Source organism: Phragmites australis, chromosome 21, assembly GCF_958298935.1.
Source record: "Phragmites australis chromosome 21, lpPhrAust1.1, whole genome shotgun sequence".
NCBI lineage: Eukaryota > Viridiplantae > Streptophyta > Magnoliopsida > Poales > Poaceae > Phragmites > Phragmites australis.
This window is the reverse complement of record NC_084941.1, coordinates 9,470,229-9,614,407: the sequence shown is the minus strand read 5'-3', so window position 1 is coordinate 9,614,407 and position 144,179 is coordinate 9,470,229. Positions and strand designations below refer to the sequence as shown.

The 144,179-nt window shown below is 44.3% G+C and overlaps 6 protein-coding genes, 1 non-coding gene and 2 pseudogenes across 15 annotated transcripts; 6 read left to right on the top strand and 3 right to left on the bottom strand.

The window, feature by feature from the left end:
- Positions 1-11,917: 11,917 nt before the first annotated feature.
- LOC133903148 (uncharacterized) lies at positions 11,918-23,669 on the bottom strand (annotated as a pseudogene).
- A 5,292-nt stretch (positions 23,670-28,961) lies between these two features.
- On the top strand, positions 28,962-30,998 carry LOC133904117 (uncharacterized). Its single transcript, XM_062345608.1, has 2 exons — positions 28,962-29,398; positions 29,804-30,998. Exons 1-2 carry the CDS (start codon positions 29,147-29,149, stop codon positions 30,701-30,703), a joined length of 1,152 nt encoding a protein of 383 aa, XP_062201592.1. The 5' UTR covers positions 28,962-29,146; the 3' UTR covers positions 30,704-30,998.
- A 6,687-nt stretch (positions 30,999-37,685) lies between these two features.
- LOC133902979 (uncharacterized) lies at positions 37,686-39,558 on the top strand. The gene is made up of 2 exons (XM_062344310.1): positions 37,686-38,074; positions 38,505-39,558. Exons 1-2 carry the CDS (start codon positions 37,820-37,822, stop codon positions 39,387-39,389), a joined length of 1,140 nt encoding a protein of 379 aa, XP_062200294.1. The 5' UTR covers positions 37,686-37,819; the 3' UTR covers positions 39,390-39,558.
- Positions 39,559-50,491: 10,933 nt separating this feature from the next.
- Positions 50,492-51,942, bottom strand: LOC133902881 (uncharacterized). Of its 3 annotated transcripts, none has more exons than XM_062344202.1 (3): positions 51,520-51,942; positions 51,196-51,308; positions 50,492-51,111 (listed from the first exon to the last, which is right to left on the bottom strand). In XM_062344202.1, the coding sequence occupies exons 1-3, from the start codon at positions 51,616-51,618 to the stop codon at positions 50,724-50,726; spliced, it is 600 nt and encodes a 199-aa protein (XP_062200186.1). In that variant the 5' UTR covers positions 51,619-51,942; the 3' UTR covers positions 50,492-50,723. The 3 variants fall into 3 exon arrangements, with proteins under 3 accessions (XP_062200186.1, XP_062200184.1, XP_062200185.1); XM_062344200.1 differs by having other exon boundaries at positions 51,196-51,326; positions 51,520-51,941; XM_062344201.1 differs by having other exon boundaries at positions 51,196-51,311; positions 51,520-51,931.
- Positions 51,943-77,745: 25,803 nt separating this feature from the next.
- On the top strand, positions 77,746-88,945 carry LOC133903088 (rubisco accumulation factor 1, chloroplastic-like). 7 transcript variants are annotated; one of them, XM_062344445.1, is made up of 2 exons: positions 77,746-79,301; positions 88,681-88,945. In XM_062344445.1, the coding sequence occupies exon 1, from the start codon at positions 77,889-77,891 to the stop codon at positions 79,263-79,265; it is 1,377 nt and encodes a 458-aa protein (XP_062200429.1). In that variant the 5' UTR covers positions 77,746-77,888; the 3' UTR covers positions 79,266-79,301; positions 88,681-88,945. The 7 variants fall into 7 exon arrangements, with proteins under 7 accessions (XP_062200429.1, XP_062200428.1, XP_062200427.1 ...); XM_062344444.1 differs by lacking the exon at positions 88,681-88,945 and adding an exon at positions 84,270-84,434; XM_062344443.1 differs by lacking the exon at positions 88,681-88,945 and adding an exon at positions 83,428-83,567.
- On the bottom strand, positions 83,453-106,625 carry LOC133903147 (pentatricopeptide repeat-containing protein At5g14080-like; annotated as a pseudogene).
- A 282-nt stretch (positions 106,626-106,907) lies between these two features.
- LOC133903951 (actin-related protein 7-like) lies at positions 106,908-112,261 on the top strand. Its single transcript, XM_062345449.1, has 8 exons — positions 106,908-107,235; positions 107,330-107,542; positions 108,584-108,725; positions 110,213-110,457; positions 110,669-110,852; positions 111,570-111,637; positions 111,718-111,896; positions 111,978-112,261. Exons 1-7 carry the CDS (start codon positions 107,158-107,160, stop codon positions 111,868-111,870), a joined length of 1,083 nt encoding a protein of 360 aa, XP_062201433.1. The 5' UTR covers positions 106,908-107,157; the 3' UTR covers positions 111,871-111,896; positions 111,978-112,261.
- Positions 112,262-114,606: 2,345 nt separating this feature from the next.
- LOC133904151 (E3 ubiquitin-protein ligase AIRP2-like) lies at positions 114,607-116,646 on the top strand. The gene is made up of 5 exons (XM_062345660.1): positions 114,607-114,869; positions 114,994-115,135; positions 115,233-115,299; positions 115,386-115,605; positions 116,414-116,646. The coding sequence occupies exons 1-5, from the start codon at positions 114,808-114,810 to the stop codon at positions 116,625-116,627; spliced, it is 705 nt and encodes a 234-aa protein (XP_062201644.1). The 5' UTR covers positions 114,607-114,807; the 3' UTR covers positions 116,628-116,646.
- A 243-nt stretch (positions 116,647-116,889) lies between these two features.
- Positions 116,890-116,963, top strand: TRNAI-UAU (transfer RNA isoleucine (anticodon UAU)). Its single transcript has one exon. It is a non-coding gene; the product is annotated as a tRNA-Ile (tRNA).
- The last annotated feature ends 27,216 nt before the right edge of the window (positions 116,964-144,179 follow it).

The following is a 144,179-nucleotide window of genomic DNA, read 5'->3' as shown; positions in this document are numbered from 1 at the left end:
GTTCCGAAATTTCAGAAGTCAGGGTTCTCGGTTTGGGCTTTACTTTAAATATCGGATGTTCTGATGTGAGTCAGAACATCCAACTTTATCAAGTTCAAAGGTCTCGATTTGGAAATTAAAATCTCAACATCGGATGTTCTGATAGTTGGATCGGATGTTCCAATCTGGTGGAACATTCGGTTTTAGCAAACATAGACCTTTCGGTCCCAATTTATTTTTCCACATCGGATATTTAGATGTGTTATTTTTACCAGACCTGAGTTGGTTTTTGAAGTTCAAATCTGGTATTTTGAACTGATCGGATGTTCCTATATGGAGTTCGGAACATCCGATGTGGGTAGAAAAGGTGTCCAACAGCTAGTTTTTTAAGGGGTCTCTTTATATATCCCTTCCCCTCTCTCACTCCAAGCCGCTGCCCATTTCTAATCTGAGAGCTCTCCAAAGCAAAAGGCACCTCTCCTCTTCCAAGAAAGTGTTCTACCTTTGAGAGGGATTTGAAAAAGAAAGTTTGAGTGCTGGAATTCAAAAGTGGATCTTTGAGCACTAAGTGTCTTCTCCAAGCTTTGGTGTTTGCATTCTTTTCTCTTAGAGTTTGAGGACTCCTAGACAACTAGGAGTTGCTCACAAGCCATCAACACGTTTGTGGTGAGCCGTGAGAAAGTTTGTGAAGGCCAAATTTTGCCTCCGTAAGGGAAGAAAAACCACAAGAAAATCGAGGAGTGCTTTGTGCAATCTCGGGAGATGTTGGATTCCCTCAATGATCCGAACTTCGGGAACAACATTATCGTCTCTTTGTTCTTCGGTTATTTCACATATTTGCTTTATTTTATTACAAGTTCATAAATTGCTTTGTGTTAATCCCAGTGTTTACATCTCATATAGGATTGCATCTTGTTACTTGCTTTGGAGTAGATTTAAATTTCGTATTTAATTTCATTAAGATAAAAATTTAGTTTGTTCAGGGTACTTTTTGAAAAAGGCCTATTCACCCCCCCCCCCCCCCTCTCTAGGCCGCCATCTTGATCCTTTAACAAGTCGAGGAGATCCTATGTTAAGTCACTACATGATGCAGACTTGAGATATATTGAATTGGACAACTACCCCTAGAAACCTAGTCACCGCATAACATGGTTGCATCGCATGATACAATGCTCCATGGGATGGTGCATCGTATGTCAATTGTAGAGAGTTGCAAGTAGAGGAGATCCAAGGTTAATTAACTGCATAATGCGGTGACCACACGATGGTGCAGCGTACTTCATCTTCAGAAGGTGTCTATCGACAATTGGTAAAGTCGATTATGCAAATACTTATATAAAGTAGGGATAGTTGATCCTCAACTGTACGTATCGAAGGAAGAGACAAGATATTTTATGCAGGTTCAGACCTCTCTTAGGACAATAGCTCTACATAATGTTTTGTCTTGATTAATCTCTAAACAAGACAATTACAATAGGGATGTATCTAGATCTAATCATAAGTATCTCGGTGAGTTCTCAAGTGTTCTAAATCATGAAGCCCTTGTCAAATGAATCTCGCCATGGTATGACTCTGTTGTGGATCTCGGTGGGTTGTCTCTACTCCTATTCAACTATGCTTCTCTATTGCTTGTCCAGCTCTTCGCTGGGAATTCGATTGCTTTGCCTAGGCTCCAATCTAGCTCGAGATCTCTTCTTGGCATGTCCTCTCCCCCTCCTTATATAGTCGGGGGAAAGGAGTCGTAACACACTCGAAAACTCCGAGTGTAACCTTCTTGAATTGTATTACTTACGAATATCTGGAAGACTCCTTCCTATTATAGGGATGGTTTTTGTATAGAACACGATGAATTGCCTGAAATATTGGCCCATACCTTATTTACCCCATGGTGGTTGTGAAATCTATCTTATCGGGTTAAGGGCATATGCACAATAGATACCCTTTGTTAGGACTAGTCTAAGGATAGACCAATACCTATATTGTATATTGAGCAAGGAATCAATTTCAATATACAGGGAATCCGTAGATGATAAACAAAATATAATGTCACAACTTAATGTAATTACTTATGATTATAGAAGGGACCTTCGAGGGTCAAGAAGCAAATAAACACCACAACTATTGTAGTCTTTTTAATCTCCCAATCACGTAGGCAGTCGATGTAGAGGACCCCCTTATAAATCCTCTGAACCTTCCCTGATTGAGCAGTATGATTATAGCAAGTGTGAGTACGTCTCGTATTCCGCAAGTTGTGGTAAAAGAATTAATGAAGGCATTCACCATAATAAGGCTTATTTGCATAAAGGCATAATTTAATTAAAAATATTTAATAAAAGTGAAAGTAAATAATTGAATGTAACAACTTCAAGAATTAACCCTCTTGACATAAACTACCTCAACCAAAGTTGACCACCTCAAACATGGTTCTCATAACCATGAATGAACCACCAACCCGAAGTTATCCAAAACCAATATATCCTAATCATGTGTGGCATTCCTTACCGCTCATGACTATGAGCATAGCTGATTAATCAGTTTTACACTCTACAGAGATTGTACACTTTACCCACAAGACGTGGCCGGACCCTTTTGCCAGTACCTATTGGTACCTTACACACTTCTGAGGTATGCACTGAGTTGACCACTGCAAGGGCTTTACAAGGTTTCTTCCAACAAGTGTCTACCCGCTAAGGTTCCACAACCGTATGACACAAATAACCTCAACAACGAAAGCCTCCTCTTGCGCCATATGGTTCCAAGGAAATTACATATGTTCCCTATTCCACCCTCTGGTATAAACTATGTTAGGAGAGAACTAATTAATCAGTCAGTTCCATCTCATACAAGGCTTGTGGTTGTACTGTAAAGCTCGGTATGATCGCACCATGAGTCGATCCTTAATCGAATTGAGCAAGACTATTATCCACCTTCCCTTGGCAACCAACACAAACTCTTGTTTAATTCCCTAGTCCATGTTGCTAAAAACATTATTTCAATTTTATCTCATTGCATAGAACCATTATCAAAATTATTACCCAAGTGTGATCCAACTCCCAAGCATGGCTAAGCAACTCTATCTCTGATCCCACCAAAACTAAGGCGACAAGATAGATATGAGAAAACTAAGGTATAGCCTAAATTGGGTTTCCATTGACAACTATAAGCATGCAACTTTACAAAAAAAAACATTTAGAAAACTTAGGATCAAAATGCATCAAGGACAACTTGCCTTTCACCCTGATGCTCAATGGAATCCATGAACTCATGGTCCTGTTAACCTGCATACTCCTCCTAGATATTGGCATCTAATCGCAAAATAAACCAAGGCAATAAAGACAAAGAAATAGCCAAATCACACAAGATGGCTTGATTTATTATTTTAACAATTTTTTGTGAATTATTGGTGAAGGAAACGATTAGACCGTTCCTTTCAACTTTTCCGAAGTGGTATGCTTAACCGCATCCAGTTCTCTATTTTTGGCAGGGCCAGCCACCCCTCTCCCCCCTAACTGCCTATCTACTCATATTACCATGGTCTTCCGAATAGGATATGTCCCTTCGTTTCATTCTGTCCCCGCTAAGAAAAGGTCAAGCAGATACTGTCGGTATTGCCTTGCGAAGAGATTTACTTGGAGAAATAGAAGGGACATATATCACACGTTCAACTCGATGTTGTGACAGTGGGGATATGTCTTTGGAAGGGTGGAAAAAGATTGCGAGAATTTTCCTGGGATTTTCATGAGGCTTATCATATTTTCTAGGATTTTCTAGCAATTATTTAGAATTAAAAAGGGTTTTTTCTAAATTAAGAAAACACTACAAACAAATAAAATAGGTTATTCCAAATTATTTACTAAATAAAAACCCATTTTATGATTTAACATAATTATTTATCAATTTTCAAAATTAAAAACATGAAAGAAACTTTATAAATATTAAAAAAATTAGAATTATTAAGGATTTTTATTATTTTTATTATTAAGAGAACCATATTTTTTTAATTTTATCCAAATTATGAATTATTTCTATATGGGAAAAAAATTATGACGTAAGCCTAACGTCAGCAGAGGAAATAAAGAAAAAGGGAAAAGGCTGGCTCTAACATGCGTGCCACGTAGGACAGAGGCCTGACATGGCTTTGCTACATCATATTAAGGGGATGATGTGGCCATGCCACATGGCTGGCTGATTAGGCAAGGCAAACCAGTACAAGAGATCTAATCGTGGCCGCTGATAGATGATCAGACGGTGGGGATCACGTTTACTTGTGTTCTAGTGAGAGGGTGGGGAATAACACGATGACACGGCCTCAAGGAGTTGCCGAAGTTGAGCTCCAATGACTGGTTTGCAATGGCGAGCGGCAGAAAGGCTTCAACGAGCATCGATAAACATGTTTGAGGGATAGGTTCATGTCGGAGCGACCGAGAGCTTCTTGGGATGCTAGAGGGGGGTCTCGGGGGTATTTATACGCGGGGGAGCAAAGTCAAGATCGTGTAGAGCTCGGCGGCTAGCAAGAAATCCGTGATGCTCTTTATATCTTCCTATGCTTCAATTCCATCGGTGATTGATCCTCTTACCTTCTTTTGGTTCAGGCATTCCAAAAATGCTGATGTCGGGTGGTCTCCGCCCTTTCCTCAGCGCGTAATTGTCGTGGTGGCCGGTGCGACACAAACAGAGAGAAAGCTATAGGCAAAATGGCCCTATTAGGCCATGTTTGTGATTTTTATGATTAATGACAACATAGTCAATGGGACTAACATGTTTGCCAAGAATATATGTTAGTAGGTATCATGGATGCAATACATGATGAAGCCACCGCAGCCGGGACAAAGTTTGGTTGAATTGGAGAAGTCCCAGGAGTTTTGTTCTCACCGGATGGTCCAGTGTTGAATGTGTTACACACATAAGACAATAAACAGTGCATACAGACAAAGACAATTTTTCCTCACTGGGTGGTCTGGTGTTAAATGGGCAGAAGCATTAGGGCAATTCCAGCAGAGGCAGTTTCAAGAGTTGAAGTTGAAGATCAACTGACCGCATGATCCGGTGTTCAACAAGCAATATACACCAGAGCATTTGGTTCTGGGCAGAAGATTTTGAAGGCAACAGATAGTTCGGTGATGAAGCAGGAGTACAACGGACAAATACACTGGACAATGAACAGTACAAAGAGGCACGTGAAGCTCAAGCCATCGGATGGTCCGATGATAAAGTCATGTGTACACCGGAGCATTTTTTCCAAAGAGGGTTTGCATTTGGTTCGGATGGCTGAGGATTGCTCATCGAATAGTCCGGTGATGAATTGATAAGCACCGAAGAAGGGACTGAAGCAATTTACACAGAAAAGATGTTCGCTCGGATGGCTAAGGTATACTCACCGGAATGTCTGGTGATGATGTTGCAGTATACACCATATTGTCCGGTATTCATAGTGGCTTGAGTGGGGTTCCAACAGCTAACTTGTGAGAGTGTACTCACCGGATGATCCGGTGTTAGCACTACTGTTCTCACTGGATCATCTGGTGTTAACAGCATTTTAGAGCCGTTGGGTTAACGGCTAGTGCACGGGTTTGAGGCTATAAATACCCCTCCACTCAATCATTTGAATGTGTGGCGTGTTTCTGGAGTCTAGAGAAGTTCATATACACATCCAAGCCACCAAAGTACTTAAAGTGATCATCTAAGGTAATTAAGCACAAGATTAGAGAGTGATTAGTGCTTATAGGCCTAGAGAGTGTGTTGCTAGGTGATTGCTACCTAGAGAGTGGATCAAGGAGTGATCCAAACTTGTACCTCTTGGTACACTGGCGCCATGGAGTCTTGGTGACTCGTCGACAACTTTGAGCCGGAGTTGCTTAGGCTTGTTGACCCTCTAACTTGGTGTGGAGCAGTGATGAGAAGCATGTACGGGGACGCTGAGACCCTTGCCTTGGTAGCTCAAGCTTCGAAATGATCACGGCAACGAGGAACTGGAAGAGAAGCTAGTGATGAGACCTTGCCTTGGTGGCTTGGTGGCTCATCCGGGTGGAGACCTTGTCTTTGTGACGTTGTGGCTCAATAGCTGTGACCGGGTGCCGATTGGGAGCATATCCTTTGTGGAGCTCCAACGTAGACTAGGGGTGGTATTCATGCCATCGATACCACGGGAAAAAATCCTTGTGCCGAGTTGGAACAAATTTTCCTCATTGGAAAATTCTAATATCTTGTTATTTGCAGGCTCGATGGTTGGATGCTTGGAGAGTCACCGAGGAAAGAATGAAACCTCGCATCACCAACAAGGAGCGGCAATTAGATGCATTGGCAAAGAGTATCCTTTTATCATCTATATGTGTTGATGTATTTAATCGTGTTTATTCTCTCACCAATGCACATGATATTTAGACTAATCTCATTGAAATACATGAAGACACAAAGGATGTGCGCAATGAGAAATATCATGTGCTTGTTACTAAGCTTAATGGCATCAAGCAACTACCCCATGAAAATGCTAATGATATGTATTCTTATTTGAATATTCTTGTAATGAGATCAATGGGTTAGGTTTGACGCCAATTGAAGATGATCAAGTGGTGAGAAGAGTACTTCAAGCTCTTTTTCCAAAGTACAAGTTGATCGTCTCCATCATCTACGATAACAACGACATCAAGAAGATGACTTCAAGTCAAGTACTCAGCAAGATCAACGCCCATGAGATGACAGCGAACATGGGGGTGGAAGCTTCTTTCTCATCCGACGTCGAGAATCTTGCTTTCACAAGCAAGTAAGCTCAATGTCAACACATGAAGGCAAGGATGAGGAGACAAGAGCAGGAGTCAAGCTCAAGTGAAGATGATGAAGATGAAGATGAAGAGAGCTATGAAGAAGATGAGCAAAGCACCTCAAGCGATGTAGAGATGGATCTCGAAGTTGCCAAGCTCATCTCACAAGTGGAGAAGAACATCAAGAAAATCAATGCAAAGATTGATCACCCAATCTCCATGAAGGACTTGGTCAAAACAATTAATCATATCAAAAAGGAGAAAAAAAAAGACCAAGAACAAGAGGGAGACAAGGGGAACAACCAAGACATTTGCAATCATAGGAAGATGGGTGAGCGACGATGAAGAGTCAAGCTCAAGTGATAAAAGCTTCACAATCCTCCCATCCAAGAAAAGCTCTTCCTCAATATCATCATCACACAAGTCGTTATTGCACAAGTCATCTCACAAGTGCTTTATAGCTAAAGGTATGGATAGTGATGTAAGTGATGATGAATTTGATGAGGATTCTACTTCCTATGATGAACTCCTTCATTTGCTCAATGAGCAACAAAGGGCCCTTACGAAACAATAAAAAGAGCTTAAAAAATTTAATGCACTTAATGACATTCATGCTACCTTTATTTCTAATTATGAATAATTATTGTGTAAATTCAATTTTCTAAACAAGGAGTATGAAGAGCTTAAGGCTAAATTTGAGTGTATTGAATCTCAAACTAAGGTCCCTTTGAAGTAATCTACCTCTCTTTTTAAATACAATCATAAGGTACATGCTTCCACTTCTTGTGATGATTTATATGCTTTATCTAGCTCACCCCTTTGTAATGAGATTTGTGTTGAGAATGTTATTGTAAAACAATCTAATAAACTCATTGCACAAGAGAATGATGAGTTTAAGCAAGAAGTGGAGAAGCTCAAGAAAGACTTGGCAAGATTAAAGGGCAAGGGACATGTCCAACCTCCTCAAGATAATCATGTTTTTCACGGTGAAGAAGCTTGTGGATGGGTCAACCGTGACATGCTTCAAATGCCATCATGAAGGCCACAAGTCCTTCCAATGCAAGCCAGTAAATAAGGAGTCCAAGGAGAAGAAGAAGATGACGAACCTCTCCAACAAGACCTCCAATCTCTACACCAAGCCCAACTACAAGAACAAGATAAAGAGCAACCATTACAAGCTCAAGAAGAAGAAAAATGGTAAGGTGGTTGCACACATAGTTGGGAGAAAGGATCAGAGGTGGAACCAACCCATTTGGGTGTCCAAGGAAATCATCATCAACATGAAAGGGCCACAATAGGTTTGGGTTCTAAAGAAGACTTGAAGCCCCGAAGCGGCTTTGGAGATTTGGAGACTTGGCTCACAAGATGAAGTAAAAGTTTAAGCAAAGAAGCCAAGTGTACAAGATTAGCCGCATTGATGAAGATCATGAACATCATATACTCAAATCTCCATCCAAAGGTAAAACAGGTAATGAAGCTAGATGCAAAATCCTTTCATTTGACATAGCTCTTTTTACCTCATCTAGGATTGCATGTGCTTATTTCAATTTATTGCAATACCTAATGTAGATTTTCATATGGTAGTTTGCTTGTGTTTCTCTCTTATCCATGAGCAACATAAATGGTTTATTAGTGGTAGGTTTCTTTTATGGCACTAGTTTTATAATTTATATCTTTTATGTATCATGATCTAATCTATAGGATAAAATCCCCATTGTTATCAATAACAAGTAAATATACCTCACAAGTATTCAACACTTGTATGTACACATTTAGAAGGAGTATATGCTATATGTTATGATTTTGAGACTAATATGTATTGCTAATGACATCTTTTGCAGTCTCATGCAGCAATCAACATATCCCCGGAGGTATGCAATGCTCAAACGCTTCAATTGGTATCATTGTTAATTTTTTGTTCATTTAAGCTACCTCCTTGCATAATATAGCTTAAACTTCCTATCTTGACATATTATTTAGTGGTGCATATGTTTTATTTCATTATATGTATGCACAAATATAGAGGGAGTTTAGACTATATTTTGTGAGTTTCATAAATTATGATCTATGTGCTTTCATAGCTTATAATTGGTAGTATACCCTACAATTGGTATCATTAATTTTTAGTGATATCCATTCAATTGGTATACTTTCAATTGGATCATAACTTATGAATCTCTCTCCTATATGCTCTAATATTTTTCTCTTTGAGTTCAACATGTGCATATAGTCCTTTTTGGGATGTTGACAAAGGGGGAGAATTCGGACGACCAAAGCGAGAAGCAAGTAACAAAGTAAGGGAGATTGTAGCAACAAGCAAGATGGTCAAGGAATACCGAAGTTGACAAAGAGAGAGAGAGAGAGAGAGAGAGAGAGAGAGAGAGAGAGAGAGAGAGAAGATGCTAGAAGCAACATAATGCGCCTAGATCGACAAAACAGAAGCTCTTGCATAAGTCGATCAAGGGAGATAGTGACAATGGAGAAAGGGGAGCCACAACAAAAGGGGACTAATTGGTAAGAACATGCATCCAAGAAAAGTGGTAAGACTTTGTGCTCATTTATGATCTTTACATTTGGTATCATTTGTTATTTATTATTTGCTTTGGTTGTGTTGTCATCAATCACCAAAATAGGAGAGATTGTAGGAAAAATAGCCCTATTAGGCCATGTTTGTGATTTTGATGATTAATGATAACATAGTCAATGGGACTAACACGTTTTCCAAGAATATATGTTAGTAGGTCTCATGGATGCAATATATGAAGAAGCCACCACAGCCGAGATAAAATTTGGTTGAATTAGAGAAGTCTCAGGAGAGTGGATCAAAGAGTGATCCAAGCTTGTGCCTCTTGGTACGCCGGCGCCTTAGAGTCTTGGTGACTCGCCGGTAACTTGAGCCAAAGTTGCTCAAGCTTGTTGACCCTCTAACTTAGTGTGGAGTGGTGATGAGAAGCGTGTACGGGGACGCTGAGACCCTTGCCTTGATGTCTCAAGCTCCGAAGTGATCACCGCGGCGAGGAATTGGAAGAGTGGCTAGTGATGAGACATTGCCTCTGTGGCTTGGTGGCTCATCCGGGTGGAGGTCTTGTCTTTGTGACTTGGTGGTTCAATAGCCGTGACCGAGTGCCAACCGGGAGCATATCCTTTGTGGAGCTCCAACGTAGACTAGGGGTGGTATTCATGCCATCGATACAACAGGACATGCCATCGATACCACAGAAAAAAAATCATTGTGCCGAGTTTGCTCTCTCTACCTTATTTATGTTTTCGCATTTACTTACTTGTAACTTACCTTCTTAGATAGGTTACAAACACTTTGATCGGTAGATTGAGACACACTAGATAAACCTATAGTACATTTAGATAGAAATTGATATAGGTTTATCTTGTGTTATTTTTGGAACCGAAAGAGTTCTAAGTGTCCTAATTCACCCCCCTCCTCTTAGGACGCCACTAATCCCTACAAAAGCTAACGGGTGGGGTGGATCAGCAAAGAAAGGGAGAGGGTGCGTCGCGTGGGCAAGCACAAGCACTGCTGGTCTGGCGCAATCACGGCCCAGAGGATGGGGTCCAGAGCAGGCCGGGCACGCGGTTGGGCGGGAGAGCATGGACATGCATGAAGGAAAAGAGTGAGGGAGGCCGAGGAGGCCGAGGCCATTGGGCCAGGGCACGGAGCTGAGCCAGGGAGGGAAACAGAGATGGGCCGAGAGAATAAGAAGAAGATGGAGGAGAGCCCGGAGAGTTTTTCCTTTTTATTTCTTTTGATTCTCTTTTTCCAATTTCTCAGCCATTGTTTAGGGACAATAATTTGGGGTGTTACACCCTTTCAGAGAAAAATACAACTGAAAAATGAAAGCATTCAGTACAGGAATGAAACATATGGTTTTATATTGAAATTTAACAGCTATGATAGTTAGATGCTTCATTATTTGTTGAACTTCAATGATTTCACCATTGAAAAAAGATATGCTAGATAATTGATAATTATGTTCTGAACTTTCTGGGCAGTGGATAATCAAATTCACAGCTTAATTCACCATCATACACTTGCGTACTGTTACATAGTACCACTGGATGCTTTATGGCTAAGGAGGTAGACAAATCATAATTGTAGTCAGTAGAGATTGATCGTGATTAGCCATGTAGCATGAAAGGTGAGTCAACAACAGTTTGGCACAAGTAAACTGACTAAATATGCAGAACATCGAGGGTTTGAAGATAGCATCAAACATCACTGAAAATACTTTAAAAAAATTGTTGCTTGCTGCTGCAAAAGAATCATACAAATGAGTTGCTTAATTGGCATGTTTAAGCGTCTGGCAAATGATTTGGCAAATAATCCATACATGTACATATGAATGAATGGGGATCATATCGATCGAGGAAGGGCATGATAAGGAGGAAGATGTAGAGCCCGAGCAAGCGTCATGAACTGAGGCAGGATTCTGATTTCCAAAATAAAATGACTTGAATATAGGACTCGTAACATCATCAGAACTGACGCGCTTGTTCTCAAAACAATTTCATGCACTAACCCACCATACACAATTGCAAGTACTCAGCTTTCTATCTAGTAGTATTACAACACAATCAGCTATTGTTCAAATTCACGTCAGAGTTAGATATTGACACAGATAAATATACAGTTGAGCGGGCAGACCTGGACGACAGCGGCGGTCATGAGGAGCAGCTGAATGGATCGTTGATACATGTACATATAAATGATATTTGGACAATGAGTTAGAGACGAAGAGAAGCAGAGACGGCCGTCATGACAAGCACGGGAGGTCAGAACATAACCAGATCGATCGGAGACCTTTTAGAGCGAGCAAGGGGCTAGCGTGGAGGAAGCAAATCGGGAGAGTTCGCAAGACCGTGCGAGTGAGAGAGCGGCGTGGGGGAACCGGATCGGTAGACTTCGCGAGAGGCGCGAGCAAGGAAGCGGATCCAACAGCCCGTATCACAATCCACACGGATCGGATGGCTGGCATTTTGTTGATGACGTGGACAGCCCAGAGGTGGTGATCGCGGCGGTGTTTAGATTCAAGAGATTTACCTTGCACATTTACAGGTTACAAATACTCTCGACAAACATTCCACCAACTGATGTATTATCAGCACCGCGCTATTTACAATTCTGATGCAATGCAGCTGACCGTAAATATCACATACATTCCCAAACCCCCCCCCCCCACCCCCCCTTCCACTATTGTTATTACTACCCAAATTGCACGGAGGCCATGTACCTACACAAAGAGGCTTGCACGTGCACGCTGTCAAAACGAATCCGCCACTAACCAACTCTGCCAATTCTTGTAGGACACCATTGTACACAAATGTCCAAATCGCTACCAGAAGAATGATGCAGAGAAAATACCATTGTCAGATCGTCTCAATTCCTTAGCTAGGTCTCTCTTGACTCTGATCTTGGCAAGGAGTCTTGCCTCGTCAAGTCATAGTTCAGCTCCGGACTGTGAGTCCTTGTGTTGACACGCATTGAACACAGGAAGAAAAATGAAGAAGTATAAATAGTTATGTGCCACAGGCTGCAAGAAAAGAAAATTTCTCTGCCATTTAGTGATTGTAATGATAAGCTGGAAGATATAGCAGTAGAGAATAAAAGGTGACAGCATCAAACAAATATAGTGATCATTGCAAAAGCCACACAAGCTAAACTTTCCAACTTGTTGAAGTTACGATTAACGAGAGAAGGTGATGATTCCACACCTGTGCCAGATCCAGTAGCTGCTATTTGATTCTAGTTTCCAGCTTGTAGCCGCAAAAGATAATGTGGTGAAACCCAAAAGTACATATAACCATCGGAATCGTTTGTTCAACATCTCTAGAGTACTCCGGAACAACGACCCCAAGTCTGGCCATCTTGAAGAAAGAATAAAAAGACGACAAATGTGTCAGCTCACCGAAGGAAATGCTGGACATTTGTAAGTCGTTATTATGTGATCACCACAACCTTGGGCACAAAGCGTCAAAAACCAAAACTCATGCATGTGAACAAGCTCCCTTTAATCTAAGATGTGAGTTACAGAGCTACTGATATTTTTAACACCGTGAGTACAAGTTTTACCTTTGAGGAACACTAAGGTTAATTCTCCATGACCAACATATAAATCTGTGTGCTGTAGAGAATTCCAATAGCCATCCCATAAGCAGGCCAAGAGAACCAATCGCAATGACAATTCCGATATTCGCGGATCTGAGATGATAACTTAATCATACACCCAACATTCACTACCATTTTGACAAAAAAGGTAATCAGTAAATTTTGATACCTTGTTGCACCAGTGGCAGCTAAAAGAGCTTGAGTATAAACACAGCAGTATGCATTGCTCGCTTTGAAGCTTCATCAATTGTAGCCATGTATATGAACGTACCCACAACAGCCATGAAGGAAAGCCAGAAAGTCCAAAAACTGGATCCACTTATAGTACGATGGTCAATTGGACATGGCTCAATGTGTACCACAACAAACATTTTGAGTATAATTGAAAGGTCAACTATAAGTGGGATTTGGCAAAATCAAAAGGACGTGTAAAAACGAATTTGGTTCCAGGAATTTACTAGTAATAGGTAATAACAAACTCCAGATATTGCGACATGTCATTATATTCAGTTTTCGGGACTACAGTTTTACTATTCCATTTCTTTTTACAAGGAGTATTTTGGTTGGAAAGGGGGATTAAGGAGCGTATGAAACCAGAAAAATGGTGGAAGCAAATGACCGTAGTCACATGGTGTGCTGTTAATGTCTTGGAAACATGAGAGAGAGAAATTGTACACGTGTTTGCTCATATATGCTGAGGACATGAAAAAATGAAGACAAAAGAGAGAAAAAAACCACGAAAACATTGTATGCCTAATATTTTGAAGTGGAAGGAGTACTGGAAATTGTTAGAACACCCTTGCAGAGAGAGAGAGAGAGAGAGAGTGGTGTGGGGGAGGGGTTGACCATTACTAATTTAGTCAGTATCATGTCCATCAATCTTTACACTAGCGATAAACAGTAAACAAGTGTGTGCTGAGTACCTTACCTGTAATGCACGGAAAGATACTATGCACCATCCCACATCACATGAATGGTATAATGCACTGGAAATTCCACTAGACGTGTAAAGAACCCATTCTGCAAATGCCTTGGTTGCAAAAGAAAAGAGTCAGCATCTGATCCAACGAATTCATTGCATTCTATATCAAATTAAAAACTAAATTTAGCATTCTTTATGGAGTACATATTTTGTCATCAGTCCATAATGTTAGAGATATATATATTGTGTCTTCGTAATATCCCTATGTTATAAGAGGTTATTTGTATATTGCTCACCTCTGTGTAATAGCCTATAGCCTCTGTGGAAGCCACCGGCCCTCTGATCCAACACTGTCGAAGTTGTGTCGGGCCCAGATAGTACAACCGAGTCGATTCCAAAAAAATTGCAATTGTTGCCGCACTTCTTTGCACTCTCGCCGTCACTCGCCGCTACTTCTTTACACTCTTGTCATCGCCTCTTCCTCAGGATATCGGTGGGCACCGTTTCAGTTCCCCGTTGCTCGGTGATTTTTTGTAGTGTCCACTACCGGGATTTTACGCAGCATATGCGCATTCACATGTGGGGCCTTCGTCTTTAGGGTGTTCTCTCTAACGACATTCCTTGTTCACCTTCCCCTGTTCTTCCAACGGAGATTGTAAAACCTTTCGCCGACAAAGCAGACAAAGCAGCTACTAAATCCGTCCCCACTGCCTATGATAAGGTTGTCTCCGCCTACTAGGATGTGCTGGAGCTGTATCGGGGTCAGTTGTCCGATTATGCTCTGTGGATGGATGATGATGCTCGTGCAGCGTCCATTATGGCTGCTAGTGTCAAGCCCTAGTTCTCCTATGAGATTATTGAGTTTTCTATTGTCTTTCATATGTTGACTCATCTTCTTCAGAACTATAAGCCTCTGGGGATGCTCTCTGCCTGTTTATTGTTCGCTAGGAGCAGCCTTCTGGGGATGCCACTATAGACACTCATATGTCAACAGTGTGGCGTCAGCTAAACCCATCATGATCGCGATCACAGGTGCAGAAGCTGTGGAAGGGGCAAATAAAATAAAATTAACCACAAGACCTACTTTTTATCTAGTCTTGTGTTAAACATCAAATATTACAGAGTACAAAAAATATGAAAAACATTTACATGATAAAACCAGCTTTAGGAATTACCTGTAAAATGTGATCCCACTTTCATCAACTGAGAAATGACACACACCTTTCTGATTACAGTTTCTATGGCATCCCTGAAGAGATACAGACATGTATGTCTGAGAATTTGCCCAGTAACTAGGATGCTTCACCCCAAAGCACCAAGTTCCTTCTTTAGCATAAAAAATAGATAGACCCATGTCTGAATTCGTGGAATTCTGTAGTGAGAAAAATACTGAATCGTTACTGCTGCTTGTCCTACTTGCGTAATAATCCCAACTATCATTTGATGGTAAACCACCATATTTTGTGTACAACTCATAATGCAATTATTTTTCTGACTTCAGTTGGACATGGATAAGTGCGCTGGCTGAACCTTGGGGAACATCCAAAAAAAAGTATGTCCATGCAAATTGTTCATGGGATGAGTTGCTTAAAAATTGCTCCAAGGAGAAGTGGCTATCTTCCAGCGATGCCCTTCCATCAGGAGGAACATAATATGACTCAAAAGGAGTAGATGGACTTCTTTTATGAACCCTCTGCACATAGAAAACAATATTTGATTAATACAGATGTCTTTTCAGGGAAAATATACAAAGCTATCAGTCTTAAATGAATGTTTGTGCTGCAACATCCATGCGACACACAAAGGATTCAATACACTACCTCTTCTACCTGAACGGTCCCAGCCACTCCTAGCTGCATGCCCCAGCCTCAACCTCTACCACCTCTATCTGTGTCAGAATGACACCACATCCAACACCGATAACACCACCATAGCCACCACAAGCTTCCTATCTGCTACCAACACCAGAATTTCACTACATCCTGCACCACTAGCAGCTTAGCCATCCATACCAACACCACCTCCAATGCAGATCCCTCCATATGTTTCAAGCTGTCTACTGTACCATAGACCTCCACCGTCAATATACCTTCCACCAAACCTCTGTTACATCGCAACATACACTTCCACTGCCAGTTCTAAACAAACTGCCTTGATTATGTCAAATGCCTTCCTCGATCATGACAATTTCTTAAGCATCCATGGTAACAAGCTTTCTCCAGGATGGCAGCCAAATCAGGCAGCCTGATTCCTCTTTTCCTCCTCTCTCAAATCGGCAGGCCTCAACACCTCTTCCTTGCAGCAGCAGCCTCGGGTGGTGGTAGCCTGACAGCTGCTGCCCACACGGAATGAGCAGCGGCCTGCACATATGAGGGGCTGCTGGCCAGACAGCAGTGGATGTGTGCAGGTGCAACAAGCTGGAGATGCAGCAGGTTGTGTCTGGACTGGGTTAGGGGCACTGGTACCATGTAGAAATTAAGGGAGCAAGACCCCCATATTGTTTATTGTGCTTGAATCTTGTATTACAACCAGACTCTAAGACGGACTACGACTCTTATTGGAACCTAATACTAACAAACAACTGTTTTCATGGACTAATTCATTTTATGTATAATGGCTCCCAAATAAGTGACTAAATACATAAAAAAAAAAGCTTCAAAATCTATATGCTTAGTTTTTTGAGGAAAGATATCAGTGAAGTCAATGTGATTTTTCCTTTTTGGCGCTTTTGTCTCAGTCAAGATAAGAGTTCAACAGTCAGATACGTACACTGACAATCCTAAAGTCTGTTAATCCCATAAGTTTTATAATTGACTGATAAGCATACTCCTGTGGAGCATCTAGACAGCAAATGCTAATCTCGTCCCAATGCGAATCCTATGATCATTTGGTCATACTGCGAGTTCCTTCAAAATATAGTATACTACAAGACAAACACACCAAAAGGAAGGAACTATCGTTTAACTTCCAAATTAGGCTGGGTTGTCCAGGATTTAACATGTTCTGGGCAAAGTAAACATTTAACAGATCCCAAAAATATGTCAAGACGAAATGGGAAAATCCATTTTGTTTCCTAGTGTCTAAAAATTGGCAGTGTTTGAACGCCAGGTCATGGAATTTCACCAGACACTGCCTGCCAACCACTGCAGCCACATAGTCAAACTAGGAATGATGAATTTAACCAATTGTGGGCAAACTGGCTAATCAGTGGAGCTTGGCAACATAAATATTTACCCTTGCTTAAAAGGTTAAAACAGGAAAATGTCCATACTCAGGGCAGTATGGAAACGGGGTTTTGGGATCCAAATCCCTAGGATTTAGTATAAATTTGAACTAAATCCTGAAAACTCCTGGAGTAATCCCCTCTTCCGAACAGGAACTCAGTAGTAGAAAACATTCCATCAGCTACCATCAATAACAGTAATACAGAACACTTACCTGGAGCCCGTATGCCTCCCATGAGCAATTGGTTCCAGCTTTTCCATTGAAGCATCCAGTCAATTGCCACTCCAGGGAGAAACATGCTCTATCCAGCATAGGGGTTGATGCTGTGTTATTCATCTGTGTTTTATTGACAGTCTCAATAGCAATATACCATCGTCCAATATTTGGTGACTTCACAACCAAAGGATCATGACTGATGTCACCTGAATAGTCATGCAAATCTCTCTGAGGGAAGGCATTATACCGCAGGTAACAAATCAAGGATAACCCTTGAATTCCAAAATTTGCAGCTGTAATTTCAAACTGCAATGCTAGGTTGACTACATCCAAGAAGTAGAACTTCATGTCGCCTTGCCAGAGACATAATGAGTCATTTGAAATGGCACAAGTGATCAAGTTCTCCATTCTCACCAAGGCCGTAGTGTTGGAGCCAACTTCCTTTTCTACTAAATGGTTCCTTGGTGACAGGAAATTGGTACGCCTGTTGTGCTCCCTAGTATTCAAATTTATCCTCTTTTCAATATTCAGATCTAGAAGATTTCTTGAGTTGTTGTATATTGAAGGTTGAGAGCAACCAATCATTTCAACTGTTCGGTTGCAGTAGGGTCCCCATAATGCTGAAGTGGGACATCCTTTTAGAGTAATGCTAGTACTCACCACGTGTGATCTCCCTCGGCTAATCTGCGAAAGTATAGCCATCACATCTTCGAATTTTGTTTAACACATTTTTATGCCAAAAAGAAAGATAATTATGCAGTAGAACAAGAGACCTATATACATGTCTGAATCTAAGTAAAGTGTACCATCTTTGATTGTGTGCGAGCAGGTCCAAGGCCATGAAAGTAACCAATGTACCATACCCCTGGAGATACCTGCACAAACCAAAGGTGGGCATCTCAGAAGTTTATAGAATTTCTTAAGATGGTTCCGGTGCATCAGGATACAATAATTTTCATGTATTTAATGACCAGATCAGGATGGTAGCACCCCAGTCTGATTTGGTCCAGCAAGGCCTTGTACTGCATCATTAAGTATATGGAATATGTCGAACATAAAAGAAGATGCATTGCATACAATGCATAAGGATCACAATTACTGGTCACTGGAACTAAAAGAACCAGATTGGGTTGGCTTTGGACTCGTGCACTACAAGTTTTACTCTTGCGGTGCCTCTACATGTATGTCTATGATTAGGTCCAACATCAGGGAATCAACATCGAATCAGTTTCAGTTTTCTAATCGAGAGAATTCCCTGTGTGCCACTGAATGTTAGTGAAACCCTCGATTTGCCACCGAATGTTAGTGAAACCCTCGATTTGCCACCAAAAAAGACATGGTACCTCCTGTGCCACTACTCTTATTTTTCATTTCCTTGTGTGCCACTTTCGTCACCACCGATACTCAAACTCGTTGTTAGCTCTCAAATTATTATCAGATTTTTTTCATTCATGACCAAATTACCCTTTGCATCTTTTTTTCCTCTTCCTCCTTTACCCAAGTGTTAGGCCTCAATGGCAGACTGACAACTCAGAAGGCTCCACGGCCACCTGATGCGGTGCTCGCCGACAATAGCCAAAGCCACCTTGGGTGCCAGGGCCAGCCGACAAGCAGCCTGATGAGCACGATGACCTAGAGTGGTGCGGCCAAAGCGAGTAGATCTTTGGGCACAGGCGACGTATCTTCTGTGCGTAGGACCGGGTGCTCTTCTGCCGGTACTGCTAGGAGCCCATCCACAACGCCGACCACCAGTGGTCCAAGGACGGCCAAATGTGTGCACTTCGACCCAATTGAAAGATAACCAAATTGAATCGCATAAGATAACAACAACAACAAAGCATTTGTCCCAAGCAAAGTTGGGGTAAGCTTGAGATGAAACCCACAGGATCCAACTAAAAAGATGATAAGAAAACAATAATGATAATAAAGGTACTAGTGATAGTAAAAAAAAAAGTACAAGGAGACTGATGCATAAGTTATGATTCTGACATGTGGATTGCTAACTTCCACGTGCTTCTATCCGTAGATAGTTCTTTGAGGATATTTCATTCCTTCAAGTCTCTATTTACAAACTCTTCCCATGTTAGATTTGGTAGACCACTGCCTCTCTTCACAATATCAGCGTGTCTCAGCATCCCGTTATGCACGGGTGACTCTGGAGGTCTCCATTGGATATGTTTAAACCATCTCAATCAATGTTGGACAAGCTTTTCTTCAATTGGCGCTACCAGGGATTAAAATTTCGAAGAAATTTCCGTGAAATTTCACGATTCAAGTATTTCAGAGGGGAATGAAGTATCTAACTCCGGAATTTTCTTTCACTAACAAGTGAGACCCACAGAGCAGAGGACGAAAAATTTCAATGAAATTTCACGAATTTTGCAGGTGAACAAAAAAAATTGTAAAACAAAATTGAAATCTCTGGACGCCACCCCTACCCTACCACATATATTATTATTTCGTATTTGATCCTTTCTTATATGGCCACAAATCCATCGCAACATACGTATCTCTACTACACTTAACTGTTGGACATATCGCCTTGTAGTTGGCCAGCAACCATACAACATCACGGGTCGAATTGCAGTCCTATAGAAATTACCTTTCAGCTTTTGTGGCACCCTTTTGTCACAGAGGATACTAGAAGCTTGGTGCTATTTCATCCATCCGGCTTTGATTCTATGACTAACATCTTCATCGATATCACCATCCCTCTATAGCATCGATCCCAATTATTGAAAGGTGTCCTTCTTGGGAACCACCTCTCCACCAAAACTAACATCTTATCCCTCATGCCTAGTAGCACCAAAATTGCACTTCATATACTCGGTTTTAGTCCTACTAAGTCTAAAAGCTTTCAATTCTAAAATGTATCTCCACAACTCTAATTTCCGACTAACCCCTATTCTACTCTTGTCAACTAGCACCACATCATCAGCAAAGAGCATACACCTTTCGAGTCGCATTAGATCAAATAAAAAATCTATCATTTCCTCCTTATTGTGATGCAATCAGACCACCCTCAACCAATCACATCAAGTTCCAATTGATGGCTTTGGGGGGAAGTGCGTGTTCTTCACTGAGGCCATTACCTTCCACAGTCGAGTGGTTACTCCAGGACCACCCGGTAGAGGTTCTCGTCGGGAAACACGACAGAGAGAAGGAATACGGAGAAGAGGATGCTAAACATAGAGGGGCTCCGAGACGGTGAGGTAGCAGAATATCTCGTGGAGGAGTTCCAAAGGGAGAATGGGAGCGTGTCGTCCGCTCCTCGTCCACGGCGTTGTGATGCAGTTTTGATAGGAGAGATAGAGAAAGGTGAGAGGAAAGGGAAACATCAGGGCAAATAGTCCTCTCCAGCTCCGGTTAACCGCCGTTTCTTGGCACATAGGGAAAGGAAAAAAGAAGAGTAGTGATACATGAGGGACCATGATTTTTTCGGGGGCAAATTGAGGATTTCACTAATATTCAGTGGCATATAAGGAATTCTCTCTTACTAACATGTTTGGGAGATGAATCTATTCTGGACAATGCTAATGGATTGGGTAAATGAATCGAGCTAGTAGGCATATTATTTGAAATTTGACTTGAGAAAAGCACAGCACTAGTAATACAGAAGCAGCATGACTGGATTCAACATAAATCGCAGAAGTATCCTGAACCCCCCTGAATATTAGTTCTCCTCGTTATTCTAACTGGAATTATAACTATTGGAGAGATGATCACCCAAATGTCGCCATCATTTTACATGTGATGCATGCAATAACTAATAACTCAACATATTGGTGTGCTGCTAGAAACAAGGATGATTAAGTACCACATATTGCTCAATAAATCTCCTCCCAAGAAAGTATTGCTTTAGTAAATCACAGCATAAGGGTAGTTTACCTGCTCATTTGTTAGAAGCACTGTTGTGTTTTTCTGAAATGGTACGCATTGCGCAAGATTTGACTGATTAATTATACTGCCGAAAGGTCCAGCGGTGAGAAAATTTGATACTGCAACAAAGAACCTTCCTGTCAAAATTAGTTGAATTATTCAGAAAGCTATTTAAGCATTGAAAATTTGGTTTCAATTAAAAGAACAACAAAAAAACTAATAGAAGAATGCTCTTAAATCAACTATCTTCTTTTCTCAACAAAATATATTCCTCATCTAGACCAAACAACTTGGAAAGGTATAGTACTGTCACTTGATGAAAAGTTATCAGCACACAGAAAAAAAAAACATGTTGATCAAAACCAACAGGATATAATATAGATAGTAGATGGTTGTACAGTATGTAGCCATCAGACTGGAAGAGAAACAGCAGAGTGCTGAACTGCTTGTATTATATGAAAATCTTTACTACTACAGCTTTCAGGATGAACAAGTCAAAAGATGCCAATACTTTAAATAACAAAGCTGTGCCTGATGGTGTTTCTTTATTTGCTCACTACTCTTGGTTTGCAAGAAACTTTTACTGGAACCATGAAGATATATTACAACACTAATTATGATGGGATTAAAAATAATATGGTATAATTCTGCACCTGCGAGGGCATCAAGTCCTATTTATGTGGTTAGTACTACATTCAATTTAAAAGAGAACAGTTGCAAACTACATCTAGAACACCTTACACAAATTCACCATGCAATTAGGAGGGTATATGTGATAGTTTAAATAGAAGATGAAGACATCAAAGGCGACAACCATCACAATAGAAAATGTATATGGTACTCACATAAACTATCCAGATAAGAATCAGATATGTCAGGAATAGGAGGGTTGGAATTCATCAAACAGATAATAGCAAGCTCACTTCTTGGAAGGCGTTTCAAGTGCTCCTTCTGCTGCATTATTTAAAGAAATATTCCAAGAACTGTACATAAGTCACTTGTGTGGTCTATGGTACAACATAATCAGATTTAAATCAAATGGAGGGTGCGGTACCGAAAAAGTTCTTTTATGAGAGGGCCAACAAGTTCATGGAACAGAAATTTTCAGTTCACACTGTTATGCATCACAAGACAGCCTTATTTGTGTGAGTTATACCAGCGTTTCATATTTGTTTGGTCTCTATCACATATACAGGACACCTGCTACAGTGCGTTTCCATCTAAATTTCACTGCCCATCAAATGTGTAATGAAAAGGCCAACATACAAGCTGTTTTCCCCGCGTCAATTTGGTAATCACAACACAGCTTTATTTATGTGAGTTATGCCAGCGTTTCATATTTGTTTGGTCCCCATTGCATATGCAAGACACCAAGCTACAAAGCTTTTCCATCTAAAGTTACTGCCCATCAAATGAGAAAGGAAAAGACTAACATACAAGCTGTTTGCACAATCGTCAAACCATCATGATCGCCCTTGCTCGTTCACACGGTCTTTATAGCATAATATGCTATTATCAGGGAAAAAGGAACACCACAATTCCTCTCCTCTACATTTACACTCATATGTGAACTGATATGAAGATACAAATAATCTAGGAATCGTTTAGCTACTAATCAGTGCTGGATACTAAGCGTGACCCAACCACTGATAGTACCAAGTACCAACTTCTACCAACATATCCACATGTCAACGAATCTGATAGCATCAAAAGGAGGATCTGGAATTAAAATTTAATAATTCTCAGGAGGCCAGAATCTTTCACTTACAAATCTACGTCAGTGGCGAAATCGATGGTGACAGAGGAAAACGACGCCGGCAACTCAACTGCCACTACGGGATGCAAAGTATTAAGGTAAATCCAAAAAAAAGCAAGAAAAAACAATAGAATTTCCACAAAGATGCGACAAGATCAGTTGTTTTTATAGCTATTCGTGTCACAACCGGATACCAATTAACCATCTTGTTCAGTTGGGCGGAAGTAACATCTGGCAAGCCAAAAACTCAGCAGAGCAAGCAGCGAAACAGAACGAAAGCAACAGTTGCGATAAAGCAAGGCGAGTTCTGCAACCCAAGAATGAAATTTCGCAGCAGCAAGTGGCGAACGCCAACACCAGAGCCTTTCGATTTCACATCGAGCACTGTCCCGAAAACAAACTTGACGCACAAATCCTCGCACTAACAAACTACTGGTAACATCCGCATGAAGGGGGTGAAAAAACAAACAGAGCACGAGAGTTTGCAGCGGTGATCGCAGCAGTGAAACCCAAGAGCCACCAAACCGGAACAGTCCCTGGCTCCAAGCTTTTCCTCACCGCGCAGGTAGATCCAGTCGTAGGGCTTGAGCCAGAGCCTGCCCTGCCCGTAGCTGGCCACTACCGCGGGGTCCGGCGGGGCCGGGGCGCGGGCGCCCACGCCCACCTCCTCGCCGCGGTCATGGGCGCCAACTCCACACGAGCTCTAGCTAAACCCTCACAGCGCACCAATTTTCCCCTGTGGAGAGTGGAGATCGGAGAATGGAGGGGCATTTCTGGCACGGCTCTAATCTAATCCCGTCGCATTACTCTCCTTCGCCGATCATTTATAAAAAAATATTTTCTGCTTTAATTGCGGGGACGGGAAATATAGGGATGACAGCTAGACCGGTTAGTTTGGGATCTCAAAAATTTTGTTTCTGATGTTAACGGGTTAGGTATCCGACTTGGATCGGATGTGGTTGCCGATTTGAAATTAATCTTGTGAGTAACATATGGGTACCTGAAATAAATTGATCCGAGAGGTCGAAGAGAGTGTGGCCTAGCCCAATAGCTCATCGGCGATCGCTAAACCCTAGCTATCTCACGGTCTTAAATCAGACTCACTCGCTCACACGCCTGACTGCTGACACCCCCTCCCGCACCTCACTCGCCCAGTCTCCCAAACGCCCTCTCCTGCACCTCACTCTCCACCGCCGCCGCCGCCGCTCACTGTCTCAGACTCAGCCCCTCCCGCACCTGCTCGCTACAGGCTCATCCAAGCCTGCGTCACGCTCCCCTCCGCGTGCGTCATGCTGGACTCTTCCCCCGACCGTAGAGCCATCATCTTCGGACGCGTCGTATCATCCCATTCGCGGATCCACACCGTCACGCCTCCCCTTCAGCCACATCATCCGGTCCAAGGATCCACGTCGCCACACATCCCCTTGGGTCACGCCGCCCCGTCCCGTCCATGGATCCATGCCGCCACGCCTCCCCTTCGGCCGTTCCGCGCCGTCCAGTCCACTGATCCACGCCGGCACGCCTCGCCTTCAGTCACGTCGCGTTGTCCAGTCCAAGTATCCATGCCAGCACGCCGCGTCATCGCCCTCACCCCTTTTGCCACGCCCTCCCATCCACGGATCCACATCGGCACGCCACCCATTCAGCCTCGACATTCACGATGAGCCTTGGTGTGCTGTGTATGCCTTATGCATTGACATGTCATTTTACACTTTGTATTGATCTGTGGCTTCCGTGCTTATTGATTTATCGGTGTGTTGTTAGTGCTTATTGCATTGCTTGATCGGTGCTTATTGCCATGCTTGTTTTGTGCTTATTGTCACGCTCTATCGAAACCATATTGCACTTTGTATTGATATGTGCCTATTGATCTATTAGTATGCTGCTTAGTTTGTATTCTCATGATAATCTATGTTTATTGCCATGCATGCTTATTGATCTATGCTTATGGACATACCATATTACACTTTGTATTGATCTGTTAGTGTGCTGTCAGTTTGTATTCCTATGATGATCTGTGCTTATTACCATGCATGCTTATTGATTTGTGCTTATTGACATGTTATCTTACACTTCGCATGATTATTCATTGTCGCCGTGCTGTCAGTTTGTATTGCAGACTGCAAAATTGATCTATGCTTATTTTTCGAACATGTCTTTTTATTGGTTTTGCAAACATTCATGTTTTTAAGTATACAGATTTTGTAAATCAGTTTGTATTGCTATTGCAGGAATGTTGACTCCAAGAACTAGTGGGTCACATGCTTCAGGTGCATGTGCTTCATACTCCATCTGATGCACCTACACCTGATCCATCCGTTGATGCTCCAGCTGCACCGTCATCAGGTGTTGCACCAACACCATTACAGGACACACAAGGTACTGATGTGGTGATGGTAGATGATGGATGTTGTAGGTGGTAGGAATAAGAGAAAGTTAAATTATGTTGTACAAGAAGAATTCAAAAGACTAAAATTAGAGGATAAATAGAATGTTAAATGCAATTAGTATCATAAAATACTAGGAGCAGAGACCATAAATGGTACTAATCATTTGTATGGCCACCTTCCAATTCGTGAGTCTCGACAGGTTAGGAAAGACTTAAAACAATCTAATTTAAAGTTGTCAAAAAATTATGATGGGTCAGTTGTTGTAGAGAAATATATGTTTGATCAAAATCTTGCAAGGAAAGAACTTGTATTTATGATATGTGTTCATGGATACCCACTTTCTATGGTTGACCATGTCGGCTTTCGAAAGTTTTGTGCTGCAATGTAGCCTTTGTTTAAGGCAGTGTTTAGAGATATGATTAGGAATGATATATTGGATATGTATGAAGTGCAAAAGCTATTTATGATGAAGTGCTTTCAACAGTGCCAATCTTCTATTACAGTCACAACGGATATGTGGACAATAAATCATCTAAAGAAAGGGTATATAGAGTGACAACATATTATATTGATGATGATTGGAAGCTAAAAGGCTTTCTTTTGAGGTAATATATGAAGCTTATGTAATCATTTTTCAAGAAAAGAGAATGAGAGATAAATGAGGACATTCGTAAAAACATGGTTTGAGATATTTGATTGATTAGAGTATATTGAAACGTTTTCAAGCTTACAGGGATCACATGACCCAATTACCTAAAACATAGTGGTATGTTTTGTATTTTTGAATTATCATTTATATTTTTATCAATTGTCCAAGTAGACAATTTTTCATGTACTTTATCTATCTTTATGTGTGAGTTGTACTTTTGGTAGCATAATTTCAAATTGAAAACCAGGGAAAAATTTCGCGCTTAGAAATTAGCACTGTTTGGTATAGCTGAAATTTATGGATTTTTGTTGAAAAGCTATTTTTCTAAAAAGCTGTTTATAGCTTCAAAGAAAAGTTGTTAGCTTATGGATTTAATTTTTAGCTTTCAGCACGTAACTTTTCAGAAAAACCACTCTCAGTCAGCTTATCAACTTTTAATTCAATACATCAGAAGCCAGCTTATCAGATTTTCAAAAGTCAGTATAAGCTCAGCCTGTTTGGTACAGCTTGTGGCTTCTGAGAAGTAGAAGCTGCTTATGAGCTATATCAAACAGAGCCTATATTTAGTTTATTTTTCCTTGCTTAGCTAGTTGAAAATGATTTTTTAGTTTATTTTTGAGTTTTAGGTCGACCCAAATAAAATATATATATAAAACTTGTATCTCTCGATGAGATGGATTGATTCATGGGTATTAGTTTGATCCACTTACTTTAAAGAATAGGTGCAAGATTGGTTCATTTACATCACAAGATCTGCACTTGGCATCTCCCTGCAGTTTTCTTCTCGGCATATTACCTTTAGTTAAGATTGCATTATGTGCAATTGGCCAGATAATATTTTCATTTTTGGAGGGATCTCAGCTTTGCACAGTGTATCATTGGAATGCCCATCCATTCATTTTTGGAGGGATCTCACCGTAAAGGATCCAGATATTTCTGTGACCTATTTTGGCAGATCAGATTCATTTATTAGCACAACCGTAACAGTAATGTCTCTAAATTTTCTGAGCTAGTCTTGAATATGATTATACACCCGGTTTTCCTGAGCCAAGATAGCAACAGAAATAACTTGCTCATTGCATATCTCAAATAAATCAAGTAAATTTGTTTTGAAGGGTGTTGTAAACGCCAACAGTCATTCCAAAAATCAATGATTTTCCCATCACTTATTACCATATATCTCTACCGTTCAGATATTATTCTCTAATTTTTAGCATATCAGTCCAAACTGTAAGCAACAAAGATTATCACTGTGATTTGATAGCATCGGTCTGTTTGACACTCTGGTTTACGCATCAAGACACTCTAGGGGGTTGCTAATTCGCCTGCGAGTGAAGATGAAGTGCGATCCAATAGCCCGTTTTTGCCTTTATGGGAAGTAGGGAAGAAGGAGGACACAGTTGCAATAGCCCATTTTAGGAAAGCGGTTTGATTCCCACCTCTGACTTCTCCTCCCCTTTTAAGTAGCTCCGGAAAAACATAGAAGAAAATTTTGACTCAAAAATTTGAACAGACTTGCTACCAAAAGATAGAAAATTAGAAAATAAATAAACAGAGTGTAGAAGAAGGATTGAAGTATCTCCATCATCAGAACACAAGAATCGAGCCTTGTCCGCGACAACATCATCATTTAAGTCTTCTTATGCTATTGCAGCTCATCTTCTGCTTACATTGAGGGCCTGTTTGGTAGAGCTCTGATTCTGTGGTGGAAATAGAGTGGACGTGATTCTGTGGTGGAAGTGATTCTGTTTGTAAAATCGTTTGGTATACTAGTGGTGAAAGTGATTCCAGAGAGAATATTTTGTTGAAATCGAGGAGAATCAGACGAGAATCAGGTGAAAGCTAGTCTTTTTAGCTCTCACTTCGCTATACAAAACGAGAAATAATTCCCGTGCAGAATCACTGTCCGACCAACCCGTTTGGCAGCGCTGGGAGCGATTCTGGCGAGGAATCAACTCCCAGAGCTCTACCAAACGAGGCCTGAAGATCTCACTCGCCATTTGACAAAAGCATAGTAGCACCCATCAAGAATGTCTTCTGAGCGCCCACCTTCTGCAAAGCACTCTAAAACTTTAACCAGTGACACAAAATACTTTCAACTTTTTGAACCCACTAGAAAGATGTATTATAAAACATACAAACATTTACATTTCTAAAAGAGGTATCTGCATATTAATCAAATGCCTTAAAAAAAATCCTAATTTTCAGTCACCAGTTACAACTGCTAGATACAAATGCAACACTCAATCTCTTCTCAATAACCAACTCCCCACTATAAAATATACAAACATTTATATTTTATCTCCATATTAATCAAATGCTTAAAAAATTCCTAATTTTCAGTCACTAGTTGCAACTGCTAAATACATATGCATGCAACCCTCAATATCTCCTCTATTACCAAATCCCCATTATAAAATATACAAGTGTTTACATTTCTAAAAGAGGTATATACATATTAATCAAATGCCTAAAGAAAATTTTCAGTCACCGGTTGCAACTGCTAGATACAATGTAACACTCAATCTCTCCTCAATAACAAACTCCCTATACTCTATTGTCAGCTACCATTTCACATATATCTCTAAGGTGCCTCTGCTAACCCTTGCAACACCATCCTTATCTCATCAGCTCTCTTGAGCTGCCCGATAAATCCTACCTAGAAGTAAATTCTATATAATCCAGTCCTATAAAAAACTCTCTCCTCTATAATAACACGTATTCACTCTCTTTTACTCTTCGGTTTAATTATTAGATCACAAAATAGATATTATATATAAAATACTACAAAGATCTTTCTAAACAGTACTTCCCTCCCACCCCACAAACGCCTCCCTGCGTCTGACGGCCAAATCCGTCACGGCCTCTTAATCCCACGACATCTCGCCGTCCCTGCCGCCATCCATGTCCAGCATATTTGGACATTTGAGTAGCACAATGTTGCAAGAAGCGTTAGGCCGCCTATCCCGTTTTTTTGGAATCTCGTGCCATCACTGGGCGGCGGGGCCCACGTGCCACCACTATAAATCACCCCCGGGAGAACGTTACGGAATCCAGCCAACCGCGGAGGCTGCGCGAAGAGCGAAACCCCACGCCGCACCAGACGAAAGGCCAAAAAAACAAAAGAAAAACACAGCACAAAGCCCACCCATCTCTCTCTCCTGTTACTATCTACCTTGCCTCCACCCAAATCCCAAACCCTAGTGCCCCCAGGTCGCCAGATCCCTCCCCGACGCAGCGCCCTCGCCGCCATGCGGATCCGCAAGAGCGCTTCCCGCCTCCTCGGCTCCGCCTACTCAGCCGCCGCTCCCGCGGCCCCGGCCCCCGACGCGTCGCCCCCATTAGAGCTCCCGCCGCCGCCGCCGCACCTGGCGCCGTGCTCCGCGCCCGAATATTGCGGCGGGGGCGGCTTAGCAAGCCCCGCTACTGCCTCTGGGGAGCACTGCGAGCTCAGCCGCTCGCCGTGGGACCTCATCCCCGAGCTCTCCATCTCTGATCCCCAGGTCAGCTGCCTCTCTCCTCCTCCGCGCTCTCCCCCGGCTATTCCGCTCCAGGTCGCTCTGTGAGGTACATGCCTCGCTAGCTCCTTGCCCTCTGGGAAGTCTCGTCGTGTTCCCGCGGCTCGCGGGGTCCGGTTCGTGCATGTCGCTAGGGTTGGCCGGCGGGCCCGAACGGGCGGGCAGTGGGCGGCGCCGGCGGAAGGGGCCCGCCTGACCGGGGTCTACGACGCGTTAGCTATCCTTCCCTCGTGGTAATTTGTGATAGCCGAGCGGCTAGGGTTGGAATCGCCGGAGCGGCGGCCGGGTCGAACCCTAGATCCGCGGCCCCCATCTTGGCACGGTAGCCGACTGAGATTTGCATCTGGGCGCATTGATGTGTCGATTAATTAACCTGTTTCGATTGATTAGGTGGAGGATGACCTTGTGGGCAAGTATTTCGTCCATGTCGCCTGCCGGGCTAGCTGGCTCTTCACGACCAGCATGCCAACCGCCTCAGTGAAGAAGAAGGAGAAGCCTGCCGTGGCATCGGCCGGCGAGGACAACCGTGAGGTTGTGAAGAAGGTGATGAAGAAACTGACAACATGTAAGGAGAAGAAGAAGAAGGAGAAGGAGAGCGAGGTCAAGAAGAATGCAAAGGTGAAGAAAGAGGAGGGCGAGGAGAAGAAGAAGGAGGAGAGCGAGGACGGGGGAGCACAGGTCTGGAAGTGCAAGAAGAACGACGGCAAGAGGTGGCACTGCCACCGGACAGTGAGCCAACCCAACTCCCTCTGCGACTACCACTTCGTGCAGAAGCGCTCCTACTTAAACCCTGAGTTTGAGTTTGCTTCAGCAGTGGCGTCAGAGGCGGCGCCTGTGTCAGCAGCAGCCTCCAAGCCCTCAAGCACCTCCAAGCCGCGGAAGAAAAAGTCCGGCGGCGACTTTGTGGCAACCGAGGGCTTCTACTACTACACTGGGTTCGGCCCTTCCCGCACCAAGAGGCACTGCAGAAGCAGCGGCATGAACGAGCCTGTATCTGCAAAGCAAGAATTGGAACATCCCGAATATGCTTCTCCTACTAATCAAGCTCAAGCTGATGATGATACCAACCGGGCAGCAGATCATGATGATGTGTCTATGTGCGACGAGGACATCGCCGGGATCGCCGGTGGCGACGAGGAGAGCAGCGACGACGACGGAATTGGCACCTCTGTCCGCACTATCAATGGAAATGGTGAGCCCCGAGCTAGCAATGATGACAGCAAGAGGAAGACCCCGTGGAAGCGGTGGAGGAAGCCCATGAAGGCGCGGTCGCTCAAGTCCTTGATGTGAGCGCGCACCGACGTGCTCTCACGTCCGTGGTGTAGAAGAGAAGTTAGCTTAGCTTAGCTTGTTTCGATTTTGTGGTTGAATTGATTAGCTTGTTGTTTGACTTTTGAATTTCGTTTTGTTGTTAATTCTACGGTTAGTCCATGGTATTATACTATTTGTTTTAGTTATTTAGGCTAGTTTTACTGTGTTTAGAAGCCTATCAGAGTACCAGTAGTCTGCCATGTTGAGTTTGTGAAGGATCATATCAAACCAATGTGCTTCTTCTTGAGTTTGAGTCCAAATGTATTCCTGTTGATGGAGCTTGTTTTTGTGTGGATATCCATATGAGCGCGTCTTTGGGAGGCAAAACAGTTGGGGCGTTACAACAGCTTCTCAACTAATTAAGCAGGCTTTCATTACACGGGAATCAATTACGTACAGTAGTTGCACGCACGTGCGCAGAAGATTTGCTTAACTTACGTGCGCACCAAACTGAATCAGCATGGCAAAGGTCTCACGGTGCAGTGGGGAGGCACTGTTAAAAAAAAGTAGGGTAAGTACCATCGGCTCCTGCATGTCTGAATTACACTGTTCATGAACCACCCTAAGGTGCTTGTGCGAACCAAACATGCAACACCACGATCAGCAGCGGCCGATCCAACACGGGTAGTGGGCATACTTGAGAGTCTCTAAATCAAGTGGAAGAAGAAAAAGAAAAAAGAGAAGGGCAATGGTTCGACTTAATTGCAATGGAACCCAACTCTGATCTAGTGTATGCCTGTATGGTTCGGTTCTCTCTGCGGGGCCCGCGTCAAATAGAAAAAAAAAAGGCAGATGGGAGCCCTTCGTCCACATCTAGCTAGCGCTGCCTCCGTGCAAGATCCAGGTAGCGCGTCTCCTGCCGTCGTTACCCCGCCCCGCTCCGGCTCTCTCTCCCGCGAAGTGCTAGCCCTCTCTCTCTCTCTCTCTCTCTCTCTCTCTCTCTCTCTCTCTCTCTCTCTCTCTCTCTCTCTCTCCGTGGGAATCGAACGGGGGAATCCAACCATACGTCAGTCTACTGAAAACGAACGTTTTTTCAGTGGACGACACACGACCGTTCGATTTACATTGGACGTCTACTATCCTTTCTTCCTTCTCCATCCATCCTCCTATAGCTCCCACCCCGTCCTCCTGCCTATAAGGATGTGCTCGTCGCCAGATTCATGCCTACTTTTCTCGTCACGCTAACCTAGCTTCTTTGGATCGCTTTCTTCCTCCCGCAATCAACACCGTCCACCAACCGTCCTCCGCTATCTATAGCTGATGACACTCTGCCTTGTTGTCCTTCCTGCCATTCGTTACCGTTACCTCCCGAAACTAGCCCAGCAACAGAGAAAGCCCCTCACCAGAAACAGATCCTCTACCGCTAACCCGTTATCGGAGTTGAAATTCAACCACGCCAGATTATAAATTAAATATATTTGTACTTCTCTTTATTAATATAAGGATTCAAACCAGCTAGATCTATCGTAATTTCGTATCATGTATGAAGCAATTTTGATTGAACTAGGCTGTAATTGGTCCCGATCCAAGAACCACAAATATTAGTTTTGACCGAAAACGGGAGAGAGAATACACCTATCCCTTTCCCTCCTTGCTATTGTGCTCTGTTTCTTTGGAAGAAAGGAGAGGTGGGGTAGTCAAACTAACAGCTTGGATTAATCGACGGGGCTAATAGCAAAGTTTACCTGAGGCTGGGGGTATCATGGTGTACACATCAGGATACTCTGGCCAAGAGTTTGTCCACGTCCCCTATCTTCGAGTGGACATGGACTCGAGTGTTTTGAAATCTTGCGTGATTGTTTTGGTCTAGCTCTCTTAAGTTTTACTTAACTGATAAAGATATTTCGTGTAAACATATTGAACTGATTAAACAAGCCTGCAAATGGACTTGATCCATGTGTCAAAAGTACCTTACACTCACATGCACAATCACACTTTTATTTAGCTCCCGTTTAGACAGGTCAGGGTTTTAGAGCTTCTTTTTAGCTGGGGTTGTGGCTATTATAATAAATTTGTAGCTTCTCACACTATAAAAAAAATTATTTTTGGAGACACACAAAATGTTTTTTTCACAGGCAGGTCATATGACAAACCGTCTAAGCGATTTTCAAAGGTGCACGACATAAGAAGTCGTCTGTGTAAAGACTATTTTACAGGCTATTTCTTATATGAACGTATCTGAAAATGATATGATTATCATAGACGATTCACGTAAGAACAATGTATGATAAGGGTTATTTTTATATGTGATTTCTTACGTGAACTGTATGTGAAAATAGAGGATTATTTTCAGAGGCGGTTCATATTAGAAACCGCTTATGAAAATATATGATAGTTTATCTTAAAAAATTTATAATTTTTTCATACGAACTTGGATGGGGGCAAATTTCATATAAAAATTGTAGCCATCGACGAGTTCTACAACTTTGTCATTGAAATATTTTTTATTTGAAATTATTTAGGTGTCTAAATAATCAGTTAAAATTTTACACATATATATGCTATTGTTACCACAAGTTCTATTAATATGAGTAAACTCGAGAACAACAAGAAGAAAAACAATATTATCAACTCCGACATCTCCAACAAAATTAACAAAAAGAAGATCAAAGATCCCCTATTATCAACAATAATTCTTGATTTACAGAAATATTAGTGATAAGAATAGCATATGGACTCTTTTTTATCAATATCTTATGTCTAAAATTTTAAACAATTATTTAGACATATAAATGATTTTAAATGAAAAAAATTTAACTATAAAGTTGTAGATATCGTCGAGGATTATAATTTTCATATAAAGTTTATCTCTATCCGAGTTCGTATGAAAAAATTATAATTTTTTAAGATAACCTATCATATATTTCAAAGACGATTACTTATGTGAACCGCCTCTAAACATGATTATATATTTCTACGATCGGTTCTCTATATGAACCGTCTGTGATAATGAATGACATTTTATCTTAAAAAAATTATAACTTTTTTATACGAAATCGGATGATAACAAACTTTATATAAAAACTGTAGCCCTCGACAAGATCTACAACTTTGTGGTTAAAAACATTTTCATTTGAAGTCATTAAGATACCCAAATAATCGTTTGAAGTTTCTGATAGAAAATATCAAAATGAATGCATATACTATTACGATAAGTAATAGTTCTGTGGTGTGATGATGGGAGGGTTTGCGCGAGCTAAGAGGTTCTGAGTTCGAGTGCTAAGAATCGTACGTGCACGTATTTTGTGCAAAAATTTTGTGACTTATGACTTACGACATCACGGTCGTAGGGTGCCTGGTCGGTCCAATTTGTTTTTTTCCTTTTTTTATGTAAAAAAAAATTAATTCAAGGACCGATTATCACAGAGAGTTCATTTAAAGAACCGTCTATAAAAATCAGTTTTCATAGTTATCCGCTTAAGGAACTACCTATAAAACCTATTTTCACAGACGATTCACTTAAGTGAACCTTCATAAAAAATAAGTTATCATTCACATCTAAAAATAGTTTTTATAGTAATATCCCCATACCAAAAGCTAAAAAAACTACTCTTAGACTACTTCTTAGCTTCTAGCTCATTTAATCACAACCACTTTCTCAACTTAAAAAAAGCCATCAAAAATCGAAACCAAAAACTAACTATTTAGATACCTTTTGATTTTTTTTTTAAAAGGCAAAAAAAAAAAAACCTATCCAAACAAGGTCTTACCAGTTTGAGTAAAGGCCATCTCCAATAAAATCGATGCTTGGCAATTGAATCTACACAGCATATATTACTTCATTGCGAGCTGGCCTGTCAGGTATGGGATAAATTGAATTTACATCACATAGCCCTTCAATCTGCGAGCATTCTTCAATTTGTCGAGTCGGCAGTCTCTAAGGTCGGTGAGACGATGCTCAATCACAAAGTAAGACTCGATCGGTTTGCTTCACAGCATGCGCCCCTGAACTTCGTCTAGCCCGCAGCTCACGTATGTTTCAGGACACTACAGTCAACACCTCACAGTTTTTCATAGGATCAACTCCTCCTTACTGCTCTCACATGTCCCAACACACTTGCTGCTCGTAGCGCCATATTACATAAAAGGAAGCAAAACAAAGTCCTCTAATCCTTCTCAAATTAACAGATCAGGAGAACAAGTAACCATGTCGTACATCTTAATGTATGACAATAGAAAAATACATGATTAGATAAGATAGTCACATATGCACACCAATAACCTACGTGCCGGCCGAATTAGGATCCTCTAACTTCATAAGAAGTGAAAAAATAGACTACTACCACTACACTTAGTAAAAATTACCCACCATAGCCATCCATTAAATCTTTTTAGCGTTAAGTTTGCCACTCGTCCTAGGGGAAAAAGCCAAGTTACCAAACAACCTAGTTAGGCTTTTAAACCAAGGTAAGATAAGCTATTTTTTAAAATACTAGTCATAAGCTGTTTATTTATAAGTCTAAGCCTAAATAAATAGGGCCTTAAGCTTCAACTTAAAAGCAAAAAAAGTCATAAGCCTAAACAAATTGGAGGCTTTTCAACTATGCTTTTTAAAAAAGTCTAAGCCACTTTATAACTAATAATCCCAAGCCATCCTAGAGGTGTTTTTCTAGACTTTGCGGGTTGGAACTAGCTCAGTACAACTAAGACATCCATTAAACTCTTTTAGCATTAAGCTTGCCACTCATCCTAGAAAAAAAAGCTGAGTTGCCAAACAGCCAGGTTTTAAACTAAGGTTGGATAAGCTCTTTAGTAAAAAAAAAACTAGCTAAAAGTTGCTTGTTTATAAACCTAAACCCAAACAAACAGAGTTGTTAAAACATACGGATATATACCCCCCACTCTCACATGGGTCATCCTGATCAATGCGAAATTGAACTCAAATACAATGGTATTTTTGTATTTAAAAAAAGAGAGATCTACCTACTGATCAAGTGCCTTAAACCTTTCTAAATTTCAGTCAACGATTGATATTGTTTGATCTAAATCCAACACTCCTTAACCTCTCCCCAACAAACCACCACCCAAACCTTATACTACTCTCCACTCCTCACCATATCCCATACGTGCCACCTCCATCCCTTGCGACGCCTCTCTTAGCTTCGCTGGCGAGCAGCCTCCTTCCCCACTTTTGATGTGGCCTCCATCTTTTCAACCACCTTGAACAACCACCACTATTACCTCATCTCATCTAGCAAAGCTACTCCTTGTATTGTCATTCTTTCTCATTTCCATCACTGCCTCCTAATTTCACATCAACTTGTCATCCCTGTCCACCACCCTTGTCAAACCCATGAAAAACGGGACCATCGTCGCCTCATCACATCTCGATCCTCACTGGTGATGTAATTAGGTTAGTTTAACATTTCAAACCCACGGGTAAATCTTGAGCACCTAGTTTACTCTAGGGTACTCTTTAGAACAATTTTTTAAGAGCTTTTATGTGACAATGGCTCCCATGAGAAGTAGTTTTCTAGAGAATTTGCTTGCTAGAGAATCTGATCGTTTGGTAGCCTTTCTTTATATGGTTGATTGTCTATCATTAGTGTGAAAAACTATAATGTCCCTTAGAAGTATGATGACTTGCTCTTTGCTGGTTTAGTGGAGACATCAATGCTCTTATTGTTTTTTAACATTTTTTAAATGAAATTTTGCACATTTACGGTCACATGCAATTCAACTCTTTTTGCAGTATGGACCAGACAAACAAGTGAAGTGAGGAATATCACAATAATAATAACTTTGTATAACGAAATGCACCTATGTGTACAACAACTAGTTCACACCAAAACCAAGCAAATCAGCTCATTCAAAAAAAAAAAAACCTGAACAAAAATGACATGTGTATAACAACTATACAAATGGACATCTAATTAACACATATACATGCCACCTACTTGCTGAAAACCATCGATCTACTCTATAACAGCAGATAATTCGAATTTACATACACATATCTACTAAAATTTATCACCTAACGAAGGGGAAAATAGGGATGAATTAGTACCTCTGTGTGAGGGGGTGCTGCTGTCCTAAGCCAAGGTCATCAGCCGAGCGAGGAAGGAAGGGCCCGAGCGATGAAGGAGGGGTCCGACCTAAGGCATCATCGGGCTCGTTGAGAGAGACGACGGAGGTGTCGGTGAGCCGCTGTTCATAGGTCCAAACCCTAATCGCCTCTCATCTACCCCATCTGTTCTCGCGTGCGTAGGTTGTTTGGGAGATGAACAGTTGGAATAGGTAACTCGGTGATATTTATGGGTAATTATTCTTGAACTTCAGTGGTTTTCTCTTATTTTACACCTGCAAAAGCCTATGTGCTTCTCAGAAGCGAGTGAAAGGCCCAGAATCGAAGGAGTATCCCAGAATCGCATTCATGTGAAACGCCGTTTGGGTATTTTTTCGCCGGCAGCTGTCCCAAGGGACTTAGGTCGTGTTTGTTTGCTGCTTCTGGTTCTGGTTCTGCTACTGGCAGAAGCCAGAAGTCAGAACAAACGAAGTTCTGGAGAAGTGGCTTCTGAAGAAGACAGAAATCTGCTTCTGAGGAAAATGAACTAAAGCTGAGAAGCTCGTTGAGATGTGTTTTTCTGAGAAACTATATGCTGAAAAGTAAAAAATTTATTGTAGAAACCAACAAACTATTTAAAAACAGCTTTTCAGACAAAAAAAAAACACAACATTTTAAAAAAACTCAAAAGCAGAAATTCAAACAAACACAACCTTAGAATACGCTCCTCGGCGGCCTAGCGAGCAGCGGCAGAGCACAGCACAGTGGCAAGAAGCGCCAGCTTCTCGGCTAGCTTCTCCCGCTCCATTTCTTGTGAATCTGCTGCCCACGTGCCGGCACTATAAAATCGGCCCTCGAGCGGAAGCAAATCCCACGCCGCACCAGACGACCGGAAACGCCACACCAGCAGGCAGCAGCGCACCACGCGAAAGGAAGGGCCAAAAACCAAAAGAAAAGAAAAAAGCACAAAGCCCACCCATCCCTCGCCATTCCTGCTGCGCGCCTGAGCGCCTCCCTCACCTCCGCCCCAAATCCCAAACCCTAGCGCCCCCAGACCGCCAGATCCCTCCCCTCCCGGCGCCCTCGCCGCCATGCGGATTCGAAAGAGCGCCTCCCGCCTCCTCGGCTCCGCCTACTCCGCCTCCGCCTCCGCCCCGGCGGCCCCGGGCCCCGACGCGGCGCCCCCATTCGAGCTCCCACCCCAGCCGCCGCCGCCGCACCTGGTGCCGTGCTCCGCGCCCGAATACTGCGGCGGGGGCGGCTTCGCGACTGCCTCCGGGGAGCCCTGCGAGCTCAGCCGCTCGCCGTGGGACCTCATTGCCGAGCTCAGCCTCTCCGATCCCCAGGTCAGCGCCCCGTCCCCACTCCCCTCCCCTCCTCGCTCTCCTCTTAGTACTCCGCTCCGGTTCCCTCTCCGAGGTCCATGCTTCGTACCTCCTTGCTTTCGTGAGGGTCTCATTGGGTTCCCGCGGCTCGCGCGGTCTGGTTCGTGCATGTCGCTAGGGTTGGCCGGCGGGTCCGAATGGGCGGGCAGTGGGCGCCGACGGCTGGAGGGGCCCGCCTGAATGGGGTCTAACCCGCGTTAGCTATCCTTCCCTCGTGGTAATTTGGGGGCGGCAGCGCGGCTAGGGTTGGAATCGCCGCAGCGTCGGCCGTCGGCCGGCTCCAACCCTAGATTCGAGACCCCCATTTCGGCGCGGTAGCGGGCTGTGGGGAGCGTTCTGTGCATCTGTGCGTGTTGCTGTTTCGATTAATTAACCTGTTTCGATCGATTAGGTGGAAGATGACCTCTTGGACAAGTACTTCGTCCATGTCGCGTGCCGGGCTAGCTGGCTCTTCACGGCCAGCATGCCCGCCGCCTCCGTGAAGAAGGAGAAGCTGGCCGTGGCCACGGCTAGCGATGGCAGCACGCAGCCACGGCGTGAGGTTGCGAAGAAAGTGCCAAAGAAGGTTGCAATGAGTAAGGAGAAGGAGAATAAGGAGGGCGAGACCAAGAAGAAGGCAAAGGTTAAGAAAGAGGACGGCGAGGACGGAGCAGCACAGGTCTGGAAGTGCAAGAAGAACGACGGCAAGAGGTGGCACTGCCACCGGATAGTGAGCCGCCCCAACACCCTCTGCAAGTACCACTTCGAGCAGAAGCGCTCCTACTTGAACCCAGAGTTTGCTTCGGCAGTGGTGGCAGAGGCATCGCCGCCTCTGGCAGCAGCCTCCAAGCCCGCCGCCACTAGCTTCAAGCCACGAAAGAAGAAGTCGAGCGATGATTTCGGGGCAACCGAGGGCTTCTACTACTACGCTGGGTTTGGCCCGTTCCGCAGCAAGAGGCACTGCAGGAGCACCATGCACGACTCTGTGCCTGCTGCAAAGCAAGAAGAAGAGGAGGAACCGCCCCGAGATGCTTCTCCCCCGAATCAAGCTCAGGCTGATGACGATGTTACCAAGCGGGCAGCCGCAGCTCGTGATGACGATGTGTCTAGCTGCGATGACATCGCCGGGATCGCTGGTGGCGACGAGGAGAGCAGCGACGACGGGCTCGGCACCCCTGGCCGCAACATGAACGGCAACGTTGAGCATCGAGTGGGCAATGGTGACCTGAAGACGAAGAACCCGTGGAAGCGGTGGAGGAAGCCCGTGAAGGCGCGGTCGCTCAAGTCCTTGATGTGAGCAAGTGCGTACGTGCTCTAACACATCCGTGGTGTAGAAGAGAAGTTAGCTAGCTAGGCAGGTTGGCTCAGCTTAGTTTCTTCCGGTTTTGTTGTTTGGCTTGACTTGTCGTATAAGCTCCTTGACTTCTATTTGCATTTTGTTTTGTTGTTCCATGGTTAGTCCTTGATATTTTTAGCTAATTAAGCTAGTTTTTGCTACGTTTAGAGCTCAATCAGAGCAGTGGCAGATCCAAGACCATCAAGTAGGAACTCTCTCTTTTCTTTTCTGCCCAAAAATTAGGCGGCCCCGTGGATCCGAGGACCAGTAGTATGCCATGTCTAAGGTTTTGTAGGATCAATGTGCTTCTTCTTGCGTTTGAGACCGAATTCGTATGATCGCGCGCGTGTTTGGGAGGCAAACAGTTGGGGGTGTTACAAATGCTTCTAACTAGTTAAGTAGCTAGGTTGTTACCCATGGGTCACGTACCCATGTCGATTAAGAATACTAGTTGCACGCACGTGCATAGAGGATTCGCTTAACTTTACGTACGCACCCGTGCGCCGACCAACTTCTCTTTTGACCCTTATCTCCTTCCTCGATTAGGCAGCGAGATCCGCAGAAAATTCTTGCACGTCGGCGTCGGCGTCGATCCTGGCGGAAGAGAAGTCAGAGCCGGGCGGGGCCGCACGACTGGCTGTGGAGCCGCGGGCCGGCCGCGCGCCTTGTTTGTCTGAGCCGACGCTGTTGGGCCGGCAGGATGCTCGGCGGTGGAGGGTACTGGCTCGGCCTTCAACGTTAGCTGGGCCGAAACGGAGGGCTGTTAAGCCCAGACCTCTGGGTGATGAAGACAACAGAGCTGACTTTGTTTTACGGAGTTGACTTTTGGGTATAACTATCACTGCGGTAGTACTGTAGTCTGCAGATACTTGAGTTGACTGCGATGGAAGCAATCCTTGCGTGCACATGAAGTGTGTTGTACGCCTGTGCACCGCACATGTGCAGCGTATTTTTTACACAATAAAATAACATAAATATCACAGCATCTGCATCATGTGATGTACGTGACCGAACGTGTGCTGGGTACTGCAACACTATAATCGTCATTGCTATTTTCCTTAGAGGCAGCATAAGCCCATGAAAACCGAAGAAATAAATACATGCTTCTTGCGTAAAAATTGTAAACCTTAGCGCGTAGCGTCCACGAACACGAAGCCAAGAACCGAAGCGTCCACACGTTTCCGCTCGTGACGTCCACTCTGCTGCACGTCCGAAGCACGAGCCTTACGTCCCAGTCTGCACGAAGATTATCGATCTTGAACGGGCTCCGGTAGGATCGCATTTTACGGTCGGATCTTAGAATCTAAGATCCTATCTGATCCGTATGTCCCAGCGCTTGGCAGTCCGCACGAAGGTTGCCGATCTTGAATGGGCTCCGGTAGGATCGCATTTACGGTCGGATCTTAGAATCTAAGATCCTATCCGATTATATATATACACAAATGTCACCCTTGGCATTTGTTCCTATGTTTTATGTATTTTAGGAAACGCATGATTGTTTATTTGATAATTTGAAACCAAATTTGATTAATAAATATATATCTTGTTCTTGAATCACTACGTGAAAAAATGTTAAGGATGGCGGATCATAACGGACATGGATGACAGATTCTACACCTGTCACCCCGAACGAGTCACTTATGACTAATCATTGTTGACGGGTAATGACTTGTCACCAGATATCATCGGTGACGGGTCATAATCGTGATCTGTCATCTATAAACGTGTTCCATATGTTAGCGTGAGAGACATAAGTGACGAGTACCCTATTTACCCGTTACTTATATCTGTCACACATGTGTTAGGGAGGAATATATATGTGACTGATAACCTAGCTATTTGTCACTTATATTAAATATAAGTGATAGGTAACATAGTTACCCGTCACTTATGTGTAGGTTATCATGTTGGATTGACCTGCTTCCTAGTTGCATTCTAGAGCGTAGCTATGATTTGGCAGCTGACTCTTTCTTGCAATCAACATCAACTTATCCAAATCCATATCGACAAACACTAGATCGAATAGTATTGATCACAGAATCATAAATGTTACAAAGTTTCAATCAACTCATTACAGAATTACAAATGTTATAAAGTTCTGATCAACTCATATTACATAAGATCTCACAACCTAGGGGTTCTATAGTAAAACTCGCCGTGTGTGCTGATGACTTCAGACACCCAAAACTCGACGATCCATCGTCGAATCTCCGAGAATGCACCGTTGTAAAAAAAAAAGAGTATCAACTTTCTGCATAATTTGATGCGTAAACAATGTCATGTTATCATGGAATTAAACTAATTACTAAAATTAGTTACGAATATTGTATTGAACTTACATCAGAGGATTTGATATCCTTCAGGCAGAGCGTGAGAAGCATAGTCCACGTAACATAGAATCCGCATGTGTTGCTCGATGGTTGTTGGTGGTACTGTTGGAAAGAAAATTTAGTGTTAAATCAAAAGGGGAAAAACAACACAGAGCATTTGGTAATCTGTTTGGTAGCACTTACCACGAAACCGGTCTTGTGTGTCAGTCTGTGACCGTCTTTCTCATTGTAGTTAGGTTGAGTTCGAAGGTACTTATCAAAAGTCCTGTATAAAAATGGATCGATTAGGGAGCATTTGAATGTTAGAAAAGTTAAATATGTAAACTAAGTCCGACAGAACTTACGCATGAAGCATACCTTGTATAACGCTATAATCACGCTTTCTAAGTTTACCTTTTGGTCCTACTAGTCTTGACAAGTCAAGGTAGAACACCAAGTCTCCCTTAAGTCAAATGACTAGTAAGATCCAATGGCCACTGGTGTTGTGGGCATCCATCATGTACTGCATTTTGGAATATTGTTGCATTACCATGGCCACATGGTCTACAACGTAGTCGATGTGAAGTTGGATGACTGATGCTGTAATGGCCTTAGGGTCAAGACATGTGATGGAATCCTTGTTCTTCCTTGTTTCTTTTATCAAGTGTCTATAGATAAGAACGTAGTTAGATTCAAGACTTAGTGGTATTAAGTCATGAATATTCAGTTGCAAGGGACTTACAATGTGAAGATCCGTAATAACGAAATATCCAGGTCATTAAGGTTGAAGAGGTCGTATAAGTCATTGAAACCCACAATGAAGCAGCTGTCATCATTATTTAAGAGGTGTCATCGTTTGTGCTGTACAATTATAGATGTAACATTGCTATCACTAGAAGCCTCCATATAGTAATTATGCAGGTCGACATATGCTTTTCCCGCCCTTGTTAGGCCATCTACTGTCATCATGGGCTTCCTATATTGAAATTTCATATTGGCACTAGTCCATGCTGCTCCAATATCTATGGATTTCTTTGTCGGTACAATGGCCTTTGACATCTTCGGTAAGTGCTTCTTAAAGCCTTTCTTCTCAGCCTCCTTTTTGTTTTTCTTTGGACTCTCTAGGGGAGACATAATTGAATTTAGAAGTGAGGCTGGTGGATGCGGAGGAGAAGACAGTGAAGCCAGCTTCTTTGGAGGAGGAGAAGGCAGTGAAGCTACCTTCTCTGAAAGTGGAGGGTGCGATGGCGGTGCACTTGGAGCTTGTTCAGACTGGGATCAAGGTTAAGAACATGGTATATGACAAATATTAGTAACCAGATCATATGGATGGATGTATTGCATTGGAAAATGTTGAATCAGATTTTGGAGATAATTATATACGAGTGCAAGCTCGATTGGGAAAGTGAAAAAATGTGCAAGGTGCATGTGTAATAACCATCCAAGTCAAGCTTTGCACTCATATGTATGGTAAATAGTTATCTCCTTTCATCATTTGTGGGATGGTTTCAAAAGCACAGGTATCTATCATCATGTTTAAAGCATCCAAGGAACTACACATGGCTATTGTAAGTATAATTGCTTTCAGAAGATGAAAAACAATATGAGCATGGATCTCATCTTACATAAACACAGATAAAGATAATAAAATGAACCAAATATACATGACCTTTGAAAGATATGATATCAAAGCACAAAAATTAGTTTCCAAAATCATGTATACAGAGTGTTCCAGATAGCATATATATATATTATGCATAATAGTGCTCTTAGAAAATGAATCACAATTGGCCCTTGGACTAACAAGGTCCTGTCCCCTAATTGTCCTATTGAAAACATCATTGACTGGATAATTTATCAAGTTCTCAACTAGTTCTTAGACCCTGGCCCGATTTCTCAATAATTAAAGAACATCATCAGAAGTTGTGCTGCTGTGCTAGAACATAAATAGCTCATACTGAACAGAACTATATGATAGCTGCCGAGTCAGAGACAATCAAAAGGACAACAAGATTCAAATCAAATACTGACAATAGCAAAACAAGATGAACTAGCTTCATTATTCAGAATCAAAATTGGTAAGCTATCTCTAGACTAACAGCAGCAGCACACAAACTAGTCATCGGAACAACAACAGTTTCCTGTCACCTATTATAACAGTTTCAATATTGCACGTGGGGACGTAACCAATATATACATATAGCTAATAGGTGACGGGTGATACATTGTATCCGTCATCTATTATAATCACTCGTCACTTATTTTAGAGCGTCGGTGATGGGCAATAATGTTAACCCGTCACCTATGAGTTACAATAAGTGACGAGTAACATTATTTACCAGTAACCTATTATAATAAGTAACGTTTGATTAATTTCACCCGTCAAATTTTACTTTTCAAAGAGAAAAAATTTAGCTGAACGAAAATTCAAATAACTAGAAACCTAAAATTCAAATTTGACATTAATATTACAAATTCCAATAACTTGAAACCCAAAACTCAAATTTGACACTAATATACAAATTTGACACTCAAATTCAAATTCGCCATTTTTGTGCTTTCTTGACATGGATCCCTTCATTATGGCCGGAGCGCAGATATGGAGTTTTCTAGGTTGGCGGAAGGCGTGGCACAATTGCAGCAGCAAAAGGAGGGATTCCATTGAATTGATTGATCTCCTCCTCATCAACGACATTAAAAAATCTCTAGTGGAGCTAGTGAAAATTGCAAGCATTGTGTGAGCGGCACTGTTGAGTAACTGTTCGCCTGCATAGTGACTGTCAAGCTCTTAAAATAGATCCATGTAATAAGTGACCAGTGATAATATTACTCGTCACTTATTACTTGTCATCAGTGACAAATCATATTATAACCTGTCACTTATGACTGGCTGAGAGAGGCCCGTCACTTATGCCAAGTCATAAGTGATGGGTCATAACACGATCCGCCACTTATAACTAGTGCAGTGAGACTCGTTACTTATAATAATGTTACAAGTGATGGGTGTAGTCATTACCCATTATTCATGTCATAGGTGACGAGTAATATTATGATCCATGACCTTTCACCTGATATCTGTGACATGTCTATACCCAATCACGACCCTAGACGTCGTAAGTGACGGGTCGTGTAATGACCCGTCACTAAATTATGTCACTTTTGTCCGTTTTTCATGTAGTTAATAAAACAAAAAAAAATGATTCCCTGTCATTTGGACTATTCTATGATGTAGAAAATTTAACAACCATGCGATTTACAAGTCATTTATGTTATAAAATAAAAATAAATAAATAATAAAAATAATTTTATTTTTCAAGCATCAATATCTTAATATTTAATGCTAAATAGTTACTACCTTGTATTTACATTAGAACTTGGATTTACAAAATCATGTCACCACCTATTCGTTGAGTGCAGATTCACCAAACGCATTTGGCAACATCTAGCCCAATGGGTAAGTCAACCACTACTCTCCCTGAATTCATGTCTGTGCTCAGTGTCAAGGCAGTCAAGTGCAGGGTCAAAACTTTCATCATTCTAGTCTGATGGGAGATCTGGAAAAAGCGTAATAGAAGAATCTTCGATCATAAAGAGCAATCTGCTCCCATGATCGTCCAGAAAGTCAAGGAAGAAGCAGGTGTTTGGGCATTTGTGGGTGGCACCACCTAGGGCGCCTTATTTCAGGAGATTAGGCTTTTTGCCTGCTTCAGGGTCCATTCTGGGTCCTTGAGCATTTTTTTGGGTTCTTGTCTGGTTTCCTAGGTCCTCCGGGTGTTGTACTTTGGCCCATCATACATTCCTCATGTATTAATATAATAGACAACTCTCATGCTGGTTTGTTTCAAAAAGTTATATGACACAACAAAATACTAAAATCTTTCACCAAATGAGAAAGTTTATGATCATATCATGACCCTACTACAATCCTACATGATTATACTATGATTCTATTATTAGGAGCAAGATTCTATAACAATACTACTAAATACGACTCTTAATACAATTTGAGTTGTATTGGTGAGATCGTACAATCCTATGGCTAGGATCGCGATTTTAATAGCTTGGTCTGTAGCACCCATGCAACCATGTTGCTCACTGAAATGGAATGACAGGAAGTTCAGTCTAGCAAGATCGAATGCCGATAGGAGAAGATGGACATCGATAGCCACACCATCTTGCCATTCAATGTCAAGAAGGTGATGGTGGGTGTTGACGAGCTACCGATGGATCCGCGTTGAGCTCATCGGCAGTTGGTTATCTTGGAGGATCGATTGATGCTGTGGTAAGCTAGATCTAGCAAGTATATTACTCTGTACATAACAATTTGTATCCTCGGCCATCTATGTGGTGAATTAACTAATGATGCATATGATGAGGGTTTTGATCACGTATAAAAGATGTTTCCTGTAAGAAAAAGTCCAACTCAACAAAAAAGAATAAGGCATCTAAATTGTTTATCAAATGAAGGGGGGTTTTCGGGAATAGCATATGTCTATGCGACTTAGTTAAACACTGATACCTAGTTAATATGGTGAGAGAAGAGCAAATTAATATCATTGCTCTTATGGAAATGGGTCGCAGTACATTGCCAACCTCGACTCTAAGAAATATATGTGGAGGCCTTGATTACATTTGGAACTGTATGCCACCACATGGCCGTTCTGGAGGAATTCTTCTAGGTGTCAATTTGGTGGTCTACAATATTGGAGATATTGTTGAGGGAGACTTTTCTGTGAAGTTTACTCTTAGAAATAAATACTTATGATGGGAACATAAAATCCCTCTTGTTATAGTTGATGCACAGAATAGGAGCTAGTCGGATCATACACTGATGGTCCTTAACACCGGGGCTGCCACCCATGATACTAATCAACTATCATTCAAATTTGAGAGGGGTTGGTTAATCTAGGATGGTTTTATTGAGATGGTGGCTAATATTTGACAGTCAAAACAGCAGGGTAACATTATTTGGAGTGATGACAAAATAAAATAAGATCCCTACGATAATATCTAAAGGGTTATGCCAAGCATACATCCTGCCTCGGTAAGAAAGAGAAGAAAAACCTCATCTCTATGATTGATTCCATCGATAAAAAAGCAGAGCACACTGGACTTACTGATAATGAGATAAATACAAAACAATACTTTCATGATAGGTTAGTTCACATGCTTAGAGAAGAAGAGATTAAATGGTATGAATGAGCTAAAGTGAAGGACCTTCTGGAGGGAGATGATAATACCCAATACTTCCACTTGGTGGCTAACGGTAAACACTGAAAACAACACAACTTCAAATTAAAACAAGAAGATGGGATCATAGTTGGGGGTGTACAATTAAAAAGATGCATCACTAAATACTACAAATGCCTTTTTGATCCACCAGAGGAGAACATTTCTCTGTGGTGGAAACTCGCAGAGAGGATATTTCTCAAGTGAGTGATATTGAGAATGACTCCCTCACTACCCCATCTACTGAGAGGGAAGTAAGGGAGGTAATTTTTCAAATGGAACATAGTAAGTTGCTTGGCTCGGATGGCTTCCCAATTGAATTCTACCAAGTATTCTGGAAAGTGATAAAAGGGGATATCATGGCCCTCTTTATGGAAGTCCACAAAGATCACCTACTTATTTTTCAGTCTTAATTTTGAGGTGATTACTCTTTTACCCAAGATTAAGGACACAAGACATATCCAACAGTATAGACCCATCTACTTGCTTAATGTTAACTTCAAAATATTCACTAAAGTTGGTACTAACAGGATTAGTGGGGTTGTTGGAAAAGTTGTACACCCATCCCAAATAGCTTTTATGCAGTGCAAAAACATCATGAAAGGTGTGCTCATTTTCCACGAAACAATCCATGAGTTACATAGCAAAAATTTTGTCTGGGAGAAAGTGTTGGCATCAAGGTCAATAACAACATTGGCTATTACTTTTAGACGAAAAAGGATTGCGTCAAGGTGACCCTATGTCTCATATCCTATTTAATATAGTGATTGATATGCTTACGATATTAATCAAGAGAGCTAAGGATGATGGATAAATTAGTTGGGTGGTACCACATTTGATCGATGATCTTTTGTCTATTCTTTAATATGCTGATGACATCATCATTTTTATGGACCACAACTTGGATCAAGCTAAAAACATGAAGCTATTGCTTTGTACTTTTGAGCAATTGTCCACACTCAAAATAAACTTTTACAAGAGTGAGCTGTTATGTTATGATAAAGCAAAATAATTTGAAAACTAATACACAACTATTCGAGTGTGATGTTGGGTTATATCCCTTCAGATCTTTGGGAATTCCCATGCACCATGCAAATCTGAGGAACATTGATTGTAAGGAGGTTGAAGAATGATTTGGGAAGAAACTGAGTAGCTAGAAGGCCAAACACATGTCCTATGGGGGCAGATTAGTCCTTATAAATTTTGTACTTGATAGTTTACCTATGTTAATGATGTCCTTCTTTGAAATACCAAGGGTGGTCCTCAATAAACTAGATTATTTTTGCTCTAGATTCTTTTGGCAAGGTGGCAATCATAAGAAAAAAATATCGACTTGCCAAATGGAGGAATGGGTATCAAAGACATTGATATAAAAAACAAGTGCCTGCTTAGCTATTGGTTATTCAAATTACTAAATAAGGATGGTGTTTGGCAAACCTTGCTCAAAAACAAATACCTGGGCTCTAAGACTTTATCACATGCAATAATAAGGCCTGGTGATTCACATTTTCGGAAAGGTCTTTTAAATGTCAAAGATGAATTACTCTGTCTTGGGTCATTTCATATCAATGATGGTGCACAAACGAGGTCAATGGGAAGACACATGGATAGGAAATAACCCCCTTATAGAGCAATACCTAACATTGTATAACATTGTACATAAACAACATGCCACTATAGCGGATGTGATGCGTAGCGATCCGCTAAATATATCCTTTAGAAGGGCTTTAGTGGGGGATAAACTCATTGCCTAAAAAAACCTAGCGGCCAAAGTTGCTCATATCCAAGTAACACAAGAAAGAGATATATTTACATAGGGATGGCCAATTTTTGGTCCATTCTATGTACCACAATATGATTAACCAGGACACACCTTTCTCCAATAGGGTTATTTGGAAGATCAAAATCACTAAAAATTAAAATCTTTTGTGGTACCTACAATGTGGAGTAATTTTAACGAAAGACAATGTATCTAAAAGAAATTGGGATGGCAGTTGGAACTGTTGTTTTTGCAACAGTAAAGAGACCATACAATATCACTTTTTTTAACTGTCATTTTGATAGATAAATATGGCCGCTAGTCTGGCTCTCGAGTATGGGGCACAATCAAAAGAAAAGTATCTTGGTGGAGGTGGCAGCTTTATGTTAGGCCATATGACTGTCAAAATGAAGCCGTTTTCAGGGAACTTATTGGTTGCATTTTTGGATGTTGCTACAATATGTGGAGGCAAAGGAGGAGACCCATGGGGCATGCTTCTCATTAGAGGTCATTGTCATGGAGATATTCATAAAGCATGGGTAGAAATTTCATAATAGAGTTTTTCATGTTTGATATACTCATTTATGTAATGGTTATTTTCCTCTAAGCTTAGCTTGTTGCTGAAATTTATAATAAGAATCAGGCTCTGTGCATTGCAAAATGCAAAGGGTGAAAACTATTTCTACTATTAAAAACATACCAAGTTGTACTATAATGCCTGTAGTTTTGGAGGAACGCTTGTCTGTTTTTGTAAGCACACGAAGCGTTTCATAAACATGCTTGTAGTTGTGGCGCAACACTTGCTTGTTGGTGCACGCGCACAAGTGTTTGATAAGAAGGCTTTTAGTTGTGTAGCATTGTTTGCTTGTTGATATATGCACACAGGGTGTTTGACACATTACTTGTGAGGATTTAGGTTGGCTTTTGATTCTACGCTTCATGATAATGCTTTCATTGCCCCCTATGAGCATACTAGTGGCATATATATAGAGAGTGGGGGGGGGGGGGATATGTCGAATTTTGTAATGTAGGATGAACTTAGAGATTCGTGCGGCCATCTCCTTCGGTGACGTCGTCTTCTCCAGTGATGGCAAGGTATAGGTTGGGATTCGGTTTTTCCGGATTTTGGGGACTACCAGCTTAGAGAGAGCCCGGAGGAGATCACTGGCCTGATGGTGGTGGCGTGCGATGGGTGGGACAGCGAGGCGGCAGAGGCGCCGCCCGTCGGGGTGGTGGAGGACCATCGGTTGGACGGGCTTAGCGGCGGGGGCGTCTTGCTCTGTAGTGGTTAGCGTGGGAAGTGGTCGCCGGCAGCGACTCTGACAACGATGACGCCACTAGAGCTAGGTGGGGTGGCAGAGGCAGCGGGGTCGAGCTGCACCTGACGCTTGGGAAGAAAGATGGAGGGGCGGCGGGGGAGGGAGAGGTGGCAGCAGGGCTCATCGACGCCGGGCATGGCGCCAGAGAGGCAACGGGGATGCGATGCATGGGGTCGGGGAGGAGTTGAGGGGCTATGACGGTGGGTGGGAATGAGAAAGGGGAATAAGGGTTAGAATTCTTATATGAAGTTGAGGTTGGTTTGGGATGTCCAATGAAGATGATTTGAGGACTCCAAATCTATCATCAGATAGCTAGTAAATCTCTCCCCATATATATCACTAGTAATCTTCAAATCTTGAGCGTTACGAGATAATGTTATGTTTATACCACCGCACTTAGCAAAGATATTATACGACCAAAGCATACTCCTATTGAAAAACTCGAGAAGAACAAGACACAGCCAACGATCAATTTCCCACATTTTCCTTGTCTACTTTTGCATCAGATCCTAGATTTCCCTGGCATCGCGGCATTCGCCTCTCAGTTCTCTGCAGTCAGTCAGTGAGGTGCTCCCGTTTAACTATCACGGCACCAAAATCGAGAACGGTGCAACGCAAATGCAGGTGCAGCTACGCAGTCGTGCCAGTTCGAGTAAGCATCGGAAGCACAGCACGGTCTTCATGCTGCTGCCGGCCCTGGTCCGCTGCCCCTCGCCCGCTTCCGGCAGCCCGGCTGGAACCCGCCGTAGTAGTAGAAGCCGTCGCCGCAGCCGTCGTTCCCGAGTTGAGGCGTCCTTGCAGCCTCGTGCTTGGCCTCCTCGTCTTCGCCTGCGAGCTCTTCCGTGGCGGGGTCCAACACGCCGCTGCTGCGATTCTTCTTCTTCTTGGCTCTTGGCTTGCGCTTGCGTGTGGACCACGCGACGTGGCGGTCGCAGAACAGGAACCCCGGCACGGCCGCGTTCTTGCAGCGCCACCGCTTCCCGTCGTTCCGGCTGCACCTGACGGCGGCGCCACCGGCGTCCTGCGGATCTGACTCCGGCTCCGGTTTCGGCACGTTGTCCATTGCGCTGCGTGGGCAGGGGAAAGCGAAATCTCAGCAACAGGAAAATAAGTTAGCAGAGGCGCCTGAGCAGAGAGGGGTTCAAGCGCACCTGTTCTTGGATGCCGCTGAGACCCGGTCGTCTCCTTGGTCTCCGGCTCCGGCTCCTACCAGGATCACCCGCTTCTCTTCCGCCTCCTCCCCCTCCTCCTCGTGGGGCATCTCCTGCTGCACCAAGAACGACTGCCAAGAGGTGAGCACGACGGGAGGATCATGTCCACCACCATCCCAGATTCCCAACACGCACAAACAGGGCCCCCAACCCAAGAACAGACCGGGAGACGGCGCGGCAACGCTCACAAGTCACAACGATTTCGCCACGCGCGCGGCGCGTGCAGTAGAGATACACGAGGGTCAGCAGTGGCCAGTATCTAACCTTGGGCTGCTGCAACGGCAGCGGCAGCGGAGGAGTCGTCGTCGGCGGCGACGGTCCCGGCGAGGCGGCCCTGGCCGGTGTGCGCTTCCGGATCCTCATCGGGCCCCGTCCGGACGGCTCCGGATCGCGTTCTTCTTGACCTTTTCTGTCCCTCTCTCTGCCGCCCCTTCCCCTCTCTTCGCCACGCGGCTCGCTGGTCCTGGCCTCTTGATCTGTGGTTCGCTTCTGTTCTGCTGCTACCAGTACGCTAGTAGAAAGCAACTGCCAAGCTTCCGACCCTTTTTCTCCCCTCTCACACACTGTAAATTTCCGCCCCTGCTTCCCGGTTTACCCCTCGGGTTCGGCGGTTATTTACGAGCTCGCTCGCTCGCAAGGTCCCATCGCCATCGCATCCCTTCCGGCCATGCCGTGCGCGTGCGCGTGTGGAACGTGGGGAGGTGCGGCCGGGCGGGATTGCGGCGGCAGAGAAGATCTGGGAGGAGTGGGAGTGGGTGGGGGAGGCTCGTCCGGTCGTCCCGCGGGATCGCGATGGTTATTGCCTGCTTCGAAATGCAGGTGCGTCGACGTCGTGGACCGTGGTGGCCGAGCAGCTGACCGTCGACGGGTTGGTTTGGTTAATTTTCTTGGCCATTCGGGGGGACGCGGCTGCCTTTTCTTGCCCCTGTCCCTTCACCGGTTGCTGATTTTGGGTCAGCGAGATTTGGTCCGGCTCGCCGGCAGCTGTGCATCTTGTTTGTGCTTTTACTTTCCCGACGATGAGGATAAGTGCTAGTGGGCTAACGCTACTGGAAATTCAAGCTACACAGAGGAAGACGAGGAAGTAACCGGCGGTATTACAACGCAGTGAGCCTGAAAAGTCTGGTCGTATTATTTTAGGATAATTATAAAGAAATTATTATTTCTAGTGTTATTACAAGTTTATCATTAGAAAATTAAAAAATACTATTAAAACTGTCATTCGAGTGATATTTTTAAAAAAATAAAAAAATCAAGGAGGTATTTGCAAATGCCCCTATTATTTTTGTGTATCGGTTCCGTTTGCTTAACAAGATATTTTGTGTATCGGTGATGATTTATTCACACGAGTGACTCAATCTTAGAAAAGCAGTAGAGAGAGAGGAACACCAAATATGTTGATGGTAAAAAGGATCGGTCACTTGGTCTAATGACTAATGGTCTGTATTTATAGGGCTATTCAGGATACAGATATATAGGTATGCCCTTATAAATATCACAATACGTCATGAGTCTAGAGCCGGTTGAATTACACAACACGGATCTAGGTGGGATATATTTATCTTAATTTAGAAGATATTATCTACTATGATGATACAATGATGTAAGTGACTCTAAAGGTGTGGTATTTTGTTAGTCGTCTATTGCGACGTCGCACTGCTAAGATGTCAGGACAACCTCTATTTGCGTCGGGGATGTCAGGATAGCCTTCACTTGCGTCGCATTAAATGTAGGTCACCTTCTTACAGGTGGAAGACGGCTAGTGGATCCGCTCTAGTTGATCTTTTTTCAAGGTCTGATGGCCCCTTCCTCCAAGCTACGGGGAGTCCACCCAGACTCCAGGAGACGAGGGCCTTCGGGAAGTTGGGAGCTCCGGAAGGCCAACGAGACCGGGGCGTTGAGGGTCCTCAGAGATGACCCCCAACCTCCCCCGGAGGATGGCTTATTCTCCTGTCTTAGGGGATAGTAGCCGGAGGGACCTACGGCTTCTGAAAGCCAGTCTTCCTCATTTGGATTTGAAGCCCAAGGGCTCCGGATGAGCTCCTGGTGGTGACCTTTTAGTAAGACCATCTCCAACCATATTCCCTTCATTTTGTTCCCTTCCCGATTCCCTTCCCCGTTCTCATTCCCTTTATTTCCTCTCATCTCCAACAGCTTCCCCTCGAGGGAAATCGTGAAGGGAATGGAGAGAGAATCCTGTCCTGAAGGGAATGACCCTGGGAATCCCGTCGTGACGTGAACCGTGAAGGGAAACCGTTGGAGCGCTGAAGGGAACGAAAATCTTGTCGTGAAGGGATTTTGGCCCCTGAAGGGAAACCGTTGGAGATGGTCTAATGCCCATGGGCTAGGTATTTCCCCCAACAATACCCCTCATTCGCTAGTCCGAGGTGAGAAGGGGTGAGCGGATGTAAAAGGAACTAGCTCCAGCCTGGCATCGTAGTCAGGATATCTCATGACATAGCTTCAATCTATAGAGGAGTCTCTCAATAATAACCGTAAGTGACAATGTTGGGGCTTGATAGAAGCGGCAAGGCTCGGAGGTGTAAATAACGTCGGAGCCAAAGGCCGTTGAGATGCTGGCAGAGGCACCATATTTTAGAGTCCATGCGGAAGCCGAAGTGAACTCTTCAGCTTCTCCTGATGATGAGTCTTCTTGCCACTTGAACCGTCATTGCGGGGGTCATGTATGGAGGCAAGATATTTTCTTTGTTCTAAACATAAGTACTGGATGGCGTGTGATAATGACAGTGTGTCTGATGGGGTCATGTGCAATCTCACTTGGGGTCTTGTACCCACGATTTTTGCATGCGCTGAAAGGGGCTTGGCTCATAAATGTGACAAGACAGGTGCACAAAAACCCAGGATGCCATCGTAGGATGCCACCATGTGGACATGGATTAGCCAGGGCGTGGCCATGAGCCCTTCAGCTAATGGCGATGCATTTGACGGGGTTATGTGCAGTTTTGCTTGGTGCATGGTGCCCTTGCCACTTGCATGCACCAAAAGGGGTCTAGTTAATCAATGCGATGGGATGTGTGCGCAAAAAACCCAAGTGCCACCGCAGGGTGACACCACATGGATGGGGATCAGCCGGGGCGTGGCCACGCCCCCCCGGGGGAGTAATTGGAACTGCAGCGCAACGACACCACGGCGACTCCGTTTCTTTCCCTAGGGGTGTGCAACCATTTGGCCTGGCTATAAAAACTAGGGTTCTCCTAGCTGATCCTTCCCTGCTTGTGTAGGGGAGCGTTTCTCCTTAGTTTTTTAGAGTATGGCGTCCTCCTCCTCATCTTCAGATATATCGATGTTCTCGACGGCGAGGTTGCCCTTAACACCGGCGCTGGTACTTGCGGGGTTGGAGTCGGCAGCCATGGTACTCCCCTTCTTGCAGAGGGGGCTATCGCCCATTGCTTCGTCTCAGCCTCTGGTCCAAGCGGTTGCTCCAGCTGAGACCATTGCTATCTCTGATGACGAAGAGGAGGTCGACTAGGATTCTCTAGAGAGGGAGATTGATGTGAAGGAGAAGGTGGAGGGGGAGAAGGAGGTGGCTAAGGCAAAGAATAAAAAGGCCGAGGAGGAGGGGAAGAGGGCCACGACGGAGCTTGTTCCATCCCCGTCCTCGTTGTCTGGTGACTCAAGGATCGGCTACTGTATTAGCCTTCGTAGTGGTTGGCCACAGATGAAGCGCATCAGTCGCGACATGCACCGCTGATTGTAGCTTCCTTGATCGTCACCTTGTACTCTTTTCCCCCTAGATTGCTCTCTTAGGATTTGTTTTTTGTTTGTCAATGCCTCCACTGTAAATGTCCTTTAGATGTGCAAGTTATTAGTAATGAAAATAACTCCTTGGAACTGCTTGATGTCTTTTCTTGGATCAAAATGTGGGTGATCTTCCAAATAGATGGCCAGACGTGTGTTTTATGTGCCTTCGATCCCCCAAGTGCGGTACCTTCCATGGCCTTTTCGCACGCTGTGGTTGTGTTGGCAGCTGGAGCAGCGAGCCCTCTCTTCTATCCGAAGTCGGTACAGACTCCACTCTAAATTTGTTCTAGGTTTTCTATTCAAGGCAATCCATCCGGAGCCTAGTGGTGATCGATGGGGATGGATCTGTTGAGAGGGTCGAGGGAGGCGGTTCATGACCCCCTCAGCCTTCCGTCGCGGTGAGGCTCCAATGGTAAGGTCACCCGGAGTCTCGTGGAGACAACGCCTTCAGGTGTAGAGTTATATTTTAAATTCTATCGTCTACTGTTTGAATAGAGGTGTAACCGAAGCTAGGTCTGGTACCTTACCGTTTGTCAGCAACTAGCTAATTGGTAGTATAAGTTGCGACTAGGTTGAACGGCTATTCTTTAGCACATGCCGAACTGAGACATGGATTAGGTTCTACTACTACTGCTGGACCGAGATATAACCTTAGACTTAATTTTTTTGACCTTTGGCACTAAGGCTTACACCATCGACCCGCCGGTGGGGTCTTGCCTGCCGCACGCTGGAAGGTATTTTCGGGAAAGAGTACAACTTTTAAGCTAAGTTTCATACTTCACTATTGAACAATGATAAAGATTAAGTAAAGCTTTCTACTACTGGGCAGAGGCGCGACCTAGGTTTTATAGTACCCTGCTGCTGCCTATTTGTTATCTGTCGTAAAGACTTCCTAATAGCTAGGCTAGGTATTTCATTGACTTTGCTATACAAATATAAACTAGTTGGATAAGCTATTGCTAGGTGTCTATAGACAGGTGTACCTTTGCAAAAATAGAGCCTTCGCCACAAGGTCGGAGGCCAGGGAGCCTTCGCAGCCTAAAGGTGCTAGAACGGTTGGCTCCCCCGGCTAGGGTTGTCTGTCGAAAGGTCCAGGCTACAGGGGAGTTTGAAGTATCCGGAGTACCATTGCCAAAGCTCGGTACTCCTTTGGTATAGCCAACCTCTCAAATGTCGAACGCGTCCTGGGAGGCCAATGGGGGGTCACACCCCTCTGGCGGCCCAGGTGGGGCTGCTTGTTCGTCTCAGTCCCCATCACTGGAGAATTGCATCGTTGGTGGCGGAGTCGGAGGCGACCCAGCCAACCGAGTGGGGCTTGGTAATATTTGGCCTCTTGCTCAGCGGCACGCTGCAGCCTCACGACCACCGGGTCGCCTGTTGCCAACATTTACTCCTGTCGGGTGTCCCGTCCTCCTCTCGAGGTATTCCTCCCGGAAGGTATGAGGGTCCATCAGTGATCGGTACTGCGGCCACGTCCAGCCCCGTGCAAGATGCAATGGTATTCTTTCAGTAATGTTAGAGCCTGTGGTTGGCGCCCTCGGTGCCGGCGGGATCTGCCCGTATCAGAGTCTGTGGCCCCCCTAGAACTTCCTTCCACCCATGGGGGGTGAGGAGGTTGCCTGGTGACCAAGCTCTTGGAGGATACTAGCTCGATGGAGGTGTCGGGGATGTCGCCGCTGGAAGCATCCAGGGGCTGGGCCCAACCATGGGTGCCCTTAGGCTCATGCGCCTTGAACCATTGGAGGGTGACCTATCTTACAGCGGCCTCGGTGGAAACCTTTTGGGGTGCGGCGATGTCCTCACCGTGCCACTATTGGAAATCTTTTGTGTCGGTTCAGGCTTCCGTGCCAACCTAGGCTATCGGGTCGACACTGGTCGAAGGCTGCCACTCTGCCCAACTGTGAAGTAGGCGGGGGCACATAGGGTGCCCGGTCGCAGCTGCCATGCATACTCCTGTATGGGTGTGACGATAGAAGCAGCTGCTTTTACCAGTGCCTTTGTGGTCCTTGGTGGCGTCCTACCTCCCATTCTACTTCTATGTTCAGACCCCACAGACAGCACACTGTCGGCGCAAGAAGATATCTTGTACGAACAAGTGCAGCGAGGGCTCACTCACAGGAGTGGTTCAAGCTTGGAGAAGAAGTGGAGAGGGAGGAACACCAAATATGTCGATGTTAAAAAGGATCGGTCTCTTGGTCTGATGGACAAGGGTCTGTATTTATAGGGCTATTCAGGATACATATATACAGGTATGCCCTTGCAGCGATAAAAAATATTGCAATATGTCATGGGCCTAGAGTTGGTTGAGTTACACAACACGGGTCTAGGTGGGATATCTTTGCCCCTAATTTAGAAGATATTATCTACTATGGCAATACACTGATGCAAGTGGCCCTAAAGGTATGGTATTATGTCAATCGCCTATTACGACGCCGCACTGCCAAGATGTCAGGACGGCCTCTACTTGTGCCGGGGATGTTAGAATGGCCTCCACTTGCGTTGCATTGAATGTAGGTCACCTCCTTGCAGGTGGAGGATGGCTGGTGGTCCCACTTTGATTGATCTTTTTCCAAGGTCTGATGACCCCTTCCTCCGGGCTCCAGGGAGCCCACCTAGGCTTTGGAAGATCGGGGCCTTCGGGAGGCCAGGGCTCCAGGAGATTGGGGTTCCAGGAGGCCAGTGAGACCGGGACATCGGGGGTCCTCAGAGACGACCCCCAACCACCCCCGGAGGATGGCTTCTTCTCTTATCTTAGGGGATAATAGCCGGAGGGGCCTATAGCCTCCGGAAGCCAGGCTTCTTCCTTTGGATCTAGAGCCCAAGGGCTCCAAAGAAGCTCCTGGTGGTGACCTTTTAGCATTGTCCGCGGGCTGAGGTATTTCCCCCAATATGTTCAAAACCAGCACTATGAGAACAAACTTGCACCCCTTTTTTCTTGAAGGACTTGCTGTGCTCCATAGGAATGAATGCATTCGTGCGTTCTGGACCGACGAACCGACTCGTGGGGTAGGCCACTTAAAGCTCAGCGTCTGCACGGACGGAGCTGACAAGGGCAGCGGCTGCCCTCGAGGACGTCCTGGATGACCCTATCGTAGGCACCACGCACCTGCCGTAGCGCCCGCCTGTATAGCACCGCCATCCGCTGTAGGCGCAGCCGTCGGAGCATCCCCGGAAGCCTCTAGGGCCTACCGTCCCAAAACTTGGCCACCACCATCTTCCTCCTCCTCCGTCTGCTGCCTGCCCCCCTGCAACGCCGTCTGCAGCACGTGGAACAGAGTGGCCATTTGCTTCAGGTTCCTCATCTCCTGTGCACCAGGAGCCGCAGGCTACTGCGTGCCGTCTACTCGTGCTGCCAGCAAGTGAGGAAATTTATTATTATTATATTATATTATTATTATTTTGTATGGAAATTTTGAAAATATTGCACAAATTCAAAAAATGACAAAAATAACACACTGTCACAAGATGGTACTGTGAAAACTAGTTTTTGCACAATCAAAAAGTGAAAACTGGAGTTTTCAAAATTTGGAAGAGTGAAAACATTTTCGCAGGATGGTTGCGCGGAAACCGCGAATTTTCACGGGATGGATGGGCGAAAATAAAGTTTTCGCGATACGGTTGTGCGAAAATAGTTTTCATAGGACAATTGTGTGAAAACAGAGTTTTCGTACAATCAACATGCGAAAACTCTCCCCACTGTTCGTCCATGCGCACCATCGCCTCTTTTATTCGCCATGTGCGCTGTCGATTGTCCCCCCGCATTCGTTCCGTCGGCCGGTTGTGAGAGAAGAGGAAGAACAAAAGGGAGAGGAAGAAGAAAGAAGGAGGGAGAAGGAAGAAGAGAAGGAAGGAGGGAGGAACGGTGAGGAGGGAGGAGGAGAAGGGAGAGGAAAGAGAAGGTAATTTTTTTGTTGTAGTATCTTTTTTGTTAGTTTTGTTATTATTTAGGTTATGTACTTTTAATTAGATATGTAGAAATTAGATATTACAATTTCGTTGTTAATTAGATAGTTTTAGATCTATGTATAAATAATTTAAATTAGATTATATATATTAGACATATGCAATATTTATTTTAGGATACATGAGTAGGGTAACAAATTATAGATATTTAGTTCTGTTATCATATACATGCACACATAAATTTGAGATATTAGTTATAATTTTTAGTTAGGTTTTATATAGTAAAATTGTTTTAGATTTAGCTAATTTTAGTATTATCTTGTTATACATCTATGAAAGCTTTAATTGTAGATTAGAAAAAAAGAATTTAGGTTATGTTGGTTTAATATGTAAGTAAGATTAGGGATTAGAAAGATTAATTTTAGGTTTACACATTGAAAAATATTAAATGTAGGTTTAATATATATGTAAGATGAGGGATTTGAAAGATTAATTTTAGGATACATTTTAGGTTATCAAGATTTATTTATGGTATAAAAATTAAGGGTTGAAGAAATTTTATTTGATAGTAGGTTAATAATTTTTTAATTAACGGGAAAATAAGTTGATGATTTGTTTGATATATTTTTTTATGTCACAGTTGTGTCAAACCCTATAAGTCTTAGAGTTTTCTATGGAAAAGGTCAAATCCGGAACGGTCCATCTGGTGTTGATTTGAGTAATTTTTCGTTTACCATCCTTGAGCATCCAAACCCTAAGGGTACAAGATTGAAGGAGATGATAATGTGGTTCACCTGATATTTTTAGTTGGACCCTGATATTTATTTTGTTACGGTACAGTGCATGTGGACTCGTACTTTAGATAAAATATTTTTGGAGTTAAAACCGATGTATCGAACGGACAAGTGGTTGAAATGGTTGGTGTAAGCGGTGTGAGGTTGAGTACAATATGCTGGTGCAGGAATGTCGAAAAGAAGTGTATGATAGTACTAGTGCAGTGATACCGGTAGAAGAAGAGGATAGGCAGGGACACGCAGTGTCGAGAAAGGAAGTTGAGCAATGGCAGACGAGTGAAGCAAAGGTTGTTGTGCATAGGCATGTGGGACTTGGGAGACGTTGAGGGTCAAGCTGACACAGGGGAGAAAATTGAAGGAATTGTTGTTGATCTTGACAATGTAGATCATAACACAGTGCATGAGGAGGAATCTTTGTTGCAATCTGTAAATATGGGTCATAATGATGATGATGATGATGATGATGATGATGAGTCCTCTAATACTGTCATCCTAGATCAATGGAACATGCCTGATAACGTGATGATGCAAGTTATGGACAACCATGATTCATGTTGGGAGTATGGTTCACCTCAATTAGATCTTCTCCAATGGGTCTAAAATGAAGGATGCAGTAGCACGGTGGGTAGTGACATCACACAGAGAGGTATGGGTTGTTGCCTCAAGCCCAGAAAAATACACTGTCAAGTGCAGAATTGCTGGATGCAGCTTTTATGTTCATGCATACAAGCCGAAGCATTCAACCCATTTTGTAGCCTCTAAAGTGGTTCAGCACATCTATACGCTGCAGAACGTAGGTCGAAAGCACCACAACTTCACTACTGCACTAGTTGCAAATGAATTGTTCATAGAGATTCATAAGCGGGACATGGAATGCTCGTTCATCCAATGAGCAATACTACGACAATTCAAATATGAGATTACATATCAAAAGGCTTGGCGTGCGAACCAGAAAGCCTTATAGAAGCGGTGGGGTACCTATGAGGCTTCTTATTGCAACCTACCTCATGTGCTTGATATTCTGAAGAAAAGAAACCCTGGCATACACACCGCTTTCATGCAGACTAAGATCGATGAAAACCAGTTTAAGATTTTTCGATGTGCTTTCTTTTCTTTAGGTTAGTGTATTCAGTGCTTCTAGCATTGCAATCCTTTGATTTGTGTGGATGGCACATTCTTGACCGAGAAGTACAAAGGTCAGATTCTCACTGCAATTGGAGTTGATGCAAATAACTAGATACTTCCTATGGCATTTGCTTTTGTGGAGGGTGAGAGCGGGTTGAGCTGGCTTTGGTTTTTTAGGCATCTTAAGGTTGGCATTGTTCGTGAGTGACCAAACATTTGCATCATACATACTGGCATGCTGGGATATTATTGTCACGTCCCGAGACCGTAATCACGTAATTAAGTCTAATTATGCATCATTAGTGCCATGATTAGTTTTGAGGCAATTTATTTTGGAACGCTAGTGCAATTCGTTTAGCCATGATTAGTTTTGAGGCAATTTATTTTGGAACGCTAGTGCAATTCGTTTAAAGTCACTCAGATGAGGGAAAGAAATTCGAGAGAGAAAAAAATAAAATTTACAGTTAAAATAGACTCCTTTCTCTAACATGTGAGGCCCACATATGGGCCAACCACTCCTCTATCTCTCCCTCACTCTCCCACCTGCCCCCTCACCCGTGCTCCCTCTCCCTCATGGCTGCAAGGCAGCAGCTCCTTTCTCCCCTCTCAAGCTCTCTCACTCCTCTCTTGGATTTCTCCCTCTAGAAGCGAAGCTAAGATACGCATATGGTATCCACGTGATCACTGGCTAATAAGCTACACATCCCTCCAAATTGTTTGCTCATTCCCAAAGGATTCGAGCCGGTTTTGACAATTCTTAGTGTTTTGGTTGAAGCACGAGGAACACCAAATTTCTTCATCTCCCGGGTGGATTCCTCCATTTCCTTCATCACCCGATAGTCACCAAGCACCACAAACACCGTGGATAAGTCTCTTAAGCTTTCCCCGATGAGAATACGTGATTTGGTTAGTCGATTTCGAGTTAGAGTGAAGTTCTATGGTTCTTGAGCTTTGGAGCGAAATGAGGATTTAGATGAGATTTGAGTTAGGAATCGAATTTGCTAGGTTGGTGAGTAAATTCTATAGTCTATGAACTATCTCAAATATGTTTCTCTTTAGTTTGGAGAAGCTCGCAAAATCAAATTAGTCATTTTTTCCGTAAAGAAATGCTTTCTGCAGAACTCCAAAGACTCCAGAGACTACACAAAAATTCATGGAGACTATGTAGTTACTGTTTATCAGACTTTTCTTTTGTGCTGCTAGTTTGTAAAATTCATAATAAATTCTTCGTAGCTCTAAAAATTATTAAACTAATTTTGTTGGTTTTATAATAACATTCTCTACCTACTAAAAATATCTCCAGAAATGAAATAGTTAATTAACGTTTTGAGATAAATTAATTAGGTTAAAGCTTCATTAATTCACTGTTAATTTTTTACAAGTCCAAAATTGGTGAATCAAATTTTGCTAGTCCTCTTATGACTTGTTGTAGCTAGAAAAAATGTTCTTGCATTATAAAGCCTACTTTTCATAACATTTCTTTATATGTATATGGTGGCATAAATTGTTGCACTTCATTCATGATCATCATTGCACGCGTTCTTGTTTACTGAACGAAGAATCGGCGCGTGACCCGGCCATGGTTGAAGGCGAAGCCAATCTATCAGAATTCTATGAGTGTTGCGTGGGTAGCATTAGGCAGTCACCTGAGTAGCAAGGCAAGCATCTAAGCATATTTCTCCCAGTACTTTGGATGATATGTGTCTAATGTGATAAATTACGCTTTATTATGTTATGCATGAGTTCGAGTCGATGTCGGGTCTATGATGGGTAGAGTCAATGTTGATGCACTAATTCTCCTGTCTTGATTAATTGTTGATCTGTATTCTTGTAGCCTGGATTTAATATGGTGTTGTCTAACTTAAAATATTACTCATGGTTCTGTAAGTGCTTAGGTCCTTGATAGAAGTCAAGCGGTGAAATTTTTCATCGTTCGTGAGCATAGCTTTAATTACTTGCACAATGATCACAATGATGGGTTGTTGGTGTTGGTTAGATGAGTGATGAGGATGAGACGAGATGTGGACGGCGTTAGGGGTGTTTCTCCTGCCCGGATGTTTTGTTCCCCTGGGTTGGTCGGGAGAGGAACCCGGACAACATAGACTGCTTGCATCGTTTAAGCATCGATCATTGTTGCAGTCGGCTTTAGCACTTTTCGTTCTTACTACATGTCACATATGAGAATGATAAGCCGATTACCTTTGTAGCTGTGGCTTTTTGCCGTGCGGGTCGATGGTGTCGAGCATGAGGCTGGTTGGGGTATCCAGTTTACTCCAGGAGTAGTTCTGGATGAACCCCGCACCTATCGGCGCATGTTCAAATGGTCGAGGCTTATTTGAAAAGGTTGACATGATTACTCCCTTGTATGGGCCTGTGTGATCATGTAAGCCGTATGGTCCTCAAGTCGTGTAGTTAAAGGAGTACCCTCTGCAGGGTGTAAAAATATTTCGAAATGCCCTCAGTCATGAGCATACTTTTATCCATTTGCAGTAGTCATAGAGTTACTAATATGGTTTGGTAGGGTGGATGTCGTGAGATGGTTCCTTTACAGATGTTACTATTATGGTTCCTTGTACTTTTTTGTTCAGTTGATGTTTTTGGGTTAGATAGTCATGTTGGTCATGTATAGTTGCTTGCACATGTTTATGTCAAATTTTGCTTTCGCATGTAAATTTACTTAACCATGTGGCCGTTTCCTTGCTAACATCCAAATGCATAATCCTTGGAGTCGAGCTATTTATAAGTGTCTACTATGGATTAAGTCTTGCGAGTACCTTCGTACTCAGCTGCTCTACAGGTTTTGCAGGTTAGGAGGAATTGGTCTTTGGATACTTTACGCCTGGCAAGGGTGGTGGCGGGCACGAGTAGTGCATACTACTATGAGGTCGTGCTTTTTGTGATGGAGCCTAAGGGCATATGGCTCCATTCTCCTTTTGTTGTATAGTTTTTAATCTTCTGCTGCGTAGTTTCTGTTTTTGTTATGAGTTGAGTCGGTTTTTATCTCCTCCTAGCTTTTTTTTGCTGTAAATTATAATTACTTAGTAAATGCTTAAGAACTTGTAATTTAATATTAATTACGCGCTCTTTATTAAGCTGTATTGTGATGTTAAATGTTAGAAAGGCATGTGTTTTGATCTTGGACACAAAACATGTGCCGGGACTACCAGAGCTGTATTCTGATTAATTGTTGAAGTCATAATTAGGTTTGATCAACTTAATGATTAATTAGAATACTATTTGGACGGTTTCTTACAGCGTGGTATCAGAGCTTGGTTTAATAAAGTAGTCTAAAAATACTTAGGACGTAGGTTAGCAAGTGTGTCAAACCCACTAAAGCAACCCACTAAATTTTCTTTTATGTCTCCTCATGGTTAATATGTATGAACTTACTATATGATGCCCCTAAGTGTAACGTATGCTTGAGTGATGCACTTGAATTATTTATTTATTCATTGTATGGTTTTCTCATTGTGATGCATTTGTTAATTATATTGCATTAACGTATCCCAATAGCGACAAGTATCGGGGGCTCAACCGGTGCGAGGTAGGGGCCTAGTGTGTTCTGTACGGTGATAGTACGAAAAGTGAATACGTTAGCAATAACGCATGAACATCCACCATACAATGGTAGATATGGTCGTCTACCTATGTGGCGATTACATGGGGTGTCCCGTAAGGCAACGGTACGGGAAGTGAATACGCGGGCAACAACGTACGAGGTGAACCTAGGATAAATTTTGAATGGATGGTGTGTATGTGCCTGCAACAAACTGAAGCTTTTACATGTCCCCTGTTCTCCTGTGCTGGCAGTATTATCACAAGTTGGTGTGGGAACCTCACTATATGTGTCACCATTTTACTTAAAGGAAAGTATGGTGCATATCTGGACAAGGGAGTTTCATGGGTTTAGTGCATAAGGTGACTTCACAGTTTACGATAGACATATGCCGATATATTGTCTCATATGATGATGCTTAGATATGGCCATGGGAAATGTGGTCGGCCACAGAGTAGGCGTATTCGCAATGATATGGATGAAGCTGAAGTTGGTGGGCCCGTGAGGAGGTGCAGTGAGTGTGATGAGTTTGATCAAAAGGCAAATGATTGCCCATAGTCCAACCGCAGCGATGCTGGAGCAGGGCCATCCATCGGTACTCGACATGGGAGAGGTGTCATGGGCGATAAGTAGTGCACGGGATTGGGGCAGACCATGACAGATATGCTACCTAGGAATTATGTGTTTCAATATTTAGTTGCGTATGATTTATGTTCTTGATGTAAGAACTTTGTTGTACTATTTGTTTATTATTTATGTTTGTGATATAAGAACTATGTGGTATGACGTGTGTAATAGTTATGTTCAATATTTGCAGTTTATAAATGCGTAACATTTGTCGTAACATATGCCGTACCTCTTTTGTAGGGATGGAGCCATCGTATGAGCTTCTAGACTGTTTGTGGGAACAGCATCACCACGGATTTTTACAGGCCACGCGTGGCCTTAGTAACGTTCCCGTGTTGGCGATTCATGAACCTATGAGGGCTTGACGACTTCAAACCCAGTGGTTCAGCAGGTTTTACACATAGTTAAATTTGCCATCAACTCATTTTGTTTTTTTTATCACAACTAATCAACTAATATATTGCGGGTTGGCCCACACAAGACTTCTTATTCTTGCACAAATGATTCAGGCCACAGATGAGGATGTTGTTCCTCATCAGGTGGTTGAGGGTGATGAGGACGAGGGTGGCGATGACGATGGCCAGGTGCAGCGGTCACGACGGTTCTCGTTTGACCGTTCCCTTCTTTCAGCTTTGGTGGATCGATGGAGGCCGGAGACACACACATTTCACATGCCATTTGGGGAGATAAAAATCACGCTGCAAGACATCTCCATGCTCACTGGGTTACCAATCTCTAGTGAAGTGATCAGTCCCTCGGCCACTCCACCTGGTTGGCAGCAGGACTTGTTCGAGAGGTTCCAAGGAGTTTTACCTGACCCATTCGATGGGGGCATCTTGCCCATTCGGGCGGATCAGAAGCACGTGCCTAAGAAGGAGTGGTTGGAGCAGTTCAAGGTTAGTAATATTGTGTTGGTTCGTTATTTAAGATTACAAGTGGTTTGTCTATTTATTATGAATCAATTGACTTATGTAGGTGGAGATGATGGCTGAGGATCCCACAGTGCACAAGGTTGATCGACACCTGGAGCCTTACCTACTGTGGTTGTTCGGTTGGATGATGTTCACATCCACCCATAGGAACACCGTGGACGTACATTGGTAGCCTATGCCCGGGCTATTGCTAACACAGATGCCGACAATATTCCTTAGCTATCCTGGGGTTCATTCATTCTTGTCACCACGTACCGCGCCATGTGCGAGGCCTGTGTGAGGATACGCAAATTGTCCATTTTTGTGGGTATGCCTCTACTACTTCAGTTGTGGTCCTTCGAGCCCATTCAGGTTAGACGACCCCTTGTGCAGCCTATGTACTACACCTCAGAGATGTGTGATAGCAACGCCATCGACAAGCCAGCAATGAGATCACTTTGGACACGTCGACGGGTATGCCCTTTAAATTAACCGCAAATTTTGTATGTGTAATAGTGACTATATAACTTAGATGAACTATAATTTTGCATCTACAATGGCCAAAAATGCAGGTTTGCGCAGTGTACGAGGCTTTTGCAGAGCAGTTTGATCACCTGAGGCCTGGTATGGTAATTTGGGAGCCGTACACCCCCGACTTGGTTCTCCGACGATCCACAATCTATGGGATCTCCGAACTGTGCTATAGGGACTCGTAGTTTTGGATGACGAGGAGGAAGTTGCTTTTTGACATCTTTGTTGCGAACTACAAGACCCATCGAGTGATGCGCCAGTTCGGTCAACGCAAGGAGTTCCCAATCCCACTGGGAGACCATGTTCCTGCTTCCGTGCACTCGTGAGTTACAATGTCAGCTAGCTTGTTTCATTATGTGTTTTCCATTTCTCTAATTCAATCTCCATTTTAGGTTGTCAACGAAGGGGAAACAAAAGAACCTAGTTGACCTGTCTAATAGGATGCAGCCCTGGGTGCAGCAGTGAGGCCAGGCTCTTATGGACGTGATCGAGTATGATGCGCCTTACGACGAGCACAACTACCAGTAATACCTGCAAAGGTACACTGTACGGACTCTTACACATCTCCTTCTTGTCGATGACCTACCACGACGACCCTCAACTAGCACTGCTACCCTTTACTTAGGACATGTAGGAGTGTTGATGCACCTTGCAGTATATGAATTGTTCAAATTTTTATCGATTCTTACATACACATACCTACCTACGACTAATGATGAGCCTTATATGTGATGTACTTTACTTTCATCAATGAAATGGCCGGGATTTATCATTATTCCAGTACGTCTTTTATATGCCCAATGCTTTCATAGGATTCCTTGCCTTCCATGCAGACGCAACAATAACTCCTTGCTGAACTTTGGCAGAATGACATGCCACACCAAGCAACAATTTTCATAGGGAACATCTGCCAAGAATCAATATCACAACTTTTCCAGCTTTCACATGGAATTCCAGGTCTTGTGTCCTTGTGCACAATACTCCCATGCTCCAGCCCCCAGCCATTCTTATGTACTCAGTTCATGCACCAACCCCCCCCCCCCATAAATAACCCTAGCTTGAACCATGGCTACACCACTCCTTCCTCATCTCTCTCAACTGAAATATCTTACTCAACTCCACCAAACTCACCCAAGAAACATTAGGTGACTTTCATCCCCTAGGTGGTCGAACCGCCGATGTGCTTCTGTGGTGACCTTGGTAGGCTTTGTGAGTCCCAAGATATCTCCCACACCTATGTAGATGCTTCTTCATATGTGCCAACTACCAGTACGACCCGTCTCGACATGGACCGTATGACTACCCACCGGTATAGAGACATAGATCACTCATGATGCAGTTTTCATACGATTTCATGCACCATCGTACTAATCTTTTTTCCTGTTTCATTTGTCCAGTCTCCTCCACCTATCTATGACTTCATAAGATGGCTAGACATGGAGCAAACTTAGGACCAAAAGCGGTGGGTCGACATGAGCATACTGTGGAGAAGGCAAGCTTACGAATGTTGGGAGTATGAGTAACAATAGGAGGAACTAAGGCTGCAACGTTAGGAGGAGGATTGATTAAGAAGGTAGCGAAGGAGCGCATCACAGCTGAAGTGCTGAAGCTAAGAGGGAAATGAAGCGGGTGATGGCTCGTCATGCTAAGGCGATAGACCCCGATGCCCTTATGAAGGGCAAATATCTTATGTGCACTTAGTAGAGCATCCATTGTAACTTGAACTATTTTTATTCCCTAAGGCATGTTAGATTTAGCAGCAGCACGCAATTAGGTTAGTCTTTAGGCATACCGTACATGCCAATATTTTTTGTCATCATCTCTTTATGGTTAGGATCCATTCGCGCAACAACGAAAACCCCTATATCCCATGTATTGTTTATCAGCATATCTAACATCCGTGCCGGGTTATATAATAATTGTGCTTCACAACTACTATTGTTCAACAAATTAAATTTTGTATCCTCCAAACGTTACTTCACTAAAAATTACTCACACAATTTTATATCAACTAAATAAAGAAATATCGACAAAATTACATTGAACCAAAATTAAGGAAAAAAACAAACCACTCCTTGATGTCATTTGAACAACTATTTGCAGAACAAACATTTTCGCCAAACCATGCATAAAAAAATTAAACTAATTTTTCATATTTTCGGTACTAAGAAAAAATCATAAAAAACATATTTTCGCCTCACCAAACAGCGAAAAATTAAAATTTTCTGCTTTCATTGTGCAAAAATATTTTTCACACTTCCAATAAGCGAAGACTTTATTTTTCGCACTTTCAAAAATAAAAAATATTTTCTATATTTCAATAAGCGAAAACAAGATTTCACACAATGAATGTGCGACAATGTGTTATTTTGTAATTTTTAGAATTTGTCCAATATTTTTGAAATTGCAATATAAAAAAGTAATACTGAAAAAAAAATCAGCAAGTGAGAGGTATTTAAGGGTGGCTTTTTTTCTATCCCTAGAGGTGTTAGATTACGAGATGATGCTAACCAAACTTGCATCAGCAAACTGTTTTGTGGCAGTGGCGGATGCAGGGCCACCGAGTAGGGAGCTCCCTTTCTTCTGCCTCCTCTTTTTCTTCCTCCTCTTTTTCTTCCTCCTCTTATATGCCCAAAACTTGAAAGGAGGCTCTCAGGTGCGCCCGGGTATAGGGGGCTTGAGCCCACACCACCCCTGTTTTGTTGTCAAGATCGTGACATGCACTGATATAAGACAATTTAACTTAAAATTCAAATCATGCATGAACTCCTCCTATAAACCTCCTATAAAGTAGCTAATTTAAATATCGATATGCGTTTTTTAAACTCGAAATGCTTAGTATTTTTTCTGAGGAGATCGAAATACTTAGTGCATGTTTGGTAGAGTTTTAGCTCCAAGAATTTTTAGAGCTAGATATTGATAGCTCTAGAAATTCGTGATGCTGGAGCTATGGGTAAACTAAGAGTATTTGGGTGAGCAATTTTATTCCTATTTTAGACTAAAACTAAATACTTAAACCACTCTATTTTAACTTACAAACTCAAAGTCTGACATGAAGCTGAAATGTGGAGCTCTGCCAATAAGGGTTTTCACAAATTCTATGGCATGCTTGCCACAAGCCCACCGCAAAACACGCCTGGCTTTGGGTTTCAACTGCGAGCAAAATTCTGGGTGACGGTGTAGCATCTAGACCCCTAGGTAAGTGGTAAGTGTTTCGGTGATTAATGACAACCGTATCATTGTGACTAACATGTGTGTTTTGAAGGGTATCAAAAATTTAATTCACAATGATGAGTGGTTTTCTTAGTCCCTAAGGTGATATAATGGAGGATCAAAGGACATATGCATCAAGATTAAGAATCTTCTAGTTTTAAGTGTCACAAGGAGATGAAGGACACTTAGAGTAGTTTAGGTCTCTTTTCTTAGTCTTTTGACCATACTATTAAGGGGGCTAAGAGTTGTAACTTGACCTAATTGAGTTTAGACAAGGTTAGATGCACACTTGTGAATTTATAGCACTAGGTATCTCAAAGAAGCCTATGGTTAAGATGTCGAGAAGCTAGAGACCAAGAGTATTTGAATTGGATGAGCTCAGAAAATTTTCAGTACACCGGATGGTCCGACGTTACCAGAGATGAACACACCAGAGTATTTCTTGGATCAAGGCAAAAATATCTTTAAAATACTGGATGGTCCGACGACATAAGACTTATGAACACTGGAGTATTTTTGTGTGGTGACATAGCACTTTTTGTTTGAAGTCCACGCCGGATGTTCCGGCGTTCATGAGAGGCTACGCCAGAGCATTTCTTGCAGAACGGGATTCAACATGGTGTTTGATGAATATGCACGCCGAATGGTTCAGCGTGTACACCGGAATATACATTAGAGTGTTTCTTGCAAAGAAGAATTTTGAAGTCCGGATTTCGTGTTTCTACACAACAGATGATTCAGCTGTGCCTGGAGGCTTCACCGGAGTATTTAACAGACTTAACGGCTAATTGATAGATGACAGTTGGTAGTGGTTGAAAAGGATATACACCAGATGTTCTGGCATGTGTAAGTCCGTGCACGTCGGATCATTCGGTGTTCACAGAAAAATGGGACAGTTTAAGGGTGTCATTAGTGCTTTAAGAGTAGCAAGTGTGTATCTAGCTGTTGTTTAGGTTTAATCTTGGTCAAGTGAAGCTATTGACTTGTTACTCTTGGTGGTTAGAAACACCTAGCTGGTCTTTGGTGATTGGAGGTGTCTCGGTGAGCTCTTAGGGTGTGTTTGGTTGTCCGCACGAGGTTTTGTAGAGCTGCATCGTATATCTTGGATGAGGGGAAGCAACCTGAGGGGATCCATATTCTGGAAAAGAAGTGTGTTTGGTTGGTTGGATGAGCGGATGCAGATTGAATTTGAATTTGTGTTTGGTAGACTGAATCTGAGGCTGCATGAGGGAGCTCGCTGTCGCTGACGAGTGGGTCCAAGCCATTGGCCGCTGCATCCGGCCGGCCTGCATGCGACCTACGGCCATTTCCAACGAATGCGCGGATGCAGCGGCCGGCCGTATGGCTGCACGAGCGGGTGTAGCCTCGCACAACTCGTCACGCCATCCAAACGCGCAGCTTGCGGAGCGTATACGCCGGTGCCTGCATCCGCCGGTGCGCTAAACCAAACACGCTCTTAGAGTTCTTGTGGGAGCCCTGGGAAGAGCGATGTGCTTGATTTGATGCACGCCAATCTGTCTGGAGATAGAGAAGTGGCAATCATGAGGGATCACTTGAGTCTTGGTTACTCAAGGAGGAGCTATATCTTTGGTAGATGCTCTAACGAGGACTAGGAGGACTGCCAACTTCTTGATACTTAGGAAAAAAATTGGTGCTTTCTTGGGCATCTATTTCGTTTCTCGCATTTATCTTCATGCAAGTTTTTAATTCCACAATTTGATTAGTGTCATTACTTACTTGTGTAGTTGTATTGCTCTAGCTTATTAGAGTAGTTGTTTTATATTACTTATAGGATAAGGTTGCTACTTGTTCTTGTTCTCGGTTGAAGCATTTTTATTTAGTGCCTAATTCACCCCCTTCTAGGGTCATTCGATCATTTCAATTGGTATCAGAGCCTCATTCTCGTGATAGGCTTAACATCCTTGAGAAAAATGGTCCCCGGGAATGGTAGTAGCATGCCAAAGTTCGAGAGAAGGAACTTTGCCTATTGGAAAGTTCTCATGGTGACCTATCTCGAGGTTATTTCCCCCAAAGTTTGGCTACCCATCTTCATTGGGTTTGATCAACCTTTCTCCAAACAACAAGTTAGATAGAATGATAAGGCTAAAAATATTATATTTGAGGGAATTAGGGAAGAGGTTTTCTTTAGGGTTAGGAGTAAGAAACTAGCTCATGAAATTTGGATGACACTTTGTGAAATTCATGGAGGTTCTAGGAGAATTCGTGAGGATAGATATCATATGCTTATGAATGCTTTCAATCAATAAAGATGTTTTTAAATGAGTTATGTAATGATATGTACTCTCGTATGAATGTACTTGTTGAAGAAATCAATTCTCTTAAACTTACTTAATTGTTTCAAGGAGACATTATTCGTAGGATCTTGATGGTTCTTTCCAAGCCGTAATACAACATCGTCATCTCTTTTCTTCATGAAAGGGGTATCAATGACATGATCATCACCGATACCGTTGGGATGATTTATGCACATGAGATGCTCTTGTTTGTAGAATAAGAGTCCCAAGAAGAATCTTGCTCTCAAAGCCAAGATGGTTGACAAGAAGAAGAAGAAGAAGAAGAAGAAGAAGAAGAAGAAGAAGAAGAAGAAACTCCCATCATCATGTGAAAATGATAATGATGATGATGACGACGACTTCGACACTGAGCTTTCCCTCCTCATGAGAAGAACGACAAGAATGATATCCAAGTTGGGGAAGAAGGGCTGCAACTATGATCCTAAGAAGAACAAATTTTGCTCAAAAAATTTTGATAAATTCGGTGGCGGAGATAAGAAGAAGTGCTACAGTTATGGTAATCTTGACCACATATCATATGATTATCCTCATCTTGACAAGAGAAACACGTACAAGAGCAAAAAGAATGATCCAGATGAGGATGAGGGCAAGCACAAGAAGAATGACCAAAATAAGAAGAAAAAGAAGCTCTTCAACTAGAAGGGTGGAGTCCGTAAGGCTTATATTGTTGGCGAATGGGTCTCCGATGAGAGCTCAAGTGATGATTCAAGCGATGATAAAGACAACAACTTTGTGGACCTCGCCATCACAAATGATGATTCATCACTTCCTCCACCACCTATGTGGCTCATGGTAAAAGGTAACAACAAGGTGAGTACTGAGGAAGATGATAGTACCGATGATGATGATCTTTCTCCTAATGATCTTTCTAAGCTAATGAATGACTATGCTACAATCATTAAGAAGCAAAAAGCTAAAATCAAGTCTCTTGAAAATATTAATGCTAAGCTTAGCTCTAGTCATAATGAGTTACTTGCTAAATACAATGATATGCTTAAGAAACATGATGAGGTAGTTGCATCTAGCAAGTCTCTTGAAGAGAGCAACAAGAAGCTAAAACTTGAGTATATTGACTTGAAATACAAATATCAAGAACTTGAGCTAGCTTATGATGCTATTGATCCTAGCCTTAATGAATTGCCTACTATTGATATTGTTAAGGTCAATGCATCTACTTCTTGTGATAATCTTTTTGATATATTATGCTCCTCTTCATGTGATAATTTATCATCTTCTAAGACTAACCATTCAAGGAACCAAGAGCTCAAAGATGAGATTGCTAGTCTCAATTCATATGTGGCTCGGTTGACCAAGGGGGAGTACAAGAACAAGAAAATTCTCATAAAGAATGCATTATAATACAACAAGAGAGGTTTTGGATACTTCCTCAACCTGGTGAAAAAGATCATCAAGTCACCAGAGATCTAAAATTACTTCATCAAGGAAGTTGGTTCATATTGTCAATATTATGAAGTCACTGATCACCACACAAGGGAGTGTCCAATTCGTATCAAACCTCTCCCTACATTTCCTTATAAATACAAGTCAACTTACAATAATAATTTATTCTTATTGAATAAGCATAAGAGTGGTAAAGTTATGGCTAAATTTATTGGAAGTCAAGCTAAGGACAAGATTCCTAGGCAACTTTGGGTGCCTAAAGCTCTTGTATCTTATGTCAAAGGTACTAAACTTGTTTGGGTACCTAAACAACAAGCTTGATCTATTATGTGTAGGTGAACTATAAAACCGGTGGTAAGATTGAGTGCTTGATAGTGGATGTACACAATATATGACCGATAATGTAAATATGTCCATCTCACTAGAAGACGAAGTGAGCAATCATGAAAAAGTCACTTTTGATGATAATTCTAAGGTGAATGTGGTAAGTTTGGGTAAGGTAGCAATCTCCAATGATCTTTCTATCTCTAATGTTCTTTTAGTTGAATCTCTCAGTTTTAATTTGTTTTCTGTAGCTCAACTATGTGATTTAAGCTGCACATGCTTATTAGTGATGTTGATGTTGTCATAATTAGCAAAAAGCCCAATGATTTAATCTTTAAAGGTTTTAGACATGGACATATATATCTTGTGGATTTTTCCTCTAATGAAGTTAGCTTGACTACATGTCTCTTTACCAAGATATTTATAGGTTGGCTTTGGCATCATCGACTTGCTCACATTGGAATGAGTCAGCTCAAGAAAGTGTTTCAAAAATGGAATGGTGGTTGGTTTGAAGGACGTGGTATTCGAGAAAGACAAGTTGTATAGTGCTTGGCAAGCGGGGAAGAAAGTTGCAACTTCTCATTCATACAAGTCCATGATGTCAACATCAAGACCCTTGTAGCTAATTCACATGGATATCTTCGAACCAACTACTTACAAAAGTCTTGGTGGTAATTTCTGTTGCCTTGTCATTGTTGATGTTGAATAAGATGGCGATAGTGGATATCAAGCCAAAAAAGGATGATGAAGATGCATCTTCTACTTTCACTCCACATACCTTTTTGGCACTCCAAGTTGATCAAGATGATGAAAAGGATGATCAACCACTTCCATCACTATCGCCCAAGAAGAAGCTCAAGCTCAAAATGTTGCACCAGCTCAAGATATATCTCAAGAATCACAAGTGAAGCAAACATATATTTTCAAGGATCACCACATTGACTTGATCCTTGGGAGTTCATTTAGGGGAGTAAGAATACACTCTCGTCAATATGCTTTATTTGTGAATATTACTCGTTTGTCTCTTGTTTAGAATCTATAAATGAGGCTCTTAAGGACCCGAATTGGGTGATGAAAATATAAGAAGAACTTAGTAATTTCACCCGCAATGAAGTTTGGATTCTTGAAAAAAGGTCTCAAGACAAGAATGTGATTGGATGGGAGTGCTAACTCCTCGATACCTATTGGCTTATTACTCTTAGTGGTTGGTAACACCTAACTGGTCTTTGGTGATTTAAGGTGTCTCGATGAGCTCTTAGAGTTCTTGTGGGAGCTCTGGGAAAAGTGATATATTTGGTTTGATGCCTGCCAATTCGGTGATGGAGAAGTGACAATCATGAGAGAGCACTTGAGTCTTGATGACTCAAAGGGGAGCTATATCCTTGATGGATGCTCCAACGATGACTAGGGGGAATGTCAACTCCTTGATACATTTGAATTTTTTTTGGTATTCTCTTGTTCATCTATTTCCTTTCACGCATTTATTTTGAGCATTTATCTTCAAGCAAGCTTTTTATTCAGCAATTTGATTAGTGTCATTGCTTGCTTGTGTAGTTGCCTTACTCTAACTTGCTAGAATAGTTGTTTTATATTACTTTTATGATAAGGTTGCTACTTGTTCTAGTCCACGATTGAAGCATTTTTATTTAGTTCCTAATTCACTCCCTTCTTGGGTTATTCGATCCTTTTAGATGGACTTGGCCCACTTAACGCCATAACGCGGACAGATTGAGCTTTGTCGCTCTGGTAAATTAGGCTAGCTTGCTTCATGATTTTTTTATTTACATATTTTTATTTTTTAATATTTACAAAAATACATACCTATTTAAAAATATTAAACATCTAGGTTACCATTGCCTGTTGCAAGAACGATAGTAAGATGGTAACCATCCAATAGGCGGCACCTTGTAGGAACCACAACGAAACAATTAGAAATTAAATACTTTGGATGACGTAGCGTCTCCATCCAGATCAATGTGTCGCCTAACTAATGAGCAACATCTTTACTGTTGCCCGTTGAAAAGGTGATAAAGCTTTGCTGGGGCTCACTGAAAAAGGTGGACAAAGCAGCCAAATTTCATTGAATTCGGCGAAAATGTTTTTTCCTTCAGATTACATCTTAGGTATTGATTTTACCGGACAAACACGATACCTAAACAAATGGCAGAGGAGTCTACTGCTATGGCTCCATTAATGAGCGCTGGTGGCCCCGGGGGTGTCGTCATCACCTATGACGGCCACAGCCACCCCTGGCCTCGCCCAGACACACCGTTGTGCCCCGAGCATTGCCTCCCCTAGGTGGCAGGCAGCGGCATTGGCCTTGGCGAGCTCGGCCAGGAGCGACTTTTTTTTATTTTAGCTTTTTTAAAACTAATATTTTAATAATAGCCCGTCGAACCTTAAATTTCAGAAACTAGCTCTTTTTATCACGCCAAAGTGTCTGGCGTAACTCCCTAACGTAGTCACGCCATATTCATTGACGTGACCAAAGTGACCACGCTGGCGAAAACCCCGACGCTTTTACACGTGAATTCGATGTGGCAGCCTGAGTCACGCCAAACTGGCGCGACTCGGCGAACATTATTTTCGCGGATGAACAGTATTTTCTGCAGTTTTAATTATTCTCTTTCCGCTTTCTCTATTTGAGCAGTGGGGTTGCCGTACTCTAAAATTCATGAAACTTTTTTTATGTCCTATAATTCATGATGAATCCATTTTAAAAGGATTCACCTCAATACCCTATCTAAGTTTTAAAATAAAAAACTCCAAAAATGGTTACTTTTAGAAATTCTAGTAATTTTTAAGGTCTCAAATAAATTCTCAAAAATCTGAGAAAATTCACTAATATTCCTATCATGTGGCGTAATAATTTCTAAAATTATTTCCAACCCTAGGTTACTTGGTGAAAAAGTGAGTTTCTTTGCAATGCTCCATTTATATGCATTTTTGTCATTTTATACTATTTAACCTTGTAAACGCCCTCTAAATAATTAGCAATTATGTTTGATTTTCCTCAAAATTTTGCCAGGGCTTAATGCAACATGTACAGGTCCTATTTGCAAACATGCACATCCAATAGAGTCGTAGAATTTGAATTATTCAATTTTGAATGTTGGTATATGTTACAATTTATTCTATAACAATAATACTTAGGTGACTTGTGGAGCCAAAAAGAATTATCATTTGCGGTCTAAACCATACCATATTCATTTGAGGTGAATCCTTTTAAAATGGATTCATCATGAATTATAGTACATACAGAAAAAGTTTTATGAATTTTAGAGTACGACAATCCCACTACTCAAATAGAGAAAGCGGAAAGAGAATAATTAAAACCGCAGGAAATACTGTTCATCAGCGAAAATACTGTTCATCCGAGTCGCTTAGCCGCTTTACCACACCAATGAATATAGCGTGACTATATTAGAAAGTCGCGCCAGATATTTTGACGTGATAAAAAAGGCTAGTTTTTGAAAATTTTGGGTTTGACGAGATGTTATTAAAATATTAATTTTAAAAAGACTAAAATAAAAAAAAGTTGCCAGGAGCCTCATGGCCTCCGAGTCGAAGTCGCGGACGGGGAACTCATGTATTGCTTTCATTTTAGAAATGCACATCACCTGTGCTGGCTTCAAGTGCTGACAGGGGACACCATTTTTCAAGTGTAGCAAGCTACAATTATGCCATGTAAAGACTTTATTTTATCCTGATGTGCCATTATTGTTCTACAACACCAGCTATTATAGACCAAGCTAAAATCGAATTGTTAATAACTAATTTTTTCTGGTTCCAGTGCACACGAGTGAGCTACTGTAGCTTCGCCCCTGGCAGCTAGGATGCGCGGTGAAAAATTCAAATTTATGGAGGTTTGTTAAATTTCGTAGAAAAGGTTTAACAAAAATTAAACTGCGCAAATCGGCGTGGACGAGTCACGCGTTTTTGCGCGCGCGCGGGGTAACCACCGGCCTTCTATGGCCTGTGACCCGCCGTGCCGTGCCGCTAGTTACTTCGCGGCGTCAGGCAACGGGTCGGTGGCGGTGACATTGCAGCAAGCACAGCACGAGCTGACCGCGCGGATTCGTCCCAACCGGAACCGTACCCCGACCACACCCGGATAAGCCCGCCGATAAGCTCTCGCTTCTCCCCTGTCCTCCCTCCCCCTATCGCCACCATGCTCTCCCTCTCCCACCCGCACCCGCACCCCAGCGCGGCCTCCACCGCGCCGCGCCACCGCACGCCCCGCTCCGCCGCCACCCCCGCGTCACGCCGCCGTCGCGCCAGACACATCGCTGCGACCGCCATCATTCTCCCTGGCGGCGGCGGCGGTGGCGGGGGACCCAGCGACCGGAAGCTCCCCTTCACCCCGCCTCCCATGGCGCCGCCGGGCCAGCTCTACCAGCCCTTCCACCCGCCGCCGTCGCCGCTGCCGGCCAACTACCGCAACCTCGACCTCAGGCAGCGGCTCGAGGTCCTCCGGGACCGCATGGGCCAGTGGCACGAGTACGCGCCCCTCATCTCCGCACTCACCCGGGACGGTTTCACGCCGTCGTCCATCGAGGAGGCCACGGGGATCTCCGGCGTCGAGCAGAACAGCCTCGTCGTGGCGGCGCAGGTCCGCGACTCGCTCCTCGACGAGAAGGCGTTCCCGGCCGACCTCGTCCCCTTCTTCGACCACTACGGCGCGCCCGAGGTGCTGTACGAGCTGCGGTTCCTCAACGCCCGCCAGCGCGCCGACGCCGCCAAGCACGCCATCGACAACCGGCTCGACCCCAAGGGCGTGCGGGAGCTGGCGCGCTCCATGAAGGACTTCCCGCGCCGCCGAGGGGACGACGGCTGGGAAACCTTCACGGGGGCGTCCCCCGCCGACTGCCTCGCGTACGCGCGGTTCCGCCAGTCGCGGGAGGCCATCGACGTCGAGGACCAAATCGCGGAGCTCGAGCGCGCGCTGCAGGTGGTCGAGACCGAGGCGGCCAGGGCGCGGGTGGAGGTCGAGATGGAGCGGGCCAAGAAGAAGGCCGCCGGGGAGGCGGTGGAGGATGCCGAGGACGACCCCAGCGCGCGCCCCGCGGTGACGGTGGTGCGGCTCCAGTACGGCGAGGTCGCCGAGGCGTCCACCGTGCTGCTGCTGCCGGTGGTGCGGGAGACGGACGGCGTCGCGGCCGTGGACGCCGCGCCGAGGCGGAGCAAGACGGACGTGGACCTCGGCATTGTGGAGGTGGATAAGGGGTGGGCGCGGTGGGCCGTGGTGCCGGGATGGGGCCCCGTGGCCGAGGCCGCGGACGAGGCGGTGGTGATCGAGCTGGCCGACGGGCGGGTGCTGCCGTGGCGGAGCGCTGAGGAGGAGAAGGTGCTGGTCATCGCTGACCGGAGGCGGAAGGAGGTGGTGGAGGAGGGGCTATACGTCCTCGACAAGGAAGGCCGACTGGTGGTGGAGAAGGGGAGGAATCTGGTGGAGCGAGGCGTCGGCACGGCCGTGGCCGAGGTGGTGATGGTCGTCCGGCCGCCCAAGGAAGTGGATGACATGATCAGCGACGACGAGTGGGACTGATCTGGAGGGGTTTTGGAGACGTCTATTTTCCATCTGGTAAAATTTCCCCCCTTCTCTTCAGTCTTCACAGTTCATGAATAAGACGAATGCATTGCCTCCTTGTTTTGGTACATGTCATAGGAAAATTGTGTAGTCATTCAGCCTTGCATTTCTGGCTATTGTTACCCCTTATTATTCAGATACACTTATACGACGTTACTGAAAATAAAATTTACCCTCTTCTTAGTTGCTTTTCAAGAACCGAACTCACTAGCCAAATGGAGCTACAGCAATCTAATTTGCAATCAGGGTGCCACCTTCAAAGGCTGTCAGATGCAGCCAAAGGGATAGGAGTTGCCATTCTTCTTTTGGAGTATAGTCATCCCTCGTGACCACCAACTAGGCAAATGATGCATCATCAAACATTTAGAACCTTGACGTGTCTTCGATATGGGGGCCTTCTTCCTGCTGGACTGTCATTTAGGAATGGAGTTCTTCATGCCCAGGAAGAAGATAATTTCTCCAATGAGCCCCAGTTCTACATACACAGTGCATTACAAATGATTTAGCACCATTTGAGCTGGCCTTCCACAAACTTGACTCTAAAATTCTGTGAGCAAATAAAAATTAGCAATTCTCTGCATCACCTGTGTGAACTTGATGAAGAGCTGTGCAGATGCAGCTCTTGCAGTATCAGAGTTGTTGAAATCATAGATAATAGGTGTAATAAAATCAACTTTAAGAAATTTCAGGGAGAAAATAAATTGATGAGGGCAGTAATCATGGTATGTATCAGATTGGTCAAGATTAATAGTGAAAGTTACAACAGATCACACAATACAACTGCCCATGGAGGATGGAACAGTAGTTAAGTAATATCAGTGAGCCTAAGCCATATACTTAGGTATTACTTTTACAGTAGCAGTCTCCAGTGCACATGACTAAACCACACAATACTCCCAGGATCCTACTAAATCATTGAAATTATTGGTAAGTTCTGCAGAAGGTACATTTTTTTCCACCTTATAAAGGCACAGCATTCAAAGGTCAAATGAAAAATGACAAGGGAACAGAGAGATCACATATAGAGAGGGCTCAAATACACAAAGAGGATTATAGTAGCATGATGGCGATGAGAGGTAAGAGAAAAAAAATGTTGATCTCGCCTCAGCTATACTAGTCCAAAAGTAAAAACAAAAAACAAAATATCACATACTATTAATAAATTCCACTGTGTTAAGCAAAATGAGTATACCACGTTTCAATTCAACATGCCTGTATAAGCACACCACAATTTTTTGTATGATGATAAATGTACAATTTTTCTTACTAATGCAAGTGACACATAAAAGTAGCAAAATATTAGTGAGTCGAGTATGTACCAAGAGCAAGAGATAAGCATGTGTTATATCAGATGAACCTAAAAACTAACAATCAATGGGTCAGTTATTAGTGACCCAGGATTCCAGAAAGCGAGATGTAATCTTCCAAGATGAATTTAGAGATAAAATTGCAGTTCAGAAACCTGCAATCAAAACAAACTCAAGATGAAACTAATCATATCACCATCCCATGGTATACAGCTCACAAGTATTTGTTTTTTTGGAATATGCAAGCTGCAAATTAGTGCTCTGGCAGGCTCTTTTTTGTAAATTAGTGCTCTGGCAAGCTCTTTTTTGTTGTCTTCTTGATGCACATCTGAAACAACTAATTTGTACTTGAGATTGTTCTTAACTCTAAACCACACTGCCTCCGCAAGATTGCATTCTTTGAATATGTATGTTGGGATCTCTAGCTCTGAAAAACACATTGAGAAAGTACTGTTGCACAGCCAGTTCCTTTTTTGCATACTGTCTGCAGTGAGAATCTTGTTGTGTAGTAGAATCCAGATGAAGAACTTGCATTTCGGTTCTGTCCAAGCCTTCCAGAGGAGAGTTGTTTTGAATTTGCTGAAAGATGCAAGGAATTGTATGTTGTATGCAGATTTTGCCATGTATTCTCCATTGGCGGTCCATTTCCAAGTGATTTGATCTTGCACTTCAGGATCAAGTTGAACCTCTTGCAATGTATCAAAAGCAATATGAATGTCTCCAGCTGTTCCTGAGAGTTCATCTGTTTGAGGGTCCTAATCCAGTTGAAATTAGTCCATTATTTCTGAACCGATCATTTCATGGTTCTGGTGAGATGGAACAGGTTCGGTGATAGGTCTTTAGGTGCTTTTCCTAGCAACCAGTTAACTTCCCAGAATTGAGTGTTTCTTCCATTGCCAATTTGCACAGTGATTGATGCATAAAACAATTGTTTGTCCTCAGTTTCTGATATAGGCGTAATAGAGCATAAGATCAAGTTAGGAGATATGTTATTTTTTAATTAGGAGATAAGTCTGGTAATTTAGGTTAGAATTATGACTCTTTAGTTGCCTGGCTATATATAGCTGGTAATAGATGTGTATTAAATAAACAAAGTAAAAATCAGAGCTCGCTAAGCGGAGCGATCTAGTTATTCCAGTTATTGTTCCTACGCTTGTCTTCCACGTCGCCTCCACGCCGCCGCCGCCGCCGCCGCCGCTCCACCAGCCCTAGCATGCCCTTCACGCCGCCGCTCCTGCCCTCCACACTGCCGTAGTTCCGTGCTCCACGCCACACACCGTTGCTGCCCTACTAAGCCACAGCCGCCACTATTGCTGCCTACTCGCCAGCCACTGTTGTATCCCCAACGGTCGGCCTGTACCCCTCATCACGAGTGATGACGCCTACACTATAGAACTTCTCGGTAAGATGATGGAGAAACTTTTGACGAAAGTTGAAGCAATCGAGGCTCGTCAGGATGAATGGAAGAAGAATTTCAGCATCTCAGGTTTGGCTTCTTCTACCACCTCAGGTCCTTTCAAGGGTAAATCAGCAAGCTCATATGATGATTGGTGTGTTCCTCGCTTTCATAAGCTTACATTCCCCAATTTCAATGGATAGGAAGATACTTTGCCTTGGTTGAATTGTTGTGAGCAGTTTTTTCGTGGACAATAGACACCAGAGAATGATAAAGTATGGCTAGCTTCTTATCATATGACTGGTGATACTCAGCAATAGTATATGTAGTTTGAATGGGATCATGACACAGCAAAGTGGTGTGTTTTTTAGCATTACGTCAACATGCGCTTCGGTCCTCCAATTCGCAACAATCCTTTGGGTGAGTTGGTTACTCTTGGAAAGATGGGTTTAGTGCATGAATATCAAAAGAAGTTTTTGGCCCTTCTTTCTTGAGTTACTCTATCTCTAGTTCCCAAGCAACAAGTCAACTTATTCACCGTGAGACTTCAGAATCCATCCAATCTTGACGAAGCAATGAGTTTGACACGTGCATATGGACAATGCCTCTGTGAAGAATCTGAAAACCTCTCTCTTTAAGGCTATTCTCATCTAATAGCAACAACAAGAACAACAACAGCTACTACACCATAAGTAACAGTAGCAGCAACAAATGCAACAACAACTAGCTTGTGGTTATCTCCATTAGCCCATCATGAAGGCCAGCAAGGTCGTTAATCCTCTCTAATATATGCAGTTCTTTCTTCCATGTTCGTTGTTGGACAATGAATACACTGTCTAACTGCGCATGAGATGATTGATCGCCGCATAAAAGGGTTATGCTTCAATTGTCCTGAGCCAATTTATAAAAGTCACCTATGTCAATGTTCAATAAAGAGAATTTATTTTCTAGAATTAAAAGAAGATATGGCTGTATACCAATACAAAGATAATGACTGATCGTTAGGCGCGAGAAATTCAGCTTGAGAACGAGTTGTTTCATGGTAAGGAGGGAAATGATATAGGCGTAATAGAGCATGAGATCAAATTAGGAGATATGTTACATTTTTATTTAGGAGATAAGTTTGGTAATTTAGGATTTGATTTGTTTAGAATTAGAATCAACTAGGAGATAGAGTTGGATTTGGTTGTATTAGGATTGACTCTTTAGTTGACTGGCTATATATATAGTTGGCAATAGCTTTGTATTAAGCTAAGAAAAAAAATAAGCAAAGTAAATATCAGAACCCGCTAGATGGGGCAATCTGGTTATCAGTTTCATAAGTTTTGATACATCTTTCCATGACCTCCCTTGATGATTCCATTGATGCCAGAAGCCCAGAACTATCTGATCTTAGAGCTTTTCCAAATTTATCTAGGTCTTTGATACCAAGACCTCCACGCTCAAGCAGATGCATCCCCCATCAAATTCATCCATGGGTCAGCTTCATCAACGAGCTTCTGTGAGCGTAAATACTGTATCAACTTTGTCACATGTCGAAGGTCGGTAGATGTGGAAAGAGAAGCAATGAGCTCTATTCATTATGTCCTGAAAACTACAGCTGCAGTTGCTTTGAAGTTACCTAAATCTATGCGCTCAATGGCCATCTCTACTTCCCCAACGCCTGTTAGAATCTTCAACAAAATGACGTGTGAATTTAAGCTCTCAACATTAGATGGAACACAGCACATAGCACTCAATGCTGCTTTGAAGTTTATCTGAAAAATATTTCATAGCTATTGTTTGCATGAGATACTGAAGAAGCAATTTGAACAGCAGTCAAAATCTTTTTTGGGGGACGTACCTTGTTTCCAGAGTGCAGGGGTAAACACAGCCACACTGAACTAGCCACTTCAACATCCGCGGGGGAGAAATCGTAGGTGAAAACGTTGGGCTACCAACTCGAGTGGGTTCTCACATTTTTTTTAACGAAACCAGGAGAATGGCTTATTATATTAATAAAAAGAAGAGTTCTGTAGCAAAAAAGTGTTCCTATTAGTTTATAATTGTGATTTTTTATTAATAATAATATAGTTATTAGGAATAATATGTTTGTCAAGAATATATGTTAGTAGATTTTATCGATGTAATACATAAAAAAGTTACCGTAGCTGGGAAAAAGTTCAGTTGAATTGTAAGAAGTCTAAGAAAAATGTTCTCACTGGATAGTCCGGTGTAGAAAAAATTATACTCACTGGAGCAATTTAATGTTCTATGCAGAAGTAAATTGACATCAGCAGATGATCTGGTGATGGGAGCAAAAGCACACGGAGTATTTAATAGAATGGTTGATTTTCGAAGGAAACTGAAGTTAAGTGCATCAGATGATCTGGTGTTAAAGAGAGTGTGAACACTGAAGTATTTAATAGAACATTGGATTTTTCAGAGTAGAGGAAATTCAAGTCACTGGATGGTCCGGTATTGATGAGTTTAACACACCGAAAGCTTCACCTGAGCATTGAACAAAGTGTGTGAAAAATTATGAAAAGATGTTAATGTACACACTGGAAGGTCCGGCGATAAAGATTGTGAACGTCGGAGCTTTTTGCATAGAGAAGAAGTGGCGCGGTCAGGCTTAGGTTAACACACCGGATAGTCCGGTGATGGAAGTGAAGGATACACCGGACAATTCGATGTTCAGAATGTATTTGAGTAGGGTTCCGATGGCTAGTTGCTGATGTTGTACTTACCGGATGGTCTGATGCTTGTACCACTGTTGTCACCGGATCATCCGATGTTTACAATAAAGTTGAGCTATTGGGATAACAGCTAGTCTGCGGGGTTGAGGCTATAAATACCCCTCTACTCATTCATTTGAAGCTGCTGAAGTTCAGAGGAAGCTCATACACACTTGATAAGATATCCAAGACACCAAAGTACTTAAAGTGTTCATCCAATGCGATTAAGCACACTATTAGTGCTTACAAGCATATAGAGAAGTGTTGCTAGGTGTTGCAACCTAGAGAGTGGGTCAATAAGTGATTCAACTGTGTACCAAGAGGTACACCTGTGGAGCGCCTTGGAGTCTTGGTGACCCGTCGATAACTTTTTGACCCTCCGACTTGGTGTTGAATGGTGGTAAAAAGATTGTGCGGGGACGCAGATGCTCTTGTCTATGTGACTAAAGCTCTAAAGTGAAGATGGTGTATAAGTGACTGGAAGAAAAGTTAGTGGTGAGATCTCGCCTTGGTGGTTTATTGACTCATCATGCTCGAGGCCTTGTCTTGGTGACTTGGTAGTTCAAGAGCTATGACCGGAAGAGACCTGGTGACTGACAATATATCTTTTGTAGAGCTCCAACGTGAACTAGGGGTAGCTTGTGTGCCACCGATACCATAGGATAAATATTCCTTGTACCAAGTTTGTCTCTCTATCTTATTTACGTATTTACATACTTACAATTTACCTTACTAGAGTAAGTTACGATCCTCTTGAGCGGTAGAGTAGACACACTAGATAAACGTGAAACACATTTAGATAGAAATTGAGATAGACTTATCTTGTGAAGTTTTTAGAGCTATTAGTTTCTAAGTGTTCTAATTCATCTCTCTCTTAGGACGTCACCGAACACAACAATTGGTATCAGAGACAGGGTTTACATTTAGCTCTACAATTGGTATCGGAGTCTCGTGCTCTTGATAGGTTTAATCACCTAGAGTTGTGACGTTCGAGTTTAAGATGGATATTGGTAATACTCCACACTTTGACGATACTAATTTTTTCCGTTGGAATTCTAATGACATGTTATTTGCAAGCTAAAGGTCTAGATGTTTGGAGAGTCACCAAGGAGTGGATGAGACATCATCTAACAAATAAGGAGAGGCAATCCGATGCTATCATGAAGAGTATCCTTTTATTATCTCTTAGCATCGATACATTCAATAGAGTATATTATCTCATCAATGCACATGATATTTGGACTAATCTCATTGAAATACATAAAGACACAAAGGATGTGCGCAATGAGAAATATCATGTGCTTGTTAAGCACAATAGTATCAAACAATTTTCGTATGAAAGTGTTAATGATATGTACTCTCGATTGAATATTTTTGTCAATGAGATCAATAGGTTAGGTTTAACGCAAATTGAAGATGCTTAAGTGGTGACAAGAATATTTCAAGCTCTTCTTTCAAAGTACAAGCTAATCGTCTCTATCATCTACAACAATCACGATATGAGCAAGATAACCTCAAGCTAAGTTTTAGGCAAGATCACCTCTCATGAGATGACCATGAATATAGGGGTTGAAGCTTCTACCTCACCCGATGCCAAAAACCTTGCCCTCTCAAGCAAACAAGTATCATGTTCACATAGGAAGGCGAAAATGATGAGACAAGAGTAAGAGACAAGCTCAAGTGAAAATGATGATGAAGAAGAAGAAGATAGCGATGAAGAAGATGAGCAAAGCATCTCAAGTGATGAAGAGATAGATCCCATGATGGGCAAACTCATATCACAAGTGGAGAGGAACATCAAAAGGATCAATACTAAGATTAATCATCCAATCTCCTTAAAAGACTTGATCAAAACAATTGATCATATCTATCAAGAACAAGAGAGAGAGAGACGAGAGCAAGAAGCAAAGTATTTGTAAACATAAGAAGATAGGTGAGTGAAATGAAGATTTAAGCTCAAATGATGAGAGCCTTACCATCCACTCCTTCAAGAGAAACTCTTTCTCAAGGTTATCATCATGCAAGTCATCACACAAGTGTCTTATAGTCAAAGGTATGAAAAGCGATATAAGTGATGCCAAGTTCGATGAGAAATTATCCTCTTAAGAAGAATTTCTTGATTTGATCAATGAGCAACAAAGGGAAAGAAACAATCGAAAGAACTAAAAAAATTCAACGTTCTTAATGATATTCATGCTATCTATGTATCTAATTATGAATAATTATTGAGAAAATTTAAATTGCTAAATAAGGAGCATGAAGAGCTTAAAGCAAAATTTGAGGGCATTGAATCTCAACCTAAGTCACTTTTGAAGCAATCTACCTCACTCTCTAATTTCAAACCTAAGGTAGATATTTCTATTTATTGTGAGGATTTAATTAATTTATCGAGCTCACCCCTTTGCAATGAGACATACATTGAGAATGTTATAGAATCATCTTAATGAATTTATTGCATAAGAGAATGATGAGCTCAGACAAGAAGTAGAGAAGCTCAATAAAGACTTGGCAAGATTAAAAGGCAAGAATCATATCCAACCTCCTTAAGATATTCATACTACCATGATGAAGAAACTTGCAGAGGGGTCCACCGTGACATGCTTCAAGTGATATCAAGAAGACCACAAGTCATTTCAATGCAAGCAAGTCAAGAAGGAGATAATGGAGAAGAAGAAGATCATGAATTTTCAAAAAGACATTCAACATCTACACCAAGTCCAACTATAAGACCAAGACTAAGAACAACCACTACAAGCTTAAGAAAAAGAATAATAGTAAAGTGGTTGCACACATGGTTAGGAGAAAGGACCGGAGGTGGAACCAACCCATTTAGGTGTCTAAGAAAGTCGTCACCAATATAAAAGGGCCTCAATCGGTTTAGGTTCAACTGAAGACTTGAAGTCCACAAGTTGGCTCGAGGATTTAGAGACTTGGCTCATAAAATGAAGTGAAGATTCAAGCAAAGAATCTAAATGTACAAGATGGGACGTATTGATGAAGGTCATGATCATCATATATCCAAATCCTCATCCAAAGGTGAAATGTACTAAATGTAAAATATTTTCAACTTGTACCTTTTCCTTGTCTAAGATTATGTGCTCTCAATTCAATTTATTGCAATGCCTAGTGTAGGTTTTCATATAGTAGGTTGCTTGTGTTTCTCTCTTTCTTATGAGCAACCTATATGGTTTATTAGTTGTAGATTACTTACATGACACTAGTTCTACAATTGGTATCCTTTATGTACCATGAACTAATCTATAGGGTACCCTCTCTATTGTTATCAATAATAAGTGCATATCTCTCACAAGTATTCAACACTCGTATGTATATATTTAAGAGAAGTATATCCTATAAGTTGTGATTTTAAAACTAACATATGTTTTAAGTAATATCTTTTGTAGTCTCATGGAGTGATTAACGAGTTTCTAGAGATATGCAATGCTTAAAGGCTTCAATTTGTATCACTTTCAATTCATTTCTACATTTAAACTACCTCAATGTATGATATAGCTTAAACTTCCTACCTCTACTTATTGTCTAGATGTAGGAATATTACTACATTCCTATAAGTGGTATTCATAAGTGAGTCATTATATGTATGCACGCATATAAGGGGGTTTAGATTATATAATGTGAGTTTTATGAATTATAATCGTTGTTTTTTTTTCAATTGATATCAATGTCTCATAATTCTTACAATTAGTATATCTTTTCAATTGGTATTAATTCCTCATAATTCTTCATAAGTCGTATCATTCATATGGATCATGTTTTATGAAGCTCTCTCCCAAATGCTCTAATATTTTCCTTTGTGTTTAACATGTGTTCGTAGTGTTTTTAATATTGTTAACAAAGGGAGAGAATTTTGAGATCAAAGCAAGATGTAAGAGTGAGAAGCAAGATGTAAGAACTATGTCGGGTAGATTGTTGACAAAGGGGATGCATCACAGGTTGACAAAAGTGAAGAAACTCTTGCATTGGTCAATCAAGAAAGACAATGATAATGGAGAAAAATGAAGAACTATCTACATGGCAGCCACAACTAAAAGAGGGAATATTGAGGGAAATTGTAGCAAAAAGGGAGATATAATATTAGTAAGAATATGATTGTCCTTACAATTTGTACCATAATTTGTTCTTACCATGTATCAAGCAAAGAGGTATGATCTTGTGAACTTTTAAAATCAATATTTTCTTAATTGGTATCATTTACCTTTTGCTTTGGTTGTGTTATCATCAATCATCAAAAAGGGGGAGATTGTAATGAAAATGACCCTATTAGATCATGATTGTGATTTTAGTGATTAATGACAATATAGCCATTATGACTAACATGTTTGTCAAAAATATATATTAGTAGGTCTCATGGATGCAATACATGAAGAAGTCATCACAGCGGGACAAAGTTCGGTTGGATTGGACGAAGTTTCAGAGAAAATATTCTCATCGGATAGTCCGGTGTACAAAGAATTATACTAACCACAGCAACTTAATGTTCTGTGCAGAAGTAAATTTACTTCAACGGATGATCCGATGATGAGAGCAAAAGCACACATGAGTATTTAACAGAAGGGTTGATTTTGGAAGAAAATTGAAGTTAAGTACACCGGATGATCTGATGTTAAAGAGAGTCTGAACACCAGAGCATTTAATAGAACATTGGATTTTTCAGAGTAGCGAAAATTCAAGTCACCGGATGGTCCGGTATTAAGGAGTTCAAACACCGAAAGCTTCATCGGAGCATTTAACAGAGTGTGTGAAAAATCATGAAATGATGTTATTGTACACACAGGAAGGTCCGGCGATGAAGATTGTGAACTTCGAAGCTTTTTGCACAGAGAAGAAGTGGCGCGGTCAGGATTAGCTCAACACACCGGATAGTTCGGTGATGGAAGTGAAGGATACACCAGACAATCTGGTGTTCAGAATGTATTTGAGTAGGGTTCCAACGGCTATTTGCTGATGTTGTACTCATCGGATGGTCTGGTGCTTGTACTACTGTTGTCATCGGATCATCCGGTGTTTACAGTAAAGTTGAGCAATTGGAGTAACAGCTAGCCTGCGGGGTTAAGGCTATAAATACCCCTCTACTCATTCATTTGAAGTTGCTGGAGTCCAGATGAAGCTCATACACACTTAAGAAGACATCTAAGCCACCAAAGTTCTTAAAGTGTTCATCTAAGGTCATTAAGCACATCATTAGAGAGTGATTAGAGCTTATAGGCTAAGAGAGAAGTGTTGCTAGATGCTGCAACCTAGAGAGTGGATCAAGAAGTGATCCAATAGTATATCGAGAGGTAAGCCAACGCCTTGGAGTCTTGGTGACTCGCTGGTAACTTCTTTATCCTCTGACCTGGTGTGTAGCGGCGGCAAAAAGATTGTGTGGAGACACAAAGACCATTGTCTTTATGACTAAAGCTCCAAAGTGAAGATGGCGTACAAGTGACCGGAAGAGAGGTTAGTGGTGAGACCTTACCTTGGTGGTTTGGTGGCTCATCGTGCTTGAGGCCTTATCTTAGTAACTTGGTAGCTTAAGAGTTGTGACCGGAAGATACTTGACAACCGGTAATATATCCTTTGTAAAGCTCTAACGTGGACTAGATGTGGCTTGTGTGTCACCGATACCACGGGATAAAAATCCTTTGTGTTGAGTTTATCTTTCTATCTTATTTACATTTTCGCATTTACATACTTACAATTTACCTTGCTAGAGTAGGTTGTAATAATCTTGAGCGATAGAGTAGATACACTAGATAAATCTAGAGCATATTCAGATAGAAATTAAGATATATTTGTCTTGTGAAGTTTTTGGAGCTATTAGTTTCTAAGTGTCTTAATTCACTCCACTCTCTTAGGACGTTACTGATCCCTACAATTAGTATCAGAGCTAGAGCTCACATTTAGCTCTACAAGTCCGATAGGACAACACTCAATTAATAAGGGAAAACTGAGCAAAAAATCACAACACAACGGATAACTACCTAGCTAAAGTAGGTTTCAGGCACCATAACTCCTGGCAATCTACCTAGATAAACTAGTCCTATGATGGTCAAATTTCGCTACAAACATCCCAATGTCGGACCCTAGCCAACCGCCACCCAAAAGCACAAGGAAGGAAACTCCCAAACGACGCCAAAGGAAGGAAACTCCCAGACGACGCCATAAGAAGGTAACGATGTAGGACCGAGAACAGTGTCTAGAGAGGAGTGAATACGCATTTTACAAATTTCTTTGATGGTCTTCTCCTATTTTATCAACCAACGTGTTGGGTAATGGGCAGGCTACGCTAGCCTAAAACAAAAATTTTCTACCGCATTCACCCAGGAAACTATGCTAGTAGGAGATCATATATCGTTACCGCTCGACGCGCAGTGCAGCGGAAGAAGAGTTGGAGTAGACCAATCCAACGTCGTGCGCATCAAACTCCTCAAGCATCTTCTCAATCAGATCTGGGACCAGCCTCATGCAGGTGGTCACGCTCCCCGACCAACTCCGAGCAAGTGGTCATGCTCCTCGACCAGTTCCTCGACTAGCTCCCGATCAGGTTTGTTGCGTCCTCAACCAGTTTTGAGTGATCGTGTCGTGCTGTCTAACTAGATCCGAGTGGTCGCATTATGCTCCGTGATTAGACGAGCAGGTACGTCGACCAGTTTGTCACGGCCAGCGACCAGTCCCGAACACGTCGAGATCAACTCGCTGAGAAGATTAGCTTCGCAATAGCAGCAGTGCCTCTACGGTATCCACACGTACTGCGCAGGAACACCGAGCGCCGATGTGCTAGCACCATACGCGCGGCTAGGGTTTTGGGAAATTGTGTAGAAAGCTGCAGCTAGGGTTTCAGAGTGGCTCAACCTTAGCACGCCCTACCCATGCCTCTCCTTATATAGAACTCGCCAATAGGCTCCCACGTTGGAAGCCCTTTAGGACTCTAACTTCTCATGGATCACAATTCAATCAAAACCCATATACAAATCTAATTTGCATATTTTGTTTCAACCCTTTAAGTGTGTGACCCGTTATATTCATGTACAAACGGCTACGACTCAGAAACCCTTTCCAAACCGAAATAAATAGCGGTTCCTAGCAGGATATGTTGACTGTCAAGTATACACAAAAGATCATATCGACTGAACCTTGATATATACATGCACCGATCCCTTCGCGTTACGATACAAGTCAAGCTCAAGGCGAGATACGTGTCACCCTTGTGATAGCTTGACCATTCACTCAATCAAATAGTGGATTCATCATGACTAACTCTTTAATCATATTGACATGGCTATGCACTTTCTTGAGGGGCCTAGAGATATCTCTCCTGTTATCAAGGAGTGGCACATTTCATCTTGATCGTTCATACCCACGACATATTTCATAATAAGCCCAAAAACTATCTTTATAACTACCCACTTACGGAATAGCATTTGACAGTGTCAAAGTATGCCACTACAGATTCTGGGAATCAATGATGATCTCAGGTCTAAGGATCCTGCAGGTATACCATTTGAGATAACAACTAATGGCACATCATAAATAACAATCCCAACAGTATCTCAAGATGGGTGTTGTCAAGGGTAAATCCCTGACAATGATTCCAAGGTGTATTGGACGATGGGTGCGTGATCTTTGTTCGGGATGCGTATGTTGGATTTGGCTGTGTGTGTGACTCAAGAACACCGGGATTTATCCAGGTTCAGGCCCCCCTCAGGGTAATAGCCCTATATCCTGTGTATTCTTTTTCTTGTGGTCTAAGTGAGGTACAGATGATGATCTTGCCAAGCATTCTTCTCGGCCTCTTTTCGCCTCTTGGCCTCTCTTTTTCTCCATCCCCTTACAAGCCTGGTCCTTCTTCCTTTATATATCAAAGGGAGAGAGGATTTACGCGTGAGTCAAGACACAGACTCAGGCCTAGCTAGAGCTTCCCACCTAGGCCTATCATTACTAAGAGCAGACGTATCCAATTGCTCTACGGTGAAACAGAGCCTGACCCATCGCTCCACCACCTGCGTCATCCCGGTCGCCTGGACTGCCCTATCCCATCCCTATGCATTGTCTGCGCACCTGCAAAAGACCTCCTGCCACGCCCGTCAGGCCATCCCGTAGCTTTTAATGCTACGGGACGGGACACAGCAGCTCTGCGCCGACCATGCTTTGGACAACCTGAAAGTGGACCTGGGAAAGGGAAATACTCGAGTGAAAAGGTATTTATTGTGATTTAGACTATTTGGACACATACCTGCCACGCGACCAGAGGAGACTGGTTGCGGGGTTTGCTCCTGTGACCTGGGGGCTGGTCGCGGAGCTTGATCGGAGAGCCTGGTTGCAAGGTCGCTAGCTGGTCGCGTAGTCGCTGGCTGGTCGCGCGAGGCGGCCACGGTTCTAGATAAACAGGGTATGCAACACCTGCTGATATCTTACCGAAGTGGGTCCGCCCTCGAGGGGACCCTACTATTCTTTACACCGACAGTAGCCCCCAAGCTCCTTCGCGGATATAGTAGACTGAGCAGTTTGTCAGATGGTCGTGACTGGACCCAGTCGAACCACCTGGGCCCTATGTGAACATGAGTTCACCCAGGGAGTGGTCAGCGATACGGTCCACTTTCATGGTTTAGCCCAGAAAACAGCATCCCGAGGGGAGGTTAATCGCCCATAGAAAAAGGATAGTGGGAGAGAGAATTTAGGGAAGTGCGCGCAAGGGAGAGAATCTTGGGAGAGAGAAAGCTTTAATGGACGCTGGATTTCGAGGGAATTTGGGTTCCCCAGATGGATACTCGGGAGACGGGGTGGCGGAACCGAGTTGGTCCTACAAATGGGAGGACGAAAGGCCCAGAAATCTCTCCGCCACTCGAGCTCTTGTGCGAGAGACCTCCGCCCCCACCCCCCGCCAGAGTCTTTTAAACAACCACCATTGCACCCCTATGGCACCGCGCGCCGAAGAGGGGGCTGACTTCGCCAAGTTCAAGTGCACCGTCACAAAACTGAAGCAGATGTATGAGAATTGATTGCTTCCATGTCGTCTGTACTCCGGATACGTGGCACCGAAGAGGGGGCTGACTTCGCCAAGTCCAAGTGCACCGTCGTGAAGCTGAAGCAGATGTATGAGAATTGATTGCTTCCGCATCGTCTGTACTCTGGATACCGCCCTGGGGGAGACGTTCTTGCTCCCCGCCAGGGGGAGATCATAATCTTCGCTTCATTTTTCTTGGCGAGCCTCGTTCCCTCTTTCTCCTTGTACGGGAGTGGACCATCTATGAACAAGCCCTTTTTCCCATCACAAATAGGCAGTCCTCCGTTCAAGGATTGCTTGTGCAATTTAACGAGCTCATTAACTATCCATCTGTTTCTTTCCCGTGATTTCGATTCCGGAGTAATCGACACATGTCCTTGTCGGTGGCGTGGAAACGGCCCCCGCTCTCGGCTGCGGCACAGTCACCTCGCGTTGCGCCGCTGTGATTGCCATGGCCGCCTCTATGACGGTGCCCCGGCTTGATACCTCGGTGCCTCTGCCAAAGTTGGCTTTGCCCCTCGGTGTATCGACAGTGGCTCCGGGCCCCACGAGCTCGGTCAAGGAGTCTGCTTCGACTCCTGAATTGCTCTCGTGGGTCGGTCATTTCCCGGCCGTCGTCCACAAGCTAGTTGAAGAGAAGGAGACGGCGACCAGCAGATGCGTCGAGCTGGAGAAGCTGCTGGCTGATTGCAGAGGAGGTGCGGTGATTTCTTGAAAGGACAGTGATGTCGCCTAGAGAGGGGTGAATAGGTGTTTTTCTAAAAATTCGTCTCTTTTTACCGTTAGCCTAAACTTACAGCGGAATATAAACTAACGGATTTTTCACAAGTGAAAAATCTAAATATGCTAGGCTCAACTAGTTCACAATCACCCTAAGTAAGTGCGGAAGTTACAATCCTAAGGTGACAAAAATTATTCAATTCTAGCAAAAGATATGCAAGAAAAGTTAATTGAAAAATCCTGAAAACACTGTTCATCGGAGTATCCAGGTTGATCCAGATACTCCGGGTTGTACAGTTCCGAAACCTCTGGGTAAATCCGAAATATCCAGGACCTATACAAGAACTAGCCCGAAACTAAAAATAAACAGCGCCTAAAGAGTTCTAGCTCAAATCAAATGAAGTCGTGTGTTCCAAGTGATGATTCCAAGTAGATCCATGGAGAACCTATAATCAAATACAAACAAACAAGTAGATCGAACAATATGCACAAATATTGAGCAAGAATTTAAATGTAAATAACCGAAGTGGAGACACAAATATTTGTTTCCTGAAGTTCGGATTCACCACCATGAATCCTACGTCTCCGTTGAGGAAGTTTCAACGAGTCAGGTCTCTTTCAACCGCTTTTCTCGATCCACTAGCTTTATCTTTTCTCTTGCGGAGGCGAGATCGACCTTCACAAACTTTCCCGTGGCTCACCATACGCACGGGAGCTCGCTGGGCAACACCTAGCCGGCTAGGAGGCTTTACCTCCAAGAGTAACAAATGCTTCACGAACTTCTTACCGATGAACTCAAGTGCTCAAGATTGGATTTAGTTCACTTGCACTCAATCTTCCAATCTCACAACCCAACTCACTTTTCTTCTCAAATCTCTCACTAAAATGGAGTGGGAAGGAGTTCTTTTGGCTCTAAAATGTTTTTCTTTTGTGCCCTTGCAGCAGCCTCAAAGGATGGGGGTGAGAGGGTATAAATACCTAACCCCCAAAAGCTAGCTGTTACATCACTTTTTTTAACTGACCCGGAGTCTCCGGGTCAACCCGGAATATCCGAGTAAGCTAAAGAAGGTAAAACCGAGCACCCAGACTCGGAACCTCACCCGAAGTATCCGGGTCAACTAGAAAGGCCCAAACCGATTCCTCTCCCCGGAACCTCACCCGGAGACTCCGGACAACCCGGATAATCCGGGTTAACCCGGAATATCCGGATTCAGCACAGCTGACCTTCGAAAAACGGTGATAACTTTTGATCCCGAAGTACGATTTCAACGATTTTGGACTCTATCGAAAGCTTATTCAGAGGGCTACACATCCCAACTGAATTCATGACCTCAAACACATTGGATCAAATTAGGAACACTCCGAAACCCAATTCGGACACTTCCACACTTTCCACACCGGGATTTTAAAAAGAACTCTCACTTGGGTTTGGTTAGAAACTCTTGAGCACTGAGACATGACAATTAGCTCTACATTGCATCCCTCTTAATAGTGCAACATACCTATACTCAAATTCAAAGATAAAACTCGTTTAAACCATTTTGAGCCTTTGAATAACTTTCAAGTACCGCTTCTTTCATTCAAACCTTGAGGGTTGCCAACTTCCATATATTCTTCACTCCATCTTTTTTTGATTCTTCATATAATTGATGCGAATCACTCATAGCTTCTCATGGCCTCACACGGTCCACTGGCGCAAAGCATTCACTCTCTCTTCACCACCACCTTGGTCCTTCAGCACCAAGCCATTTGCTTGCCCTTCACCACGGATGATCCATCGTAGCCGAGTCTTTCTTGCCCTTCACCGTCTTGTCATAGAAAATCACTTTGTATTTGACATCTTCAAGGAATTAACTTTATCAAATATGGAGTCCACTCTTGTTCTTTACTTTTAGCATATATGATTTCAATTCAACTTATGCATTCTTATGGATCCTAACCCCACCTCATTCTCAAGCACAAAACACATGGGTTAGTCCATAAAACCTTATTGACAACTTTTGTACCTTAAGTTACTTGATCTCCACACGTAACTTATTAGCCTTCATGTATATTGTCAATCTTCATATAGAATCTAACCTCACTCATTTTCAAGCACATAGCATACGGGTTAGTCCATAAAATTCTATTGATAATGTCATACCTTTAGTTACTTGATCTCTACAAGTAACTTAATCTTCAAGTTTATTGTCAATCTTATTGAGCTTTTCCTTCTCCTTATGAACATCACTAGGAGCTCAATGACAATGATGCATTTCTTTTGTTCTCATGGCATTTCTCAGAAAATTCATGATTCATCACTTATGCATCTCCTATGAAATAACCTAGAGCTCATTTATCTTGATGCATTTTCAATCTCCCCATTCACTTATAGCTCATGCATATTTCTCAATGCATTGCCTATGGAACAACCTACTAACAAACTCAACACCATTGTTAGTCCATAAGTATTGTCATTAATTACCAAAACCACACATAAGGGCTAGATGCATTTTTAGTTCTCCTAAGAGAAAAGCCCCACCGGCCTCTGAGCGCTCTCAGCTCAAGGAGGATGAGCGCACTACCATAAACATTCTCCGGGAAGCCTTCGGAGCGCTGACTGATCCCCTAGGTAGCCACGGGCTGCGGGTGCTCGAGCCGAAGGACGACCACACTGCCCGAGCCTGGGCCTACATCCTCCGGGTCTACGTGGAGCACTTCTCTGAGCTCCCTGCCACCCTGGTGTTGAGGGGCATGGAGGACGTTACGCAGGTAGTGAGGGCGAACGCGGAGTATATCTTCCGGTGCTACCGCAGCCGTGACCCCAACTTCAATCTGGACTATGTCCGGGAAGGGGCCGCGGTTGCCGGACCATAAGCCGAGGAGAGACTTCAGTGGAAGTGCCAGGGGGCGGTGGACTATGTGACGTCCATCTTTCGGGTGGAGGCCACCGTGGAGTAAAAAAACTCGATTGTAACCTTTGTTATGTAACTTTTTTTGAATGGAGCCCCCACACCTTTGTTTCCTGACAATATTATGCCATTGTGGTCAGAGAGTTCCCGGAGTGTTTGAGCCTTCCGCCCGAACTGATCCGCCGCCCACGCCGATTGGCTCCCCTGCCCTCTTCGAATCCCCGACCATATCCGTTGACCACCCTTCTGACCGACAATCCTTGGAGGTGGCGGCCAGACGTGTGCGGGGGTCTGTGGCCGAGTGGGCGAGCACTTCGAGTGACCTTCAAGGTGCGTTGCACCGACCACTCGCACCGCGTGATGGTCCTAGGTTACACCAGTAGGGTTCGTCCGGCTGACACTAGTGTGGCTTGCGCTCTGTTTTTTGACTAGCCTGACAGGAGGAGTTGCTCGAGGCGAAGAGAGATATGGAACGGGCGACCAGGGAAAGCGCCTAGCAGAGGGAGGAGTTCTACAACCCCCTTCGCCACTGCTGGGAAGATTTCTATGCGGTGTGAAAGGAACTCGAGCGGCTAACCAAGTAGAGCGGCGAGCGGCGAGTGGCGTTCTACAACCAACTCAGCCGAGCCTTCACCTACTTCGACTCGTTGCTTCGGTCTGCCGGTGTCCAGGTCCGTCCGACCCCTGGGACCGTGTCCGGTCATGTCGAGTGGTTCCTGGCGGCATCCGAGGAGGCATGTGGCCTTGAGCAGAGGATTCGCGAGACTGTCGGAGACCATCTTTTCGAGGTCGGAGTCTCTGGTGCCTGCCTGGCCCTCGCCTGCGTAAGCGACCACCTCCCCGACCTGGATCTCTTGCCGACAGTCGGTGCCAGTTTTGAGGGTACTCGGATGACCACGGAGGAACTCGGCGCCCAGGTTGATTCATTTTTGTATGTCGTTTATTCTTGTCTGTGGACCATCTGGTTCGACCCCCACAAGGGTGTTTTTGGGTCCTAGGAGGAATGTCGTAGGCTTATTTGGAACCAGCCCCTGGGCTTTGTAATGATGGGCATTTGGCCCTTATGTGGTTTTTCTCCGTGTTTGGATGACGAATAGTCTTCGGAGTGCCTGTATCGCTTAGGGAGGATCGCCATAAGCCGCTCGCGAGCAACATTCCTGACGCTGAGGGAGACCCTTAGCACGACGAGTCCTTTGGTGGCGACCAGCGCTCGACCCAATTTAGAACTTGTGGTAATGTGGTCGTTAACCCTCGGGTGCCTTTACCCTGTCATCATGCGAGCGGGTTAGTTTCGGATCTCGTCCCGTCAACACGAGCGAGCGGGCTAACAAATCTCAGAATGTGGTGGGAAACCACGTTTGTCCATGGAGTCCTACAACATAAAGGGTTTGATTACTTTAATTTGGAAAAATTTACAAGTCATGTCCATGCTCGTCCGGAAGATCCTGCAAAATAGTCAAACAAGCTTGTCTCCAAGCAGCCTCATACGTAGAGCTTGCGTTCCGTGAGCTGTATGATCGGTGGCCGACCACCCCGGTCAACCCGACTGCGCGAGTCTGGGAAACTGGAGGTCATTAGTGACCTGCGACCAGTTCCGCGTGTGGTGGTCACAGTCGTGCCTGAGGTTAGGAATTTATGGCTGCTTGGGGCTTTAGAGAACGGTCCCACGACGTCCAGCCCCCAGACAGTGACAAGCCAAGAAAGTGGTATGGTTTGCAGTACCTGGGCTGGTAGGTAGGTATTCCGGTCGTGGTGCTGGCACAACTCGCACCTTTTCACCTGCTCGCGAGCACCCTGGAGGGTGGTGGGAGGTCCGGCCTCCACGTTTGCCTCCAAGGGTGTTAGGGAGCGCTGTGCTCCCCCCATCCTGAGTGATGTACTTCAGTTAAGGGTCGTTGCTCCCTTGGTGGTAGAGGCATCCATATACCAAGGAGGATTCTCGTGGTTAGCCCGCGTGACATTTTCTGCTGACACATAGTCGTCAGGGGTTGCTTGATTCCAAAGGTAGTTCGAGATCTGATCCATCTAGGTCATACCCGAATCGAGCAGGGCGTCCACATAGTGTCCACCCGAGGTTGACAGCACGGAAGGAGGCATTGCCTCCTCCAAAGGTGTTGCACGAGACCACCGCGGGTGGCCGTATGAGTCTTTTTCTCAAAGACTTCGACCGGGACAGGTTCGCAAGAAGAGGCTAGACGGGTCAGCCCATCGGCCAGGGAAGAAATCCTTGCGAGGGATGTGTGTAACTTCACAGTCGATGGAGCGTTGCTCTAGATTTCTCACTTCGGAGAGGTATGTTGCCATCTTCCGGTTCGAACACTAATGACCCCTTTGCGACGGGGTTTCACCTAGTAGTGAGTCCCTCATCGCTATTAGGTGTTTCTCCCAGCATGGGCGATGCTCGTGTTCTGGTTAAGAGGCCCTCATACTCCGCTTCGCATTTAACAACTGGAAAAAATGGAATTGAACCATGTACCTGACGATGCATGGTCCTGTGCTTGCTCCTTCCTGGTCGGGAGGAAGCATGCCCCGCTTAGCGACCAATATCGCATCTGTGACCCTTTGAAATCCTACAAGGTAGAACAAGGATTCACCCTTCCTGTGGGGAGTGGTCGTTACTCATGCCTGAAGTTCAAGGTGTAGACCCTTCTGTTCGTCCTGGGGTTGAGCCTGCTCGGAGAAACGATACACGCGATTAGTTCCTCAATATTCTTTTGTCAGATCCAATCATACCTATCTAATGGTTTTGGTTCACGTCACGGGGCTAGGGGTGGCAGTGCTTGCGCGGTGAGTGATCCTCCAGGTGGGGCTGCCATCGAAGAAACTCGTTCCCCCAGAGCTTGCGATCCATGAGCTCTCCTTGGCGTCAGGAGCATGGATGCCTCAGCAGCCTCCGGAACCCTCGAATCCTGATCCGATGTCCTGAGTTTGGGACATATCAGCTCCGTCTGGGTTGTACCCAACGAAGAACACCTTACAACAACTAGAATCCCGAACTCGGAAACACGCCCCCTATCTGGCGCGCCAAATATCGAGGGTAAATCCCTGACAATGATTCCGGGGTGTATCAGACAATGGGTGCGTGATCTTTGTTCGGGATGCGTATGTTGGATCTGGCTATGTGTGTGTGACTCAAGAACACTGGGTGTTTATCCAGGTTCAGGCCCCCTTAGGGTAATAGCCCTATATCATGTGTATATTTTTTTTCTTGTGGTCTAAGTGAGGTACAGATGATGTTCTTGCCAAGCCTTCTTCTCGGCCTCTTTTTGCCTCTAGGCCTCTCTTTTTCTCCATCCCCTTACAAGCCTGGTCCTGCTTCCTTTATATATCAGAGGGAGAGAGGATTTACACGTGAGTCAAGACACAGACTTAGGCCTAGCTAGAGCTTCCCACCTAGGCCCATCATTATTAAGAGCAGACGTATCCAATTGCTCTACGGCACTATAGAGCCTGACCTATCGCTCCACCGCCTGCATCATCCCGGTCGCCTGGACTGCCTTGTCCTGTCCATACGCGCCACCTGCTCACCTGCAAAAGACCTCCTGCCACGCCTGTCAGGCCGTCCCGGTAGCTTTTAATGCTACGGGACGGGACACAGCAGCTCTGCGTCGACCATTCTTTGGATGACCCAGAAGAGGACTTGGGGAAAAGAAATACTCGAGTGAAAAGGTATTTATTGTGATTTAGACTATTTGGGCACATACCTGCCCCGCGACCAGAGGAGACTGGTTGCGGGGTTTGCTCCTGTGACCTGGGGCTGGTCGCGGAGCTTGGTTGCAAGGTCGCTAGCTGGTCGCGCGGGGTGGCCATGGTTCCGGATAAATGGGGCATGCAACACCTGCTGATATCTTACCGAAGTGGGTCTACCCGTGAGGGGACCCTACTATTCTTTACCCCGATAGGTCTATCCAACATCATGTTCTCTAACATAATATCCATATTATTGACTTGATATCTCTATACCTATGATCCATGAAATATGATCATCAATCAATACATGTGCTAGTCTTATGTATCATCATAATGATATACGATCATAGATCGACTAGGAATAACATTATGATATAGACAAAGAGTTTCATGAACAAGTCACATACTTACCAATCAATATAAAATGTAGTCATTTTTGAAATAACATATTATTCAAAAGTACATTAACATAGACATGTGATATAATCATCTTTATGATTGCCTTTGTGACATATAACCTTCATAACGCACCTCAAAACCAAAAGTAAAAGCAAAAACTTAAGAAAGACATGCGTCAACAAAAGAAAGCTTGGCTCTCGTGGATGTAAATAAACACTAGGTTCTATTAACACCCATATCACAAGTCATTGCCATATAAGGATAGCAACTTGTGGAAAAAATCCTTCCAATCTAAGAAAAGGTCATCAGTAGAAGAAATTCTCTAAGTTGATGATCTAGGGGCAAGGGAATTTAAGACCCAGTTGTATATATGAATTTAATTCCTCTAGCAACAAGAATAACAACTTACCGAGGTGGAGAAATCTCAGCTCAATAATCAAAACAATCACAACTAAAAAGGAAAAACTCACAACAAAATAAGGGAGCCAATAGAAAGAGACTAGAAGGAGATGAACACAAGCATTGGAGGAAACTTGCACTTTATTTATTGCAAATGTCAGCTCTCTTTTAGGCAGATTATAAAGTATTTTTACTCACAAAAATTCTCACCTATACATAGGCTAAGCACTCCTCTCTCATTTCCTCTAAAAATCTAGCATACAAACTCAAATGGTTGACTCTAGCTTCCCACACAGCCCTACTACTCTATTTATAGGTCTAGAGAGGTAGCTTAGACCTTAAGTTTCCTTGTTCTCAAAATACAATTTTCTTTCAATGGCTTCCTACCTACCACCGGGATATTTTGGTCTATTTTTCACTCCATCCATCGAACAGCCATGACGCTTTCACAGCTTAGCTTCGCCTCGACGCAAGTTTCGCAATGATGCCACGTGCCCTCCATCCTTCCACAGTTTTGAGACCAAACCACGAAACCGCCTTGCACGTTTCTCAAAGCGTGACTCATTGCCGATTACTTTGACCCTAAGCAAGCATCCCGATGTCAATGCGTGTACTCCGTCTTGCTATCTTGACCGTCGGCAAGTCTTTCCTGCTTCCGATCCCTCGGGCCGCCTTGTTACTTGCACTGGTATCCCCTTCGCTTGGCTTTGTTAGCATGTCATCTTCATACTTCCTTCCATAATTTGTTTGACCTCCAAGTGCATAGCTAGGATCACTTTTGACTCCGTCCAGCCTCCTCGATTGTCCGGCACCAAGCTCCTCGCTTGGCCCCAACCATCCTGCCGTCGACCGCCTGTATCCATCACCTGCTCAACACAAGACAAGTAAACACATATCTCCAAATCATCTCCTGTTAGTTCCAAATCAGAATCCTTAGCTTAAGACATATCCCAGAAAAATCGTGAACGCCGGATGATCCGATGTCCACACCTCCTGAACGCCGAACCATCCAACATGTTCAACTCCCTAGACTAATCGTTTGGAATCCTCTCTACAAGAAATAATCCGACGTACACAATTTCTCATTGTCGGACCATCTGACGTGTTCATCTCCACCAGACAACCATTTTGCAATCTCTCTGCAACAAATGGTTCGGTGTATTCTCCGGCGTTCACATCTTCCATCGTCGGACCATCCAACGCGTGTAAGTCCACCAGAGTTGTTTGCAACCTCTCTACAACAAATGCTCTAGCGTTCATTGTGCCCATCGCCAGACCATCCAGCGTGTACTTCAAATTTTGCTTCTGAGTTGAAATACTCCAACGTGTAGTCTTTCTAGGCGCCGGATCATTCGGCGTGTATAAAATTCCCAACGTTGTATCATCCGACATGTACAATTTTCCTAGACTTAGAGACAAAAACGCCAACTCCATTTTCTCTGCAACTTTAGTTAGTTGTAATCATAATTGCAATACATATAGATGCTCATACAATCCAACAATCATCAAATGAAATCTACAATCTTGTCAATCACTCATCACATATAAACCAAGGCACATTTCAACTTAGTTTTTCAAACGATGTTAGGGACGCTGCCGTCATCCATCCAGAAAGAACCAGAATGAGTTTTCACCCGAAGAACCTCCCAGAGGAGACATGAAGCACCACGGCACCGCCTCAAATGAGGGAACGACGCTTGAGGGTGTCACCGGTGACGACATCGATGGAAGGCCAAAGAAGGGCTTTCGCCAGGTCTTCCCGCCCCCCAAATGTGCAGAGGGAGCCGAATACGTCTATGCTGCAAGCACATCACAGTGGTTGGAAACGCGCCACCAAGGACATAGAACCAAACCATAGCGTCCAAAGAGACAACACTAAGCCGCCAAGCTCCCCGAAGGCCAGCTCGGGGGGGGGGGGGAGGGGAGAGACCGAAATTGACAAGGGGAGGAGCAAGCGTCCTAGGGAGATCAGAACGACAACGAGTGCCGCACAAGCACGAGCAGCAAGCCATCCTATCGGAACTACGACACCACCACCAAAGTTTTCTGCAGCAGAACCGACCGCCACTACAAAGCATGCAGCCCACCTATGCGCACCATCATTGGAAAAGCAGCGAAGAAGACACGACCGGAATAGACATTCGGATCCAGCGCCCACATGTGGATCCTAGCGGAGCTAAGAAGAAGCCAGCCATCAACGCGCGGATCCCGCTGGCATACAGATCCGGCCACCCACAGGTAGAAACTCACCTCTGGTGGTCAAGATGGCTCCCATCGCGTAGAACATGACTGCAGCAGTGCCATTGCCGTCCAGCCACACGAGGAAAGCCGATCGCCATGAAGAATAGGGGTTCCCCTATGCGGATCTCGTCGGCAGCGCGCGGATCAGGCTGCCCACACCTGGATCTCGCCGGTGGTGCGTGGATCCTGCTGGCATCAAGAGGGAAAGCGTCGAGTAGCTTCACGCCGCTCCCCAAACTTGGATCCTACCGACGGCACGCGGATGCGCCCGCTGGCGTATTGATCCTACCGGTGTTGAGATGGGAAGCAGTCGAGAAAGACGACAACACGAATTCGGCCGCCCACGTAGGTACCAAGAAGAGCAAAAAGAGAAGGGAGGGAGAGGAGAGGAGAGTGAGGAAGACCATGACAGAGGTTGCTTTGCTCTGCTGCTAGCAGCTGCCACCATCACAGAACGGCAATGGTGGTAGTCGCCACCCGAGAGTGTGTTGACGGGGTTGAGGGCGGCGAAGCTGTGCCACTCCCGAGTCACCTTAACGAGAACGACACGAGGGCCTTTGCTGACTTTTGCACTTATCATCTTAAAAGTGATTTTTTTTTTCTTATATGCTGTTAGTTCTCACACTTTCAGGCAAGCCCAATTACAAACAAAAAGAGAAGGTCGGTCTTGTACTCAAACTAGATCAGAAGGGCGGTACTCACTTGGATGGAAGAATCCCAGTCCGATCCCATGCCCGTACAAAGGCTAGACTGAAGATTTCGCCCCACGGGTTTGGTGCTTACGAAGGTGGAAGGCGAAGCCAAGAGTAAGAGTAAGGGTTGAAAGACAATGTAGAAGAATTTTGCCATATTCTAGTTTAGATAGCAGTCTAGACTTCGGATTGATGCTCCGTCATAACCCACGAGTTGGATCTTTTGTTTCTTCAATATTTTTTGTTTTCTTTCATCTCTTTTTCGGCCGTGTGCATCCGTGCTATGCAGAAGCTGTAAGTAAACTCTTATGTGTTTGTTTTATCTTGATGTAACTATAATAATCAATAAAACTTATTTTATCGAAAAATAGAAGAATTTTGTTGAAGATGAACTATGGGAGCATCAAAGATTTGTTAAAGATATCCGGTGCCTGATCATATTTATTTTCTTAGTAGTTGGCACAACATAGCAATGAAGGACGTGTATGCCGCATCATCTGGAGCCACTCCTTTCTGGTACATATGATCAAACAGTTGTTTGACTTCCTCACTTTCACCGATTTCTTTAAATTTTGTTAGGAGTATACTGTACGTCTCCAGATTTTGGCTACACCCATCGGTGAACATCTCATCCAACAACTTCTTGGTCGGTCTAAGAGTGTCGTTTCTACATAATGCTTCCATGAGGAGATGCTATTGTACATGCGTCTGAAAATGCTTTATTTTTCAGTCGACCAATCTTGACCATATGATGGAGATCAGATGACCCTTCTTTTTTCTTCTTCATCTCGATAGAATCAACATCCAACGAACTCGGCTGACATGTCACCTGGCTCCCCCACCCCACCCTCTTTCTCCCATCTTCGACTACGTCCTCGCCGCTAGATCCGCCCCACCGCACTAAACCAGCTTTGCTAGGCCATCGTCATGCCTCCCCTCCCCTCCCCTCCCCTGCCCTGACACCACCCAACTGGTGGTCCTTCACCTCTTGTAGCCAATGGTGTCCCTGTCGCCTCCCGCCCACCCTTGCGTCCTCCACCATCGCTGGATTGATCTGATGCCCCGAGCATCCCTCTAAGTCCAGGAAGCACACCGGACCCCAAAAATCCATAAGGGAAAGTTGCTATAAGAAGCTCTGTTTTGAGGCGATTGAACAATAGGAAAGGTGGAGAATTATACAACAAAATGTCAGGCTCTAGTCTCTTTCTTTTTACATCCTTCAGTACATCATATGCCTCTCTTACCTTTCCATCCTTACCCAAGAATGACACCACCAAATGGTAACCCCTCGCATTTTGCAATACCCCTTCTCCAAAAGCACCCTAAAATTTTTGCACATCTCATCACCCTTCCTTTTCTTGCAAAAGCTCTCGCAAACCTGTATAAGCCTCTCTGTACATCAAAACCTCCCCTCCCCATCATGAACTTGCATAACATGGCATCAACATCAACATCAATCTCAAACACCGAACCAATCAGAATGTTCAACACATGAGCATCATTCAAGAAATCCCCCAGCACAACTGCCTTAGCTATCTCCTTCGCCTCAGTAATCTGTCTATTGGACATCAATGCAACCACATATTCTCTGTAATACTCCTTCCTTGGCACAACCCTGAGCTTCCTATTTCGCCTCAAGATCCTCCCTTCCTCCTTTGCCCTCCTTGACACCATAAACCCCTCAGATACAATCTGGCTTCCACCTACGTAATCTCATCTCCTCCAAATCCCGCCAAGTGTCACACTGACCTTCCTAGCCCAGCACATACCGTCAAAAGATAATCACCGCCGCCACCACCACCACTGACCTGTTAACTCGGTAGTCCCCCCCCCCCTCCCTAACGGTCCACCACATCCATCACTTGGGGAACCCTGTCCAATCCAAACCTGATCGTGCCCAACGTGACGTCTCCGCGAGCATTCGGTCGAGCACCTTGCGCTAGCTGAAGTTAATCACATGTCAAGCACTTAGCAAGATGGATGTAATGCACCCTATGAGTGTATCAATAAAACTATCTGTACTGTAAAAAAAGCTTGGTCGTGTTATGTGCTTTTGAGAGCCGGTAGCGCACAAAACCATCTCAAGGTGGTGTGCAGTACGCCACTGGCCATCGAAAACGGAATCAGAACGAATACGCTAGCATTGCAGGCTTGCTGGTTGCAGCCGCCCCCCGTCCCTCGAGATCCAAACACTACCCTTCCCTGCCTGCCAACCTCGAGCTTCTTCCTCCGTTCGCCCACTGCGCGACTCTCTCCAAAACCCTCTGCTTTCCCGCGGCTCTCTCCCGAGGAGAGAATTTCAAAAACCCTCACCCCGTCCCCCGCTCTTTACCGGAGCGCCTCGGCTCGGCTCCGCACCCTAGGGTTTCTCCGCTTCCCTCGCCGCCGGCCATGGAGGCGGTGGTCGTCGACGCGGGCTCCAAGCTGCTCAAGGCCGGCGTTGCGGCGCCCGACCAGGCCCCCGCGCTGGTGAGCGAGCGGATCTCCTGGTGCCCTCAGATTCTCATGCTTTTTTCTGTGGATTTTTTGTTGAGATTTTCTTTTTGGGGGGTTTGCTGGCCAGGTGATGCCCTCGAAGATGAAGCTGGAAGTCGAGGACCAGCAGCTGGCCGACGGCGCGGTGGTGGAGGAGGTGGTGCAGCCGGTGGTGCGCGGCTTCGTCAAGGACTGGGACGCTATGGAGGACCTGCTCAACTACGTCCTGTACAGGAACATCGGGTGGGAGACTGGGGACGAGGGCCAGATCCTCTTCACCGAGCCGCTGTTTACGCCCAAGGTGATGACACTTCGTGTTCTGTTAAAATCAAGCTTGTTAAGATGCTTTGTGTAGTATTATTCCTGTGTAGTCTGTCTAGGGTGGCCAATCGCGGCCTAAATTGTATCAGGACTAGTAAGTGGGGGTTGCTTTTAGGTGGATTTCAAACTTTCAATGTGCACGATTAGTAATAGGTCCTGGGTGGACCTAAAAAAAGTAATGGGGGTAACGTTTTTCTTGGTTTAATCATTAATTGGGTTGGGGTATTGTGTACTTCTGGTCTTAAGTCTTAACCCAACAACCTAATGTGCATGATAGCATATATGTTGATGACCAGCCTAAACAACACTTAGTTACGTTTTGACATGCTCTTCTATGATCTCAAATCATAAACTATTAAGTATTAACTAGATGATCATGCCAAACTATGAGGTAAAACCTTTTGATATGCTGGTGATGTATGTGCATAGTGGATTTAACGATCTATGTGTAAGTTGTTAACACATGGGGAAGTGGGGAACTATGATTGAATTTGGTATGTTTTCTCTTATCTGAGCTGAGATGGACTCCCATATTTACTATGGTTACCGTGGCCCAAGTTTCCACATTGTGCACTTAAGTGCATGCCCTTTTGTTGAGGTTACCCTTTGAAACTTACTAGGAAATTGTAGCCCTAGGTCAGTTTGTATATGCATTTGAATATGAGATTTTAAACATGCCCATCTCTTCATACTTCTGCTCAAGTTTAAGTGTTTAAATCAATAGCTTAGCTGCTTCTCTGTGCCAATTAGAAATTATTGAGTTGCCGTGCTTGGTGCCCTCCTTCTGGTGTGATGTTTTCTGGTGGCTGATAGCATATGAATTGAGGGGATCATAGCAGCACATGTTTAGATGTACTGTATGGTGCGTCCCTTAAGTAGGCTTAACACATCCTGGAGCTGTAATATAATATATCTTCTAGTTTCTTCAAATTTTTCTTTGGCATTGCTCATGTTTTGGGTGTGTCTAATGCATTGCTTTAGCAGTGCTTTTTAATAATACTTCTCTTGATGCTCTCTTCAGGCTCTTCGTGAACAATTGGTGCAGCTTATGTTTGAAAAATTCAACGTTTCAGGCTTTTATGACTCAGAACAGGCTGTATTGTCACTCTATGCAGTTGGACGCATTTCAGGCTGCACAGTTGACATTGGGCATGGGAAAATAGGTACTATCGCCAAATCTATAGTATCTTTACTTTGGATTATTCAGATTTAGATTGCAGTTCTGTTGATTCTTTTGTGATAGGTTTTCTGAAGTTGTTCACCTTATGTTTCTTTTGTCCTTGTGAATTGAGCATGCTTTCCCTGTAGAATTTGAATCCATTGCTGATTACATCAATCCTTTACTTACGTTTAACTTTTATGGACTGCTTTCTACAATCCTTTTAATAGTCATATGGTTGTACCCATAATAGCCTTTGATGATCTTTAAGGACATGCAAACATCACACAAGGATAACGTAAATTCTTTATGTCAATGATTTTCAAGAATGCTTATGCTGCATTACCATGGTAATTGCTTTTAAGTAATTCATGTAGTCAAGCAAATCAACCATGATTTGTATTGTAGTGTTTAGTGTTGCACCTTTTCGCTTGTGCATTTTTGTATATAATTGCGTCGCATTCCTTCACCTAAATATCATTTACCTTTCCTAAAAAGATGTATTAATTATGTTTCAAATTGTTAACTTTTTAGAATTGCTTGCTCATCTTTTGCCCCTTTATACCCAGACAGATCTTTCTGTAGGTTCTTACAGTGAGGAAGAAATCTGATGTTTCCTTTTCAACTTGGTTGTTAATAAAGAATAAAGGAAAAACTAAATGTATTAAATGGAGTACCTTACAAGAGGCTGTTTGAGGGACTGGTGCTTATAATCGAATATTGAGATTGAACATATGAAAACGGTATCAGTTGTCTTGAAAATACTTTCATTATATAATAACTTTATTAGGTTTTTAAATATATCCCAAGATCAATAAGTGATCAAAGTTGTATTTAGAGAACATGCCGATGCCCAAAGTGACATCCTTTTGTGACTGGAGGGAATACATTGTTCTATTAAGCGTCACGTATTGACAAAGTAATCAAAAGATCAGAGTAGATATAAAGAAACAGCGTACATAATATTACACCTACTTGCCAGCTTCTTTAAATCTTTATTTCGTAGATGCCAGTGACTCCCAACTCCCAAGGTGCAAATCATATTGATATTTGCCACCATTTACTCCATTAACACAGCAAAGGATTTAGGGACTAGGGGGAATTATTTGGAATGTATACAGATAGCAGTACTTGCATTGCTGTTTTCTTAAAAAAATTCCAGCTGTGGATTTATAGTTATATCTATCTTTTGGTTGGTATTTTGGTGGCTTTAAAAAAAAACTCTTATTCCATTTTTTGGATTTATTAAGTGTGGAATAATTGGTGACTTCTTTGTTAGAGAATTGAGACAATGTAGGATCTTACTTGAATGGCTACCTTTGAAAAACAAGACTCTGCTCTACACTGCAGTATGACATTTTGGTACATCGTTGTCCTTCTAGTGCATGTTTTACTTCATTAACCAGGATTTGTTCTCGCAACCACCCTTTTCTATAGTGGTGGGCAAGCAACATTGCTGTTGGAGAGTGACATTTTCTTTAATTTTACCAGATATTGCTCCAGTTTGTGAAGGTGCTGTTCAACATGTAGCATCGAAGAGACTTGAGATTGGAGGAGTTGACTTGACAAACCTATTTGCACAAGAGCTGAAAAAATCTAACCCATCAGTAAGCTTTGATCCCTCTGATGTTGAGAGGCTGAAAGAGCAGTACACATGCTGCACAGAAGACCAGTTGGCCTTTGAAGCTATAGAAAGCTCATGCCAGCCAGAAAGGCACACTCTTCCTGATGGGCAGGTTTGTTATTCTACATTTCTTTTGTTGTAAATGTTGTGCCAAACATTCACCTTGTTCCTCTCTTAATGCGTGATAATGAATTCATCTTCGTAAAATTCTTGATACTTGTTTGTTTACTCTGTTAAGTTTGCGAAATGTCTTGGCACCCAATTATTATGCTAAATCTAAGCAAACCAAAAATCCAAAATTTAATAATTGCTTCTTCCTTCAGGTTATAACAATTGAGAAAGAGCGTTATATTGTTGGTGAAGCTTTGTTTCAACCACATATTTTGGGCTTAGAAGATTATGGCATTGTTCAGCAGCTAGTTACCAGTGTCTCAAACGTGTCATCAGAGTACCATCGGCAGCTGCTTGAGAACACCATGTTATGCGGTGGCATCATATCAATGGCTGGTTAGTTATTGCTTGCCCTTGCAAGATGCCTTTCGTTATTTGCAAAAAAAGATGCCTTTTCTTCAACTTTTGTTTTACATGGCAAATGCATGTCCTTTATCTATAAAGGGTGATTAAAACATATGTTTACTAGTAGACTACAGCATTATTCAAGATGAAAATCTGCATTATATACAACTGATTACGTGGATGCCAATGTTGTGTGACCTATGCACCACTAGTGTGGTCTTAGAAAAAAAGCAGTCCGGTACTCTACTCTTCTACATTCCTATGTTCCAGAACAAATAAATGGAACCAGTTAGAATGTTATCCTATTTGAGAACCTATGCTGTTGGAACTGACATCTCGTTTGGTTGCAATGAAACTGGAATCTGTTATAGCACTTGGGAATCTCTTGTACTTACATTAGTTGTCCTGTGGATAAAATAGTAAAGATTATGCTGAGTATGTGGACCACAGTGGAAGATATGTTGGTTAAATAAGACTTAGACAGCTGAAACTGATTATAGATATTGTAACCAGCAGTTCTTTATACAACTACGTTTTATGGCATGGTTACAGACTTGCATGTTTACTTCCTTCCTCTTGCTTCCTCACGTATCACGTATCAATTCGAACAATTTCCCTTCTTTACATACCCTAATTCATCTGAAATTCTTTTTGTTTTTGATTAGACACTTTTAATCACTCATGTTCATATTACTTTCTTTTCTCAAGGTTTTGAGGACAGGTTCCAGAGAGAAGCAAATATGTCTGCTTCAGCAATCCGCCCATCTCTTGTCAAGGTAACCTCCCTCTCGCTACCTGTCAGTCCACACTTCTCACCTAACCTGCCCACTACTAACTGAATGTGCATTTACTCCAGCCCCCAGAATACATGCCTGAGAACCTAGCAAGGTACTCGGCCTGGTTGGGTGGCGCAATATTGGCCAAGGTCGTTTTCCCTCAAAACCAGCATGTCACCAAGGGCGAGTACGACGAGACGGGCCCATCCATTGTGCACAAGAAGTGCTTTTAGAAACAGCTGTGCCTTTAACTTTCATGGTTGGTGCGCCGTTTACTGCCGCTTTTCGTTTGCTGATGTGGGTCGTGTATGACCGCGGCTGAAACTTGACTGTGTTGCAGGTGCTGATTCTGTTGGTGCTAATTTCCTTGGTACTGAGCTGTTCATGGTCTTGTGGTGCACATGGCCCCTTGGCTCGGTTAGATTGTATTGCCCCTAGCTTATTTAGAGTGCAGTAGATTCTAAGATTGACATCTATTTATTAGTAATGTAAACTGGTAGCAGAAAGTCTGCGAGATGCTTCTGAAAGCTGCATTTATGTTGCATTATCTGTTCAGTTAGCATACGGAAATGTCTGTATTCTCTAATTCTATTCATTCATCCTACAGAATCCAAACGTTCAGAAGTTTGTTTTGTCTCGAGAGAACGAACTACCGTGCACTGCCATGATTTTCTCCTCATTTTTCTTGAGATACCGTGTACGAGTGTGTGAGCATAATGTTGATTTTAGTTTCGAATGATACTGGGTACACATGCATTTATTGCTTGAATCTATACTCATAAAATGGATGGATTGTGACAGCTTCAAATAATCTTCATGGGACATTTTACGATCAAATGGTTTACAATTAAAATTTGGTCTCCCATCTCATCTCTACATTGTTTGTAAACTTTTAATAAAGTTAGAAATTTGTAATTAATATACGCTATTAGTATAAAAAAATATTAATATAAATTTATTTCCTTCTATCTATAGGGGTGTATCATTAGTTTTTTTAGTTATTATTTTTTCATGGATTTTTTATTTTTATTATAATATTATTGATTTTACGTGTGTGAAATACGAGTACAGTTGCTAGTTTGATAGGGCTGTCACTGGGCTGCTTTTCCTTGTTTGGTATGCAAAGGAGTGGAGAAGTCACTCACAGATGCGTAGGAATAGATCAGCATCAATGGCTGGTAGGTCAATACATATTTTTAATGAAATTTTATATCAAAGGGCATCTGTCTCTTTACTTCCGACACCATTGATCTATGAACTGTATTGCAAGGTACAACAATACAAAACCAGGGCAAAGCTTGGACCTTCGGCCCACAAGTTTTCGTATGTTTATTTGCTAATAAAGCAAATTGACGATGGTGTATGTTCAGCGGAATTGTATTTGTGTGAAGCTAAACTGCAGAAAGTAAAAACCCAGACTATTTCGTGACGTACCACTGACCCCTCTGTTTCGCCTGTCGAATGAATGTAATTCAATATTATGGATCAATTTGAAAAAGGGGAAAACATATTGATCAAACCACTATTCCTCACTCGGGAAGATTTACCAAAACCCGACACCATAGCCGGCTCATCAAAAAGCTGAAATAAACTGGACGGGAATCAGCAATACACCGCCGCGAACAAAGGTTGTGTACAATGAACCTAACTGAATGTCAAAATCAATAGCAAGTTCTCTCAAATCAAAATGAAAAAAAAAGGAGAGAAATCAGGGTCAAGCTTGTCCCGTTGCTCAAGAAAGAGTCATTAAACCACCGTCAAATCAGCATTCTTCAATGAACCAGAGATAAAGATGTGTTTGGTTGAAGACCATAAATGGATAGTCGGATCATCCTAATTTGTTTTATCGATAGAATGAATTAATTTTTTTATTTGATTGGTTGAGTGGGACTATTCTTTTTTTTTTAAGTTGAAGGGATAAGAGTGGACATGATATACTTTTCTGTTTGAGTAGAGGAATGTGATATGCTGAATTTATTATGATGAACTCTTTATTAATGAGTGGTGAATTTATCAACTTTAGTTCCATGCTACTCTGATACCTGAATGATTGAATTACAATTTGTCTTCACTCTTCCTTAGTTCTAGTGTGTCCTATCCTATACGATGCCATTAATATGTTGTACTGCAATTTGGATACCTTCTTCTGATGATTGTTGCTAGTTGAGTTCAACACAAATTGACAATTTACCACTTTAGTGTAGCTAAAAGGGAAGATATATACCTATACAGATATTAGCAACACACCACAATAAAAACACAGATCCATATAAATTAAATTCATACGATCTATAATTCAATATTTTAGATTGAAAAAAAAACACAAGTCCGCAGAAATTAAAATCATATAATCTATAGTTCAATGTTTTAGGTTTAGTAGCAAAAGCAAATGCCCATCCACCCTCCGTTGAATAAGCTTGTTCGCTCCCAATCCACCAACCAAACACGGAGATCCCAAAATACTTGTACCGTCATCAAAACACACCCAAGATGGATAAGCGCATCACCAACCCCTTGGCCAAATTTACCTGCTGAATGCTGCTAAAAACCCGTGACGGCCTCACCGTGCCCAAACGAAACCGGGGCGGGCGCTTCACGGAAAGCAAGCAAAGCGGAGACCGCCCGGTTTCCACTCCGCCCGCGGCGTCCCCCGCTGGGCCCCGCAAATCCACGGCCGTCAGTAGATATCCGTACCCCGAAGCTCCCCGTATGGATATTTAGCGATATTTTTGTGTGGGCCCCACATGAACCCGCCCCGCCACGTCGTATCAGCAGTCTACCCACGCAATCATGACATCTTGATGACAGGTGGGACCCGAAACGTTCTGGCCCCGCGCGCCAGGGAGCGAAGCGTAGAGCGTGTGCGTCTCTTCGGATGCGCGGAGATGTGGGCGCGCCCGGGGAGGCCCTGTTCCTCGTCGTCGCCCTCGACCCCGCGAGTGGCAACAAAAAGAGGAGGGCCGGGTTGGAGTTGGACTCGGCTAGAAGAAGCGAGCGAGCGAGCGAGGAAAGGAAAGGAATCCAAGCCGGGGGCGCGAGGGAAGGCAACCAGGTAGAATCCAATCGACGAGTGGGAGGGAGGCGACGAGCTTTAGGCAGGGTTCTGGGTTCTGCCGTGCGATTTAGCTCTCGCAGCGGGAGGGACGGACGGAGGGGGAGGCCGCCGGCCGATGCGGAGGTTCCAGGACTCCGTGAAGGCCCTCGAGGCCGACATCGAGCACGCCAATGCGCTGTGAGTCCAAGAAGAAGAAACCTCTTCTTCATTCGACGCTTGCTTGCTAGTGTTAAAGGTGGAGTATTTTCTTCTGTTCACCGTAATCGCCGCTGAAATTTCTTGCTCGCTCGCGCGCTTGCAGGGCGTCGGAGTTCCTGAGGGACTACGACGGGTCGGTGATCCAGATGCGGATGGCGTACAGCGCCGTCGCGCATTTCCTCCTGCAGTGGACCGACTGCAAGCTTGCCGGGAGGCTTGGCCTCCTCAAGATCATGCTCTACAAGGTCTTGTCTTTTCTTGTTCCCTCCCTCGCCGCCATGCTCGATTCGATTGCAACGCACGAGCTGGTTATTCAATTGCCGTTTCTTGGTGATGCAACAGGTGTACGCGGACGGCTCGACGGCGCTGCCGGATTGGGAGCGGGAGGCCAGCATCAGGGAGTTCTACGGTAATTAATTAATCCCCTTAAACCCGTCAGTTCCTTGTTGATGTCGTGTCGTCCAGTTCTGACGGCGGTTTCGCCGTGCCGTGCAGGCGTCATATTCCCGTCGTTGCTGCAGCTGCCGAGCGGGATCACTGAACTCGACGAGAAGAAGCAGAGGAGACTCTGCTTGCAGAAATTCAGGAGGGAGGAGACGCTTTCCGAGGTGGACTCGGAGAGGGAGCTCGAGTGCGGGATTTGCCTCGAGGTTAGCCGCAAGATCGTGCTGCCGGACTGCGCCCACACGCTGTGCACGCGGTGCTTCGAGGATTGGTATGAGCTCTTTTGATCCCCTTCCTCACCCTCATTGGCTATATTGTAGGAAGGATTGTTGTTTGTAGTTACTGCATCTGCACAAAATTTCGTCGTGTTAGCGCATACTTAGTTAGTTTAGTTCTAAATTCTAATGAGCTTCGGAGCTGAATTACCAGTTAGCTGAATGTTGTTTGGATTGGGAACCATGGATACTTGGTTTTAGTGAACTCCACTTCTTCATGAAGTGCTGTTCTGAAGGAAGCAAATTCAGCTGGAAGCTTCCTACTACCCTTTTGTGCCATAAAGGTCTTCTTCAGGTTGCTATTCTGTCTGCAGAATTCCAAAACCACGATGCAAGCTGTGCATCCAAGCAAACTTCGGACAAAAAAGACATTTTGTGCTCAGGACGCAGAATTGTAGGAAGCTTTCTATTGAATTAGCAGCCCGCTCCCGAGTTGGTAGCTCGGTGCCACAATGATCCTTCTCATTTTGGTTTATGCGGTTTATGTTGATACTTTGGGTTTAAGATTTCTGTTTATGTTGAGATGTAGACACAAAGCGGCCACATCCACAGCCCTTTAGATCATTCTTTTGATTGGCTCAGGGATCAGGATAGGCATCAGTTTCTTAATTACGTCAATTTTTAATTTTCAGTGGATCACTGTGTGCTTGTCAGCAAGCATAACAACTCCGTCCTTTCACTTCCTGCCTAATCTGTCATATCCTTAAATTGTAGCTTGTTGAGCGCTCGCCTTGTAGTACAAATCTATTGCAACTGATCACCCTAACGGTGGGCCATAACGAAGTTCACTGCCTCTCATTGCAGGAACGCCAAATCAAAGTCCTGCCCCTTCTGCCGGGCCTGCCTCCAGAAGGTGAAGCCGAGCAACCTGTGGATGTACACCGACGACAGCGACATTGTGGATATGGATACCTTGACAAGGGAGAACATCAGGCGACTCTTTATGTACATAAATAAGTTGCCACTTGTAGTCCTCCACGTAGTTGAGCTTGACATTTACGAGTACCGTATCAAGTAAACCGCTCTTTGTTCATACATACCCTTGATGCTTGGTTTTCAAGTTCATCGGCTGTTTCGCGCTTGTTGGTTTGTCAGTGTGAGGCTGCTAATACCTGGGGGCTGACCATCGTGGGAATTTCCAAGGTTTCAGAGATTACTGAATTCAGATGTGTGGCCGATCTGCGGTGCTTGCCTGGAGGAGAATGGTGTGCATCGAGTGATTAAAGTGGTGGTCTTTTGTTGTCCTACTATTATTGTAGTTTTTAGTTGCGTAACAAAGGGGTCCCGTAGCTCAGTTGGTTAGAGCGTTGGTCTTATGAGCCGAAGGTCGCGGGTTCGAGCCCCGCCGGGACCATGCTTATTTTTAAGAATGAATTATTATTTTTAATATAAAACTATAATATTGTGTATTAATTTTACATAAAATTTTATTTTAATTAGATTTATTAAAAATAGTCTTATATTTTTCTAAAATATTTTAAAACTTTTTTTTTTGTCTAAAATCCAAGTACAATCTATTTTAATTAAATTCAATTAAAAATATGTGTAGAATTTAAATTAAAATTATCTAAAAAAGTTATTTTTATAACTCATAATAATTTTTAGTATCTTAAATAAAATCTTAAAAATATAGAAAATTTACTAATATTTTTCTTATATGACGAACTAAAATTATTTTCAGTCATAGGTTATATGGTGAAAAAATTAGTTTCTTTGTAAGTATATAATTTAGACTCTCTTTTTTGCCATATAAATTAGGTTAAAAACAGTTTTAGAAATTAGTGCATCATATAAGAAGAATGTTAGTGATTTTTTTACATTTTTAAGATTTTATTTGAAACCTTAACAATTATTAGGAATTATAAAAATAGTATTTTTGGAGAATTTTAGTTTAAATTCTACACATTTTTTTATATGAATTCAATTAAAATATGTTGCACATGTATTATGAAACACGTAAAAAAATTTCTAAAATTTTGAAGAAATATAAAACCAAGTGTATAATACTTATAATTTTGTGTTCCTGTTTATAATATTTATAGTTGTATGTTATAAATGAAACAATATTTACAGTTTTGTACCATTTTTTTTTACCCTTTTGGCTAAGGTTGGAAACAACGCATTGCCCCTTCACCGCACATCCACCTCGCCGTCGCACTCCGATGCCCATGGGCCCTCGCTACCGTCGCGCTCATCTGACCGGCCGGGCTGCGCGACCTGCCTTGGGCCGCCGGCGCGCCGTCACGCGCGCGGGTGGTTAGGCCTTCCAGATCCTGGTCCGGCTGGGCGACCCCGTGGCGAGAAGTGCCTCCGAATTGTCAAACTGCACTCGTCGCTCGATCTTATTGCCGAGATTCTCCGTAGCAGTATCTCTCAAAGTGAGGAACAAAGTCGGTCACCAAACTACGTGAGGACAGCCGAGTTTTTTCCTTATAATTTTCTAAAAAATAATTAAAAATATATTTAAAATGAGAAGATTTACAAAATTAGGCATCTACCATCCTTAAAAAACTACAGACTTTTAGAAGGCGGTCATGCCATCGTGGCGCCCTCATAATGTTCGGTAGGTCTTACCACTTTCTGAGGGGATGGTTAGGCTCACGCCCTTCTACCGTCCTATAAAGAGGCGGTTAGCCCTCGTACGTCCGAGGATATAGCTTAAACATCCTCTTAGAGGACGATAAGAGTGAGCGTATCTAGGTATGAGCCTAACCGTCTTATGAGAGAGAGCTAAGGGTCATAGTGGTGTTGCACCTGCCATGGTGGCACGAGCGGCTAGCTTACCACCCTCTAAAAGACTAGACTTTTGAGAGAATGGTAGACGTTTAGTTTCGTAAATCTTTTTATATAAAGTATATTTTTATAATAAATTTTAAAAAATATAAAAATAAAAAAGCTCGACGACAGTCACTGAGCGTATATTAGCACACAATCTACCTAACATTTCGCAACAGCAATACATGCCTCTAAACGAGATTTTTTTGGTACAAACTATTTCTATGAAATTCCTGCATGCCAAACGGATTAGGATTGTTGTCATCCTGATTGCAATATAGTAAATAGTATCGTAATTGTCGGTATAATAACTGTTTCATCTCTTTTTATTACATCAAGTGAGTGTGGGTATTTATAGGTATACCTAAATCACTACCGTCATCATTACATTTTTATTCCTTATGCACAGGAACATTCTTACTAACACCAGAGAACATAGAATATCTCAGAGGTATTACGGTCATTATCTAACTACATTGCCCTAAGCAACCAAATCTCGACACATGTCCCAGTGACCCTCACTGGACCCTTCATCGAGGCTAATGACGATCTCCCTTCGGTCATTTCTTGATGGGGTTTCAGCTAACTTGCGGGTTCCTTTTTAGGTGAGCCTTTGCTCTGTTACCGAAGGTCCTCGCACCGTATTCCTTTGGCCATATGGCTTCACTGCACCCTTCGGCCTTCAACTCTTTGTCGTGCCCCTTTAGGCCTCGGGCTTGTCCTCTGGGCTTCGCCCCTTGGGCTTTGCTACGTCTTCTCGAGCCTAACTCTTACAGAGCATAAAGGGAACTATCCCTACTTTAATGTTAGCCTCTCTGTTTCGATTATTGGGATTTGACCGTTGTGACCGAAATCAACGAACGGGGACCCATACGGTACCATTCCCTCAATAGTGGCCCCTTCACGGTTTTGGTCCTGGCTTTGAGAGGCCGAAGGCGAGAAGTTTTAGATAGTGGGGTGGTACCTTTGTCTAGGTCCCCCTCTTTGGCCGACTGAAGTCAATTTTCCAAAAAAAAAGACAAAACTAACTTGTTACAGTACATATGGCATGAAAAATATACCTATAATTACTAAGTAAGGGCATAACCTCTGCTATAATGTGGTGAAACAAAACAAAATACATTCATCGATGATGGCGTCAGCCATTCAAATACTTGCTAATAGTGCTCGAAATGTAGTCCCCCTGTGACCTATACAACATATCTACGCATTATGCGAAGTGTAAATGCTTCTCTTCTTTTCGCGAGCTAACCTACTCTGGACTTGGCATGAACCAAGTGCCCAAGTCCCACTGATGTTCTATGGGACGGTCTGGCCGATGGTCGAGACATTCGCTACGAAGTGCCATTGCCAGAAGTAATATTGGGCTCCGCTGTGGCCGTCGAGCCATCTGAGGAAGTGAATGCAGCCTTTGCGAAGCTTGCGAGGTCCCTATCCCCTGCGAGGATGTACCATATGTTATCCCAGCTCTGTAATATGATTTTCTCATGGAGTTCTAGGACCGCCATCTAGTTCACGTGACCCACAAGGTTCTAGCACTCGTTGTTGCCTTTAAATCTATGTGACACCTTCATGGTGAGGTCCACCGGATGTCGTCTAGTGATGGAGCCCAAAGTGTGTTGCTTCAGAGGAGGACTATGAGACCTCCTGCTTGAATGATGCACATAGGTTCTCCTCCTTCAGGCCATATGCCCATATGCCACCATGATACTTACTCGAAGCGCTCTACAGATGTGACATAGCGGTTACGGTACAAGTAGATGACAATAATTTTTTCTGCTTCAGCCCACAGCTTTTGGCGTATGAAGAAGCCCTTCGGGTTCTATAGCGGGCCCATTTCGGGAGCCGAGGTAGCACAAACACTTGTCTGGTCAGCGGGTTTATGACTCTCACAGAGCCGTCATCGTAGTCAAACCCTATCAAGTAGCTCCCCTCGAAGGTCCTGAAATTTGTTCTACGCCTTGCGAACGAAAGGACTCACACAATGAGAGTCAGCTCCTCTGTAAGCGAATAGAATGACATCTCTCCTAACTCATGGACTTCGTTCATCCGAAGGACCCTTGGGACGAACTATGAGTGCTCTTCATGGTAGACGTAGTTGCGCCAACGGGAACAAACCTCCCTAAAGGACACAAAGTCCCTCAGTTCGTCGAGGCAGTCAATGATGTCACGATGGGTTGGCTACGGAAGTTCTGCCCACTCCATAACTATCTTTGGGGCTTCGCTGAGTCTTTGACGTCGCTGGCTAGATGACGAGCATTAATGATGGTTGGGCATGGAGTTGTGTGGGGTTCATAGTGGTAAGTTCGGTATTCATATGCGACAAATTGGGTCAGTTTTAGGTAGTGAACAGTCGCTCGTCACTTTGGATTCAGTGGCAATGGTTACGATTAGCCATGGAAACCCATGCGTCTCAGCATGTGCGTCGTATGACATTATGGCTTCATACGATAGCGCTGGTACTAACGAGGCCGTTGTGGCAACCAATCTGGCGGTTCCACATCTCATGATGAATAATAGATAGTTACCATATCTGGGTACCCCAGGGTGTCCTGTAATTCTCGGAGCATATCTCTATCTTTGAGAAGGGGATCCCTGAAAGAAAGGAAACTACCTGTAGATGCCTAAGGTAGCCTGTAGCCAGGAAGGTTTAACTCCAAGAACGGGAAGGAATACTCAAGAGGACATACGAAACCCTCATATAAATATAGAGCCAAGGGACCCTACGAGGGAGGGAAAAAAAAGAGAGGAGAAAAAGCAGAACAAGTGCACCACAAGCCAACATAAGCAAAGGAAGAAGTCATTGACTAGGTTTAGATCCACCTAGACTAGCTATACCCTCTTTGTAACATGCTCAGATCTATACAAGACAAACATGACATATGGTTATTGTCGTTAGGGAGGTCCGAACCTGTTAAAAAACCCCTGTGTATTCCTCTTGTGATTCGTCTACTCAAAGCATCCTCCTATTCTTCAACAAGTTCGTTAGATCGACGGTTTACCAATTATCGATAGCTGGTGCTATCTGTGGGGATCATGACAAAAGGTGTTGAAGAGTCTATACACGACAGGCAACCGACATTGCCCAAAGATTCGTCGAAAACCGGTTTTTCTAATGATGGGTTCTATGACAACTTCACCCCTCTTTCCGATGAACCAACAATCAATCGGGTGGATTTTAGTGATGAACTTTCTGGCGATGATTCAAGTGATGAGGTAAGTTGATTTATGGATCAATGCGCCAAAGATTAGGACATCAAGTTTGAATCACTTGGCTGTCAAGACAACTGTGAATGTCCGATTCATAGCAAGTCGGGATCAATTCCCACAATTTTGACAACACGGATTGTCGATACTAACCCGGAGCAATTCGACGGAGCATCCACGATGGATCTAGACACTTCCTATAGCAAAGATTACCCCCAAGAAGTTTTCGCTATTGGAGATGGAGGTGATGATTTGGGTCGTCATCTGGAGGTGATGATTTGGGTCATCATGATGACGACCCTGCAAATGGTCAGGGTCCTTCGGCCCCAGTAGCGGGCAATGGTCAGCCTCACGCGGGCACACCACATCTGGCCTTTATCGAATCCCCGATCATACAGTCTTCTGATTACCAATAGGGAATTGATTGCTTTAAATATGCTACTGCTAAGAGGATCCTCTTTCTACAAGAAGCCCTTATGCGCCCTCCGACCACAAATCTAGCTACCCCAGCCGGTGTAGCGAAAATGGCCCTATTAGACCATGATTGTGATTTTGGTGATTAATGACAATATAGTCAATGGGACTAACATGTTTGTCAAAGGCAGTTATGAGCTGGATATCACACCAGAGTATTTTGTAACTTGTATCATGGTGCAGAAGACTATAACTCACAGGATACTATAAGGGCTACTATAAGGTCTACCAGTTGTTCTCATATCGGGGTCCTCGGCTCGCCAGATTATAAGCTTCCAACGAGAGCCGTCTTGAAGTCTATTCATCGCGGAGTGAAAAATAGCCTCTCATGTTTTCTTCAACAAGTACTAGCGTACCCGCAGACAAGCTGAAGCCCTTGCTAGCGCCTGGGACATTGGTTCCAATGTTTCGGCCTTAGCGATGACCGGAACCAATGTAGCACATGGTGGGGACGAAACAGAAGGAGCCCAGGTGTGACTTTTTTAATCCTGGCTTCCGCAATATGTTTTATTAGGTCATAAGATAGGTTGTAGGCCAGGGCCTCTGCTATGATTTTGTAGGGATATAAGTCTTTGCTAGTCTTTTGTATGGCAAACTTTTGGTAATGGAACAACCCTTTGTTGGCTTTGCTTATTCGTTCTCTTCACGTATTTCAATGTTTCAAATGCATTTCCAGACGTGGCCCTCATCCAATTTACAAGCAGGAGAAGGCACTGTTATCAGGCCCCAGCCCGAAGTCGGTTGTTCTAGATGAAATTCCTCCAGCGATGGAGTATGAATGTCTCTACATGTGTTTTGTGACATGGCATATATTTTTGCATCGATATCTGCAAGGAGAATTCAAAGACTATTATCATTGGCGAAGGGCCACCCAGAATGCCTCTAATGCCAAAGCATGTGCGGTATTGCGAAAGCACAGAGGAGCCTACTGAAGAGGGTGAATCTACGATGGCTGAAGCCTTTATTATGACTTCATCATCAGAGTCCTTTTGTTTTGGTAGCCCATCTGATTGGGAGATGGATCCAGAAGCTCCCTATGATGCAAGACACAACCTCGCCTTTCAGTCGGGGCGTAGCCACAGGTATACGGAGATTTTCTCCCATGATCCTTCGAGATCATCGGCCAATGCCCCGACTTCCATGCTCTTATGTGCATTCTGAGTTATTAAGTGTTTGTAACACTTAGGTCCAATTGGTATTTAGGAAAAATCGAGCCTGTGTGCGAGCATCAACCCCTTGTTTGTTATGAGAGAGTCCTTAGATTTTAGCCCCCAGCACCTTTAGGCTCGACCGATTTATCGGAAGGATTGATCCATTCATGTGGGTATCGACCCTCCGACTATCATGGGTGAGTCCTTAGACTCTAGCCATTAGGAATCCTTAGGTCCGACCAAATTATATAAGGATCTACCCTATTCATGTGGGTATTGACCCTCTGATTATCATGGACGAGTCCTTAGACTTCAGCCCTTCAGAACCCTTAGGTCTAGTCGGTTTATCGGAAGGATTGACCCCATTCATTTGAGTATCAACCATCCAATTATCATGGGCGAGTCCTTAGACTTCAGCCATTTGGAATCCTTAGGTCCGGCTAGCTTGTCGGAAGGATCGACCCCATTCATATGGGTATCGACCCTTCGATAATCATGGGTGAGTCCTTAGACTCTAGTCCTTGGGAACCCTTAGGTCTGGCCAGCTTATAGGAATGATTGACCCCATTCATGTGAGTATCGACCCTCCGATTATCATGGGTGAATCCTTAGACTTCAGCTCTTCAGAACCCTGAGGTCAGTCTGGCTTATCGAAAGGATCGACCCCATTCATGTGGGTATCGACCCTCCGATTATCATAAGTGAGTCCTTAGACTCTAGCCCTTGGGAACCCTTAGGTCTAGCCAACTTATCGGAAGGATCAACCCCATTCATATGGGTATCGACCCTCCAATTATCATGTGCGAGTCCTTAAACTCTAGCCCTTCGGAACCCTTAGGTTTGGTTAGCTTATTAGACGGATCGACCCCATTCATGTGAGTATCGACACTCTAATTATCATGGGTGAGACTCTAGCCCTTCGGAACCCTTAGGTTTGGTCAGCTTATCAGAAGGATCGACCCCATTCATGTGAGTATCGACCCTCCAATTATCATGGGTGAGTCCTTATACTCCACCCCTTCGGAACCCTTAGGTCTGGCTGACTTATCGGAATGATCAACTTCATTCATGTGGGTATTGACCATCCGATTATCATGGTGAGTATTTAGACTTTAGCCCTAAGGGAGCCCCTAGACTGCTACCCTCTATTGTTATAGGTGGGCCCTTTAGGCACTAACCCTTCGGGGCCCTCGGGCTCGTCCGTTTTTCATCAACAAAGTAGAAATACACATTCTTCTTTAGAGAATTAGCTTTGATTCTTCCAAGGGTTACATAAGGAGGCTACCTCGTTAAAAACCTTGCACCCAAGAATGAGGCTTCCCCCGTAAGAAAAAGAGTACAACTCTGATGGTACTTATATATTTGTAGAAAGTAAAGGCCATAGATAATCCTACCTATCCTAGCAGGTTGTACGAAGGTTGGTCCTTAGACCCAGTACTTGTGGAGCGAATCCCCATTCCACGTGTGAGCTAGTGTGTTACCATCTAAAGTGGCTAAGTGGTACGAACCTGGTCGTCAAGACTCTGTTATGACGAACGGACCATCCCACTTGGACTATAGCTTCCCAACCATTTCGTGGTTTAGCTTATGCCAGGGTACTAGGCCTCCGGGCCGATAGGTGACACCTAAGTTTTTTTTTATCGACCCAATGCCTAATCTCTTCCTGGTACTTCGCCAAGCTGGCAGCAGCAAGGCGAGTCTCCTCCACGAGATCCTTCGACACCCCCTCATCGCTAGTGTCTGTCGATAAAACCCTTAAGGATTTAACCCGGGCCTCCTCTGGGGTCATCGGTTCCTCCCCAAACAGCAAGCAGAATGGTATGAAGCCACTGGCCTAGTAAGCATTGTGCGGAGGGATCACAAGACCTTCAGTAGCTCCTCTACCCATTTTCCCTTAGGTAACCCCACAAGACACTTTGCTATTTCCGTTGAGATGCCTCCATTGGCCCTCTAAACATATCCGTTAGACTATAGGTGGCCTACTGATGCGGAGCGCTATCTAGTTCCCAAGCTACCGCAGAAGTGCTTGAATAGTGTTAAGTTGAATTGTGTTCCATTTTTGAGGGTCACTTCTCAGGGTACCCCAAAACAGCATACGATGTTCTGCCAGAAGAAAGGTTGAATGCTCTTTGCCATGATGCGGGCCAGTGGTATAGCTTTGGGCCACTTTGAGAAGTAATCCACAACTACCACTACGTAGTGCAGGTCTCCTGGCGCTCGAGGGAAAGGGCCAATGGCATCGATCCCCCATCGCGCCAATGGCCACACCAGAGGAATTGACTGAAGAGGACTTTGTTGGATGTGTGTCTGCTGTCCTGTCAATTGATATCCTGGACATGAGCAGACCAAGGTCTTCGCATCTGCAATTATTGTTGGCTAGTAGAAGCCTTGCAGAAGGCCTTCACCACTAGGGCCCTTGTATATATGCTACCAAAGGCTGTTACATCATCTTCTGGTAGTGTCTGCCTTTGTAGATATGCCACCAAAGGCTCCCATCAATCCTGTTCTGCTATTGCAGTGACATTAGATGGCACTTCATCCTGTCCTGCCATTGGGGACTCAAGGACTTCAAAGAAAACTTCAGATGGCAACTGAGTGCCCTGGGTTGCGGCCTTCGAAAGGGCATCTACCTCCTGGTTCTCCCCATTTGGTATGAACTTCAACATGAAACCTGTGAAATGCTTCTGCATCTTGACTACCATATGGAAGTATGTGGCCAGCTCCAGGTTCTTCACTTTCTATGTCTTGTCCACTTGGCACGCTACTAACTGTGAGTTTGTCTTCACTAATGCATGCTTATCAACTAGGCCCTTCACCTTTCGGACACCTAAAGAACGGTCTCAAACTCCGCAATATTGTTGGTGGCTTCAAAGCGAAGTCTGGCCACATAGAATAACTTTGATCATCCGTACGATGTGAGAACTGCCGCTTCCCCTGCGCTCGAGAGTCCCCAAGCTCCATCGACATGTATAGTCCATATCTGGTCATGTTATGGTTCCTCCAACTCATTTGCTCTAGGCATCCAATCGGCGATGAAGTCCGCCAGTGCCTGTGACTTTATGGATGTGGGGGCCACAAAGGTGATGCACAACAGAGAGAGTTTGGCCGCCCACTATAACACCCTATTTTTCCAAGTTTTGCAATAATTAAAATTTGTCAAGAATTAATAAGTGAAATAAATAAATAGTAATAATAAATAGTATTTTCTAAAGCAAATTAATCAAATTAGGTTATATTTGTTCGTTGCATTAGTGTTGGCTCTATAGTTGCAATAGCCCCCTTTTTCTCCCTCTCTGAATTTTTGAAGGAAAAGTGTTTTTTTAATCTGTTCGAATTCGAGTTATATTCGAAATAGAAATAGAAATTGAAAGGACATAAGAAAAGGAAATAAAAGAAACCAAAACCAGGCCAAAATTTCTTTCAAAATCCAACCCAAAACTCCTCTCCTTTCTCTCTTTCCGGTCAGGCCTTTTTCTTTTTCTTTCTTTTCACGACCTGCTTTATTTCTCGCTTGGGTCGAGGCCCATTCACTCGTCCCCCTTCTCTCTCTTCGGGCTGAGCCCACCTGACTGAGCCAGCTTCCTCAAGCTGTCTTCCCCCTTTCTGCCCATGGGCCCAGCTTGAGCCGACCACAGTTGAGCTGAGCTGTCCGGCTGTACTTCCTCCTCTGGGCGCTCGCCTGCCATTCCCGCACTGCTGCTGTCCGCCATCAGCTCTCACTCGAGACCTCCCTCTCGGGCGACTGAACCATCGTGGCAACATTTTCACACCCCTTTCCCTTCCTCTCCCCCTCCTTCAATGTCCATCGAAGCCTTTCCACTCCCACGCGAAGTTAGTGCCATTAACTCCGGTGATGGAGTTCGGCCGCATCGCCCAGCCGCTGCTCTTTAGCCCCACTATAAAACCCCCCTCCATCGGTCTCCCCTTGCCAGTCCGCCTGTCATCCACCCCTCTCCCGGCTTCTCTCCTCACTCAAAACACCCTGAAGTTAGGCCTTCTTCTTCTTCTCTGGTGAGTAGCACTGACGTTGCCATTCCCCACCTCAGCACCATTCCTGGCCATGCTAACCTCACCTCCAGCTTCGCAAGGACCTCCGGAGGGGATCCCGAAAGGCCCTCATCCCTGATTGGCTACTGGAGTCCCTCCCCGATGTCACACCGATCGCCACTGCCAGAGTCCTTGTCGCTCGGTCTCCACGTCACCCCTCCAGTTCCAAATTTGCTCGGGGTGAGCTTCATGTCCCTTCCTCTCCCTTTTTCGCCACTCATCGGAGCACTGTGGCCACCGGGGTGCCATTTCGGCCGACTTTGGCGGCCCTTTGTAGTGTAGAGCCACCACTGGCGCTTCTAGTACACCATGGACTATGGGCCAGCCCTTCGACCGTGGTCCATGAGCTCATAGACCTTTTCTATAGATTTTTTAGTAAAAGAATAATGTTAGAATTCTAGGAAATTAGGTAAATTTTGCAGAAAAGTCCTTAGAACTTCAAACACTCATAACTTTTTGCTCATAAGTTCGATTCATGCGATGCGCTCAAATTCTTGTAGCGACATGTAAAATCTTTTTATAGAGTTTTCTTACTATTTGATGTATTGTTCTTATTTTTTCCTTTGTGTGTTGTTCCAATAATTGTTCAATTAGCCGAAGAGCAGTGTTGGAATCTATAAGATCAAAAATTCGAAGACGTTGAGTAGCAAATCGAGGAAGGCAAGTGTCCTTGTCCATTTTGAACCTATGTGTGTAACTATTTTGTTTACAAAATTGCATGCTGATCAATACAGTGAGGAAATCCTACTGTTATGGTTTACTAGAAATTCTTATGTATTCCTTGAAAGCCATGGTTTAATTTCTAGCAAAGGGGTAGAATATGCTTAGCCATGCTGTTTATTTCTTGAGGGGGATTATACAATAATCTTGACTAACAGATGAACTTGTGACGAGGGCAAATTAAGTAAAATGTCTTTTTAGTAACATGGTCTAGGGATATGAGCAAGAGGATTGTTGTTGGTTGGTACTAAGGCACGAGGAGTTTTGGAAGAATCTTACTTTAGATCTAAGTATTAGTTTGTCGAGTGACCACCCAGGTTAAATAGTACAACCACGAGATCGATATGGGTAAGCCAATCTTGTGTGGGCTAGATGGAGGCATGGGGACGGAAGCAGGTAGCTTCCTAGGTCCCGCAAGGTACAAGAGGTGGCTTATGGGATGAAGGGTTACTTCCCTAGCGGTGGAACCTTAGTGGGCCTGCACACATTGGGGAAGCTCTTTGAAAAAGCCTTGTAGTGATCACTTTGCACATAGAGTTAAGTGTTGGATGATGTTTGCTCGGCTTAGGTAAAGCCGAGAGCAGTTTGTGGTAGATATGATTTATTAAGTTCAATGTCACCTAGAAAATATGTTGCCTTCAAAATGCTTTACAAATTAAATGGCTCTTATGAAAATAAACCTCTGGTTAAGCATTTCCTTGACTCCAGCCCCATGTGATACTTTCCCCACTTGCTTCGTATTGGAAATACTCACGTTTACTTTTCAGAAGGTGAAGCCTATGAATAATACCCTGAAGACGATGCAACATTCTAGGCGTGTGAAGCTTCCGGTTGACTCCCTTTGGAGTGGGGCACTGCGTTATGCTTACTTTCCACTGCATTGTAATTTTCTTTAGACCCGTGCGGTCATTCTGTAATAAATAATATTGTAATAATAAACATTATGTATGTTTTTCACTGATGATTTCACTATATATATGTGTGAACAGATCCTGGCATACATATAGATGCATCTAGTTTGGTCTTTAAACGGGGTGTGACACTCACTTACTGATGCGTCCAATGGATTAGTGGCTCGAGAAGACCTCCCTCTGGGGGTACGAGGTCGAAACCATGATAAGGTGAGCCATGAAAGAGTGTTTTTGCTTCTTAGAGGCCATGACTACTGCATAGGCTATCTTCTTGACTTCAGAGTACCACTCCTTCACGCCACTCAGTGCCTCAGAGATGAAGTAGACCAGTGCCTACCGAAGTCCTCCATGATCCTTCTTCTCCTAAACCAAAATGGCACTCACTTATGATGGTGAAGGGGCTACGTATAGCAGCAATCCGCTCCCTGGATATGGGTTGGCCAGAGTAGTAAACTTCACCAAAAAGCTTTTTAGAGCTTCTAAGGCTCCCTGTTGTTCGTCCATCCATCTAAAGGGGTCTGACCCTCGTAGAATCCGAAGAAAGGGTGCTCTTTTCTGCAGATGTTGCAATAAAATGATTCAGTGAGGTCATTCTTCCTACCAATAATTTTGTGTCCTTAATTGAATTTGGTAGCTTCATATCAATGATAGTTTGAATTTTCTCCAGGTTTGCTTCGATGCCTCTGCGGGAAACCAAACATCCTAGCAATCAGCCCAAGTGGACTCTAAAAATGCACTTTTTAGGGTTTAGCCTTAGACCTGCCTTTTGAACATTGGAAAATGTCTCCTTTAGGTCAGCCCCATGGTCCCCTTCGCATCAACTTCGGATCACAATGTCATCCACATATGCAGCTACATTGCGATCCAGCTGGTCTTGGAGAACTTTGCTTACTAAGGTGGCCCCTACATTGCGTAAGCCGAAGGGCATATGAACATAACAATATGTTCCTAAGGGTATGATGGAGCTAGTATTTGCTTCGTCTTATTTAGCCATCCAAACTTGATGATATCCCGAGTAGGCATCGAGGAAGCTCATGAGCTCTGATCCGGTGGTGGCATCGAACAATTAGTCTATTCTAGCCAATGAAAAGTCATCCTTTGGGCACACCTTGTTCAGGTCACTGAAGTCAACTCACATGAGTCATTTGCCATTGTGCTTCTTTACTAACATATAGTTCGCCAGCCACTCTAGTTGCATGACCTCACAAATCACCCCTGCCTCTAGAAGTTTCTTGACTTCCTCCTTCGCAGCATCCTGAGGATCAACGAACATCTTTCGAAGCTTTTGCTTCCTTGCTTTCACTCTCGGGGTGACATTTAGGTGGTTCTCTATTAGCTCTCTTGGCACTCCTAGGAGGTCCTTTGGTGACAATGCAAATATATCTTCGTTGGCCTAAAGAGTAGCCAACAACTTAAGCTCTTGTTCGGATGGTAACTTTGGGTACAACGGGATCCGCTTGATGTTACCTTCGAGCTTGGCTCTTGGTGGCTTGCTGTCTTAGCCCTTCGCGTCCACCTCGGATAGTATTTGCACATTCAGCTGGACTATGGCGTAGCCATGTTAAATCTGATGGGTTGCGCTTTGATCTCCCCAGACAATTGTCACACCCTCAGGGTTGAGCATTTTCATGCACAGAAGCCATGATGCACCACCGCCTTGAACATGGATAGCACTAATCTTCCAAAAATGGCATTGTACTAATAAGGAACAATGACCACATCAAATATGATATGTTCTGTTCGAAGTCCTCCCCCTTCACCGAAGGAAACTGTGAGTGAGATCCTTCCTAGAGCTTTGATGGGCATCCCCCTAAAACCTTGCATGGGGTTCCCGTTGGTCGTAGGCGGCTTCTAGGATTTCTCATCTGATCGAATATCTTAGGAAACAGGATATCAGCTGAACTTCCTCGGTCAATCAGTACCATGCGTATCTTCGTGACGGACACCTCTGCAGAAATGACAAAGGCATCCATATGTGGATAATCGGAAACTCGGAGGTCCTCCTGAGAGAAGGTTATCAATTGGTGCGACCATCGAGACCTGACCATCTAGGAACTTGTTCCCACATGATTCACATTGCGCACATATTCCCTTCATTGCCTCTTGGACTCAAAGTCGTAGCTGGCGCTCCCAGAGATGGGCATTATCACGCTATGAGGCCCCTCCACATTCTGGACGGACCTCGTTCCACTTGAAGGGGCTTCAATAGCCATCCTCGATGGGGGCGGTGGCAACTCAAGCGTCTACGATTGATGCAAAGGATGAGCTCTAGTCCACAAAGTGGGGTAGTAGGGTGGGTGGGTGCACCAGGGGTTAGCCAAAAACCAGGCCCACCTCTCATCTCCACATGGTGCAGTATTTGAGGATCGTGCAAAGACCCTGATCTTGAAAGCCCAGACGACTGTCGGTTTAAACCATCCTTCAAGGTGACTACATGAGGGCACAACTTGATTGTGTGACCCGTGTCTTTGCCATGTACTGCACATAAATTGGCCTGGGCCATCGGAGCCATGGCCTCTACCCCTGGTCGGATCTCTACCTCTCCACTTGCTTCTATCCAAGCTCTCCTCAATGTTGTTCACCCCTCGCTTATGGCCCCTTGACTAGTGAAAATGATGATGATAGGTTTTATTCCTATCCAAAGATCTGTGGGCTTCTCTCAGATGCTCTTCTTTCTCCCTTCCTTGAGGTGTCTTCCCTTAGTTCGCCTAGTTGTTCTTAGTCTCTAGGGTTGGCCTATCTGTGTGACTCTGAAGCTCGTCCTCCTCACCCCTCGAGTACTCCTCCATCTTGGTGAACAACTCATCCACGACCCTGATCGGTTTCCTCACTAGGCGTGAGGCCAAGGCACCTGGACAAAGACCTTATCTTGTAGCATCTATCACGGTATCATCACTATGACCCTTCGCTTGACATTTTACATGCATGAAACATCGAGTGTACTCCTTTATGCTTTCGCCTTTCTTCTGCTTGACTACGAACAGATCTTCCATAGTGACTGGATTCACGTAGTTGCCCTAGAAATGTGTAAAAAGCGTCTCCTATAGCTGCTCCCAGGAGAATATCATTCTCATTGGGAGGGAGGTGTACCATGAGAACATAATTTCCTTGATGGTTAGGACAAAATCCTTGGCCGTGGTGGCTTCCTCCCCTCTTGCAAACTCTATTCTAGCCTCAAAGCTTATGACAAATTCCTTTGGGTCAGTTTCATTGTTGTAGAAGTGCAGTTGAGGCATCTTGAACCCCGAAGGCCACGATTGCATCTTCAGGTTTGTGGCCAATGGGGAGCCTTGATCTATTGCCCGTAGCCAATGGAGTTCTTTCGACATTCACTGATGAAGTATCTCTGGGTCTCCACTGCCGCTGTCCTCCTGGAGGTCCTTGTTCAGATGAGAGGGATTGACGAAGGGACCTGAGTTCCTCATGCTGCTCTTGGATTTTCTTGTTGGCTTCCTCCACTTGACCTCTATACTACACATCATTACCATTGTGAACTCCTACTCCATGGTCCGCTGGGGCGCGTGGAGGAGCCCAATGGTGCTTCAGGGCCTCGAGCGCAGCCATCCGACCTACATGGTCATCCAATGCGATCGCCCTAGACCCCCCTGTTCCGCCCAGAACACCATGCTAACTCCGGGTATTTTGACCCTAGGGGCCTAGGCCGAAGACCTGGTCCCCTCGGTCACTGCTACTCCTTCTGGTTGCGAGGGAACCTCCAAGCCTCCCTCGCTATTCTCAGACGCTTATGCCTTTTCTTTCCTGGTCTTTGGTGGCATGAGACCACCGCGTGGTCATGGATTTAATCCCCACGGATGGCGTCAAAGGTTGGGATTGTGATCTCAACATAGTGAACAATGTCGTAACTATTGGTATAATAACTGTTCATCTCTTTTTTATTACATCGAGTGAGAGTATTTATAGGCATACCTTAACCACTCCTATCGTCATTATATTTTTACCCCTTATCCACAGGAATATTCCTACTAACACTAGGATAAATCCTAGAATATCGTAGGGGTATTACAATCATTGTCTACCAACATTGCCTTAAGCAACCAAATCCCGACATGTGTCCCAGGGGACTGGCACTGGACCCTCTGTCAAGGCTACTAACAATCTCCTTTCAACCATTTCTTGATCGGGTTCCAGCTAACTTGCAGGTTCCTTTTTAGGTGAGCCTTTTCTCTATCACTGAAGGTCCTCGCGCCGCATTCTTTCGACCTTGGGGCTTTGCTACACCCTTCATCCTTTGAGCTCCGTCGTGGCCTTCCAAACCTAGGGCTTTGCTTCCAGACTTCATCCCTTAGGCTTCGCTACACTTTCTAGAGCCTAACTCCTGCATAGCATAAACGGAGTTTGTCGAGGGTAAATCCCTGGTAATGATTCCGTGGTATGCTGGATAGTGGGTTCTTGAACGATGTTTCAGGGACTGTGTGTGTAAATGGCGGATTTGGGGACACCAGGGGTTATACAGGTTTGGATCTCCCGGAGGCTAACAACCCTACATCCTGTGTTTGTGTTATCGTAGATCTCACTTGGTTACAGACGATGCTCTAGCAGTTTGCCAGAATTGATTTCTCTACCTTACAAACGGGGTCCTCATCCCTTTATACAGTAGGGAGGGGGAGAACTTACATATGGGCCCTACACATATGCCCTCTGCTCATTCTAATATCTAACTCAAATCATCATTACGGAGGGCCAGGTATACCAACTTGCTCTAACGGCATTGTATGTTGTGCTGCCGTGCACCATCATGTTTAGCCCTTAGAGCCCTACCTCACCGCATTTAATGTGACGAGATGGAATGGTGCCCTTCTGCACCATCCCCGTTCGCTTGCCTCTCCACGCCGTCCCATCCACTTGCCTCTCTGCTCCATTTCTGTCCATTTGCCCTGCCAGTTGGGTGACAACATCCCATCTATCGTGCGGCGCTGCTCCGGCCTGTAGAGTCTCTAAATGCTACGGGATGGAACAACACCCACTACACCGCCCACGACTTTATCCGCCGGAGCCGGTGCCTGGTGAAGAGAAGCGTTCGAGCGGGTGCCAAATAAAGGCGCTTCAAATGGGTTGCGTCTAATCCGGTCCTGTGACCAGTGGGGCTGGTCACGGCTTTATGTGAAGGCGTAGTGAGATTGGTCGTTGGAGGCCTTGCACTGGTAGTGTTAACCCTTCTCTGGTCGCACGACCAATCAAATTTTTAGGTGGCATGTTCCCCTAGTTGTTTACACCCTTTGTGGGGCCTGTTTAGCCAGGTACCCCTTTACTCAATACACCGACAGTAGCCCCTAAGCTCCCTCGTGATCGCAGTTTGGCCTGATCCTACCACTTGGGTCCCAGGCCAAACATAGTTCATCCCAGGAGTGGTCATTGATGTCGTTCATCCTCAAAGTTTAACTTTTGAGTTCCGCATCACGGGGGGAGGTTTAAGTGTCCTGGGAGAGAGGAAAAAGGGGAGGCACATTGTCGTTGGACTTGAAGGACTCTTGGTTCTTTTTGCGTGCCCCCTCAGGTTTTGAGTGGTTTGAATGCTGTGTTGGTTGGGATGTCGCTGTAGTCTTTTTAAAGGATTGGTGTTTGAGGATCCTTCGAGTCTTCCTCTTGCATTCCTTCTTTCCTTCAAGTCTTTTGCGCCTAGAGTCCAGTTCTTTATCCCGTCTCGCACTTGGCTCCGTAGTGTAGGCAGACCCTGAGGCAATGGCGCGCTCCCCTTCCTTCTCATCGGAGAGTTTGAAGATTTTGGATGAACCGAAGGAGGGGGATTTACGCCCACACCCAGGATCCGCCTGCCGTGGTGCTTCCGGACGACGCTTTTGTCACGGTTGCGATTGCAAGATCGAAACCGATACTTGCCCAAATGGCACCCGCGACCATCAAGCTTAAGCCGTTATACAGAAAGCCATCCTCTGCAGGGCCGTCCCGCTCTCCTACCCAGGTGGATCCCCTGGATGATGTCATCGATATTTCTGATGATGAGGAGGGGATCGATTGGGGCATCCTGGAGAAGGAGATCGATGAAGAGGAAGAGGTGGAGAAGGTGAAGGGAGGTCTTTAGGGTGCGTCGGGGCCGGTCAACATCCCCAGCAGGGCCTTTGAGTCGACCGCACACCCTGGCCCTTACGCTGGTCGCCATTCGATCCTCGGAGTGGTGAGCTGTCGTCCCAGGGAGGAGTATAAGAGGTTCCTTGACTCGCTCAGGGGAAGATAGAGAGGAGAGTCCGGCGAGCTTTATATGCCAACTTTGCGCTAGTTACTAGAGTTAGGGAGGATAGGGCAGGTAAGCATTGGGATAGTTAGCCCGATCGGGTGCAACTAGTCGGCTTGTAACCTATCTTCCTCATGAATGGAAATTGTTAGGGTCATACGATGTCTGTCTTCGTTCCGGCCCCCTCCCAGGCCCTTGCCGATGGTCGGATGACCAAAATGGAGTCCCGCGGTTTTTCGGATGGATTGGCCTACACCACTGCTTGGAGTTTTTCGGGAAACTTTCCCGGTGTTGATGCGGAGAATTGGCTATGCTTGTCCCATCCAGCTTGCTAGTGAGGTTCTTGGTGTGTAGAACGGCCATAGCTTGACAAGTCCGTCGGTGGCGACCAGCGCTCGGCCCGAGTGAGGACTTGTGGCCTTGTCGTTGTAGTTTTGACCGCTCGTACCCCTGTTATCGTGTGAGCATACGGGATGGGACTTTGCACTGTTCTGGGGTCTCTGGCCGCCTTGTTGTTTGGTGCCCTGGTCACTAGGTTCGATAGTGGCCAACAAGCGTGGTCACACGCTGTGGTCGGAGGACCAATTTGCAGGGAATCTGTTGCTGGTCGGGAGGTCCTGCAAAACAGGGAGTCTGGTTTCTTTAATTTGAGAACTTACAAGTCGTATTCCATGCTCGTCCAGAAGGTCCTACAAAATGGAGAAAACAGGCCCATTTTCGAGCGGCCCTACACATAGAACTTGCGCAATAGGGCGATGTTTCAAGAGTTGCGTAATTCACGGCCGTCCTCCATGGCTAACTTGACCGCACCAAGTTGGGTGACATCGACCACTTTGTAGGGTCCCTCCCATTTGGGGGAGAGTTTATTCTGACCGGCCTTATTCTGAATTTGCCTAAGGATGAGGTCGCCTACAACTAGTGTTCCTTGTTGTACCCTTCGGTCGTGGTAGCGTTTGAGGCTCTGCTGATACCGGGTGGCTCGAATCAGAGAACGATTGTAGAACTCTTCGATCAGGTTTATGTCATCCTCTCGTCGTGCCACTTGGTCATTGTCCGAGTAGTTGTTGACTCAGGGTGACTAGAGGGCGATTTCAGAGGGGAGCATGGCTTCTACGCCAAAGACCAAGAAGAAAGGGGTTTCGGCCATGGCCCGGTTGGGGGTTGTCCGTAGCGACCAGAGTACTGTGTGGAGTTCGTCCACCCAATATCTTGAATAGGTTTTAAGATGATCAAAGACCCGGGTTTTGATCCCTTGTAGTATCATCCCATTTGCCCTCTCGACTTGTCCGTTGCTTTGGGGGTGAGCCACAGATGCATAGCAAACCTTGGTCTTGATTTCCTTACAGTAGTCTTGGAAATCACTACTGGTAAATTGAGTTCCATTATCCATGATTATGTGATTTGGACTGTCAAACCGCACTACCAGCCCTCATACTAACTTAATCGCTGCTGCGGTGGTGATCTTCCTCACGGGTTCGGCCTCTATCCACTTAGTGAACTTGTCGATTACCACGAACAGGAACTCAAAATAGCCCAGGGCTTTAGGGAATGGTCCCACGATATCGAGACCCCAGACAGCGAAAGGCCAAGAGATTGGTATGGTTTGCAATGCCTGGGCTGATAGGTTGGTATTTTGGCCATGGTACTAACATGACTCGCACTGTTTCACTAGCTTGTGGGCATCCTAGAGGGCAGTGGGCCAATAGAATCCTTACCAGAATGCTTTTCCAATCAGGGTGTGGTATGAAGCGTGACTACCACATATGCCTCCGTGGATATCAGAGAGCAATGTGCTCCTCTCTTCCTAAGTGATGCATTTCACTAAGAGGCCGTTGCTCCCTTGGCGGTAGAGGCGTCCCTCTACCAGGGAGTATCTGTGGGCTTGCCGCGAGACCTTTACTGCTAATGTATCATCGTCAGGGACTGCTTGGTTCTGAAGGTAGTCCAAGATCTGATCCATCCAAGTCGTACCCAAACCGAGCAGGGCGATGGCACCAAAGGAGGCGTTGCCTCCAAAAGTGTTGCCTCGGGTGCTCCGTTTTTTAGTGGAGCATCCCCTTCACCTTGGCCCGAGACCACGGTGGATGGTCGTGAGAGTCATTCTTCAAAGACTCCGACCGGGATAGATTCTCGAGAAGAAGCTAAATGGGCCAGCTCATCTGTTAGGAAGTTGTCCTTGCGAGGGACGTGGTTGACCTCAAAGTCAATGAAGCGTCGCTCTAGTTTTCTCACTTCGGCGAGGTATGCCGCCATTGTTGGGTCAGAGCAGTGAAACTCCTTTTGCACCTGATTTACGACTAGTAGCGAGTCCCCTATCGCTAACAGTCATTTAATCCCAAGTGTGGAGGCTGCTTGCATTCCGGACAAGAGGCCCTCATATTCAGCAGTGTTATTAGTGGCTAGAAAATACAATTGAACAATGTACCTGAGGATGTCACCAGTGGGTGAGGTCAGAGCCACCCCCATCTCTGGCTCCCTTTAGCATGAATGACCCGTCAAAATGCATGGTCCAGTGCCCGTCCGCCTCTAGTCGCTGCACCTACTCGGGCTCGAAGGACGACCATTCGACTACAAAATCGGCCAGCGCCTAGGACTTGATAGAAGTTCGGGGGACGAACTGGAGGTCGAATCCCCCGAGCTCTACTACCAACTTTTCTATTCTCCCTATTGCATCTCTATTATGGAGAATTTTCCTAGTTGGGAATGAGAAAATCATCTTGATTTTGTGAGCCTGGAAGTAGTGTCAGAGCTTGCGAGAGGCTATCATGATGGCATACAGCAGTTTCTGAGCCTGCGGGTACTGAGCCTTGGCGTCGTGTAAGACCTCGCTGACGTAGTACACTGGTCGCTAGAGGCCCTCTCACTCGGCGATCAGAACCGCGCTTGCGACCTGTGGTGTCGCGGTAACATAGAGCAAGACCTCCTCGTTGAGCCGAGGTGCGGTTAGTATGGGAGGGGTGGAGAGGTACCTTTTGAGTTCTTGGAATGCAGTTTCCGCCTACGGTGTCCACAGGAAGCGGTCATTTTTCTTCAGGAGTTTGAAGAGTGGCAGTCCCGTTTCCCCCAGCCTTGAGATGAACATGCTCAAAGCAGCAATGCATCCTGTTAGTTTATGAACTTCCTTTAACCTGGTCGGCAGCCGCATCTGGTCGACGGCTCTGATTTTGTTAGGGTTCGCCTCAATCCCCCGATGAGATACGAGGAATCCCAGCAACTTTCCTAATGGAACCCCGAACGTACGCTTCTCCGGGTTCAGTTTCATGCAGTACTTCCAGAGATTATCAAATGTTTCTTGGAGATCAGCGACCAGGTCCGTCTTGATCTAACTTTTGACAACCACATCGTCCATTAATGCCTCGACATTTCTCCCGAGCTGTGGTCGGAGAATGAGTTGAATGCACCGTTGGTAACTGGCACCGATGCTTTTCAGGCCAAAAGGCATTTTTACATAACAAAAGACCCCAAAGGGTGTAACAAAAGCCATTTTTCTTTATCCCCCCTACACATGGTAATCTGATGGTACCCCAACCGAGCATCTAAGAAGCATAACATGTCACTGTCGACAATTGAGTCAACCATCTGGTCGATTCAGGGAAGGGGGAAAAGATCTTTCGGGCATGCCTTGTTCAGGTTGATGAAGTCGACGCACATCCTCCACTTACCATTGTGCTTTCGGACCATGACTGGGTTAGCCAGCCATTCTGGGTACTACACCTCCCGGATGAAGCCTGCCTCCAGGAACTTGTCGATCTCCTGTCGAAGTACTTCCTTCTGGTCGGCCGCGAACCGATGCGCCTTCTGCTTGACGGGTCGTGCGTCCGACCGTATAGACAGCTTGTGCTCGATCACATTCCTGGGGACTTCGGGCATATCAGACGGACCCCATGAAAAGACGTCCGCGTTCGTTCGGAGGAAGGTGATGAGCGTGAGTTCCTATTTGGGGTCCAGCGAAGCCCCAATCTGGACTATCTTAGTCGGGTTGGTGTCGTCCAGGCTTACTGCTTGGAGTCGACCGTCTGGGCTGGTGACGACCTGGACTTTTACTAGCCATCCACTTGGTTCAGTGGTCTCGGGGTGTGACCTGGGAGTTAGCTCGACCATGTCGAGACTCCTCTTGTCGTAGTACAGGGCCGTCTTGGCGTTGCCAGCAACGGTGATGGCCCTTATTGGCCTAGGGATCTTGATTGCCTGGTACGCGTAGTAAGCAACAACTATGAACTGGGCCATTGCCGGTCGCTCAAGGATCACATTATACGCAGTCCTGAAGTAGGTCACATCGAAGAGGACCCTTTCGGTCCTGAAGTTGTCCGGCAAGCCGAAGGTGACCGGTAGCTCGATTCGTCCTAGCAGCTTGGCCGAGGAGCCCGGGGTGATCCTGAAGAAAGGTGGGGATGGCTTTAGTGAGCTTCTCGGAATTTGCAGGGCATCTAGTGCATCGGTGAAGAGAAGGTTGATCAAGCTCCCACCGTCAACGAGCACGCGGTCTAGCTGGATGTTCTGTACCGTGGGTTTGACTACGATGGGGTAGCGACCAGGGCATATGACGCATGCCGAATGGTCGACTTGGCTGAAGGTGAGCGGGACCTTCGACCACTTGAGGTGTGGGCTTGGGTCTGATGCAGTTGCCCACACTTCCCGGACCACTGACTTGTATTCCCTATTAGAGGAATATATCACGGCCCCTCCAAAGATATGATGGACCATGTGATCGGTCTGCTGGTACCCCTGTGCCGACTGGTCGGGGGTAGCCTGGCCTTCATCGTGGTCTCCGCGTTTGTGCTTGCTCTCTCTGAGCTCCTAGTCGATGATGCCTCATACGACCTTGCATTAGGTTAGATCGTGGGCATCTGTATGGTGGATCGAGCAGTAGCCCCAACCCTTTTTCCCGTCCTTCTTTTTGAAGCATAGGTGTGTAAGGCCGGCTTTTTCGACTGCCAAGACCTCAGGAGGTCTGGCCTTCCGCTTGCTCTTCTTGTCTTTCTTGTCGGCTCCTTTGGAAGAGGCGGGCTAGTCAGACGCCGGGCGTGACCTGGAGTCGATCTACCACTCCCGGGCCTCTGCGGCCTATGCGCAATTGTTCGCGAGCTCGATGGTGTTTCGGATTACCCAGGTGGCCAGCTTCTCGACCATTTTCTGGTCCTTAACCCCCCCCCCCTCTTGAATGGTGTTCCGGTGCTCAGTGAAGTGCCGGATGTAGTCTCGTAATGACTCATCTTGTTGCTGTCGGACCTGATACAAGTTGTCCTCGACCCCTGGTCGGGCGTAGGTTCCCCGGAAGTTGGCGCTGAACTGGTCGCACAGGTCCTCCCAGGAGTGAACCGACCTGCGGGGGAGATCATCAACAAGACCAGGCGGATCCATTCAGGGTAGTAGGGAAGTAGTTGGCTACGACCTTCACGTGTCCTCTAGCGGCCTGCACCATGATGGTGTAGATCTGTAGGAACTCTTCTGAGTTGGTCGAGCCGTCATACTTTTCGGCTAGGACTGACCGGCATTTGTCTGGCCAGTGCACCTCCTGTAGCCTGGTGGATATGGCGTTACACCATGTCCCGTAACAGGGCACCGCTTGTTGCTGGGCAGCGGCACGTGTCCTGGTGGAGAGATGACGGTCTCTGGGTCCTGACGACGGGGTGGAACCGTCCGATGCCTCCCTGCAAGGGGAAGGCGTACAGTAGGGCTGTTTGCCCTTTTCTAGCACCTGTCGGGTCCTGTTCTCCTCCTCTCTAGTGGCCACCTGGCTCTGGATTACACCACGAAGGTCATGTTGGGGCAGGGAGTCGTGTAGGTCAGAGGGTTGGCCACCCCGACTTGGTGGTGGCCCACGGGTACTCCCCGTGGTTGGGGAACGCAGGACCTATTTCGTCGCGGGCCCGGCTGTGACCCATGGCGATCGCAACCCTCATCGGACCTCGTGACAGGCACAGTGCATGCTGATGTGGTATAGCAACGGGCGGTTGACCAGGAGGGCGAGATCACGTAGCCATGGTGCCACTAGTGAGCCCTCCGGTACGGGCACCGGCGAGTGGCTGAGGAGAACCCATAGGGTCTGGAGGTTCTGCACTGGCGTCATGGTCTCATAGTCGAGACGCTGGGAGTGGAGCGGCGATAGGTCGCGAGGTGGGGAGCCCAAGTGTTGGGGCAACGTGATGGCCTAGGTGAAGACGCAACTGTAGAAAACGTCCTTTGCAGGGGATCTTCGGGATGGTGTTGGGAATGCTAGGGCTATCTTGGAGCACCTGCCTGTCCAGCGTCAGGCTGGTTTCCCTTTGGTCGAAAAGCCGGGGGTTCACCATCGGTGTTTGAGGTGTGGGGCCCTCCAGGGCCCCCTACAGAATGAGCTGCCATGCAGACCTCACGTTGGGTCCCAGAGCTTTCTGATTCTAGCTGGGTGTCCCATGCTTGGAGTACACCGGGTTCGTCTGGATGGCACCCCATGACGAATACGTCGCGACGGCCAGGGTCCTCAGAACAAGACTTAGCGGTTGCCGTGGATACGGACATGGCTAGCCTGATCAAGTTTTTTCAAACTTGCTGAAACGACAAAAACACGCCCCCCTACCTAGCGCGCCAAATGTCGAGGGTAAATCCCTGATAGTGATTCCGGGGTATGCTGGACTGTGGGTGTGTGAACGGTATTTTAAGGACTGTGTGTGTGTAGATGGCAGATTCGGGGACACCAGAGGTTATACAGGTTCAGGTCTCCCAGCGGATAACAACCCTACGTGTTGTGTTTGTGTTATCGTTGATCTCACTTGGTTACAGACGGTGCTCTAGCAGTTTGCTAGAATTGATTTCTCTACCTTACAAATGGGGTCCTCATCCCTTTATATAGTATGGAGGGGGAGAACTTACATGTGGGCCCTACACAGATGGTCTCTGCTCATTCTAATATCTAACTCAAATCATCATTACGGAGGACTAGGTATGCCAACTTGCTCTAACGGCATTGTATGTCGTGCTGCCGTGCGCCGTCGTGTTTAGCCCGTAGAGCCCTACCTCACCGCATTTAATGCAACGTGACGGAGTGCCCTTTTGCACCATCCCCATCCGCTTGCCTCTCTGCGTCATCCCCATCCACTTGCCTCTCTGCGCCATTCCCGTCCACTTGCCCTGTCGGGTGGCTGACAATGTCCCATCTGTCGTGCGGCGCTGTGTCAGCCTGTAAAGTCTCACTCTGTAGCCTTTAATGCTACGGGATGGGACAATGCCCCCCTGCACTGCCCACGACTTTATCCGCTGGAGCCGGTGCCTGGTGAAGAGAAGCGTTCGAGCGGGTGCCAAATAAAGGCGCTTCGGATGGGTTGTGTCTAATCTGGTCCCGCGACCAGTGGGGCTGGTCGTGGGTTTATGTGAAGGAATAGCGAGATTGGTCGCTGGAGGCCTTGCACTGGTCATGGTAACCCTTCCCTAGTCGCACGACCGATCAACTTTTTAGGAGGCATGTTCCCCTAGCTGTTTACACCCTTTGTGGGGCCTGTTAGCCAGGGTACCCCTTTACTTAATGCATCGACATAGTTATCCCTATCTTGATGTTAGCCTCTCTATTTTGGTTATAAGGATTTGACCATTGTTGTTGAAGTCAATGAACGGGGCCCACGTGGTACCATTCCCCCAATAAGGATTATTGCTTATACACACACACACACACACACACACACCGTTGTTTGCTATTTGTCTAGCCAGCAGACACATCGCACACCTATTCCCTAGCTCGACCCACCGTGAGCATGATGTTGCCCAGCCCTGGTGGAACATATTTTTTTAATAATGGAAGTACAACTTTCAGCCCCTACATTAATAAGACATCTAGGATACACACAATCATTTTTTTTTAAATAGGTACTTAAATTTGCATCGAAGAGTACTCAAACTTGGGTGATCTAGACATATATCCACATCCTCAACCAACTAACGAGGAACACATTGTCCACATTAAAAGTTCTTAGCTTTCAACTCGAAACGAACCAACTTTCCATTCAAAATTTTAAGTTTTAGCTTGGTACATCAACACTTAGAGAACAATACCCATCTCTACATTACATAGTGAACAAGATACATGCAACAGTTGCATAGGTTCTAAATTGTTATCCCTTAAATTTAACCTTTTAGAGGGTGTTAATAGGAAACAAACTTATGAAAGGGCATGGGCTAGTTACTAAGGTTGCATTAGTGCACCTTAAGGATCAGAAAGACTCATTCAAGTGCTCTCTACACAAAAGTAGCATGTTTTCTGTAATCTACGTACAGAACCAGTCTCAACAATGACATTATTCAAACAAATAGGTTCTTATGGAAACTCAATTTTCCCTAAAAATAAGAGAAATTCGTTATGTGACCATCGAAGTGAGTTGATACACTTTAATACCACTAAAACATCACTTTGTTCAGATTTTTATCACTCCTTCTATTTTCAAGTTGGCTGCCGTTACTTGTGACCAAATTGCCATCCTCTTCTTCCCATGTTTCTCTTCCACCCTCTCCCATGGGCCAAGCCAATCGAGCAGCGAACAACCACAAGCCTATCGCTACCCGCTTCAGCTATCGGTGAGCATGTCCCCATCCCATTGACAAGATCGTCACTGCCAAATCAATCTCTAGTCGACCTTCTACTCACCAAATCGAGCTCAAATCTGTGAACCGAGCTCAAATCGACCTTGTTGCCACCATGAAATCGAGCTCCAGTGCCTGAATCGAGATGCTGACCACTTAATCACCCCCTTAATCAAAGCCTAGCTAAGCAGATACCCAAACTCCAATGCGAATCCAGGGCATGTGGATTTATTACTTCTTTTCTCTCGAGTCTCATGCTCCAAATGAGATCCTTAGGCCAGTTGAAGTGGCCCTGTCGGAGCTACGGCTTGGGTTCGCATGCGCGGAGCAGCCGGCGGTTCTCATTTTCAGTGGGGTGGTGGCCTTTGCTTAGGTGGAGGAGCTCTAGTGTGGCGGCGGGGAGGAACTGTGATGTGCGTGAGGAAGAATGAAGAGATTGGAGAAGGAAGGAAGGCTAAATATGTCATCTTACCTCCCAGTTTTGAAAAGAAAAGAAAAATAAAAATGGGAAAACCAGTGATGGAATT

What these genes read in the sequence shown, in the direction of transcription:
- LOC133903088 (XM_062344445.1), top strand. Translation starts at nt 77,889, where the DNA reads ATGCTCTCCCTCTCCCACCCGCACCCGCACCCCAGCGCGGCCTCCACC.
- LOC133904151 (XM_062345660.1), top strand. Translation starts at nt 114,808, where the DNA reads ATGCGGAGGTTCCAGGACTCCGTGAAGGCCCTCGAGGCCGACATCGAG. An exon ending in ATCGAGCACGCCAATGCGCT is followed by an intron (nt 114,870 to 114,993) that starts GTGAGTCCAAGA and finishes GCGCGCTTGCAG; the next exon opens with GGCGTCGGAGTTCCTGAGGG. An exon ending in TCAAGATCATGCTCTACAAG is followed by an intron (nt 115,136 to 115,232) that starts GTCTTGTCTTTT and finishes GTGATGCAACAG; the next exon opens with GTGTACGCGGACGGCTCGAC.
- LOC133904117 (XM_062345608.1), top strand. Translation starts at nt 29,147, where the DNA reads ATGCGGATCCGCAAGAGCGCTTCCCGCCTCCTCGGCTCCGCCTACTCA. An exon ending in TCTCCATCTCTGATCCCCAG is followed by an intron (nt 29,399 to 29,803) that starts GTCAGCTGCCTC and finishes TCGATTGATTAG; the next exon opens with GTGGAGGATGACCTTGTGGG.
- LOC133902979 (XM_062344310.1), top strand. Translation starts at nt 37,820, where the DNA reads ATGCGGATTCGAAAGAGCGCCTCCCGCCTCCTCGGCTCCGCCTACTCC. An exon ending in TCAGCCTCTCCGATCCCCAG is followed by an intron (nt 38,075 to 38,504) that starts GTCAGCGCCCCG and finishes TCGATCGATTAG; the next exon opens with GTGGAAGATGACCTCTTGGA.
- LOC133902881 (XM_062344200.1), bottom strand. Translation starts at nt 51,618, where the DNA reads ATGAGGATCCGGAAGCGCACACCGGCCAGGGCCGCCTCGCCGGGACCG. An exon ending in TGCCGTTGCAGCAGCCCAAG is followed by an intron (nt 51,327 to 51,519) that starts GTTAGATACTGG and finishes ACCTCTTGGCAG; the next exon opens with TCGTTCTTGGTGCAGCAGGA. An exon ending in TCAGCGGCATCCAAGAACAG is followed by an intron (nt 51,112 to 51,195) that starts GTGCGCTTGAAC and finishes CTGCCCACGCAG; the next exon opens with CGCAATGGACAACGTGCCGA.
- LOC133903951 (XM_062345449.1), top strand. Translation starts at nt 107,158, where the DNA reads ATGGAGGCGGTGGTCGTCGACGCGGGCTCCAAGCTGCTCAAGGCCGGC. An exon ending in CATTGGGCATGGGAAAATAG is followed by an intron (nt 108,726 to 110,212) that starts GTACTATCGCCA and finishes TAATTTTACCAG; the next exon opens with ATATTGCTCCAGTTTGTGAA. An exon ending in TGGCATCATATCAATGGCTG is followed by an intron (nt 110,853 to 111,569) that starts GTTAGTTATTGC and finishes TCTTTTCTCAAG; the next exon opens with GTTTTGAGGACAGGTTCCAG.